Here is a 119,702-nt window from a genome sequence, read left to right as displayed (position 1 = left end):
CTAGAAGCACATGTATTGCTCTGGTATATATGTTTACGATAGCGATTTATTGTGTTCGAGATGATGTTTTTACATTTTATATCGCATAATTGTCTTTGATCCTTTTTTTGAACTTTTTTAGTCAAACGCTATTTTAAACTCTCCTGTTTTATAGAATGAAAGATAAAATTCTAGTTTTATTAAAAATATATATTTAAATTGTGTGTGACTTAAAATAACGATACATTTATCTTCAAACAGTTAATATAAGAAGTTTGCAAATTACTTAGCTATACCATCATAAGCAAAGCTGCTTCCTGTATTCCATCACAAATCAATCTTTCCTGACATCGCATATCCTCCTACTTCCAATCTACCGAGGCTTACATTCAATAAGAAGATTAGAAGCTTTCGTCAGTAGATCTTCCGAAATTTTCAATATCCTCGCTTCCTGAGCTAACTTTTCCTCTAATACACCATGCACCACCGTTGCATCCTTGATGCCAGCCAACCAGAGGCTGCCATCCCGAAAGAACTATTTTCGTTGCTCCTACAGAGCGCTCCCTTGACAAACATACACATTTCTATGAATACATCCATCACATTGCATTTATACAACTTACCCAGTGCGGTGGTATCTCACTGTGTATCCCTGCTACGCTACCCTTCAATGCCACAGTGGTCCCATAGTAGTAGTCACTCATGCATAAGTTGTCACATAGTGATTAATGGGTGTCGAACAAATTGTCTAGAAAAATAGAGAAGGGTCACGACCTTCTCCATCCACGCATCTCCGGAGGAAAGCAGTAGCAATTTCATCTTCTCGATGTATAATGCAATACGAGGCAACATAGCGAGGTACAAGCCCAACCATACGCATTGTTCTACTGTATTGTGCACTTCTTGCACGATATGGCGGGCCATATCCAGATTGATTGCGGATTCCGGAGTTGGATTTAGCACCCTTGATGAAATAAATCTCTGCTCAGCCTTATACACATTATTTCGTTGGAGAAATATTTGAAGATTCTTCCTATCAAAAGTGTTACTTTTCTGAAAGGTTAACTGTCAAAAGTTTTAAAATATCTCACAAACGCAATCTCTAATGATTGGACAAAACAATATTAGGGTGGCTCAAAAATATTCAAATTTTAGATGGGCTGCCTCTATTCGATTCTATTTATGCGATATCTGGTTAATATCGTTTCATTGCTGGAAGTTTATATGGAAAATGTATGCGATCAGTGATTGCAGAGACGTTACAATTTACGATCAAGAACATGATACTCATTCAGTTTGTAGAATTAAATACAGTTATGTGAAACCGCAGAAGATTAGAGTTTTAGGCAAAGATATTAGCATTTTATGAGTGTTGTAGTGAATTATTTTTTCAAAGGTAAAAGAAACGAAATTTCTCAAACCCATTTCAGAAAAATGCTAATTACTAGCCGGGCAATTCTAATCTTTTCGTTTTTCATAGTATTCTGTATTAAATTCTTCAAGATCTGAGTGAGATCATAGTTCTTCATCGTGTTGTGCGTCCAACTGCAATTCACTGTTTTGGAGTTTCTGCATACATTTCATAACCTAACGAGTTTGCACTGCCCAAACGTTGACCGATTTCATGAAATTGTCCAGAGATCACGGTATCAAATAGAACAGAACAAGAGGGGGCTCATCAAAAAATTGAAAAGTTTTCCTCTAATTTGAGCCACCTAACCAATATTCATTCTGCTCGGATTAGAATCAAAAAAAACCAATTAGGTTCCTTATAGCTTCCCAACTTATGATATTTTGTTTCTTTTTCTTCCAGGTTTATTAACGCTAGGCGGAGAATAGTACAACCAATGATAGATCAATCGAATAGAGCAGGTATAATCAGTGACTAAGTGAAAGACATCAAAATTGTTATTCGATGATTTCTATCGCACCAGATATTCAGAGCCATTTTGTATTATCAAACACCATACACTAACAAACACGCACACACAACATGTGACGATTGTTATGCGGCATAAAATCATCGGATTGGGATTTTCTTTATACCTATTATTCTTACAAATAAAGCGTTTGTGGAAGATCTCGGTATTTTGAGTCACGGTTTCTAGAACAACTCACGTTTTCTGGAACGAACGGAAACGTGAATGGTGTTCGAATCCGTAACTTCAATCACGGTGTACTTTTGTTGGTTCACGAGTTTGGGGCTTTTTTCGTGTATGATAGCTGAATTTCACATTTTCATCGGAGATGTGCGAAATATGGTGATTCTCACGCTCATAAACTATAATCGAAAAAAGGACTTTCCACGGAAAATCCATCGATTTCTACGGCATTAAAGAATATCAGTGAAGCTAAATCTGTTTAATAATATTGTCATTGTCATACATAGTGCTCGCAAAATAACAAAAACACGTCGGCAATGCTTTCGTTTAGTCTTTGAAATGAAAAGCAATTATTTTCGTTCTCATGACGTTATCTACAATTATAAGTTGTACTTACCTATTTGTGATCAATTTGAAATAATCCCATGCTCGAAAATCGTTTAAAGTTACAAGCCGGGTAGTCTTCTATATATTTTTTTCTCAACCTTCCTCAACAATAACGCTTACGCAGGTATAAGACGAAAAGTCATTCTACGAGGGCACGCGCTTGCCTTTCCCGGTAACTTTTAGTGATTGCCCATCGTCAATGGCCTTCTCAATTCTGTCCTTCCGACCGACGGTTGTTTGGTGGCGAATTCACGCTGCGATGACGTGCAGTTCAAGGTCAATAACGGGGCGGAGGTACGCATTGAATAATTTGTTTAAAGATCATTATCCCTGTACGATAAAAAGGTTGAGCAAATTGTGAATATGGATGTACAAGACGATTAATAGAAATCTAATGTAGGCACTCCAAGCCATGACTAGTTGAAAATAGTCGTCGGAAACTAATGCTTCGATGTTGTTTTCTCAATCTCGTTCTGAAATCAGACAGAAAGAAATAGAAAAGTAGAATGTCTTTTCGAAAACGAGTGCCTCAATTGCTTATCCTGTTAGGTTACAAGATAGAATTAACCTGTCTTGATGGAATTCAAATTTACCACCTGTACTTCAGATAGGCTTAGCAATCCTCCGATTATATGTTTTATCTGATATTTAAAATCAGCATCGGAATGAAAGCTACTTCATGAAACTTAGTGACTTGACCTATTCCTAACTCACGTCTTCTTCCACAGTATGTGGTCGTGGAATTTCAAGATGTTATAGATCTCTTAAACATTGAATTCTTAGTAGTCAAAGTACTCCAAGGAGAAAAAAATCTCCACATCTATACATTCTAATCAGACTATCTTTATCTCTATCACAAAATGTGTTAATCAATGTCCTGAGGAACCTTTAAAGATCCTGGATCCATAAAAATCACTCGTATTCAGTAGCATTTATTTGCATTCAAAATAACTGTCATTTTTATTATTCTACGCATGTTGTGACGCAGCAAAGCAGAAATTAATAAAAATGATGATGGTTGCACCGTTTTGTAGGCATTTTGAGGGTACAGCTGAATCTTTTAGAGGCAGGGCATCTCCTTAACACATCTAAGGGTCGCACACAAGGATACGTCACTTGGTCAGGGTTCAGCCAAATCACACCAAGCGCCACCGAAAAATTCACCGATCTTTCTGTTCAAACTTCAGTTTAGCAGATTTAATTGATCGCAAATTTACCGAATATCCCTCAACCTGCATAACTGAGGTGATATCCTATTGCAACAGCGTGCTTAAATTGATATGAAATCTACTCTGCCGTTATCCTCAGTACGAACAGAAGACGTTGTTCATCGAGCAGCTGAGTGCAATGGAAGTTGTTCCTATCCTGCTTCGTTCTTTTTGTCAACAAACGGCATGAGCGGAGAGGAACAACTCTCGAGCTACTTGAGCCATGCTTGCATGGAGCAGCACCCTAATATCACAAGTCGCCTGAAAAGTGCCGTTATGTGCAGTTTGGCTGGTTCCTCGACCACTTCATCTTCAATTCTCATTTACCATCCAGAATTGCAGTACTTTCTATAGTTCGTTTCACCGGTTCGGTGCATTTATTACATCCACAGTACGTTATTTGAACAGAATCATTAAATCATGTAGAATGCGAATAATGTTCCAGTGAAACCATTCACATCATCCGTGACTGGGTTTAATCTGTCGTTGATCGCTTCGCACAGAAATCCACCCAGCAGGTGCGTAAAGATTCTTGATACACATGAAGGATGTCCTGAATGTTGAACGAGATGCACATCAATATTGTGTGCACTGTGCACCGATATCAGACCAGTTTTCCCTTTGAGTCGGAGTCTCAAGAAATGTTTTCCAAATAGGGCCGTTCTTGTTATTCATCACGATGACCTAAGCTAATGTTCAATGATGCAGTGATCTGGGGCCTCCAGTAACATCCGTTCAGCTATGACTTCCACAGTTCACCTTTCACCGCAGGCTCCATAATATCGGATGGGTGGTAGGTGTCTCAACATCGCGGAAAACCCAATCTGAACTCCAGCCAATTCCATCCTATCGTTGCTCCGCTGAATCACCTGTTAGGATGAGCGCTAAGACCATATGACACAACCAGCAACGCCACAATCACGCCGCATCGGTCACCATAGCAAACCCCAGCCATACGCGTCCCAATCGTGAACTAACGTTGATAATACTCTTATCTGAATGTTTTCTTTCTTTTGATTAGGCTGATTCTCCGATTTTGCATAGCACCCACCCAGGACTGTCGGCACGGTTATCCGACGCAATGAGTTACATGATTATTGGTCAGGCGCAGATGATGTAACTGATCGCCGGTAAGCGACCCTACCTTCCATCAAGGGTACCATTATCCACTAGCGAAGATTATCCTCTTACTCATTTGTAATAAATGCGAAAAGCTATTTACGGTACGGCTGATCGGTGGTAAATTTAAACAGTTCATAGTTTTTAACCTACAGCATCTTTATCGTTGCAGTGACGACTTTAGCTACCAAAGAAATTATCTCATTACCATCATCATATACGACTAAATGGGCTGTTACGAAAACCTAGAGGCGACCAAGCTTCCCAGTGAAAGAAATATACTACTTCCTATTTATACAATGATGTCAAACAATGTGGCCATCTAAAAGAAACCAAAAAGCAATGCGCGTGCATGCAAAGAATGTTGTTCAAAAGTAGTCTCAATATCATCATCTTCCTGAAGCAACACAGCTGCTGCACAGAGAAAAGGAAGTCTTGGTATCTGGGAAACGAACAAAAGTTTGAGAGAGGAAAATCAAAATTTATCTACACTCCAAATACCACCAATTTCCCTGGCATTTATACCGAGGATCACCCAATCACTTCAGTTTCATCACCATCCGGCTCGCATCTAAGATTCCACTTGGCTATTTACTTCCTGATGAACTTCACAAATGTTGTAGTCTTATTTCATCCTAGAATCGTTTTTTTCCTTCATTTAGTATACTTAGCAATATCAACTAAACACTTATAGTAGTAACCACCACATGTTTATTTCATGTTTTGTAAGATTTTCCAATGTTGCGCAATAAACTCATTTCGTATAATTTGTTGCAAATGATACTAACAGAGGAATTATTTATGAAACAATAATCACAACAATATCGGCAAATACCGTTAGGTAATCCCATACTTCTTAACTTGATTCTAGCTTTGAAATGATTACAAAAAGCGTTCAATAGTCAAAATGGCCGCTCTTACCAAATCAGTACTTTCTTAATGAAAAACAAGCAGAAACATGAGAATTAGAACAACAATGGCGCAGCAAACATTCATCTAAGTGATGATTTTCCTTGATAACTTGGTAATGGTTATATTCACAGTACTTTACGACCTACGATCGCATATTTGTAACATTTGCATCTGTGCCTATTTTGAGTCAAGTTCTGGAACCGTTTCTTAACATTTGATACCTTTTAGCTGATTGAAGTCAACAAAAATGAAAAATGCACTATGTTCTACAATTCACCATAACTCGAATGGGACACTTTCTTCCCGAAGACCAGTTTTTCAAATTCATATCTGGTATGATTTTGGACTTAATTCGACGTAGGCACTCATTCGAGGTAATGAAAATGGGAGTAATATTATATGAACTCTTGCTCTACATGCCAATCAGAGCGTGAAAATCAAATCAGCATATTTCTCACATTGAAAATTTAGTCGCTGGTACGACAGGTTTCTTTGAGTGATAATTCTAATACAATTACAGCATAGGATTTTTAGAGTTCTTCCAAAGTCCATTGAGCCCGATGCGCATGTAGCGCTCTTTTCAGCGGCGTCGTAAAAATTTGAATTTTTTTATTTAAATTGATTTCAATATAAACAAAAACTATTATTGTTAGAGTGATTCTCTTCCATCTATCGCGTTTGGCTTTGTACTTTCTTTGAACATCGGAATATCTAATATCCAATTTTGAGAAAGTGTAAACTTTGAATACCCCCGTCAATGTTAAAACCTGCTCAATGCTTCCATTTTTCTTACAGCTTTAATTACGAACTTTGAACTCCATTTTTTGAATACATACACCCATCCAGCACCTGTAGAATTTCTAACTATCCTGTATAAGAACTGGGCATATGTGAAATTGTTAAATTCTTATACAAAACAAGTAAGCTCACAAACAAATACTGTAAGAAAAGCTTACAAAATTGTAAAGTCGCATACAATATGTATGAAAATCGAGCATTTTCGCATATGCCCAGGTCTTATATAGGTTTTCATATACAGAACTGTTTGAAAATCTAACAATCACCGGTTGGGTGTACTTATGTCTTTAGTTACAAATATGATGGTCACGGGTCAAAAATGCAACAGCTCTAAAGCAAAACAAAATTGTTTCAAAATCAACCCAGAACCCAGAATATATATAATGTTCATTGTCACGAATTTTCGAAATAGCTTTGTGACAGAAAATTATAACGAATTTTGTTATATCTCTAGATTTTATTATCTTTGTATGTGTTTTGAAATTATAACAAAGCCTCATTTATAAAGACTTCGTTCAGGAAACCGATAGCATGATTTGTTACAACAATCTGATCAACCATTACAAGATATTTCCATCGCCACTGATGTTCTAATACCTTTCGTTACACCTTTTAGAGTACATAAACACAGAAGCAATACTATGTATGCAAGACGAAAACCAGAAAGCCATCAATTTGAAAGATAGCAAATTATTTGGAAATGACATTGACTGAAACTATGAAAACATACTCTAACGGATTAGGACTTTTTTTGTGTAAAATCGAATTTGAATATCGTACTGCTGTTCAAAGCAGATTCCTCTAGGTTATTTTCTGCAATATCTGTGAAACTGCGCTAATGATCCACCAATGTATTAGGAAATCAAGAATATATCAAAATTTTTGCCTGAATCATCTAATTGGACAAATTTGCGATAGCCGGCATTGTGGAAAAATAATATGGTTCAATTATGAGGAACGGAGGGAAGGCGTTACCAAATTTTGAACAGAGGGTCTACCTGCAAATTTGTATACTTGCAATGAACATCAAACGCATATACGATCATCGAAATGAACCTACGCTTAGTAAGAAGCATAAATAGGATTGCTTTCTTAACAGTATAAATTGTCGGGAAAATGAACAAATTTTATTTCATAAACAGCTCAAACATATTACACAAATTCTGAAACGCTGAATCGGAGGTCGTATGGCCTGTTCAAGCGTTACAATCTATGGAAAAGCTTTTATTTATTTTTTCACCCGAATTTGGTATTTGGTTGGTATTCCACCAACTTTATTTACATATTTTAAAGGCAACTTATAGCGTATTCTAACTGCAAGTTGTGTCACGTGATGTAGAGTATTTTGATATAAAACGGCATAGTTACTTTGTATCACGTGATGTAGTAGCTCGTAGTATAGATTTACCCTTGTATTCTCTGATAATGCAAAAAACCTACTCGATACACCTTGAATATGGCGAGATATGCTGTGAATGCTATTACATGAGAAGCTACTTGTGGTATATATTGTGGTACAACGACAACAGAAACTTCCGAATGGGGTTTGAAATCAATCAACGATGAACTCGAACATTTCTGCAGTTTCGTTCAATACGGGCACAGCTCAGATATCGAAATTTTCAGAAATGACGTTTTGAAACTTACATATTTTTGTAAACATTGCTGTTTCCATGAATAATTGTGCATGCGTGGATATAAATTGCTTATTTTTGTTTGTTTCAACAAAACTGTTTTTAAAAAATCAATAAATGTTACATGTTTGGCATAAGAATACGTAAAACGAAAAAAAAAATTGCGCCTGTACTGTACGAAACTGTCGATAAGGTTCATTCTTGCCAAAAAATCATGTTGCTGCAGAAAACAATCAGATTCCTTGTTATTGTGCCACAATGCAATGTTCGCTCGACAAACCATGAATCGATAGAGGAACCTGCCTTTGGAGAATTTTGATGTCATGTTCATCTAATTGTTTCAGAAAAATTATTTAAGCTCTTTTAGTGGAATGTATTGAACCGTCTAAGGCGAGTTTTGTACTTTCCATTTAATTCCACTATGTTTTGTTCGAGACACTGAAAACGGCCTCACAGTTGAGGTCGCAATTCGTATCTGTAAAGATTACAAAGCGTAGTGGAATTAAATGGAAAGCACTAAACTCGTCGGTTTAATTATTTCATTTATTACGCGACGCAGAGAATGCACTGTTTTAGCACTTGTCCAAGCTAATTGAGCAAAATGTGATCATTTAACTACTGTTCTAATATTGGTTTTTCATTGTAGCCAAATGAGTGTTGTAATGGAATTTATGCAACCCGTTTGAGTGGCATAATAGTCATTCAAGCACCTGTTTCATTGCTGTGGAAAAGTAGGCCGATTCATCTTTCAAGCTCGAACTGTAAAACCGATACTTTGACCCGGAATTGCAAAAAAAAAACAATTTCTCCTTGTGCATGACACCCAAATACAAAACACAAGTGAACGAGTTCGTTTCGATCCTAGCGTTGAAATTATGTCACTTTTAAAGTTTCATCCAAATTTGATACGCAATTTGATAAAAATAATATCTAAATGGGATTTTTTTAAAACTAAAGCTGAAGTTTCATTTCACATGTCGAGCAACTATAAAAAAATATCTATCGTGTATTGAACAGTCCAAATCAATTTACTCCCATACTCTGCACGGCATTAACATAAACCACCGAATATGATTCTTTGGTTTACAAAAACACAATATTCCACTAAGGGAATTGACTGCAAATCCACAAGTGTTGTACGATAATTGTTCACACGGGAGAACAAACCCACTTATGCAATGTTACAACGTCGAAAATCAGTTTTCCTAAATCTGTATAAATCTTAAGTGTGATGTTATGATCGTTTTATCTCAGTTGTTAACCACTTTATTGACAATTTATCATTTTGTTTACTTCTCCAAAGCTAAGTAGGCGAAATTTTAGTTGGTGTTCACAATCTACCAGTGTAGGGAAACAAAACAACAAGAAACGAATTTCTTTGTATAATATGTAGTCACAAAAATAACATGCATCATCCCGCAAACATGCGACCACACATACACACACACCTAGTTTAAGTAACCTTATTTTAATTCGACTAGCTTTAAGCACCTGTACCACTATGCATATTCTGAATTTAGTTAGCAAACGACCACTTCCTATAATTTCATTGATTTTTGTTTTTGAAAAATCAATTTAAAGTGATGTACATTAAGTAGCCAGTAAAAAAAGATTCTAATAGATTTTTTTAAAGTACGTGTAAAAACAAAAAAATGCAGCAAATTTTTATTTTGCTACACAAACAACTAGGTGAAATCACTGTAAGGTCTCGTTATATTGCAACATTAAATGTTAAGTGTAAACTACGGAAAATCACACTCATACGGAAAAGAAAATTAAATTTGTAATAAATAGGACGATTGGTGAACATACGCAAATTATATGATTATTTTGAAATTTATTGTTTTCTTTTTATATTTTTAATTTCACTTCCTTGTTTCCATTGGTTTTACCCTTTGACCCTAATACTTTATACATTAATTGTTTGTTTCGCAGTTATTACCTACGACGTTTCTACCATTTTGGCGTTCTTATCATTCGTATGCCCAGAGAACTCGGAAAAATTCCAGCTCAAACATTCCACAGAACGGATCAGGAACTATCATAATAGTCTTGCCTTGAAGCCACGCATCTTATCGCTAGGCACTACGAGTAAATTGTATTAATTTATTATTTATTTCAAATCTGGCACCAAGTAGTATATCTTTTTGAACGATGAGTTAAAGAACATTATTATTGAATGCTTGATAACAGAAATGTTCAACGTTATGAATCTTTCCTCTATATAATAAAAAATGAAAATGGTCTGTGTTCGTATCCGCATAACTCGAAAAAACGGCTGGATGGATTTTATTCATTCCTTCAGTAGTTAAGGCATTCCTTATAGTTTCCGGACGGGTTTATATGGATACTTCGTCACGCGAAACAATTACGAGTCAGGATGAGTAAATGGTGAAAACTGAAATTAAGATTTGTATTGGAATTTCGCTTCGGCAGCTCAGAACGCGCATTTCCGCCTACTATGCAGGACAACGTCTGCCGGGTCGACTAGTAGTTCAATAAATCCAGATCCCATATTTGTATTACCACCTATTTTACAATTCAGGAGTCATGGAAAATTTTCAGGGATTTCAGTGGTTATTTAGTGGGGACGCAAATATGATTTATGTTTGAAAAAGAATTTGTACGGAGAAAGATCTGATTCTGAGATCTGTAATTCTGATAATCTCCATGGTTGAGTCGATGCTATTTGTACAATTTACATATAACCCAAAACCGTTTTAAATAACTCTAAGCTAAAGGGTTATCCGTTAATAAATTTTATATTTTCACGATTTGAAAACTATAAGAGGGTTCAAACATATTTTGTTTTTACACAAATTCCAAAATAAACATATACCTATCGTTTTTCACCACCAAATTTCGATACACGAAGCTTGCGACCGATACTCATCAACAATACTACAACTGCTTCTAAATCTGATATAGTTTTTACTGTATCCATGATCTCATCTGGGTTACATCAAATTGATTCGTTTAAGAACTCAAACAGTCGTATTCTTGACTTGGCATTTGTGAGTGAATCCTGTTATGCTAAACGCATCGCTCCTCACCAAGACAACGCAGATGCTCTGTTCTACGCCCAAATTCTCATGGTGAACACCGGCATTCAAACGTCTTCGTTATACTTTCGCAAGACTTGAAAACATTTTTCCGCCCAAAATCTCTTCACACAAATCAGTACAAAGAGTTCCATTTGAACATGTTTCGCAACTATACCAGCCATATTGGAATGTACCCGTAGCGGAATCCGGCAGGCAGAGGGCGTCCTCTGTTTCTAAAAGAGTGTGCTTATTCTTTGAATCCTCTTCCAATTTGTATAATTTTCAACCGATCGCAAATTGAAAGCTTGGAAAGTGGCTTGGATCACGCCAGCTTGAACTTGATTGACTGCCCGTAGTTGCTACTCCATTATGATCAGATCAGCTATTCTTGCACAGAGAGCCAACAGATGTTTGCTTGGGACTAGAACTCATCTTCAATGTACAAGTACTGGTGATCTCATTTGTTACGTCATAGTGGCGCCTGCTACGTCAAGAATGCAAGTCAATGTAGGGAAGGGGGGGGAAATGATGATGTAATCACTCGCCCACTGCAAGCCGAATATACCTCTGCACTTGCCACGAGTTCATACGGAATTTTATTGTAATTTTGGGTTATGTTTGAGTGGCAGAGGTTCGTCTTGGTTTACGAGATGCCATTGTTATATATAGAAGAAAGAAACTTGTTGAATTGGACGTAGGAAACGAGCTTTTTAGTTAATTCCCAGTTCTAGCAGCTACTGCTAGAATAGTCAAGTTGAAGGTATAGGATAGAAATGGAAACGGTATGGAAGTTCGTGGTATCTCCATACTATGTAGCATCGCAAAAAAATAGTCTTCGAGGTACGTGTTCATGAGAACCTCTACAACGTTGTAAGACCGTTGATTTCTGACACTCAGCATGACTGAGATCAACAATATCCAACCTGATGAGTTTCATGAACGTGCTGTCAAGAAATGTGGAAAAGCGAAGTCAAGTAGATGCCTGCTATTTTGATTTTTCCAAAGCGTTTGAAAAAAATCCTCCTTGGCCATCAATGTTCAAGCAAATTGGTCTCCCTCACTGGATAACTGAGTGAGCATTTGTAAAATTAGTAAATGCCCGTTCCCCTACCAAAGTATTTCTTCTGAAGTCCCGCAAGGTAGCGTTCTCGGTCCGATGATTTTCATTCTGTCTATCAACGACTTCACTGTTCGTTTGAAATCTGGCAAGTTGCTGTAGCTTATAACCTCAAAATATCAGTAAATGTAAATCTATTATAATATCAGTAAATTAAATCATACGGCGTCAATCGCATATCTGCCAGGCTGACCCATTTAAATTGAAATTTATCGAACACCAGAGCACTAAAGCACACTGAAGCTGATTGACGGTTGACGAATGATTTGAAAAAAAAAAACTTTAATCGTGTATACGCATTAAATGCGTATATGTATACGCATTGAGCACTTTAATCTTTATAATGTTCTTCATACCACATAACAAGCATCGTCAGATTGTAAGTAGAAAGTAGTTTCATTCAATACTTTTTGACAATGCTTTTTCCGTGGATAACCTCCCCGACTATGAAAGTCGCTGAAGACTAGTCAACGGCTGCTTGCTTCTGACCTAGTATCTGGTAGCACAGGTTGTTCGGAGCTACTAAACGAAGTCACGCTGTACGAAGACAACTTTCAGCTATTCAATCGCATAGGACATCGTACATGGTTGCCAGTGACAATCTTCCTGAATAATTTACTACTTCATTCAAAAACAGTTCCTTTTTTAGAACACTAGAGAACCTGGTGGTGGAAGCCAACCTTTATTACGTAACAATCATGAGAAATAGCAGTATCACTTGCTTTACGGTCCATTTTTGGCATTCTCTAATGGGATGGAAGTTCCTCGACTGGTGATACACAATGAGTGTATCTTGTAACATGCGTTTTGTTCAGAGTTGCCTACTTATTTTGTGCTAATAGACTCTCCATAACAAGTTCAAACATCTTAAAATTGCGCTCCCTCCTTAGCCGTGCGGTAAGGCGCGCGGCTACAAGGCAAGACCATGCTGAGGATGGCTGCGTTTGATGGCTGGTGCCGGTCTAGGCAATAATCGGATTGGAATTTGTCTCGACATACCTGGGCATAAAAGTATCATCGTGCTTCTCATTATATACGAATGCAAAAATGGTAACCTGGCTTAGAAACCTCGCAGTTAATAACTGTTGAAGTGCTCAACGAACACTAAGCTGTGAGGTGGCTCTTTCCCAGTGTGGGGATGTAATGCCAATAAGAAGAAGAAGAACACGTTCAAATAAATTTTACGGTACGGTAATAAAAAACGGTCCAACATGATTGATAAACAGAAAATAGACCATCTCATGCACTGCTTCAAGAATCAAGTTGTTCAACATAGTTCGCCAACCGACTCTATGCACGGTCAAATATAGCATCAAGTTGCCTATCTATTTTCCTGAAGATGGACATGTTTGTTTTTAACTTGGGGGTAATCAATATCAAGGCTTCCGTCGCCAGTTAGACATTTTCGAAAAGGATTTATTTTACAAATCCTTGTAGAACCATTGCGTCAATTGAGTTATACTTTTGTCGTGTACTACATTATTATAGGTGTCTTGAAGTTGATCACGAATTGTCAAGAAAGTAAACAATCTAAGGTGTCTTTTCGCAATCTAAAAAATCAAATCTTCTTCTTCTTCTCTTCTTCTTTCTGGCATTACATCCCCACATCAGGACAGAGCCGCCTCGCAGCTTAGTGTTCATTCTGCACCTCCACAGTTATTAATTCACGCGGTTTCCTAAGCCAAGATTACCATTTTGCATTCGTATATCATGAGGCTAACACGATGATACTTTTATGCCCAGGGAAGTCAGACAATTTCCAATCCGAAAATTGCCTAGACCGGCACCGGGAATCGAACCCAGCCACCCTCAGCATGGTCTTGCCCAAAAATCAAATATAAAACCTACTACTTTTCCAGGATTCTCCAGTCCAAATTTCTCCTGGTTGCATAAAATAACTGTTTTAAAATTTTGATCTGTAAAGCAGATAATCCGAGATGCTTCAATCTTTGCTTGGAAAACCATTAGATAGATTCCTATTGTCAGTGAGATCGGTACTCCAGAGCCGAATATTCCTTCTCCCGTTGTTGTTCCAATTATCAAGCCGTCTGCAAAGAATTTAAAATTAAAGAGTATCGTTACGAACGCAGTGGGACTTCCGACTTATCAATCCATACCTGATGGCTTAAATATTTTATAAGGAACATAGTCGAACCTGCCTGATCTTGCTTGAACTGTCAATCGTTCAGTCGATTGCAGCGTCGCACTCTAGATCGATTTCTGCTCGAGCTTGATGGTTTTTCTCATGAAACCATTGCATTTTGTCAATTTCCAATTATCTCCGTTGATCAAATTCTTGTATATAGAATCACAGCTGACCCCAAGATGAATCGATCGGAGAGGAAATCTTGAAAATCGGTCCAAGTAAGTTATATTGCCTCAAAGGAAATGCAAATCGATTTTATATTACTAGTCGAACCTGCCCGATCTTGCTCGGGTTGATTTTTTTCGATCTGTCAACCGTTTAGTTGATTACAGCGTCGCACTCTAGATCGATTTCTTCAGAACTCATAAAAACAAAGTATTTTTACTTTTGTTCCACTTTCCCAGCGAAATGTTCTATCTGTTCATACATATAAACACAGTTATATTGCCTCAAAGGACATGCAAACTCATTTTTATATAGATAATAGATAGAAGAAAAGAAGAAGAAGAAGAAGAAGAAGAGATGTACATTTCACTCATTAAAGAAAAATCTAAGATACTGAAATACTGAATAAGTCATTTATTCATTTGTTTAGTTTACATCTAAACAGATAATACTGAATCAATAATTTGACGCCACAATACACGGTTTGAGACCACATCTCTCCATCCTCGGTTGCCAAGTCCTTCTGTACCTGGCCAGGCCACCTCGCTCGCTGCGCTCCACGCCTTATTGTACCTGCCGGGTTGGAAATGAAAACCATCAGGGTTGCTGTTCGGCATTTTTGCAACATGTTGGGCGAGCTCGTGGTTTATCCTACGACACCATACGTCGCTCTCGTGCACACCGCCAAAGATGACCCTAAGCACGCGTCTCTCGAATACCCCGAGTGCTTGCAAGTTCTCCTCGAGCATAGTCCAAGCCTCATATCCGTAGAGGACCGCCGATCTTATGAGCGTTCTGTGCATGATACATTTGATGCGGGTGTGAATCTTGTTTTACCGTAACACTGCTGGCGGGCCCTGTCGCGCTCGGCTCCGCCCACTAGCACGTACTTTGTCCTTGAAGCATTCAGGACCAGTCCTACTCTTGTTCCCTCACATTTCATTCGGGTGTACCTTTTCAAATTATCGACTGACAATATCATCCGCGACTCCGATCCGACTGACAATATCATTGACTGGATCTTTTGAAAATCGTACCCCGGCTGTTACACCCAGCTCTTCGCATAACCCCTTTTAGCGCAATATTGAAAAACAGACACGATCTTGAATCATCGGGTGCCCGCGCGAACCGGTTGAATTCAATGCTTGCGCTTGTGTGGAACAGGGAGCTATTCGACCTGCCGCGGTTATCAACCCAAGCAGCACAAATTAAGCGATTGTGGTTGCTGCAACTTAATTGTGACTAATTCTGGCCACATATAAGTTACTGTGGTCTATATGTAATATGTGTGCTGTTCGGGTAGCTAACCACTCATCGCCGTTTGAGGGAAGAGTTTCTTGACAAAGATCCAATTTCACGCCGATCGAGAAAAGCTTGGGGATCTTGATTAATCTGCTACTTGCAAAGCTTGATGTTCTTGATGAGACGCGTTCATTCGTTGTAATTTGAAGAAAATGAGAAGTTCAAGAAGAAGTTCTCAATAATCCTAAATTGAAAAAGGAGCAAGATTTATCAAGAGACTCCAAACATCTCCCAATATGATGGACTCATCGTTTGGTTTGGGAAGCACTCAGAAGCATTTATTAAGGACCAGAAATCACGACAATTGCTATTGTCGTGATTTTGGTTCTTATTTAACTGGCATGCTTCCACCCTTCGCTTATTTTTCATGACAATTTAGTGGAGTTTTAAACCGTGTTCATTACATCTTATAGAAATATAGTAGATGATAAAAGCACCGCAAGGTAGTTCTGGGATATTCTGGGTAATTCAAACTATTCTTTTTTTTTTGTACTCGAAGCTTCGATATGCATTCAATTATATCCATCACATCTCCTGAGAGATCAACAGATATCGTCAGATAACTTCGAGACATTGTCGGCAATCCAAACTGTCCTTGAATTCGGAACTTGAGATCTACAGCTGCTTAGAAGCTCTTTTCGGTACTCAAAGCGTCAATATGATCTCCCGGGAGGTCAACGGATATCGTAAGATAGTTTTAAGATATTCTGGACAATCCAAACTGTCCTTGAGTTCGGAACTTGAGATCTACAGCTGCCATCTAACTATGTCTCCTGATCTTCACACATATATTATGGATATGGTTGAATACATATCCAAGCATGAAGCGACGAATAAACTAGAGTGGGGGCAGTAGTTCGCAAGTCCTGAACTCCAGGACGGTTTAGATAACTCATGATGTCCCAAAACCATCCTACTATGTCTACTATGCGTACTATCCTACTGGTTTTCTGTAATATGTTATGGGCGTAGTTGAATACATATCCAAGCTTCAAGTACCGAAAAACAGCTTGTTTCGTGGCTGTAGATCACAAGCTTTGAACTCATGGATTGTTTTTATAACCCAAGATATCCCAAAACCACCAGACCATGTCTCCTGAGCTTCATGAATATGTTATGGATATGGTTAAATACATATCCAAGCTTGGAGCGACGAAAAAACTAGAGTGGTGGTTATAGATCACTTTGAGTTCTGAACTCAATGGCAGTTTAAAATATTAACCTGAGTCTTCATGGAATATATTTTAGATATGATTGAATACATATCCAAGCTTAAAGCGACGAAAAAGGTAGAGGGGTGGCTTCAGATCGCAAGTTCTGAGCTCAAGGACAGCTTGGATGACCCAGGGATAATCCTAAAACCATCTTATCATGTCTCATGATCTTCTGGAGTATGTTAGGGACATGATTTAATACATATCCAAGCTTCTATTTCTAGTAGATCGCAAGTTCTCAACTCAAGGACAGTTTGGATAAACCAGGATATCCCAAAGCCATCTTACCATGTATCTTGGTCTTCACGAATATGTTATGAACATATTTGAATACATATTCAAGCTTGGAAAGACGAGACGAAAAAACTAGAGGTTGTGGGTTATAGATCGCAATAGTTCTGCGGACTCAAGGACAGTTTAGATGATCAACTTGTTTGTCATTTCTACATACGAAAACAATTAGAACATATCAAATTTACTAGGTAATACCGCTTAGAAAAATTTGGGCCTGAAAGGGTTAAAAGGATAAATGGTTCAAAAATCTTCAAATAATTAGCAACATACAGGAACCTGGTACCTGGAAATCTATGTGGATTACAGAAAGTCCCCCAAAGAAATTTAAATCTAGTTGTGTTAATCCAATCAAACTGCGAAGTTAACCGTTTGATGGTCAGAAAGCTATCAGACCAGAAAAATTCTACTCTTGATATGGTTTTAAGCTACTACTGAACCACTACTGAGTCTCAATAAAATCTCTGGAGAAAGATGATCAAAAATCAGGATCGCTATCGGACCTAGTCGAACCAAGAAAAACCATGTTTTGGGGTGGCCTGTTCGGAATCATCATCGGACTTGGTGTAGCTTGGTCGATGGTCTGAAGTAACTACTGGGCTTAGTTGAAGGACTTAGCTCTGATCAAGGAAATCCAACTCAGAATCGCCATTGGAAGCAGGAGCAGAAGCAGGAAGCAGTGAAGCAGCAGCTAAAAAAAAGTTCAATTCAAAGAATCTCTGCTAATCGAATATTCGACGATTCTGCTTGTTTTTCATTATTACACCCGTACATGTTTCTGGCTTGCTGAAATCAGAAATAACGCTTGGACAAATGCAACCATAATGGTCTTTTATTTGAACCTTATAAAGCTTTAGGGAGTAAAACATTCAACTTTATCTGAAATCTACACCTACACGGTGATCAAACGTATATTGGAAATCCAGGCAAACAATAAGCATTAGCTTAAACAATGGGGAACAATGATTGGAAGACACTCCGTAAACTATGTAGATGGAGACGAGTAGCTATAGAGATGGACCAATCGGAGTGGAAAGAATTTCTCTAGGTACTACGAGGCCACTTCCTCTTAAGAATAACTGCTCTATCCTCGGTAATGTTTCTTCTGGTTGTACGCCATGAATTGGAAGTCGTTTCCAGCATCCAAATTACAATCGAAAAATTTATAATTATTAGAATTATCAATTCTCATTGTCATTATTTATTTTTATTAGAACTATTAATTTTTATTTATTTTTTTATATTTTTCTAAAGTTGTGTTAATATTAATTGTATTTTCAGTAAAAATCAGACAGTCATGGATTTTTTTATTAGATTTTTGTTGTTCATACCATTAAAAACAACACTTATCCATTTCAATTGAAATAGTAAAAATGTAAATGCGATAAACACGCCAGTACGTACTGCGGTAAATAAAAATGGTGCTAGCTGTTTCATATAAAGTTGGCCACGATCTGAAGTCACAGGGTTAAAGGTAGACCATCACACTGCAGAACCATTTTTTTTAAAGACCGCCCAACTGCAAAATAGCGTATTTCGGGATAAATTTGATTGATTTGAACTTCTCGACAATGTTGGCAACACTGTGAAAGGCGTTGCTTTTCTTTCTGACTTAGACGGAGACATACGCAGTTTATCAGTAATTATGGCAAAAGGTGTTACATACTGTACATTCACGGTACCACAACTGAATATGATATGAAAGAAAGATTTAGACAGGGTTTTTATAACAAACTACACTGAACTGAAATTTGTAAAATAAAAACATTATATTGTAGCGAGTCATCCACGAGCCCTTCATTGCAAATACAGATTACTAACGAATATATGTTACGGAATTTAACAGTTACGAAACAGTACATGACTTCAATGCATGTATTAAATGAAACTTATACAACGTAATAACATAGTATACGAGTTTTACCTTAATGTGGATGGTAAAATTTACATTAAAATAATTTCTGTAAACGATAATGTAAAGTATACAAAGTAAGCTAAATCATTAAAAATACAACTCTGTACATTGGAATAACAAATCATCATAATTACTGATAAATGTAAATAAGAGAAAGCATTTCCTATTATGTTTCTTGTTTCTTTAGGTTTCAGCTAATGTAAATACCGATTATGTTTCATTGTTCACAAAAGTGTAACCACGCATCTTTGTATACGAACCAACGGCATACCGCTTATTATTGACAAAAAAGAAAAAAAGATACACAATCATACACCAAAATCTACGTTTTGATTGACGAAAACGTTATTTGGCTGTCTAAATGATATGGTTTGAATCCATCATTCGCCTTAATCAATGTATACGAGAAAAAAGTTGGAAAAGGAAATGAAAACTTTTTAAAAAATAAAAGCAAAAAACAATGCTATTTGAACTATTACTGTGTTTGAATGTGTAATATAATTAAATTTATTTACCAAGCTAATGGAGAGAAATTAAGCAACTAAGTGTAAAACTACCGTAGATCGTAACAATCTGGATTGAATTTTTCAAGGATAAACAATAAAAAGATATATATTTTTCTGACTTGAAAGCAATACTGAATGATCGTGAGAAAATACGACCAAACAGAACAATACACCGAAGGCAAATGCACTTTTCGTAAATATACAACAGAAGCATACACAGAAACAATAGCGATTAGCGAAACAAAATGGAACCGAAGAGGCGACACGAATGGATGACACGGAAAGAAGGCTAGGAAAATTATCTATTTTCCCTATAAAATAGAGAGAGAGAGCAAATGAAAAACTTCAATGTGCAAATGTGGATAGATGCAGATAAAAACGATCGATTCAACATATCTATTCAAAGAAAAAAAAAATATATAAATACACTGACAGAGATGTACACACTAATCAAATAGAATGTCCACAATTAAAAATCGGCAGCATTCAATCTACAGTTTTCTCGGATCGACTTTAACGTTTTGGTTGAATCGATTTGAATTGAGAAAGAGAGGGTCAAATCTTATAACCAATTCGAATGACGAGTGAACAAACAGAACACAAAGCTAGCAGAAAATTGTTAATACTTTTATTTTTAAGATAAATTTAAGATAAAAATGCGCTGATAACTGTGTAAACTGTAATTTTGTAGGTAAATTATGAAATTGTATACAAAAAATAAATTATTGAACATGACTATGATACAGCAACCAGTGTTGTCAAATGCGAAAGAAATTATCCATTTGATTATTCATAAAATAAAATATATATTTTTCAGTCAAAATAGACATGTAGCACGACGCGGCGCAAAAACCTCACGTAAAGGAATAGCAATAACCGATGTGCAATATTATCACAGTGAACAGATATGCAAATCTATTTTCAAATGATTGTAAGAAGTTTTACGATCGTTGTGGAACAATCTACAAGCGGCAATTTCGTGGATACACAGCTAACAATATTTTGGGTGTCACCGCACACTATAGAGCAAGTTTGAGAGACAAAACGACTTTTGTGTATTCCCTCCTTATCGTGGTTGAGATGGACGTTACGGAACTAGACCAAAAAATAGTGTATTATTGTCTAAATAGCCAATACCAATAGCAAACAGCGTCGGTCCAAGATTGCTACCTTGGGGTACGCCTGAAGTACTGATGAATGGGGAGGAGCAACATGAGCTAATTTTGAGCTTAAGTACGGGATCCAATTCAGGAGTGCGCCATCAATGCCGAGCTTTGTTGGCTTTGCTATCAGAATATCGTGATTAAGGCGAGTCAAATACTGCTTTCAGGTCTGTTATAAACTGCGTCTGCCAGAGTTTTTCTCGATCCATATTACATGAAGCACTGAACAAGGAAGCAGCTCCAACCAAATTCGATGTTACAAGAGCGCTTTAGGATGAATCCATATTGTTTCAGTAGCCACTTATGTAGTTCCTGAAACTGTGCATGCAAAGACTCGTTAACTAACACTTAAAAGTTCAATGTTCAATGTTGAACAGATCGACGTAATTCTTTCGTTAGTTACCAAATGTCGTCGACGATCTCCTTTTTTGGAAAATAGGAAACTATGAATGAAGCTTTCGCTTGCTCACGGGAAATGTCCTGGATCGATTATGACAGATTGAGTTGAAATGTGGCGAAGAGGATCTAAATAGCCGGCCAATGTCATCTTTTCTTTTCAACACGCATGTTGAGTATGCCATCCGGACCAGTTGAGGAACTGGGTTTTAGTTTTTCGAAGCTTTCACGATATCTCCATCGCTAACTTAGCCAGACTATTGAAGGCAGTACAGTATCTGGGGTGAAATGACATCCATAGTTACTAATTCCTAAATCAGATTTCTGACAAAGGGAATCATTGGTGAAGACATTGGCGAAACGGTTTCGCAAACAGGTTTGCATTTATCGAGTGTACTGGCTACTTCGGTAGTTTCGTTGAACATGGAGACTGGGAGACCATTATCCTTCTTCTTGCTTTACAATGTTGTGAAACTCATATGTGAATATGTACATTATGCGGAAGATATTGATTTGAAAAATGTATTGGAGGCAGTGGCGTATTGTAGCCAGGGGTGTACCCAGACTTCTGGACATAAAGACAATATTTTTAGAAGAATTTTTTTTTCGAAAAAAAAATGTTTTTACGGAATTCCATCAAAGCAGCATTTTTGCGTGATTTTAAACGTAGTAATTTTGAAGTACTCTATGGAAGGCTACGATTAGGTTGACATTTTGGAACAATGGCTTGAGAGGGAGCGTCCTGATATCTTAGATGTGTATATGCGAACAGCGTCATTAACGTTGGATGCAGTGATGGTTTCGCGACCAGTCGATTTCGGCTTGAGACGAATGTTTAATAGCTCGTAAAGCATTGATTTTATTGAAGTTCAATACTGGCAGGGGTCAAAAAGGGTCTGAGGCATACCTCAAGTTTTCCCGGTGCGAATTACAATGTCCAGAGATGGATGATGGCTATCTTCGGGAAGAAGGGGTTGTACTGCACGGTTAATAGAGATGGCGTCTTTAGCTTTATTGTTTACGAAGACCAGATCTAAAATCCTACCAAGACTATTGCGTGACTCGTTGATCTGGAAATAGATTCACCAGATCTAAGTTGGTTCAATATCAGATCGCTTGCGTATTTAGGGATGGTGCCGTTCCGTTGAGATGTTGCAGGGTCCAGCGATAGAGTGAATCCAGAGTTGATTGTATATCTTGATACCAGTTGATACATGGAAAAGATCACACATACGACCATCAAGTCGTTATTCTTTAAGAGAAGAAGCAACATGTTCAACAGATTGTATATGTGCATCAAAGTACATTCAAGTCTTTCTTCATATCAGGTGGCAAGGTGCTTGGTGAAGCTGCAGAAGTAGAAGGTCTTTTTGGTAGCGAAATTTTAACCCAAAACTTGTTCGATGTGCATGTAGTCGTTGGGAAAAAATAGAGATGCATTAAACTTACGGGTAGGAACAACAATTAATACCCTCCCTCCCAGAACATCTGAGTAGAGTTATTGCAGATTGGATCGATCCCTGCGTAAACCTACCGTATAATCCGGACCCAAAGAGTTGTTGATCTGTTATAATGCTATCTAATCCAATGTCTCAGTAAATACGATAATATCATATGGTGAGGGAAGTAGTTGCGCAACTATGAAAGTATCTAATTGGTACGAATCCCTCTGAGTGTTCATGGTAAAAATGTAACTTATTCGGCCTTCCAGAGCACGCGGATGAGTTTAAAACTAGTGTTTAGCGTGGTCGAGCTGATTTAGTAATCGTACGTTCTGCCAATTTCGATTTGGAGGTGTTTCGGAGCAAAAACGGTGCTGTACTTGACGAGTCGATGATGATGGTGATGATCAGAACTGTTAATGATTTATCGCAATGTCTTTTTGAAATGAAAGTTCCTGTGACTATGATATGATATCAAGAGATAATGAATTTCCTTTCGGAACAAAGTCTACGGAAATCTACCCGGCACGATCACGTTCCTTGATCCCACGCGGAACAGTCTAAACCGCGATCCGATAGAACAAAAAACCGCTGAGCAAACATTCATTCAGAGTGTTAATTAATAAAGCTTCCAATGAATGATTAAATTTGTTATGATTATATCATTTAACTCTATGATTAAAGATTATGATTAATGATTAATTCATTTCTAACTATGATTAATGAATATGATTTATTTTTGACAATGATTAACGGTTATGATTAATGAATGCAACGTTTGGAGTATGTTTAACGATTACCGGTCGTGATTGAATATTGATACAATATGTGTATGGTTAATGTTGAACTATCGAGATGATTAATGATTATGAATAATCAGATTTAATGATATTCATAGTGATCAATAATCAAGTAATCTTTCTCTCAGGCTACCAAGTTTCGTTATGAAAAGGTATGAATTTTTTTGATTATGATCAAAGATTAATGAAGCAAAACGATGTATGCAATGATTATGATAGATGATTATTGAATAAACTCAAAACAATTATGAATATGAATATTGATTAATGATAAAATGTATAGTTCTATGATTGACGATTCAATTCAACAAATCTTTTGTTTTAATATTGATTAAATAACCCATTATTTATTAATCATGATTAAATCTATGATTAATCATTAATGCTCTATTTCATTTGAGCACTCCGCGGATGTAATCTGGTGCTACACAAGTCAAATTAAAAAAATACACAACAAGAGCAAGAAAAATATGGCGTCATGAAATGAAATATCGTGGGGTGCCAAAATTCGTACAGCACCGAAATTCGTCCACCTCATGAGATATCAATTAATTAAAGAGATTTAAAGGCAATTAATATAATAAAATAATAATTTATCTTATCCTGTTTATATACTTGACAGGATTGACTTGACTTTACTTTTTGACCATTTAAACAGAAAGTAGGCTTTGAAATTAAAAATAAACAAAATCGAAAACAATAATTCTCTCCCGCCCTTGCAAATCCGCAGAGTTTCTATAAAATGGCACCATTTGTTCGCTTGTGTTGACCATGGATTATGTACGTTAAAAGTGCATGTGTTTAAATCTGGGTAATTTGCAATGGATAAAGTAAGCTCATCGGAATACAAATCAAACGAATCTCTTCTCAAGGTGCGTGATAGTCCAGTCAATTGTGGTCAATTATCCAAATATCAGTTATGGTGCTTTGATTTAAAAATTAAGAAGAACGTCCACAGTACCAGTGGACGGATTTTGATTCAGGACGTGTTGATTTACTTAACTATTTTATCATGGTTCTCGTAGTTTTTATTGCGTAAAAGTAGAACGCTTCAAAAATAGAGTTACTCTTGCAACTAAATAAACGACTAACGTCTCATTTACATTTAATTCAAATTTTATGATTTCGATGCCCCACGTTTTAATCGGAACTTACTTCGATCCGACGAAACTAGGAAGGTCAAATTTTGTAGGCTAAGTGTAAAAGTGTCAAAATAATGTACAAAAAAAATGTAGAACAACTGACACCTCCGAAGAAAAAAACATTCCAAAATGCACCCCTTAAGCCTTTTTCGATGTTTTCACCGATATAAACAAAAATATCGAACCATTTCTAGGTGAAGATGCAAAATTTACAAAACTAAATTTTTACAATGTTCTACCTACTATTCAAAATAACAAGGTTTTTATGACTTTCTACCGCATTTAAAATACGTTTTAAAAATGGGCCAACATCGCAGTCAAGTCTTCTATGGATACTTAATAGTCTCCGATAACTTTTCGAAGATGGTACTTATATGGTGAAGCGGAACGCCGCCTCTCAAAGCCCTCCAAAAACGTATCAATTATTTTGGAATAAGTTAAAATTAGCAATATTAGGGCCTGCGGCAATACCCCCGAATGGTGGTGTCAATTGCAAGTCAAATAATGGTGAACGCATGGTTGTTTGTTTTGTTTTAATTGAATGAACAACTTATCTTACGGATGAGGTGAAAGATTCGTAAATCGTTAAACTTAAGTGAAAAGAAAAGGTTTTTGCTAATTTTTTCCATTGCAGCGCAATAATGAATAACTAATATTGAATTGTAATGGTAATGGAAAGCACCTGTCTAGCGCACTGGTTTCTCTGGACCAAACCCCACCGAAGGAAGTGGTTACCCTACAATACATTTTTGTACTAAATCTTTCACATGATGTGCAATTGCACGAATCGAGTTTAAGACATAGTAATTAATTTCCAATCCGGGTGGCTTATCCCGGGATAAAGGCAATTCAGGGGGAACACAATATGGCAACAAACCACTACATAAATCCGTATTTTTTGTTAAGAAAATTATTTTGAGCTTTTTAGTGGAATGTCTTCAGTCACTTGTCATAAGACGAGTTTGTACAATCCCATTGAATTCCACCACTTAATTGTATCTTGACAGATACGTATTTCGACCTCAACAGTAAGGCCGTCTTCAGTGTCTCGTACTTGACTCGACTTAGTTAGATACAATTAAGTGGTGGAATTCTATGGGATTGTACAAACTCGTATTTTTTGATTGAGTGTTTGTGGTATTTCTCGGCGTTGCACTATCGCAATTACAATTTTTCGAAGGGCGGAAAGACAAAGACGACACACCGCTGGTGGTAAATCATTTCGAAAGCTCATCTCATTGCCCAATTTGTCTTGAGTCTTAACATTGATTATTGTACTGATATGTTTATATTTAAATGATATTCCAGTTAAAATTTTTGATATTATTGCCTGTTATTTCTTCTCTTATATCAATCAAGTCCATAGCATGTTCAATTATTTAGTTATTGGCTTCTGCCCGGGAAGCTTCAATTAGAAACTGTGTAAATGCTAATAGAACACTAAGTTTAGAAGCAAGCCAAGTACCAGTTGGAATGTAGAGCCATAGAGGAAGAAGAAGAAGTACGGGCATCCGCACTTACTGTAGTACGATTTTTGACACCGACCACTTCATCGTTGCAGTATGCCTAGCCCAAAACTACGCGCAGCAGCTGGAAGTGGCACTCCTAAAGTAAGAGCAGCTAGGCGTACCTTCTCTGGATGCTGGAGAGATATTTGGTCGCCCATTGGAAGCATCGCAATCATGGGGGAGGTTCCTACATTAGTGCTGCCACCTGGAAAAGTTTTGAGAAAAAGTAGAACCATGGAAATTTGACATGGCATGATGTAGAAAATGAGAATTAAAATGTCTCTAAGAACGTTATAGAAATTCTTTCTTTGTCAAACCATTTTCAGTTTAAAGTGGGGTTAGAGAATTCAACAATGTTAAGCATTAACTTGCTTATTCGAAAAAATATGAAAGATTGAGATATCATGTCTATTTTGTGTTGCTTTTAAAGTCTAACCCCGTAAACCAAGAATTTTTTTGGGAAACGTCCTTAATTTTGTTTTATAAACAGAAAATATACTTCATTTCCTATACCACACCGTGTGAAATTTCAATGATTCTACTTTTTCTCTCGATGACAGCTGGTGGTCTTCTCCTCCCCTATTGCACTAGGCACGGTGTCCTTGGATCAGAGAAACGACTTGTATGACGGCGAAACGTTGGCGTCAAATCACAATCATTTGTGAGACAGGGTCAGTCGCGTCGAGTGTGATTGGGGTAGCCTTTATAGTTGAAACACAAACAATCCTGGAACTTCTTTTGAACTATACTTCTAATTGTGCGAGGCGATCGAAATTGCAGTTAGTTAGATGCCAGGTGAAAAGATTGCGTCTAGAGGCGCACTTGTTCGGTGATTAGGGCAAGCTTCATTGGTGTCACGTTGAGAAATCACGCTTAACTTTTTCAAAAGGACCTAAGTATACATTTTTTCATGAAGTGATTTGAGTGATGCAATCAAAAACTTTCTATGTTGTTCTGTTGATTTGCGCTTATTCGAGAGCGAGAAATCATTTGTTATTTATTGATCACGTAGCCTTCAATTTAAAAATAGCACAGACTGATTTTGCTTTTGACTCAACCCTATTTTAATGCAAAAAACTTTTTTTCACTTATCATCAAGAGGTTGACAGTTGAGACATACTCCTACCTGGACCAACATCGCAGAGTCAAGTCTTCTATGGATACTCGAATTGTCTCCGATAACTTTTCGAAGATGGTACTTAGTATGGTGAAGCGGAACGCCCGCCTTCCCCAAAGCCCTCTCCCAAAAATGTATCAATTATTTTGGAATAAGTTAAAATTAAATCACCTGTAAATAGTATACTTAGTGTATTTAGTTGTACTGGAAGTAGTATAGAGTTCAATATACGCCTGGAAAACAAATTGGTCGATCTGTCGAGTGATTTAGATGTCGATCAGTAGTGCAGTTGTTAGTGCAGGTAGTGCGTCTAGAGGCGCACTGTTCGGTAATTAGGCAAGCTTCATTGGTGTCAGTTGAGAAATCACGCTTAACTTTTCAAAAGGACCTAAGTAACATTTTTTCATGAATTAATTTGAGTGATGCAATCAAAAACTTTCATGTTGTTCTGTTGATTGCGCTATTCGAGAGCGAGAAATCATTTATTTATTTATTGATCACCGCCTTCAATTTAAAAATAGCACAGACTGATTGTTTGACTCAACCCTATTTAAAAAAACTTTTTTTTCACTTATCATCAAGAGGTTGACAGTTGAGACATACTCCTACCTGGACCAACATCGCAGTCAAGTCTTCTATGGATACTGAATTGTCTCCGATAACTTTTCGAAGATGGTACTTATATGGTGAAGCGGAACGCCGCCTCCCAAAGCCCTCCAAAAAATGTATCAATTATTTTGGAATAAGTTAAAATTAAATCACCTTAAATAGTATACTTAGTGTATTTAGTTGTACTGGAAGTGATAGAGTTCAGTAACACATACAAACAAATTGTCGATCTGTCGATAGATTCGATCAGTAGCAAAATTAAGTTCAATCAAAGGTAATTGCCTATTTCCGGGGATTAAACCACCCGACTTGGACGTTAATTTACAATGTTATGAAAACTTATATGTGAATATGTACGTTATGTGGAAGATATTGATTTGGAAAATGTATTGGAGGTAACCACTTTCGCTTCGATGGGACTCGAACCCATGACCCTACAGTACGCTAGACTGGTCCTTTAACCAACTAAACTACGAAGGACCTCCGTCGGCCTTCGCAACCTAGCGGCTACTGAACGAGCTCGAGATTCCCAAATTGGACGCATAGTCAAATCACTCGCAATCCATTTATCAAGCCAATACTTCCACATGTGTATTGTACACGTCCACATGAGAGGAGCGTGAGTATTTAGAATGTCTGGCGGCTATACACATTCTTCATCAGCAACGGTACTACAACCTAACTTGTGTGTAAGCTATTTGCCAGTCGGTCGTCAAGCTCAGACCCGACCGCATTGCGTAGGACGTAGGACGGAGGTCCTTCGTAGCTTAGTTGGTTAAAGGACCAGTCTAGCGTACCGTAGGGTCATGGGTTCGAGTCACATCGAAGGGAAAGTGGTTACCTCCAATACATTTTCCAAATCAATATCTTCCACATAACGTACATATTCACATATGAGTTTTCATAACACAGCAAAATTAAGTTAACGTACTGAGCGTTTCCCCCCACTAGTTTCACAAATTCAGAAAGCTGGGCTAAAAGTGTCATTCTCACCAAGAATCGATTAACATCATCGTACAATCGAGAAACAATTGTAATTGAAATTTATACAAGGCGAAATCAATCATAGTATGAACTAAAATGTTAAAATGTACCGTGGTTTACCATAACTTCACTAAAACTTCATCATGAGCTATAGGAGACCTAATTTTTGAATCTTACTTCCAGGGGGATTAGTCATCAAGCTATTTTTAACAGCAGATGCCCTTCTGAACACTTTTGAAGTGAACAAACATATTTCCAAATTCCATGATTTTTTAAATATGTAATCATTAGAAATAGACTAGATGAGATAGGGATGCCGCTCCTTGAATTCATAACACGAACCAGCATTGTATTACAATCGAAAACAGAGAATTGTAGTATTAATTGTTACATATGGTCGGGTTTCAGCCAAAACGCACCAAGCGGGTTTTTGACTGACTTGTGATATTTTGTTCGTACAAGAACAACAGAAATCGTTTCATATCCATTGAAGCGTACATTTGCGATAGGATATCCTCATTTATTGGATTGAGGGATATCCGATATGATTTGCGATCAATTAAATCTGCTAAACGAAAGTTTGGGCAGAAAAATGGGTAATTTTTCGTTGGCGCTTGGTGCGTTTTGGCTGAACCCCGACCATATGTTTCTGATTTGATTGATTTTTAATATGTGATGGCAATAAAAAAACAATGCAAATTTAATAATCTTATTATTAACTCTGAACGTCTTTATTTATATAAAAACTAATATGAAAGACCTGTCGTTTTCGCAACACGTTTTCCTATCGTATATGTCATCATCAATAAACATACGCATTATATTTCATATCAATATATTCGCCAATTTATTGGTTTGTTGTTTTATATCTGGTAGTCATAAAATTTACACCAACTGTTCATACTTTCTGAACAACAGAACTTTTGTGTAATATTTAGATAAAACAGTATATATTATGTATTCAATATAAACTCTTTTCCTAGTTGAATCTATTTAAACATAAATGATATACAAAGAATAGAATTTATAACAAATGTTTGGCCCCCCAAAAACACAAATGGTGTAGAAAGGTATCATAAGGTATATTGTATATAAGCCCTTTTTACTACATGTGGGTATCATATTTGATTTTATTTTTCTACTTCCTTTATTGTTTGAGACTTTTTACCCTTGGAATCATATTTGAGCGATTTGCTAGTATGTGCTGTGCGTAAAACAGAATCAGAAATTCTAAATAGGCAAATGAACGCAGATGAACAAAATATGAACCTGAATGGCATAATGATATTATAGTGGTAACTAAATACGTATACTTACTATAAGGAGAAATTGTGAACCTATTTAAAATAATTCGATTATTTATTATAATAATTTTTAAGATTTCATTTACAACTGTCTATTGCGATGGTTCTGATAGGCTAACTTCACTTTTTGTACAGCAATGCAAATGCTATATAACAAGCGTTGAGAAAATAGAGTTCAGCGATAAGGTCATTTGTGCTTTCTTTGTTCAATTATGTTTGTTATCTTCAACTAATTTGATTCGTGTTATATCAGTAGCTATTTTTGCTTTCTAAACAGGAATCTTCCGTAGCTCATAAAGTACAATGAATGAGATAGCAATTGCTAACAAATATAGCGGCCTGGACCGGAAGTTTTGGAGGCATTTGTATATCGCAATGATTGATATGCGTTCATATATTTATTTTATTATTTAGATCATAAGATAAATTCATATTTGTTCTATAACTGACAATTGTAGGTGTTTTCAGAACAAATTTGGTTCATCTTATGTGATACTGAAGGTGCGTGTTTTTACGGTTTTGGAATTATCAAGTAAAATTTAAAATGCTGAACCAAACTACTATAAAACTAATTTGATGAAAGGCGTCAAATAATATTTCGAAAATGTAACACAAACGTTTAAGTCTAAAAGAGTTGGCAAAACATATGCTCACCATTGTATGTGGGTCTTTAGTTATTTCTTGTTCTGCTGTCTCACAAATTATAAACGACGCCTAGATAAAAACAAAAAAACGAGATAGGAAGGTATAAACGCCTATGTTTGATTTCCCGAAGTTTTGACTGATACGAAAAAGGATAATTACAGGTTGGCGATGATTAGATAACACATGAAATAAGGAATAAAACTTGAATAAGAACACAATTATCTGGAATGTTATGCAACTCATAAGTTCAAAATAGATTTATTGTAACTAATTTACTAATTTGCCTTCGTGGTTGGAAAGGGGTTTATTTTTGTATATCAAGAATTATGAAAACCGCACACTGTTCAATTTTCAATATTGCATTGGCAGATCAACTATCAACATGTTATATACACGAAGAACACAAAGATTAACGCTGTTGGATTGGAGTAATAAGAAAAAGGGGCCTATGGTAATACAAGCCGAAATTAAAACGTTTTTAATTTCTGCGTTCGAATCTTAGTGCTGTTTGCTCTTTAAAAATATAACATGTCGATGGATTAATATACAAATTAATACAAAAGATTAAGATCTTGGATGAAATGTTGTAAACTAGGTATGCATCGAGCCGTTTTTTGAATTCTAAAGACTTCTTCAAACACTCGCGACACGACTGTTGCCGCGCTTGGCGACTGCGATTTTGTCAACGTTGGCATGGAAGCGTTAATGAAACATTGCCAAGCGATAGAGTCGCGGCGATTAAATCGCTTAGGTTTGGGGGAACTTTAAATCTACACAAATGAACCACTCTTAAACACAAATGCAAACTGCTGAAACTAAGCTAGTTACAATGAAACCTCACCAAAATTAAAAGCTGTTAGGTATCAAATTTAAGAGAAAGAAGAACGAATTGAAGTTCCATTACTTATTTCGCGTGAATCATCAGAACGTTTTCATTCTGTAAATAATATTTTTTGGAAGATACATCCCTGAAATAAATCTCTAGAATTCTGACCAAAAAATGTCTGCGGACAACGAAACTCGACTGTGAAAATCTCAGTTTAGGAGTTTCACCCGAACTTCAACTAAAAAAAATGCTAAGCTGCTTGACAACAAAAACTGATTAACTGTGCTTCGGCATCCCATTTTTTCTAACATTCGGCAACGAATGTGCACAAATAATATAAGTAAAAGAATTATAATAAATGCTGCAATAAACACATTTTTTTTTAAATTATGTAATTATGCTTACAAAACTACGCGGAATTTGTTATGTTAGTAAAAATTAATTAATATAAATAGAATTAAAACTTTTAGGGTAACTGTACCAGCTATGGTCATGTTCCTAATTTGGCCATATTCTCGCATAACTCCAAAAGTAAAGCAATTTTCGAAGGTTTTATTAGCTCTAACAAGAAGTATATTTTTTGGGAAATATGCAAAGTTCAGGGTTTGCCGAATCGGGCACTAAAGTGGCCAAAACCAGTACACTTACCCTATAACAAAAATAAGGTAAAAGTATAATTGTTTATCTTAAAAGTAGATATAAAAACGATTGCATTATTAACACTGATTTTAAATTATGTTTATATCACTGATTCATATACACGATAGGGCTTTCTGAAGACGTTAAAATGCTTCATAGTTATTCTTGGAGGACTATATGTATTCAAGAATCAATTAGGGAACATTTTAGAAACTAGAGGTATGCTGGACACCGAAAGACAAGCTCAAGTACGACTGTAGAGGGCATTCGTATTGTACACTTACTTCCATGGAAAGAAATGGCAGCCTCAGAAGGTATCGTTCTATTATTGGCAATGGGTTCTGTATTAACTACTGTGCTCAAGAGCCCTGCCAACTGGAAACTTCGTCGTTGGAAATAAATTAACGGTTTATTTATTGTTATTAACAAGAAATTTACCAAATTTTTTAAACATTTTTGGATTTTTTTTTTCAATAAAGCAACAGTTGAAAAAAAATATCTTGTGTGTCGAGGGTGTCTATAATAGCCCTAGTGTCCATATTAAAATAAAATAATTTCAATTACGATGTATCAAACTCCCAATATCTCTTCAAAGACATTTTGAAAAAAAAACTGCACCTGTAAAAGGTGTGAAAAATAGTATCTACAGACAATGGGTCCACCTGTCTCTTGGTGGGCACTGGTCAAGTGATGATAAAATCTCGTTTACCGTCTGTAATTATTAATCGATACGTTTTTTATATAATTATTATTTTTGTCATAAATTGTAAGGTTCAGCTTGTCTTGCCCATTTTTTAAGTAGGTGTCACCCATGATGAGTTCGAACTGCTTTGATCTCCGACAGCATTTTATATTTTTTCTTGGTCTTCATGGGCCTTCTTGACGATAGCCAGTTTTGAATGTGGAGAAGCTGGAGACAGCATCCTATATGGTGGATCCTTTGTGCCATGCAATACCAACGAAAACTCCTTTATCCAGCCTGATCGTGGTTCCTTTGAATTGAATGTGGCCTAGAAAGAGAAAAACCTATGTATTATTTCTTTGAACACCTACTTTATATCATAAAATCATGAATAGATATCATTCTAAATATCGGTTGTATACTTTTTCACCGGAAGTCATTTTGTGGAATCTCACGACATCCCGCGGAATGAACCATTTCTTCAAAAGACATTTCACAGAATGCAATTTTTCACAGGAAGTTAAGTTGAATGAGAATAAGGTGATCGGTATCGGAAATTTCCAATTAATTACTTCACTAGTTTGTGCTTCAAGATGCAATAAAAAATTAACCAAAGTTTTGAGTCCCTAATGAGCCAAGTAGAAGCATGTATGAGCCATTAAATATGGCCTCTCTGCCTCTCTAATCGCTGGAAGCGATTAGCCCAGGATCGAGTCCATTGAAGAAGGATATTCCGTTCGGTGTAGGTTCATCGAAGAGCTGTAACCCATCAAGTATCAAGTATAAAAGAGTCTTTTTGGATAACACCCATTAGCTCAAATTCCCTATAATATTAATAATTTTGAAATAACACTCAGTTAAATTACACTGCGCAACACAGGATCGCGTTTCAAGACGAAACCAAAATTCAACTGAGGTTTGGGGTCTCTAGTGACCCCTGGTGAAGGAATTTTTGAAAAAATTGGAACGCGGCTTCAAAATCCGAGACGCAAGTTTGTATGGAAAAATTAGGGATGTTCAAGCACGGATGACATTGATTTATTGCATATGGTTTGAACAATCAATTTTCGAAGCGTAATAGCATTTTTTGTAGATCTTCTAGCTACGTACCTTTTTCGACAAAGTCTTTCGGCATCTTTCAGATTATATGCTAACGTATTGAGTCAAGTGATTCAAGATAAATTGAAGCCGCTAAGAGCAAAAATGTATTTTCCCATAGCAGTCTCCATATAAATTTAAAACGTGATGTGGATACCTACCCAGCTAACACAAACTCGCATATGCTATGTTACAATTAAAATTTACAAACATACAAAAATAAACACTTAACAACTTCAACAAATTAAGATATCTGACGATCTCTCTGTGCCCCGAGAGAAACGCCCAATGTGTTGCCCATTGCGAGATGTGACGAGGTTTCCTTATAAGTTTCTGGTCCATCAGTCAAATCTCGCAAATGTGTTTTCATTGCGTTTTGGCGCATTTTGTCTACAACAGCCCGTTGTATACATAGCTCTATTTAGGTGTAAGATTCAGATCCTATTTGGGCACCTCGAATTAATTTGTGCCATGTGGCATCAGCAATATAAAGTCTGTGTCTGGGAATTCCTCTATTTATAATTTTAATTGCCTATCTTCAGGCCCAAACACAGAACATTTAGGAATGGAACAAACACAAATCCATTCAAACATTTGTCACTTATAGGTAAGATAAAATGAACCGTAACACAACCTTCAACAACCGGGAACGAAATTTTTGTGGATGGTCTAGAAACATCCACAAAAATTTCGCCAATTTGATTGGAGGAAAGGTGTTGAGGAGGACGATTACTTCCTAATCTAACTTAATCTATGCAATCTCAAACAGATCAATCCATGCAATGATGGAACTTCGAGCATTGCTTTAGGTTACAGAAAAGATAACATAACGGTAACGGTAGCGATAACAAAAGACGGTAACCAAAACATAGTTCCTGACGCATCACTTACATTGATGCCAGAAAACAGGAAAGAAACACCACACTTGGTGACAGAACTTAAAATTACTTAACTTACAACTAGGTAAGTGAAGAATCTTGACCTCAACACCTGAGTTACAAGGTTTTCGTCGGGGATCCATGTTACAATAAAAAGTTTTACGAACATACAAAAATAAATAATTAACACTACAATCAACAAATTAAAATAACTGACGATCTCTCTGTGCCCCGAGAGAAACGTCCAATTTGTTACCCATTGCGAGATATGACGAGGTTTCCTTATAAGATTTTGGTCCATCAGTCAAATCCCGCAAATGTGTTTTCATTGCGTTTTGCATTTTGTCTACAACAGCCCGTTGTATACATAGCTCTATTTTGGTGTAGGATTCAGATCCTATTTGGGCACCTCGAATTAATTTGTGCCATGTGGCACCAGCAATATAAAGTCTGTGTCTGGGAATTCCTCTATTTATAATTTTAATTGCCTATCTTCAGGCCCAAACACAGAACATTTAGGAATGGAACATACACAAATCCATTCAAACATTTGTCACTTACAAGAAAGATAAAATGAACCGTAACAGCTAGCGAATAAGTGTACAAGGTGGAGGCGATATAGGCGCATTCCTCCATTTGACTGTATGCAAAATGTACTCCACTTTACACTTATTCGACATGATATACGATTTTCTGTTTGCTGGGTAGGGCGCGAGCTCCATATTCAGCTCAGTTGATTGGGGTTCCAAACGATTAAGAAAAACCTTGATCTCACTAGATTGGTTAAAGTTTTCGCTTTTCTATACAACTGCGCCCCACTCTAATGCTTATACACCCAGGTTTTTTTACACGGTTACAACCAGGGGCCTGTAGCATAATCGAAATTTTACTAATAATATTAGTAGAGTAGCTTGTAACTTGTATTTTTTGTTGCATAATGAATCTACAAGTATGAATTTACAAGACTAATATTACAAGTAAACCGCACTAATAATATTAGTGGAATTTACAAGTAACTGTTGCATAAAGAAAATACAAGTACAAATTATTAGCGTTGGCTTGTAGTTTCTTCTACAAGTATGAATGGTGCTGTAATTTAATTTACAAGTAGCTTTTATTTTATTATTTTAGCCGTGCAAAGTAATTATGTATCGTTTTATTGTTTTTAACGACTTAACAGAGAAAGAAACTATTATTCTAGTTGCTTAAAATTATCATATAATGAAATACTGTGCAATAAGAATAAATTTCTCGTTCCGATAATTATGAAACAAAACTACTCAAAAGTGGGTTGTTTTAGCTCAAATCCGTACTTTGGACCAAAAACCCAATTTTGAGTGAAATGAGTATCCTAACACAGTAGTTTAACTTAATCCACTCAAAAGATATTAACCAAAGCTGAGTTTAGTTTACCCAAAGTTGATTTTATTCATCTCAAAATTGAGAATATATTAATTTACTGAAATTTATATTATTGTTTTATTGTATTATAATACTAAACAATCTCATTTAAGACCATGCATATTGCTTTATGTTTAACAACAATTATGGGAAACAAAAGAAAAACGGAAAAACTACCTAAATTCTGAGTAGAATTTATTACGATATTTACATCAGTTTGTAGTTTGAACTAAAAAAGAAATCGTCCAAATTTCATAATCGAATTAGAAGCAAAACCTAAACCCGCGTAAGTCTCACAATACACGTAAATTAAACCCTCTTCAAAAACCCACAACAAACAAGTCTAGCGGGATTCGATTTGTCATGGAGCATACGTTCGCGTAACTTACAAATCGCCTTAATTAAAACTTAAGTCAATCCCAAAGACCACGTAAAAACGACTCCAGTGTGCATTACATTGGCTCGTTAAAAATGCCAATACCACGAAGCCGGCTTAAACCACGAAATCAATAAATTTACAGAGAGTGTTGCGTGCATATCTATCGCATATATATTATATCCACAAATTTGCAAACAAACGTAAACAAATCCTTTACCTCCGCATTGACAGTGAACTGTCGGATGAATTCTGACAGGTAAATGAACCTGACGGACTTGTAGTTTCAACCTTACTAATAATACAAGTACTAATATTATAAGTTGGCGAAACATTATTATGCGACGCAAATTACAAGTACTTGTAATTTGTTGACTTGAAACTTGTAACTTGTAGCTAATATTATTAGTCTGATTATGCTACAGGGCCCAGGTGGTATTTAAAAAGCTGTGAAAGTTCAGGTTAACCGAGAAATTAAAGAATTCCAACCGTGTAAAAAAACCTGGGTGTACAGTAATGTCTAATGCTCAACTAACTCTAAATTTTCTACAGTATCCAAAAATACTAACTACGTCGTATCTACGGTAAATTGCTCGAAGAGCCCTGGTTGGGAAAGCATGAAACACAACGCCCCCAAGTCGATACAGTCCACCCAGTTATAGGTAACACATGATTTCAGTCTCCTTTAAATTCTTAAAAATCACTGGTGAACTATTTCTATTACTATGCTCAAAAAGAGCAACCTTTTGGGGCCCACGTTCTGGTTTGATGGTATAAGAAACATAAAATGCGGTTTGAAAGTTTTCTTAAATCCCCATACGGGGGAGCACTGTGTTTCATCAACTAACTTAACAAATGCCATAACAACCGAACTAGCAATCGTTACATTGTTTGACGAAAATCGCGGATACTAGAAATATCACGAAATACTATTGCGAAACAATGAGTGATATTATTGCAAAGCTTCGAGCTACTTGCTTAATTGTAGCACCTCCCTTCCTTTATGAATTTTGGGGTGATAAAATAGAAATGTGACAAAGTCGGATTTCCATATTTTTTTTTATTTTTTTCATTTGTTTCTTATGTATGAATCAGTTCATGCATTGAAAAGGCAAAATACGTGAACCGGACCCGTAATTTCTTGTAAAAAAGGCTTACAGAATTCATGACAGGTACATGGAAATGATTAAAAATAAACAACAGGCGGGAAAAATTATTTCATACAAATCATTTATTCATTCGTTTCTTTATTTTTTTATGTCTTAATCACTTTTATCACTTTCTTTATTTGTTTGGCCCTCTGTATCACTTAACCGCTTAACCGCCGAGATCTACTGTGATATTCTGCTGTACAGAATCCACACAGAATCTATTTTTAGATTAATATTGCTCATTATTGTTGTCGTTGCCAGTCCATCTCATCGTTTTATGTTTATGTTTTATGTTTATGTTTTATGTTTATGTTTTATGTTTATGTTTTATGTTTATGTTTTATGTTTATGTTTTATGTTTATGTTTTATGTTTATGTTTTATGTTTATGTTTTATGTTTATGTTTTATGTTTATGTTTTATGTTTATGTTTATGTTTATGTTGTATGTTTATGTTGTATGTTTATGTTTATGTTTATGTTTATGTTTATGTTTTAGGTTTTATGTTTATGTTTTATGTTTATGTTTTATGTTTATGTTTTATGTTTTATGTTTTATGTTTTATGTTTTATGTTTATGTTTTATGTTTATGTTTTATGTTTATGTTTTATGTTTATGTTTTATGTTTATGTTTTATGTTTATGTTTTATGTTTTATGTTTATGTTTTAAGTTTTATGTTTATGTTTATGTTTATGTTTATGTTTAAGTTTTATGTTTATGTTTTATGTTTATGTTTTATGTTTATGTTTATGTTTATGTTTTATGTTTTATGTTTTATGTTTATGTTTTATGTTTATGTTTTATGAGTGCCTGTTTTGTGGTCTGTCTGCTCAGTAAGCAGATAGTTCGCGCGGCCGACTGAGTAAACAATTGGTGCGTGTTCGGACGTGTTTCAGGTAGGATTTAGAACATTCGTAAAATCAGAGTTTTTGGTTCTGTTTTTAATGTTCGGTGAATAAGTGTGCGGTTGAACGTGTTTTGTATATGATGAGATACATTTGTAAGATCCAGTTTACTTTGCCCTCCTTTGGACGGTTCGTAAGTAAATGATGAATATATTTTAATAATTTCGCAGCATATACTGTTATTGACAAACGCTCTATATTGTCGAATAGAGCTCCCTATTATTCACCTTACCCACTAACAATAATTTTCCTTCCTGAGACATCTATGAAGGTAGTATGGGTTCCCTGCATCTTCACTAGTAGATGTTGAACTAACATTCCTTCCCTTCCTTCCGTGATTGTAAGGAGGTGGCCAAGTATACAACTGCTACTGTATAGGAAAAGGTACTAATCCCAAGTACCGATTTGCGACAATATACGGTAGATTGCTCAATTGAGCATTGTATAGCCACCCACGATTTGTACAATCACATATGCTATGCTATGTTTTATGTTTTATGTTTTATGTTTTATGTTTTATGTTTTATGTTTTATGTTTTATGTTTTATGTTTTATGTTTTATGTTTTATGTTTTATGTTTTATGTTTTATGTTTTATGTTTTATGTTTTATGTTTTATGTTTTATGTTTTATGTTTTATGTTTTATGTTTTATGTTTTATGTTTTATGTTTTATGTTTATGTTTTATGTTTTATGTTTTATGTTTATGTTTATGTTTATGTTTATGTTTATGTTTATGTTTATGTTTATGTTTATGTTTATGTTTATGTTTATGTTTATGTTTATGTTTATGTTTATGTTGTATGTTTATGTTTATGTTTTATGTTTTATGTTTTATGTTTATGTTTTATGTTTATGTTTTATGTTTATGTTTATGTTTTATGTTTATGTTTTATGTTTATGTTTATGTTTTATGTTTATGTTTTATGTTTATGTTTTATGTTTATGTTTTATGTTTTATGTTTATGTTTTATGTTTATGTTTATGTTTTATGTTTATGTTTTATGTTTTATGTTTATGTTTATGTTTTATGTTTATGTTTTATGTTTATGTTTTATGTTTATGTTTAAGTGTTTATGTTTTATGTTTATGTTTTATGTTTTAGACCTGTGCGCCGGTCACATCATCGGCGGCGGCGGCGTGGTGGTCACTTTTGCCCCGGCGGCGGCGGCGTCACGGCGGCGCGCCGTTGGCTTTCATCGGCGGCGGCGGCAGCGTGAACCGGCGTGGATGAAAAAAATAATGACTGGAAAAAATTAAATTTAATGCGAGTTTTTGGATTCATGCGATTTTGATTCGCGTGACAGGAATCGCCCGTATACAAATCAACTTCAGTGGATTAAAATTGCAATATTCTACGTTTGCCGATCATCAAGCAGCACATTCAAAATAGTCAATTGTCGGCGACACTAATCAATACCTGATTTCAAAATGTTATTTATGTTAAAATGTTATGATCATATGTTGATAAAATAAAATAAAAATAAATACTAGCTGAGTAAGACTGGGGATGACCAACCAAATTTAAATTTTTTCCTGAAATTTGGTTAAATATGCCAAAAAAGTTCTTGGTGTAGTCCCTGAAGGAATTTCCGGAGGAAACTAGATTTTTTTTAGGAAATTTCTACAGACATTTCTTAGTAAAGTTCATAAGGAATTCCTTCGTAAAATTCTATGAAAATTCCTACAGAAATGTTTTAGGTATTTAGGTATTCTTTCTAAAATCCATTCACGTTCTCTTTGGGAAATTCCTTTAGTAGAGCTAATCCTGCAGGAAGTCATTCGGAAATTTATTCAACAATGAACTAATTTCCGATGGAATTCCTAAAAGAGTTTTCTAAAGGAATTTCCAAACGATTTCCTGAAGTAATGTCGGATGAAGTTTTTGAAGGCAATCCGGCAACATTTTTGAAGAAATTTCCGAAAAAACAGTGAGAACTGAAGGAATTCCCAAAGAAAAATCAGTAGTAACCCTTCAGGAAAATTTCGAAGAAATCCTCACAAATATTTTTAAAGTCCTAACAGAATTTCAAAAAAATTTACCAATAAATTTTTAAAGGAGCGTTGAATGAATATCTGAAGGAATCCTAAAAAAATCCAAAGGAAATGGAGAATGTCGTGAAATTCCTGAGGAAAATGTCCAAAAATTTCATTCTAAATTTACCTATACCTATGATGGTCGTACACTCCGTGTTGTCCGGAGGAAAACCGAATTTAATTTCCTATTCCAGATTGCTCGTTCTTGGGTCGCCTGTCGCTAGTTTCTCTGCACACCGGCTGCACGAGCATCTTCTTCTGATTGCACACAGTCACCGAGTCCGGAGTCTACCCTGGAGCCAACGTCCTCTTCCACACTCCCGGAAGGTTTTGCTGATCTCTCTTCCAGCATACACAGTACATGTTCAGCCCACTGTAATCTGCCATATTTTATCAGCCTGCCTTTGTCTGCATTTTTATAAACTTTGTACAATCGTGATTCATTCGTTCGTCTGCGCCATTTACTATTCTCCACCGCGCAGTATTTTCTGCTCAAACACTGCATCTTTTTGCCAATGTCATTTTGCTGAAAGTTGTTTGGCCGAATATACCATTTTGCCGAACAGACCATTAGACCGAAAGTCATTTGGCCGAAAGGGTCGATTGGCTGAAAGGATCGTTTGGCAGAAATGGTAATTTGGCCGAAAGGGGCGTTCGGCCGAAAGGGTAATTTGGTCAAAAATGTTGTTTGGCCGAAGGGTAATTTGGGTAATTTGGCCAAACGGGTCTTTAGGCCGAAAGGGTCATTTGGCTGATGAGGTCATTTGGACGAAAGGGTCATTTGGCCGAAAACGTCGTTTAGCCGTAGGAGTAATTTGGCTGAATAGGACATTTGGCCGAATTAGACATTTAGCCTTATAGGTCATTTGGCCGAATAGGTTATTTGAAAAATGAGAAATTAGGAATGAGAAGAGATACGTCTCAATTCTCAATCCTTATTTTGTACTTCTCACTGTAAAAAAGTGAGAAGCATGAGTTGAGTAGTGAGACGTCTCACTACCCACTTCGCACTACTAACTTTTACCAGTGAGAAGTGAGAAATTGGAAGTGAGCCATCTCACGTCTTACTTTCTACAATGAGAAGAGATAAATAAAGAAAGAGAAGTGAGACGCCTCACTATTCTCTTTATTGTGAAAAGTGAGATGGACGAAGTGGGTAATGAGACATCTCACTATTCATTTCATGCTTCTCATTTTTTACAACGATAAGTGGTAAGTTCTAATCGACGGTAAATTCTTCTCCGACATCACGAACGTACGCACTTACCGCAGTGCGAATATTGAGTCCGACCACTATCTCGTCGCAGTATGTCTGCGCTCAAAACTCTCGACGGTGTACAACACGCGTCGGAGTCGTCCGCCGCGGCTTAACATTGGGCGGCACAAGACGGTAGACTAGCCCAAGACTACGCGCAGCAGCTGGAAGTGGCACTCCCAACGGAAGAGCAGCTAGGCGCAGCATCTCTTGAAGATGGCTGGAGAGATATTCGATCCGCCATTGGAAGCACCGCAACCGCTGCACTAGGCACGGTGGCTCCGGATCAGAGAAACGACTGGTATGATGGCGAATGTGAGCATTTAGTTGCATTTAGTTGAGGAGAAGAATGCAGCATGGGCGAGATTGCTGCAACACCGCACGAGGGCGAACGAGGCACGATACAAACAGGCGCTAAACAGACAAAACTCGATTTTCCGGAGGAAAAAGCGCCAGCAGGAAGATCGAGACCGTGAAGATACGGAGGAACTGTACCGCGCTAATAACGCACGAAAGTTCTATGAGAAGTTGAACCGTTCACGTAAGGGCCACGTGCCACAGCCCGATATGTGTAAGGACATAAACGGGAACCTCCTTACGAACTCCTTAAAACAAGGTTCTATGTTCTATGTTCTATGTTCTGTGTTCTATGTTCTATGTTCTATGTTCTATGTTCTATGTTCTATGTTCTATGTTCTATGTTCTATGTTCTATGTTCTATGTTCTATGTTCTATGTTCTATGTTCTATGTTCAATGTTCTATGTTCAATGTTCAATGTTCTATGTTCAATGTTCAATGTTCAATGTTCAATGTTCAATGTTCAATGTTCAATGTTCAATGTTCAATGTTCAATGTTCAATGTTCTATGTTCTATGTTCTATGTTCTATGTTCTATGTTCTATGTTCTATGTTCTATGTTCTATGTTCTATGTTCTATGTTCTATGTTCTATGTTCTATGTTCTATGTTTTATGTTTTATGTTCTATGTTCTATGTTCTATGTTCTATGTTCTATGTTCTATGTTCTATGTTCTATGTTCTATGTTCTATGTTCTATGTTCTATGTTCTATGTTCTATGTTCTATGTTCCATGCTCTATGTTCTATGTCCTATGTCCTATGTTCTATGTTCTATGTTCTATGTTCTATGTTTATGTTTTATGTTTTATGTGTTATGTTTTATGTTCTATGTTATATGTTCTATGTTCTATGTTTATGTTTTATGTTTTATGTGTTATGTTTTATGTTCTATGTTCTATGTTCTATGTTCTATGTTCTATGTTTTATGTATATGTTTATGTTTTATGTTTTATGTTTATGATTTATGTTTATGTTTTATGTTTTATGTTTATATTTTATGTTTATGTTTTATGTTTATGTTTTATGTTCTATGTTCTATGTTCTATGTTCCATGTTCTATGTTCTATGTCCTATGTTCTATGTTCTATGTTCTATGTTCTATGTTCTATGTTTATGTTTTATGTTTTATGTTTTATGTTCTATGTTCTATGTTTTATGTTTATGTTTTATGTTTATGTTTTATGTTTATGTTTTATGTTTATGTTTTATATTTATGTTTTATGTTTATGTTTTATGTTTATGTTTTATATTTATGTTTTATGTTTATGTTTTATGTTTATGTTCTATGTTTTATGTTTATGTTTAAGTATTATGTTTATGTTTATGTTTTATGTTTATGTTTTATGTTTTATGTTTTATGTTTTATGTTTATGTTCTATGTTTATGTTTTATGTTTATGTTTATGTTTTATGTTTATGTTTTATGTTTATGTTTTATGTTTATGTTTTATGTTTTATGTTTATGTTTTATGTTTTACTAGCTTTATGTACCCGGCCTTGCTCGGAGTTGCCAGTTTAATTCGCAGTTTTTTTCACCATCGGAATTGGAATAGGTCAAAAGGATAATTGTGTTTTCTTATTGATATTTCATCATTTGATTAAAAGAAGGTAGATTACATTTGAAAACATTGACTGATTTTGAAAATGGGATCAAACCCAAAATCGCTTTATTCCGGGCAAACGTCTATTTCAAAAGAAGGAAAAACATACACCGATGCCTTATTCCGGAAAAACGTCTATTTTTAAAGAAATGATCACATTTACCGTCCAGAAGGAAACACTTTAATCATTGCTTTTCTCTGGGCAAACCATGATTTCGATGAAGTGTTGAGTTGATCGATCCCTGTCATCTTCGCCTTCTTAAGAAAAAGAATGTTTGTTCCAAATTTGGTTGAAATCGGGCAAAGGTTTTAGAAGTTATGCTGGAACATTGGATCATTGCATACCTTGCTTTTATTTATTAATCTTGAATCATTATCATATAATTATCATACCTTTTAAAATTTGGAATAAAGGTTACTCGATTATGGATCACTATGCAATTTGATCATTCATAATCATCAATCATTAATCATATCGATCGTTAATCATTAACCATACACATAGTGTGTCAACATTTAATCACGATCGGTAATCGTTAATCATAATCCAACGGTTTTTTTCATCTATTATTCATAATCGTTAATTATTGTCAAAAATGAATTTAATCATTAATCATTATCAGTCATCATTTTCAAAATTATAATTCATTAATCATAATCTTTAATCATAGAGTTGAATGATTTAATCATTTAATCTGCTTAGAATTGGTCCTGGGGGTCAGGAGTTACACTGAATTGCCCGTTTTCTAAAGACAACCGCTTTCCCTTTACCCTTCCTCTTTTCTCAACGGCCATTTCACCCCTTTGTTATCTTCTCCTAGGGATAGAAAATGTGTGTACCAAATTTGGTTGAAATCGGTACAGGGGTTCAGAAGTTACACTAAATTGCCCGTTTTCTGAACAATACCCTCCTCCTTCAGACCCCTACCCCTTATCCAAATTTCCTCCTGTACGATCGGCTCCTCATAGTGAATATGTGTACAAAATTTGATTGAAATCGGTCCTGGGGTTGGGAGTTACACTGAGTTGCTCGTTTTCCAAAGACAACACCTCCCCTATACCCTCCCCTTTTTTCCAATGACCATCCCATCCCCTTTGTTATCTTTTCCTTATGATGTAGAATATGTGTACCAAATTTGGTTGAAATCGGTACAGGGGTTCATGATTTACTTTGAATTGCCCGTTTTCTAAACAAAACCCCTCCCTCCAGACCCCTCCCCTTTCCCAAATCCTCCCATATGATTACCTCCTCGTAGTGAATATGTGTACAAAATTTGGTTGAAATCGGTCCTGGGGTTGAAAGTTACACAGAATTGTTCGTTTTCTGAACAAAACCCTCCCACCACCCCTCCCCTTTCTACATGACCATCCCACCCCTTTGTTAACTTCCTCTGAGGATAGAGAATGTCTGTACCAAATTTGGTTGAAATCGGTCCTGGGAGTTGAAAGTTACACAGAATTGTTCGTTTTCTGAACAAAACCCCTCCCACCACCCTCCCTTTTCTACATGACCATCCCACCCTTTGTTAACTTCCTCTGAGGATAGAGAATGTCTGTACCAAATTTGGTTGAAATCGGTCCTGGGAGTTGAAAGTTACACAGAATTGTTCGTTTTCTGAACAAAACCCCTCTCCACCACCCTCCCCCTTTTCTACATGACCATCCCACCCCTTTGTTAACTTCCTCTGAGGATAGAGAATGTCTGTACCAAATTTGGTTGAAATCGGCCAAGTGGTTCAGAAGTAGTTAGCGAACATACATACATAGATTGGTTTTTATATATATAGATGTTTATGTTTTATGTTTATGTTTTATGTTTTATGTTTATGTTTTATGTTTATGTTTTATGTTTATATTTATGTTTATGTTTATGTTTATGTTTATGTTTATGTTTATGTTTATGTTTTATGTTTTATGTTTATGTTTATGTTTATGTTTATGTTTATGTTTATGTTTTATGTTTATATTTTATGTTTATGTTTTATGTTTATGTTTTATGTTTTAGTCAACTATGTTTTAGCCAATATCTAGGTTAACTCGACTTACCTCTAATAGCCATGTGCCTTGAGGATATTCCCCCCATGTGTGAGTTGTCATGAAAGGCCATTTTGTAAATCCATCCCTATGGTCGTCATCATTTGCCCTTTTGCTAAGTATCATAGACCTAGAAAAAGGAGAAAATTAAAGATATGTCCATTGGAAATGATAGCTCAGTTCCTGCGTGACGCTACTCAAGCTTTTAGAGAAGGGATTACTCAAAAATCAAAAAATATAACAAGCAACCAAAACGACTAACGATAATGTCTTTGTCCCTTTCCCTATATGCATAGAACTAAGACAAAATTTAGTTCATTATTTGTATATTCGAGATGCAAAAAAAACATGTCAATAGATGATAATGCTTGACGTTTAATAAATTTTAAGCAAAGTAAAAATACGTAGAAGTGTGTGAAAACTTCTCCAACATTTTATACTTGTTACATACCTAGTTCCCATGGGAGAAGTGACAAACAACTCTAAATCACCTCGCCTAGTAGCATTAGCTGTGATCACGGCCTGAACGTGCTCTAAATATCGAACTTCAGTATCAGTTCCCCGGCAGGCATCTGTCTTAACACGTAGTATAACGGAACCAGTGGATGATATAGGGCTGTAATAAATCATTTGCTTATTGAATACTTTTATTATATTATGATAATTGCGAACATTGTACTCACTGCGGATCCATGATAGCACCTGCTTCACAGTGATAGCGAGGTGGCACGGTGCGCCACCTCTTCGCCAGTGACACTATCGCACCTGCATCGAGAACGCCGAAACCGAACAGATGATTGAATTCCAGCCCAACTCCGTTCATAGTCCAGTGAAAACGATTTTTTGCATCGAATAGAGAATTTCGTTTCGACGTTAATACCGTAAGGTGCTGGATATCACGCCATGTCAGTGAGGGGCTAAAAACAAATACATTTATTGTGTCACACAAATTGAGTATAGGAAGATTCTTACTTTGCCTCCAGCGCAAGAGCAAAAACTCCAGCAGCCTCCGGTGCCGCAGCACTCGTTCCGGAATGCGTAGTTGTGCACTTCCCGTATAGATCGGTAGTTGCCTGTGGGATACAAATCTTGATATTAATATTTTATAGTAAAATCATCTACTAAGGGAATTAAAAAAAATGTCTAAAGAAAGATTTTGCTTTATATTAAAATCACGCTCGCGAAGCCATTTTCCTGCTAAATGTTCCAGGAATGCAGCAGCACGTGACCAAAAACATCCAAGTATCTCAAAATTTGGGTCTGTTGGGCGTTTTCAACAATTCGTAAGTTGGGTTTCAGATACCAACAATAAGTGACCATTTCCTCGACGGGACCATATATACGCAATGTAACTGAAACACTAGCCAAAAAAGACACCGTTGTGCATTTTTTGCGAAATCATGAATCTTAACACGTTGCAAGGTGAGGGGCTAATGAGATAGCATCAAACTCTCACTCACTCATGGTTCCCGAGCATCTCTAGGAATTAGGTAGGGCCAACAAAAAGATCTCCATCCTGAGTGGCTGCTCTCATTAGCTTTGACAATGACCCAGGTCCAACTGGCTGCCAAGATATTGAAAGTTTTCGACCTTTTCCACTGCATATCCAATTACTGTAAAATGGGAGGGATTGTTCGTTTTGACCTCCAACTATTTGGTCTAGTTATGATGACGGTGAGATCCGCAATAGCAAAGTGTTCGGCTCACTCTGCCTCAATCTAGCAACTACCTGGGTAGGGTTAGACAAAGCGGAACTTCGTTGACCTACTCCATGACAATACAGAGCGTAACACATGATCGCCAGAGGTAAATCATATCTGCCAAATACCGTCAGAGAGTCGTATCAGAGCAATATAACTTTCCACAGAACTTCGAGAACAGTGCATTTCCACAGTAGCATGCTTCCATTCAACCGGAAAAAGTGGCTGCTTCAATCTCCTGTAATGATGAGGCTTCTGAATTGAGGTGGGTAATGCGACGCACCCTTGGATCGTCACACAAATTATTGTAATATTATTATGAATAATTGATTAAACAGTTGGTCAACCATTATTGGCTAAACAATTGGCAAACACTTTCAAATCAATAACCTGAAACATTGGTCATACATACATTGATCATACAAACAAATTGTTATAAATCAGTTGGCTAAAGTTTTCGTCAAACAAATAGTCGAATATTCGATAACAAACAAATCTTACAACAAGAGGCCGAGCAAGAAATATTCGAATACTTCTTGTTAAATACGATCATCATTGATCGAATTGGTTCATTCAGGTCGTAGTCATGGTGTATGCACATTGATGTCCATTAGCGCCAAAATATTGGGGACATCCGCCTCTTGTAGAAAACGTAGGGCAAACTTTTGTTGCACCGATTCAAATCTTTCGATCATTGTTGCTTTATTTCATTTCATTTATTTAGTCTACATCTAAACAGATAACACTGAATCAACAATTTGACGCCACAATACACGGTTCGAGGCCGCATCTCTCCATCCTCGGATAAGCCCCACGCTCGCCAAGTCGTTTTGCACCTCCACGCCGTCTCGTACCTGCCGGATCGGAAGCGAACACCTCTCCGGAGGTGCAAATCTTACTGAGCGGCTGTTCTCCATGTCAGGATCGGCTGATCATCGTCCGAGTGCCAAAGAGGGACTCTAAGTGAAACTGTGCACCATGGTCCACCTGGATTAAGGAGGAATGGTCCTCCGGAAATGTAGGGGGTTTGGTGTCAGGCCCTGCAAGCCACCCTTTAAAAAAAACATACGCAACGAACAATCAACAAGAGAGTACGGACCGGATTGTTGCTTGATGCGGACTTGATACTAACGAAGCTGTTCCAGGATTGGATGGACCAACGCAACGTATAATGACTCCAACATACGTTGAACGAGATGTTGATGATTGGGCGTCAAAACGTGAAGAAATGGTTCGAAGTGTTCGTCTCAGCTCATCAGTTAGGTCAGCGAGCCACTGACCTGTCGCTTCTTTCACTTGCATCCTCGGATTCATCCTTGCTCCACTTAGGCGTCGTGAGTTATTATAGAGGAGAAGCCAGTAGTTGCAGCTTTCTCCCTTTCTCGGCCAGGATGTCCACTCACACTAGGTTGCCTCTTTTGCAGCAGCGTTTAACTTTCCTCTCTAGAGCCGACAGCTTCAAGGCTGGACACTGCTCTTGTACGCTGCCACCTGTGGCGGAAAGTCGGACAAAACCTCAATTTTTTTTCGTGATTTTCGTGAAGCCCATATTTTTTTAATTTAACATATATATTGAATGAGCCAGTTCCATTTTTTTTAATTGTAGCTTGCAAATTAAATGTTCGCTGTCTTGTTGAAGTTCATTCCGTAAAAGTGTCTCTCGAACAAATATGTATGGGAAAATGAAATTTGGCTAAACTTTTTTGGGAAAGATTCGAAAAGATCTGGTATTATGTATTAAAATCAATTTTTTTGTCTACTTTCCGGTAGTTAGTGTGGTGAATTGCGCATAGCTGCGCCAAAGCGGGAAATTTACTGGTGCAATGTTAAAATGAGGACGCTGTCTTTGTTCTAAATCCTAGGGCCTGGGCTTGCGGAAGCCCTTGGATAACATAAAGTATGTCAGATAACCATTTTAACCTCATGAATTCAATTCAACATTTCAAAATTACTCTGTGGTAAAGTTTTGAACGCAATCTCAGGTTTTATCCGGGATTTGTATGAGGGCCCGCCACTGTGCACCGCTGCCAAAGTTTGAAGTTCAACGAACGATCTCATTCTTCACAGCTAATCCGAGTCTCTTCTCCACTGTATCCGAGCAATGCGTAATCGGACCTATCCAATAAAATGGGATGGTCGATTTGATTTTCAGTATGTCCTTCACTAGAGACCCACGGATCCGATCTTCGTATTTAATCAAATACATTCGCAAATATAGATCCTGATTTCACCCTTCGAAACTTTAACCACGACGGCATTCAGAATTTCTTATGTAAACCAGGTTCTGAAATTGCCATGCCCAACAACATTCAATAACCGAATAGGCTCCGTCGAGATATCATGTAGTTTGATGGGTCGCAAGATTAATTTAAAAAAACATATTCCACCGAGTCCGGAATTATTACAAAACTCAATTCCATTTCTATTTACGCATCTGAAAACTAGAAGCCTAAACAGTTCGTTTGATAAAAAATAATTGTGAAAAACAGCAATTTGAAAAATAGTCCAGTTTTTGACCTAATTACAAATTTTTATCAAATGTTGCCTGAATTAGCCACAAGAGTTGATGGAAGCTGTCATGTGTCCCATCTACCAAAAGGGCGATAAGCTGGATTGTAGCAACTACCGCGAACACACTATGCTGAACACCGCTTACACCCGGGTAGAAGAAAATAGCAAAAGAATAACAAGTTTTACCATTAATATATGAATAACAGAATAGCAAAATCTGATGTTAGTTTGTTTGATATAGTTGCTAAAATAACTAAAATAATAGCAAAAATTGTTCGAGCGAATAGCTAAAAAATAACTCATTTTGCTATTATAAGAGCAAACCAATAGCAAAATATTCATAGAAAGGAAAATATCAAAAACAGTTATTATTATTGATATGTTGAAAATGCAAATGATGAATGAATAACAACTTTTGTTATTATTGCAAAATGTGTTCTTTATTTGTTGTTCTGTTCTTTCATACAATAACATAATAATAACAAATTTTACTATTATAACAAAATTTGCTGTTAGGATGCTCTACCCGGGCAAGGTACTCTCCCACAATGTATGCCGCCGCCGACTAACACCAACCAACAAACACGAATTCGTGAGGCCAGGAGGGATATACGGGCGAACACTCTACGACAGACCAGGTGTTCACCGTGCGTCAGGTATTGCGGAATTGCCGCGAATACAACGTGCCCACACATCATCTACACCCGATTCTTTTTTTACACGGGGGATGCGTTCCGTGTAAAAAAAGTTTTCAGTTCAAAATTTGAAAATCCGTGTAAAACAAAATTTATGATTTCTCGACGAATCATCCAAAATGGAGCAACTTTGCAAAAATTTTGTATGGGATTTTTTTACACGGCCGTGTAAACAAAATCCGTGAAAAAACAGAAGCGGGTGTATTCATTAACATTGAGAAGATGGAAGAAACCTACATCAGACCAAAAAGGGTGGCAAAGCGGATTGGATTAGTCATCACTACGTCGAAGACGGAGTACATGATAGGAAGAGGCTCAAGAAAGGACAATACTAGCCATCCACCACGAGTTTGTATCAGTGGTGACTAGGGATGAATCGATACAAGTAAATACATACAAGTAAATACTCGATACTTTTGATCCAATACCAAGTACTTTTGGAATCGATACTTTGATGCCCGATACCAAGTAAGTATCGAATTGAAGTAGTTGAATCATTTGAGTACTCAATTAAAAATCCATTAAATCTAATAAAGATAAATAGAATAATCTAGTACTAAAATTTAAAAGCATTTAAATCGGATAAATACTTTCAAGTATTTTTTTCTGCTCAACACTTGTTTCTGCTAATTGCTATAAACAATTAGAGAAACTTACAAAAGCGAACTTATTGATTGCGTATGATCAATTTAAAATTGAGAAACGGAAATGTGGCCGATTTTCAATCCAAGTCAATTAGAATATAAATAAATTAATAATAAATTACTCAAATATCTTGGGTAATCTTGGCTTTGCACTAAGATTTGAGGCTGTTTTTTAATAGTCCTAGCATCAGTTAACTATAGATTCAAAAAGTAATGTGAAAGTGCTTTAAGAGAAGCCTCCCGGAATCTACTCGCGTTTTTAAAAGCACTCCACTCAATACGGAAACAACACACAAATGTTATTTTTTATTATTTCAGATGTTTTTCATTACAGCTAAATTATGGATAAGTACTTGTTAGTGACAAAATAATTTTAGTTAAAATTCATGAGTACTCATATGATACGAGTAGGTATCGATACTTTTAATTCGATATTTAGTGGTATCGATACTTTTATTCGATACCTTAGTGGTATCGTTTCATCCCTAGTGGTGACAAAATCGAGGTGGTATACTTGGGCTCACTTGTGACCGCAGATATCGATACCAGTGGAGAAATTCGGAAACGCATCGTAGCAGGGAATCGTACGTACTTTGGACTGACTATCTACAAAACGCTCATTAGACCGGTAGTTCTCTATGGACACGAGACCTGGATGATGCTCGTGGAGGACCAACGCGCACTTGAAGTTTTAAAAAGGAAAGTGCTGCATACCATCTATGGTGGGGTGCAGATGGCGGACGGCCCTTGGAGGAGACGAGTGAACTACGAGTTGCACCAGCTATTAGGAGAACCATCCATCGTTCACACCGCAAAAATCTTTCGACTGTGATAGGCCGGGCACGTAGCCTAAATGTCGGGCAATAATCCGGTGAAAATGGTTCTCGACAGCGATTCGACGGACACAAAAAGGCAAGCTGGGTCGATCAGGTGAAAGACGATTTGAGGACCCTCCGAAGACGGCATGGTTGGCGACGTGAACGACATGGACTGAGCTGAATGGAGAAGACTTTTATGCACTGCACAGGTCACTGCGGCCTTAGTCTGAGAAAATAAATAGGGGAAATGTTCCGTTTTCCATCTCACTGAACATATATTTATCTCATCTCAAAACAAAGAAATACAGCACCAATCTTGTCTCTTTGAGTTGCTGTAACCTATGTGAAACATGCGTACTGTTAGAGTTACAGTGCCGCGTTACACTTAACAATGTCACTTTAATTCGGTTTGGCGTCAAACGCAATTCACTTTACATTTTGAGGGGAGGAGGTTGTCACAAAGGGTTGTGTTGCGGCTCATGACTACGAAAGTGAGGCTCCGAGAAAGAGCGCAACGTTCAATAGGGGCAGAAATGTTTGATACATCACATCGTGTTATCGTATGGTATAATGTTGTTTGCAACTTTTGCGTATTACGACATGGTTTGTTAAACGATTATACAAAAAATTAAATTTTCTCCAATATTTATATACATACCACGCCTGTATTGGGATCTTTGGCACCATTGCTAAATGTACTAGCCAGCGTAGAGCTGCAACTCTCGTCATAATGTGCATTTTGGCCATCATTGATGGCACTGTTAATCGAAATAGTCCACATAGAAGCCGCATATCCATCACAGTTACAGTCATCTTCTTCGCCACCATCGCCAGAAGCCCAGACATATATATTCCCCAGTCCATTGCGACCCTCATTTACACCTTGAACAATGGCACGCATAGTTGCATTTCTCGGACCATCAACAGTCTTGCCATCGTCCGTTGGTCCCCACGAGGCACTGTAAATGTGAATCTTGTGTGGCTCATGTCCCATTGAGTTTGCCTCGATGAGATCGGTCATATAGGGTTGATCCAACATACGGATCCCAGCAATTTTTGAATCGTACGCAACACCAACTCCACAAATTCCATTATCTCGAGCTGCGGCAACTTCTCCAGCACATCGTGTCCCATGACTGCAAGGAAATATTTGTTAATATTTTATGATATGTGATATGCGTTTATATGTAGGCTTGCGCAAATATTTCAATATTACCTGTTGAACCAATCATCCGTGTATCTGGGGTATGGATACGGATCATTGCTGCTGAAGTCGTAGCTTGCTGCCGCATTCTAAAATTAGAAAGCCTATTTAAACGAAAATCTATGAATTTGACATATTATTCAACTTACGTAATTGAATTTCAAATCTGGATGCATATAATCAACACCTATAAAAAGAAATAGTTTACTTAATTAATAACTAACAATGGGGCTAGTACTGATCACTGCTTTCAGAATAAAATAGATATATATTTGCAAACAACGAACATACGACTAGACACAATTGATTCGATCGCGCTGTCTGGATTAAGAAGTGGGGTATTAGAAGCAGAGGGGCATAGTATAAGTGTAAGTCAAAAATGAGTTGATTATATAAAAAAAATCTTTGGTCTTAGAGTTTTGTCGTTCGTTAATTATAATAAATTTGAAAATTATAGTTTAGCATTATTGTTAGTATTACCATTGACGGTACGCTTTCAATACATGACCTAATAATACATACCATCGTCCATAATAGCCGTCGTTATATTTTTGCCAGTGATTCCTTGATCCCAAGCCGCCTGCACGTTTAAATCTAGCCGAGGTTTTCCACCGTTTTGCCCAGTATTTCGTAAATACCATTGTAGGGGGAAATAGGGATCAGTTGGGACTTTATCTCCATTCAAATCGGATATATCGGATACGAATGGCGAAGGAATTGCAGCACGTAATCCACGCTTAACGCGCTTGAAACCAACCTGTTGAACAGCTGCAGTAATCTACAGAAATCAAAAGCAGTATGATAGTATAGTTCTTGGTGATCGAGTCCCATAACTCACCAAATCTTCCTTTTTTAGCACCCTCATATGTGCAATACTTCGACGGGTCCGGGCATGTGGCAGGGCCGTATGTTTAAAATGGAACTCTCGTCCAGCACTTCCAGCGAGCTGTAAAATTGATTAAATAGATATTCATATAATTCGAGTCAAAGTTTTCGGTCGGTTATTATAAGAAAAACTACATAAATTGCGTTTCATAGCCCTTCACTAGTATTTTAGTGCTTGTGTCCAGTTGGTAAGGGCATATCGTTCTGCCTAAACTGGGGCGTTTTGACCAGTGAAACATATTTTAGAAAAACGTTACATTTTTGAAGATGGAAGCAATTTTATATCATATCAACCACTGAGAAAACATATTTGGTTGCCCAACTGAGTGTTTCAGTGCAAGTTTTGCGGATGCTAGCGTCGCTCCAGAATGTTGAGCAAACAAACATTGAAAGTTACATCAAAGCTGTAACTTTTTGTATCTATTATTTTTATTACATAATACAAAAATACTCCCATATTCACATAGGATGATGGTTTTACAAATATTTATAGGTACCAACTGATTTTGACCCTTAGTTATAGTTTTCTAGAAATCAAAGTGGGGCGTTTTGGCCAGATGGGGCGCATTATACCGTCTTACCCTATATGCGTAAGCTCCTAGAATGGAACTCAAGTCTTGGGAACATTAAAAATAGAGGACATTTGGAAGAACACTTTAATTGCGAGGCAGTCTAAACGTTTGATTAAGCCAAACGTGTTCAGTACTCGCAAAATCCTAGATCTTTTAAAAACAGATCTTAACACATGTGTAGGTCTTGTAACAGGTCATTGCCGAGTCGATATCACATGAAGCTGTTAGGAAAACATTTCTGTGTATGTGTATGTCATTTCTGTGCCATACATGTAGAGTACTCAGAACATCTTTTATGCCATTGTCCAGCAATTTTTAGCAAGAGATTTCAGTTTTTCAACCGGAGGCTGATAGAACTCTCTGATGTTTGGAGAACAAATGAATCATTTGTTTGAGAAACTGCATAAGTTCATTTTACAAAATTTCAAAAAACAACAAAAAACTGTCTTTGAACAAATGAATTATTGGCAGTGGCTGATTTTCTACCCGCCGCAGCCACTTCCAGGCGCTATAGTATATGCACAAAATAGCCAGCAAGAGTTAACCACCAGAAATTTGTATGGCGAAAGACATCTAACACTGGTTTTCTCAAAATTAGGAACTTTTCATGAAAAACTATTTGGTACCGGTTATGAGGGATGGTGTCTGCTACTACGCCTACCAAATATTTTTTCGATTAAAGTGCTTAATTTTGAGAAATCGAACCTTAGATGCCTTTCGCCATACTGATTTCAGAAAGTTAACTCCTAGTGTGCCGCTGTAAGCACGCTCAATGCAGTCGATTCATTGGCACCAATTCATTCGATTTCTTCGATACAGATCAATAGTTTTTGGTAAAACTCAACACTGCGGGACACTTCCAATGCGAAAACTGTAAGCAGTGCTCCTTAATTGCCCTTCAAAGTGCGTGCACATATGTAGTTTCTCAAACAAACAAAAAAAAATCATACAGTCCTGAACAACATTTTTATTTTCGTATTTTTTGCCAGGATACGTATTTTTGGACGAGGATTCAGAATATATAAAAATCTCATTTTGGCCAAAAATGTTACATATGCAGTTTCTCAAACAAACGGCTCAAATCACAATACAGTAGTACGATTCATCAAAACCTTAATACCGAATTGGGACAAGGCTGCCAGTCTAGGCTATGCGATTGCTCTAAATAGCAATAATGCGTCAACTTGACAAAGCTATATAAAATGGGGCATATATCAAAATAGATCTAACAAATGGTCGTAGTGATTGAAATATCTAACAAGGAAAAAAAAACATATTGACTACAAAGTTAGAGATAATTTTAATTATATAGAGAAAATAAATAATATTTCTTTACATGCACTACATGCACAATTGAAACATGTTGGGCTTAGTGGGCAGCAGGGCCTATGTCCAAGGGCTTGATCCTTCCTCAGGCCATCTGCGAGTTGTGGCGCCTGCCTAGGATGTGGTGGGGTTTGATAGTAGGCTCTGTTAAATTTCTATAAAAAGCAGCAAAGGTTCTTAATACGATATTCATAAAGCTTGTGATAAAAGGTGTTAGGATCGTTATTTATTTCCAATCAAAATCGCCGCACGTGCATTGAAACGATGAAGACGCATGGTAGTTTATCCTAGCTCAACTCCTATTTGGTCGGGGTTCTCCACAACCGCACGCCTTTCTGACTGATCTGTGACATTTTGATCATTTCCAATTATGCATACATTTGTTATGGGACATTCTCCGTTACTTGAACATTTGATAAGATTTGGAGTCGGTGCCAAACGAAAAATTAGGTAAACATTGAGTGGTTTTTAATTGACGCTTGATGCGATTCGTTAATAGCCCAACCATTTAAGGGACCCACGAGAATTCGTCGACCAGTTCAATAGATACGATATTAAAATGTTTTTTCGAATACGGATCTACTATTTTTCGATTAATCCATTAATAAGGCTGATTTACATAGAAAAGGGCCAATTTTTACACGTTGCTGTTTTGGGTTCTTGATGGCCGAGTGAGCGGAAATTTTAACATTGAATTACAAATGTGTTCAATTTTTTTTTTCACGTATAAGGAAAATAACAAATCGTTTGAACTGCTAATTAAAAAATAGAAACGTGGTCAAATTATTCATTCCTCGTTAAAATAACGGCAGCCCTTTCAAATTTTACAAAGCATGGCAGTACAATTAAATACTGGAGTTTAATGGTCATATCATTAATAAGTTTTAAATAGGCGATTTTAACACAAATATTTAACCTTCCTTCTGCCAAACTCCCGTATGAAGGGGGAGGGAAGAATATCAGTGTGGAAGCTGATATATCAGCCAGTTGAGAAATAGCAGATATAGGGGAAGAGGCCCCAAAACGCCCCCGGGCAGATAATTACAACTATTATATAGCCAAACATAATAGTGCCAAATTTTCAATTCCATGTTCATATATCGCTTAAAATATGTCCACAAAAATCGGAAAAGTGTACGATTAGGATATATTGGAGATTCGTGGAAATTCAAGAATCTTGAGAATGTTTACCCATGCATTCTAGGGAATGGGACCTGTGGCAGAAGTCAGGGAAGTGCACTGCATTACAAGTGTTTCAAGGACAAACTATTACGATGGATTTGCTGATCAAGAAACATTAAACTTCAATACTGAAAAACAAAAATTTGAAAGAGCGGAATTACTTATAGTTCAAACTATCTAAATACGTGCTAGGATCAAAGATATATATCATTGATATGTATCACTGATATAAATTTATGATCCCGGAAGTGTAAATACTTTGCATATATCCATTTGATAACTGAGAGTATTTATGCGGGGCTTGCTGTACTGAGGATTACCTCAGGATGTGGTCTGTAGCTTCTTGTTGTAGGGTTATTGGTTGCACAGTGGAGCTATCACCTTCTGTCTTCAGTTCTGAAAATGTTTTCATCTATGGATATGAAAAAATATCAACAAATAGATGAAGACACGTTTCTTCCATAGAGGCACTGCCGGACGGTGGGAGATGGAATGGAAACACACACACACTCATTGGCTCTTGTGATCTATTTAAACTGTAGTTATGAATGTCGCTCATTTATTGAATTATCATAGAACATATTCATATGGTTATCATTTTTAATCATTTCTGCTTCATAAACAAATCTACGTTTCTATTCTTTCCTATCAACTCTGGTCGTTTTCTACTACGTGCTAATCTTTTTATGCAAATTTACAACACTTATGATTCAAATATCGAAATAGTTCTTAGATATTGTTGAAGAGCGTCATAAACAATAAATATAAGTTGATAAATCGTGAAGAGTGCAAGTGTGTTCATATTTTGTTTTGGACGCAGTACGGTCGCGCGGTTATCTGATCCTGCTGTGTGGGCGAGTAAATAGGAAAGTGAAACAATCAGTTCAGTGCAGATTTGTTCGTATTTTGTATTGTACGTAGAAAGATCTGAGATCGCGTCCAGACGTGTTTCTTCAGTAATCAGAACGATCGGCCGGTCATCGAAATTTTGTTCTGCTTTGTGCGGTAAGCAGAGCGATCGGCCGGTAACCGAAATTTTGTTCTGCTTCGTGCGTGTATGTAAATAAATTAGATAGTAAAAGTTTAAATCGCGTCTAGACATGTTTTCTTCAGTAAGCAGAACGATCGGCCGGTCATCATAGTTTTATTCTGTTTTGTGCGGTAAGCAGAACGATCAGCCGATCACCGGAATTTTGTTCTGCTTTGTGCGGCCTTTAATAAAAAAAAATATCGATCAAACTACACGCTATACACGGCATACCGTTTACCAAAACGAACCCTGCCACACTCCCTACCCCATATATCCAACATCCTAGTGATCTCTCGTGGAAGTGCAGATGACTCGTCGGCTTCTATCAAAGCGAGTATCACGTCAACAATTTCCTACCTATTCCCTAATTGACCTGCATTCGGACACGGCCGGCGCTGGTATTGCTTATTTTTTGGGTCACAAGTTCTTACACATTGAAGATGATGTTAGTCCCAAACTTCATCTGTTGGTTCTCTGTGTAATTACAGCTAACCTGGCAATAACGGAGTAGCAACCGTGGGCGGTCAATCATGCTCATGCTCATGCTCATGCTCATAATTACAACTATTATATATTTTTGTTAAATTCGCCAATTTAAAACTTATTTATGATATGATCATTAAACTTTAGTATTTATTTGTACCGTGCACACACCCAACTTTGCGCAGCTCCTAACTTTGCGCATTTTGCGGTTATTTTTGTAATATAATGCGTTTAAATTGAATTTCGAAATATAATTATTACTTGTCAGCACAATATACATGTTATCATAACAGTGTATGCATTTTTTCGCTGTTAAATGACATATTTTTCATTTTAATAGTCGAAACTTGTACTGAAAACAGTGAAAATGACCAAAATGGCGTGTTCTTAGCACAAATGACAAGTGACGGTTTACCCGAAAAACTGTATTTTTTGTAAATTTTTACATTCGCTGACAACTGATTACACATGGACCCAATAATTATAATATTGTAGAAGCCATCTCATGAGAATTTGGTTAGTTATTTACATTTTTCTTTAAAATATATGATGCGCAATGTTAGGAACAATTTTTCAATACAGTGTACCTAATTTTGCGCACAACTCGTATTTCTTCGATATTTTCAACATTTATGATATACTTCGTCGGAATAGGGTTTACGCAAAAAAGTACTTTTGTTAGCTGTGGCCAATGTACATAAATGATGCTGTACATACACCAACAGACGTGAAAACATACTAAGTATGTTGAATCATAAGAAAATAATGTCGGGCATCCTTATATTCTCAAATATGCTCAAATATGCCTACAAATGGAATGAACATAAATTGTAATAGTAGTATTAGCTGAAAAAATAAAATTTGGATGAAAAATTGTATGATAGACGCTTGCTTCGTGTTAGAAATTTTCCAAGTTATGTGCGCAAAGTTAGGCATATAATATAGGGTCTGCTTTGAAGTTTAATTTACTATTTATTTTAAATTTGTGTACCAAATTTAGTTCTCAAACAATAATATAATAATAATACTACAGCATGGAAACTATTTCAGGCAGATAGCTACTTTCTGTAAGTTGTACGAGTTGATTCAATTTTGTATTTCCTTAACTGCGCAAAGTATGGTGCGTGCACGGTACTGCGATTCTTTGTAAAGTTTGGAAGGGCCGTCGTAGTTTTGCAAAAACTGCTGTTACTATGAATAATTTGACCAAATTTCTATTTTTAAATTAGCGGTTCAAACGATCTGTTATTTTTCGTATACGTGAAGTTTACGTAAATTTGAGCACATTTGTATTAAATGCCAAAGTTTCAGCTCAATCGACCATCAAGAACCCAAAACAACAACATATCAAAATTGGTCCTGTGTGAGTTTGTTGACAGCAAAATCTCGAGTCGCTCCACTAGACAATCTAATCAAAAGAAACAAGCGGCTTTCCACTCCACGGTTGGAGCTTTCGTCTGCTCTTTTGCTGGCTCATTTGTTCGAAAAGATTTCCAACAGTATAAATATCCAGGTCAGATGTTTCTTTTGGACGGATTCCACTATCGTCAAGTGTTGGCTTTCCTCGCCGCCATCCACGTGGAAACAGTTTGTGGCAAATAGAGTTTCGGAGATTCAGCACATAACGAAAGTTGGCGTTTGGAATCACGTCCAAGGTATAGGATAACCCAGCGGATATTATCTCCTGAGGAATGACACCAGCACAGCTCTAGTACGAATCACTGTGGTTTAGCGGTCCACATTGGCTCAGGTCGGAGCAGTGTAATTGGCCTTCATCAATTGAAATCAGTGAGGACCATTTCGACCCTACCGAACTCGAGGTTAAGAGCATATCCGTTGCTTTGCCGGCAAGCTCTCCAAGCGATTTATTCAGTCTCCGATCCTCGTTTACCTCACTTCCTGAATGCTCAGATTCCGACATAATGTGCTGCAAGTCAACCGTGATAATCAACGTCAAGGAACTCTTTCGAAGACTGAACTTGATGAAGCCATGGTTGTTTTGGTACGTCTCTCCCAACGTGAAAGCTTTCCTCAGGAAATAGCAGATCTTTCGAACGGTCGTGAAATACAAGAATCCTTGAACCCACAACTCGAAGAGGATATTTTATGAGTCGGTGGTAAGCTGCACAATGCTTCGATTGCCACTCGACGTAAGCATCCTTATATCCTGGATCACCATCACCCATTCGCTTATATCGTCGTCAATTACTATCACCCAAAAATGTTACACTGTGGCCAAGTAGGTCATTTCGGCCATTCGAGAATGTTTTTGGCCGACCAGCGTTCGTAATCTTGTGCGAAAAGTGATTCACGATTGCGTCCCCTGTTTTAAAGCAAGGCCGAGGATCCAAGATCAGCTCATGGCAGATCTCCCACCAGAAAGAGTCACTCCGTGACCACCGTTTCAGAGAGTAGGAGTTGATTATTGCGTTCCGTTCAGTGTTGCCTACCATAATCGGCGAAATCACCCCACAAAAGTCTTCGTAGCAGTCTACGTATGTTTAGTGACCAAGGCCGTACATTTGGAGCTAGCAGCAGACCTCTCTGCTCAAGGTTTCATCGCGACATTGCAACGATTTGCTTCGCGTCGTGGAAAACCAGAGATAATAATGTGCGACAATGGCAGAAATTTCGTAGGCGCGAGGCGCCGACTCGAGGAGTTGCATCGACTGTTCAATGATCAGCAATTCCAGTCAAACGTAAGCAGACTAGCCACAGAAGAACAAATCGTCTTTCGTTTCATTCCACCGCATTCGCCAAACTTCGGCGGACTCTGGGAATCAGTAGTCAAATCGTTAAAGCTACTCTTCAAACGGACGATTAGCTTGCGCACATTACTCTATGACGAAATGAACACGATTCTGGCACAAGCGGAAGCTGTTTTGAATTCGAGGCCGCTGACAACTCATAGCAATGACCCGGACGACTTTAAAGCATTAACTCCTGGTCACTTTCTAATTCAGCGTCCCCTCACGGCTATTCCGGAGCCAGATCTCGATGGTATTCCCGAGAATCGTCTCAGAGCCTACCAAAAAACCCAGCGTTATATTCAGCAACTGTGGAAGAAATGGTCCAAGTTGTACCTGTCGGACCTTCAGAATCGGACAAGATGGACTGTTAGACGGAACAACATTTTCGAAGGGACTATGGTAGTCCTAAAGGATGAAGAACAGCCTCCCCTGAAATGGAAACTAGGGCGTGTGATTGAAGTTCACAATGGTGGAGACGGGCATGTACGAGTCGTAACCGTTAAGACTAAGGACGGCAGCTACCGCAGGGCAATATCAAAGATCTGTGTGCTGCCGATTCGTGACAACATTTTGCCACAAAATGGGGAGACCTAGATGTCCCCTTCCGGCGGAGGTCGACTCACTCGGCCTCCGCACACCAGTTAAGTTATTCGTATTTTGATTTTTTCCAAAAAGTAATCGCTTATTTGTTCCAAAGTCATGATTCGCCCCTGGTTCCGTTTACGCCGGAACAGTCTCCAGTCAAAAACTTCTCTGTTGGTAAAGAAGTATTTCATCCTCACTGCATGTCGAGTGACCGCCATCGAGCACAGTCAGCGTAGTCTCATGTCATACAGCACACTCAACAGTCGTCATGGTGAGAAGGATCCAATGCCAACCGGCATTCATCATCTCGGAGGCCATGGAGGGCCTTCGTTCCAGGAAAGTCGTTTCACATTTTGATTAAAAAGATAAAAAAGCACCTTCTCATCTCTTCCAGTATCAATTTATTCCTGAAATACTACTAAACATGCCCAGCAACGAGTAAACAGCAACAATGCACCATCCAGAACATCAAACTGTCGTATAATTCCATGGAAACACCATCTATCGTCCAAAAACCGTCATCTAATCGTCCGTATGGATTACTGAACACGACCGCAATTCGAAGACAATCCATTGCATTGGCCTAGGGTCATTCTCCGTCGCTCCAGTCTATCATTCCGGAGGATTCTGGAAGCACAATAAAGCATCAGCAACACACTTTTAGTCATGATTGCCAACCGGCAACCACGGAGGCCACGGAGGCCTCCGATCCAGGTAACCGCCATAAAAGCTACAACTTCGTCCGGCATGTTACATCCAGATCTGAAACACTATACTCCAAAACCCCGTAATTCCGTGGGAGGGTAGTTCAAGACCATCGAAGCTGACCTGAAGCGTAAATACGGAGACGAAATTTTCGATGAACTACGTGAAACCGAGGAACGTCGTTCCGGTGGTCACCGTGGTAGTACAAGCAATGGTGACCGCCGGCGAGGTGGCGGAAAGTTTAACAACTCAGGGCGCGATGGAATGAATCGCTCAAATCATTTTTCTCTAAGAAGGGCACGGGTGCAACCAGTAACAATGCTGGATCATCAAGTTTGGCAACCCTGGCCGATAATGATATGTGGGATGATACAGAATCGGCTGGACCGAGTACTGTGGCTGAAGCTAAACCGGTGAACGAGAAAGCTGATCTTAGTGCATCACGACGGTCACCTTCAATAGAAATTGTTTCCAGTGATTATTCTCACCGATCAAGAGATTCGAAAGATGATTGGGACCGCGAAAAGCACAGGCCTAAAAAAAGGAAAACTAGTACCAAATCGAGAGATGCATCTAGCGATCGTTCGCGAACACCAAGAGAAAAATCCCGTGAGAAGTCACTAGGGAGATCTAAAGGAAAATCTCACCATCGATCAAGAGATAGATCGAGGTCCCATGAGCGACACTCATATCGTTCGGGAAGATCACATTCAAGAGATTATGATGACGATCGACGATGGCATAGAAAATCAAGAAGTAGAACTGAAGAGGAAGATGAATACAAAGATAGGAGATCCCGCAAAAGATACGCAAACGAGTACGAAGAAAGACCCCCTACAAAATGACCTCCTTCTCCTATAGAAGAATTTTCCTATGGTAAACCGAAACGCGTATCTCATTATGATCGACCGTCTCATAATGAATTCAAATCATCCTATGGAAGTGATCGACCCTCTCCGGTTCCATACCAAAATGATTTCAAATCATCTTATGGAGGAGAGCGACGCTCTCCGATTCCTTCTCAAAAGGAATTTAAAGCTTCTTATGGAGTAGAGCGACCCTCCGCACTTCCTCCTTAAAAAGAATTCAAACCATCCTTTGGAGGTGGAAAAAAGTTCAATAGTTATGAACCAACTTCAGCCACTAGCAATTCGTTGCTTTCAAATGATGACATGTGGGATGATGATACTCCGTCGAACACAAAAGAATCGACGTCAAACAAGGTATCTGATTATGCCCCCCCTCCTCCACCACCTCCAACGACAGCGAAAACGCCTCCTCCGCCGTCTCCTGCTAGTGGAGAATCCAGTTATTCCTCCGCATACTCAACCTACAACCAAACAAGCACGCAATCTGCATCAGTCACCTCCTCCACCTGTAATATCTCCTTCTAGAGAAAATCCATCTTCCAAGAAAAGTTACGATTATTTGTTTGAAGATAGAAACCTCCCAGTCAATATGAACATAAAAAATCGTCAACCTCAACTTCAAATATCACCGCCGCATCAATACCCGTAAAATCCATAACAGCTGCCCAGTTCAAATAAATCGTCGCGGAGTGCACCTCGTTTCCGTAATATTAAGAATAAATGTCCAGTTAGTGTTTGCGTTTTTAGTAAATCGCGAGTATCTGTTAAGTGTCCGAAAAACAGTCCGCGAAGGGCGCATCATTAACCTTTCCGTCCCCAACGTCTGTTTTTAAGGGCTTTCAAAAATCTAAACTGCTGTAAAAATCGCATTTCTTGACCGATTCTTTCGCAACAAGTTGCATTCCATCCGGATGGATCCCAATTTTTGATTTATACTAGTTTCGAGGCTATCCACAGTACGGTTCCAGAATTATTCCAGATTCCGTTGGGGTCAGTTGTCGCCGGAATAAGTGGCCATTTACAATTTTAAGTCAAAACAGGTCGTGCGACACCTCAAACTTCATGATTTCACAAAGCAATGATGCAGATGATATTTTTGGGGTTCCTGGCCCACTCGAACTCAATCTGGCCACATCGGTCCCAATCCGGGGACCAACGGAATGGCCATTTTCTAAATTGATTCAAAATAGGTCGTGCGACACCTCAAACTTCATGATTTTTAAAAGCAATGATGGGAATGATATTTTTATGGTTCCTGGCCCACTCGAATCCATTCCGGCCACAATCCGGAGGACCAACGGAATGGCCATTTTCTAAATTGATTCAAAATAGGTCGTGCGAAACTTCAAACTTCATGATTTCACAAAGCAATGATGGGAATGATATTTTTAGGGTTCCTGGCCCACTCGGATTCAATCCGACCCCATCGGTCATAATCCAGGGACCCAGGAATTCCACCGAAAATTTATACAGACATTATACCGTAAATGAAATCAACAATGGAATTTTTCGAGGAATTCCTAGATTAATTCCCAAAGAAATCCTGAAAGAATTCCGGTGGAAACTTTAAGATTTCTACTGGGACATCCTTCAGGAGTTTTTTTTTTCTGAAAATTCCTCCTGGAGTTCCTTCGGGAATTCCACCGGCAGTTCCTCAAAGAGTTCCTGCAGGATTTTCTCCGAGAATTATTCCCGTAGTTCTATCCCCGTAGAACCCCCGTATTCCTCTTTCGGGAATTTCTCCATAATTTCCTCCGGGAATTCATTCAAGCTTTCTTTCTGGAATTCATTTAGGCTTCTCCAGGAATTTACATAGAAAATCCTCCAGAAGCTCCACCGAGAATTTCTCTGGGAGCTCCTGAAGGTAATCTCCGGGAGGTCCTCCGATGATGATGATGATCCAGCTAAGCTACATACCCCTAGAAAGGTTTCAGCTAGATGAGATTTGTGTATAAGATGAATTATCCGAGATTTTTTTCGATCATTCTTCTGGTAGTTTCACTGGCAGTTCCTCCGGGGAGTTTTTTCAGAAATTCCTCCGGAAGTTATTTCAAGAATTCCTCCGGGAGTTCCACCCAGAGCTTAAAATATTCATATTCATAAAGGAACTTCGGTCCGAATTTTGACAAACATCGCATGAATATTCAAAACATAGAATGACATAGTCAGACGACTACTCCACGAACTCATTCATTCGACTGTCACTGAATGTGTTTACTATGTGCAGAAAAAAACATAATTAGCATTGTTTATGTTGATGTTTACCACTGAAAGTGCCTCGCGGATGAAAATCGGATTCAGTCCTGTGTGATAAATCACTTTACTTATTTGAAACGTGTTCAGATTTCAGATAATTTATCAATTTGTAAAATGTGCATAAATATTCAATGACTAATATTCAACTGAATATTGACTGTCCAAAGCCGACTATGAATGTGTCGGAAGTGAACTGACAAATGAAGAAAAATGGTCTTCACTAAAAAAATTCGATTATTTTACACTTTGGTTCCACCAGTAGCTCTTCCTGGAAATCATTTAGTCCTTCTTCAGAAATTTAGCTGGAAATTCCTCCCAAAGTTCTTCCAATAGTTTCTCTGGGAGTCCCTCTAGGAATTCTGCTAGGAGTTCCTCCTGAAATTCCTCCGGGAGCTCTTACGGAGCTCTTTCGGCAGTTACTACGAGAATTCCTCCGGGAGATCCACCGGCAGTTTCTATGAGCATTCCTCCGGAAGTTTCTACGGCAGTTCCCCCGAGTGTTCCTCTAAGAAGGAACTCCTGGAGTAATTTCCGGAGGAGCTCCTGGAGGAATTTCCAGAGAAATTATCAGAGGATTTTTCGGAGGAACTTCCGGTGGAACTTCTGGAGGAATTTCCTAAAGAACTACAGGAAGAATTTCTAGAGTAACTCTCGTAAAAACTCTTGGATGAACTCCCAAATGAACTTCCGTAAGAATTCCAGGAGGAACTCTTGGAAGAGTTCTCAAAAGATCTCCCAGAGGAATTCTCCGAGGAACTTCTGGAGGATTTGGTTGATAAATTCTAAAAAAAGCCTGATTGAATTCCCGGAGGAGCTACTGCTGGAACTCTCGGGTAAATTTTCAGAGGAACAGTCGTTGGAATACCCGGAGTTGAATTTCTAGAGGAACTTCCGAAATCCCATTTCCCGTGAAATTCTTGCCATATATCCTTCTGGATTTCCCTGTGAAGATCTTGGAGGGATTCCCGGAGGAACTCTTGGAAAAACTCCACAAGCACTTCCGGAAGAATTCTCACAAGGAAGTCCTGAACTAATTCTTGGAGAAGTTCATGATGGAATTTCTGGATAAATATCTGAAGGAATTCCCGGAAAAATACCAGGAGAAAATATTGCAGAAATTCCCAGATGAAATGCTGAAGAAATTACCGGATGAATTCCCGGAGATCGTTCTGAAGAAAATCTTGGAAAAACTCTTGAAAGATATCTTGGAGGAACTCTCAAATTAATACCCGAATGAAATTCTGGAGTGAATTTCTAGTGAAGTCCGGAAAGCATTCCAGGACAATTCCGCGGAAAAATTTCGGGAGAAATTCCTGAAGGAATTCCTGGAGAAGTACCGGAAGCAATTCCCGGGAAAATACCTGGGAGAATTTCCGAGGAAATATATGGACGAATTCCTGGATAAATTTCTAAAGAAATTTTTAGATGAATTCTTGAAGGATATTCTGAAGTAATAGCGGAAAGAATTCCAGAATGAAATCCTAGAGGATTTCACTATTAAATTTATGGAGGTATTACCGGAAAAACTCTTGAAAGTTATCCTGGAGGAATTAAAGCAAGAGTTCCTGGAGGAGTGGTACAATTTTCAATAAGTCCGTCCAGCTATTTGGCTTCTCCGACGACATAGATATTATTTCACGTAACTTTGAGAAGATTTATGAAGCCTACATCAGACTGAAGAGGGAAGCCAAGCGGATCGGACTAGTCATCAACACGTCGAAGACGAAGTACATGATAGGAAGAGGTTCAAGAGAAGATAATGTGAGCCACCCACTGCGAGTTGGCATCGGTGGTGACGAAATCGAGGTGGTAGAAGAATTTGTGTACTTGGGCTCACGGTGACTGCCGAAAATGATACCAGCAGAGAAATTCGGAGACGCATAGTGGCTGGAAATCGTACATACTTTGGACTCCGCAAGACGCTCCGATCCAATAGAGTTCGCCGCCGTACCAAACTGACAATCTACAAAACGCTCATTAGACCGGTAGTCCTCTACGGACACGAGACCTGGACGATGCTCGTGGAGGACCAACGCGCACTCGGAGTTTTCGAAAGGAAAGTGCTGCGTACCATCTACGGTGGGGTGCATATGGCGAACGGTACGTGGAATGAACCACGAGTTGCATCAGCTGTTGGGAGAACCATCCATCGTTCACACCGCGAAAATCGGACGACTGCGGTGGGCCGGGCACGTAGCCAGAATGTCGGACAATAACCCGGTGAAAATGATTCTCGACAACGATCCGACGGGCACAAGAAGGCGAGGTGCGCAGCGGGCAAGGTGGTTCGATCAGGTAGAAGATGACTTCCGGACCCTCCGTAGACTGCGTGGGTGGCGACGTGTAGCCATGGACCGAGCCGAATGGAGAAGACTCTTATATACCGCACAGGCCACTTCGGCCTTAGTCTGAATAAATAATAATAATCCTGGAGGAATGCCCGGCGAAGTACCTAGAAGAATTTCCGAAGGAATTTCTTATAGATTTACAAGTGAAATTGTGGAGCGAAATCGGAGGATTTCCGTCATAAATTTCTGAAGAAACTTCTAGCGAAATTTTGGAAGGAAATTTCGTTTGTATTATTGAAGGAACTCCCGAATGTATATAAATGCAGGAAATTTTTCTGGAAGAATAGCCAAAGAAATGTCTAGAAGGAAAAATTGGAGAAGAAAATAAATCTTCAAGGAATTTCCTCATGAATTTCCTAAAAAACTAATTTAGTTAGGGGTTTCTAGATAAGGAGAAATTACAATTACATGAGAAAGATTTTCGAACGATTTTCAGAGGAATTTGTGGATTACTTTCCGGAGGAATTTAGAAGTTCCCAGGGGAGCTTCTAGAAGGATTTCAAGGAGAATTCTTGCGCCTGAAACTTTTCGAGTTGTTTTGCCCCAACCTGCCCACTCTGGCTAAGCCCTTGTACCATTCCCATCATTGCTTTGTAAAATCATGAAGTTTGAGGTGTCACATGACCTATTTTGAATTAATTTAGAAAATGGCCATCCCGTAGGTCCCCGGATTGCGACCGATGTGGCCAGATTGAATCCGAGTTGGCCAGGAACCCTAAAAATATCATTCCCATCATTGCTTTGTGAAATCATGAAGTTTGAAGTGTTGCACGACCTATTTTGAATCAATTTAGAAAATGGCCATTCCGTTGGTCCCCGGATTGTGACCGATGTGGCCGGATTGAATCCGAGTGGGTCAGGAACCCTAAAAATATCATTTCCATCATTGCTTGGAAAAACATGAAGTTTGAGGTGTCGCACGACCTATTATGAATCAATTTTGAATATGGCCATTCCGTTGGTTTCCGGATCGTGACCGATGTGGCCGGATTGAATCCGAGTGGGCCAGGAACCCCAAAAACATCATTCCCATCATTGCTTTGTAAAATCATGAAGTTTGAGGTGTCGCACGACCTATTTTGAATCAATTTAGAAAATTAGCCATTCCGTAGGTCCTCCGGGTTGTGACCGATGTGGCCGGATTGAATCCGAGTGGGTCAGGAACCCTAAAAATATCATTTCCATCATTGCTTGGAAAAACATGAAGTTTGAGGTGTCGCACGACCTATTTTGAATAAATTTAGAAAATGGTTATTCCGTTGGTCCCCGGATAGGGACCGATGTGGCCGGATTGAATCCGAGTGGGCCAGGAACCCTAAAAATATCATTCCCATCATGGCTTTGTAAAATGATGAAATTTGAGGTGTCGCACGACCTATTCTGAATCAATTTAGAAAATGGCCATTTCGTAGGTCCTCCGGATAGTGGCCGGAATAGATCCGAGTGGACCAGGAACCATTAAAATGTCATTCTCATCATTGCTTTGAAAAATCATGAAGTTTGAGGTGTCGCACGACCTATTTTGGATAAATCTAGAAAATGGTCATTCCGTTGGTCCCCGGATTGGGACCGGTGGCCGGATTGAATCCGAGTGGGTCAGAAACCCTAAAAATATCATTCTCATCATTGCTTTGTAAAATCATGAAGTTTGAGGTGTCGCACGACCTATTTTGAATCAATTTAGAAAATGGCCATTCCGTAGGTCCTCCGGATAGTGGCCGGAATAGATCCGAGTGGGCCAGGAACCATAAAAATGCCATTCTCATCATTGCTTTGAAAAATCATGAAGTTTGAGGTGTCGCACGACCTATTTTGGATAAATCTAGAAAATGGTCATTCCGTAGGCCCCCGGATTGTGACCGTTGTGGCCAGATTGAGTTCGAGTGGGCCAGGAACCCCAAAAATATCATTCGCATCATTGCTTTGTGGAATCATGAAGTTTGAGGTGTCGCACGACCTGTTTTGACTTAAAATTGTAAATGGCCACTTATTCCGGGGGCAACTGACCCCAACGGAATCTGGAATAATTCTGGAACCGTACTGTGGATAGCCTCGAAACTAGTATAAATCAAAAATTGGGATCCATCCGGATGGAATGCAACTTGTTGCGAAAGAATCGGTCAAGAAATGCGATTTTTACAGCAGTTTAGATTTTTGAAAGCCCTTAAAAACAGACGTTGGGGACGGAAAGGTTAATCAAAATTAATCAAAAAATAGTAGATCCGTATTGGAGTATTTAATATCGTATCTATTCAACCGGTTGACGAAATCTCGTGGCTCCCTTAAATGGTTGGGCTTTTAACGAATCGCATCAAGCGTCAAATAAAAATCACTCAATGTTTACCTAAGTTTTCGTTTTTAGTCCAAATGTCATCTTCACCCAGTAACTGAGAATGTCCTATAACAAATTTATGCATAGGGGAAGAAGGGGCAATATGCCCTAGCTAAGCAAAGACTGCTTTTATGCCTTAGCTATAACGATTTTCATGGGTGTTTCTACCTCATGTAAAAGTTAAACAATATATCAAGCGGATGCCATATTAAAATTAGACAAAATCTCAATCATATTGATAATATTCACATTTCAAAAAAGTGGTGATATTTCGTTGCCGGAAAACTCATGAGGCAAAACGTCTTTTAGCCGGCAGCTCTTAGGGAACAACGCACCACGCGTTGGCGAATCAGCATTCTGGTATGGACAGTGCGTGGAGACGCGTAGTACATTGTAGGTTAGCCCCACTAGGGCGTTTTGCCTCGCCGAAATGTTAGATGTTTCATCAAAATGTGGAAAATTTCGATTTTTCCTACCTTCCTATCTATTATTTTGACACTTTTTTCGCCAAACCCATATAATTTTACTTCTAGTCTAAACAAAACTAGAAACTATCTTAAATATGGTACATTTAAGTGAATACCCGAAAGTCGGTTTGCCTCGGGGGGCGTTTTGGGGCCTCTTCCCCTAATTGTTCATTGTTCATATGTTCATTTTACGAACAAAATGTCACAGATCGGTCAGAAAGGCGAGCGATTGTGGAGAAACTTGACCAAATAGGAGTTGAGCTTGGATAAACTACCCTGCGTCTTCATCGTTTCCATGCATGTGAGGCGATTTTGATTGGAAATAAATAACGATCCTAACACCTTTTATCACAAGCTTCATGAACATCGTATTAAAAACCTTTTCGTGGATTTCTTTTCTGCACTTCTAAAAACGGAGCTTGCAAAGATCCCCCCATCATCTCATGTAATACAAAAGAAAGCTATTAAAAAGTCCGTTACCTGCATAGAATATCAGATCCCCATATTGTAAACTTCTTTATAAAATTTGAAATTGAACAAATATGTCCAAAATTTTCATTTTTGGCCTCATTTTAGAAGGTTTAAAGCAACATTAGGGGCTGTCTATATACCGCGTGGACAGGTTTTGGACAGTTTAATATATCCCCCTTCCCCAGCATGGACAACTGCTCATATAAATTCTCAAAAATGTGTATGAACCGTGGACATTCACTATACACCTCCTCCCCCTTGAACTGTCCACGTGGCATATGGACAGCCGCTTATTAGAATCAATCGAATGCTTTCTGATTATGTCGAGATAGTCAATATTAGTCATATTTCAAACAGCGATCATGATTTGTTAGATATATAATGTATCAATGGTGCAAAATAAATTTCTGTATCCGAGCGGACCCGGGAGATGGTCCGGATAATGAGTTTTTTCATGTGATCAAATAGCCCTTCTTTGCACCTGTTTTGTTAAAATCCTACTTCAATTTGATTGCTTTTTTCTTACTGAGGTATCAGAAAGCCACAGAAATAAGCAGAAACAAAAATTGAAGATGTCATTGAAAATGGAGGGAATTTTGAGTAAGATGTAAGAAATTGATCTGTTTAGTCAAATAAGTTCTATTAACACGTGTAAATATCTACAACGTGAAGCAAGTCAAAATTCTACTATTCTAAATGATGTCTTAACTCATGTAATAGGAACTTGGTCATATTTGAACATGATGCAATAGTGTCCGGTACTCGGGGATACTTTTCTGAACCGTGAAAATTTTCACTAAAATTCATTATTAAAATACGTCGTTCAAAAGCGTGTTCAAATGATCAAATATAGTTCGTATGAATCATCAATGATCATATTTTGTGTACATATTATTCAAGTAAACATAATCCGAATAATTAGAAAGTTTTGGTTAAGTGGCTTATGTGTCCGGCACTGGGGGATCTCCTCCTACATTCAATATCGAGGTGATTAAGAAAGCATACCAACTCCCCTATTAAATGAAATTTCATTCCAAAGCAAACAAATTTTATGCTTGATCGATTGAATAACCTACACAAATAAAAGCGTCAAAGATCACATTGATCAGCATAGGCAGCTTTTTCCAATGAGCTTGCTGACAAAACGGCAGAGAAAATCGAAAACGCACAAAGTTCAGAAGATCTTGTGATTGAATGAGATTTATTATAACATACCGAATGTACAATATTTTTCCCTGTGGGCATGAGATCTAGACTATGTTCGAAAAGGTCCAGCATTCTGAGCTTCCGTTCAAAACTCACTAGCACCACCCTCGGTGCGTAGGGCCTCCTTAGCCCTGCGGTTTAATGCGCGGCTACAATGCAAGGCCCTGCTGAGGGAGGCTGGGTGCGATACATGGTCCGGTCTAAGACATTTTCGAGTTGAAAATTGTCTCGACTTCCCTAGGCATAAAGTATCATCGTGTTAGCCTCATTATTTACGAATGCAAAAATCGTATCTCAGCTTAGAATTAATAACGGTTTGGTGACAAAGTAAATCACGAGCTTGTCGAACTCTACAGGCATATGGTGGGCGAGGCATGTGGCCGGGGTTCTGTTGGCACTAAGCGCCAACAAAAAAATTCTCATTACTCTGCCTACGATTTTGTTTTACAAATTCAATTGATCATCAATCTATTGGATACTATACTCTAACGCTTTAACTGAAGATATTCTTCATCAAATGTACGTATGAATTGTTTTTAAATGTTTTCCGTTTTCCTTAAACGAACAAAATATCACAAGTTAATCAAAAAGCCGCTTGATGCAGATTGGCAGAACCCCGACGATGTAGCACGAATGCCGGCTAAACCAATCAAAATGGAACTTGTTTAATTTACAATTGGTATAAGATGACGTGGATTTGAAAGGTTCGAGACCAGGTGAAACAAAGCACATTCAGGAATGAAAAAAGTCAGATCTCGTTGGGACCCCCATAAAGATTCATATTTAAAATTCAGACTACCTCGTACTGATGAATTTAATGATTTGGGCACCTTGGTTACGTTATGATGTGTTCGATTACCAGTGCCTTGATTGATGTTTGCACTGCACCATATGTTTTATGTATAGTTCTGCTTAAGAATTGACTACTTTTGTTCGGAGTTATAAAAAAAAATCAGGCGGCTAATAGAATAACGATTGTTATGTTACTGCCTTAACTAATTCAACTCCACATTCAATCCTCCAAATAAAACGGTTATGTACTGTACTTTCTGTGCAGTCTCCTTATGTTAGGATATACTAATGCCATAACTGGTTCAAATGTATTATAATCTGTACTCTTGAGTTCAAAAAATGGTAATTATTTATAAACTAAATTATGAAAAAAATAGTTAAGTTAAAACGCATAATAAATAGGTATTCAAACTTATAAACCGACCATCTGTTTAATTATCCCCATGACGCTACATCCCATAGTGACACACTGTGAGCTACTTACCGGTCCGAGATTGATAAATCCATTGCGGTCAGCAATTTCGTGAGCCTGTTGATCATCCACATTGCGTTTAAATTTCACCAGAAAAGAACTGGTGAAAACATGACCATCGATAGACGATTTGCTTCTAATCGTTGCCACTAAGCAGCAGAGCAACATACCCACGATACAAAAACATGTTTTCAGCACCATAGCTTCACCACGCACACTTCCCACTATGTACTCGTGTTCAGATTGTTTCCGTGAATCTGAATTTCCTGGTGACTTTGCACGCTCTCAATGGCAAAGTGCAGGATAACGATACAGCTTCGTATGCGTATCGTAGCTATTTTACACAATTTAACCAGCAGTTTTCTCTGACTGTATTGGTAGAAAAACGAATCTAATAAAATCAATAAAATCTGTTTAATTCACAAATTTGGTAAGTTTTTGCTTCCATTTATCCAGTTTGGAAGAAAAATCGTCTTTATCGTTATCTTTACAGAACGAAAAACTTTTCAGAGAACACTTTGGCTATAACCATATTGCAGACACGGACGAGGAAATTGCATACAGCCTGTTGGAAGTTCAAGACTTTGGGAAAATATGTTTTCTCGCTATACGATGTCGAACACGATCCACCAGTCGAAGGAACCAAACTCAATTCCTAAGATAAAACTATTTATTCATTCACAGATTTTAACAGTTGTTCCGTCTTGTTTTGCACTTCTCTATCGAATGAGCAACCCATCGAAGGTAATCTGTATGTAATTATAACAAATTTATCGAAAACGTGTCATATGCGATGCAGACAGGTTACTTAGCAGTAGATTCTTTATCGGTACTGATATAATTAACATTATGCTCTTCAAGTAGTGGTGGAAAACTCGAAAGGATGACACACATGTTCGTTCCACCAAAGCTTTCCATTTGGCACAATGAAAACTCTGTTAAGAATAAGCAGCGCATATAGCAAAGCTTACCAGCTTGAAGCTTTTCTTTTACGTAAGCAAAACAATGTGCATCGTATGTGTGTTTGATTCCTTATTCTATTGTGCGCATGTGCGGAATTGAAACGTCATAAGGGTTTGATACATACCATCATCTCTACTACAAGTACTACAAGTATCAACTAGAGGGAGACCGGTAGCGATTCATAAAAGATTTACATACGGTTTAGATTAAAAAAGATACAACACAGGTGAAGAATGGATCAGGAATTCCCTTTGTTCTGTTTTCAAAACATGTTGAGAACATTCCTGTCAAATCGCAATGACATTTAGCTTCTAGCCAATCCCAGCCAGTCACTACAGCGACATCTGTTTTCTTTCTCTTGAGTTTGTATGCCTCTAATACAGACAGTTTGCGCCTCTATTTTTGCTGGGTCTAATAATTAATAATAATTAATAGGTAATTAACCATAGAGAAAGTTTGTCGCTGCGATTCCCTTAATTCTCGTTCAAAAAGCTATAAAAAAAAAAGTATTGAATTTTTTTGTGGACATTCGGCGCTCCCATCCTATTCTCGTCAGCAAAAGATGTTCCGCCACTGACATGATAGGAAGAGACTCAAGAGAGGACAACGGAAGCCACCCACCACGAGTTTGTATTGGTGGTGACGAAATCGATGTGGTTGAAGATTTCGTGTATATGGGCTCACTGGTGACCTCCGATAACGATACTAGCAGATAAATTCGGAGACGCATCATGGCAGGAAATCGTACGTACTTTGGACTCCGCAAAATGCTCCGATCGAATATAGATCGCCGCCATACCAAACTGACTATCTACAAAACGCCTATTAGACCGGTAGCTCTCTACGGACACGAGACCTGGACCAACGCGCACTGGGAGTTTTTGAAAGGAAAGTGCTGCGTACCATCTATGGTGGGGTGCAGATGGCGGACGGTACGTGGAGGAGGCGAATGAACCACGAGTTGCAACAGCTGTTGGGAGAGCCATACATCGTTCACACCACGAAAATCAGAAGACTGCGTTGAGCCGGGCACGTAGCCAGAATGTCGGACAGTAATCCGGTGAAAATGGTTCTCGACAACGATCCGACGGGAACAAGAAGGCGAGGTGCACAGTGGGCAAGATGGGTCGATTAGGTAGAGAACGATTTGCGGACCCTCCGCAGATTGCGTAATTGGCGACGTGCAGTGCAGCCTTGGACCGAGCTGAATGGAGAAGAGTTTTATGTATTGCACAGGCCACTCCGGCATTTTTTTTCTTTTCTGCTTTACATGAGCAAAAACAAACGTATCGTCATGAGTGAGGTATTTATTAATACGGTCGAATTCCGTTTCACAATCGATTCACCTCGGCCGTTCGTGGCTAGAGATTGCTGAATTCGTGAAGTTTTTGGACTGTTATGTGTCGGATGTGAAAGCAGTATACAAACTGACGGAAAATAGAAGCATTTGCATCAAATTTATTTCCGAGGCAGTTATGATAGAATCGCTTCGAAGAAATGCGGGAAAACTGTGGATGTGTGCATAATGGATGCGGGCCGAAATTCTCGTTACGTTCGGGTATTTGATCTGCCACCGGAGATAACAGACAACGAACTAACAGTGGTTCTCAACCAGTTCAGAAAAGTTCTACGTACAATTCGTGAAAAGTTTCCTCCTAAGCTGGGATTGAACCATGTCTACACTGTTGTTAGGGGTGAGTATATGGAAATGGAGAAGGAAGTTCCTCCGGCAATTGAAGTCAACTTCCGAAAAGTAAAACTGTTTCATGACGGTTTGAGGAACACGTGCTTTCTATGTCAAGCTACAGGACATCGTCAAAACACTTGCCCTTCGATGAAAAATCGGAACTCACGAGACGGATTCATCATTCCACCAGAGAAAACGTCGGAAATTGTAAAAGAAGCGAAAGTAACGGAAGACGGAATCTTAGAACTAGAGGAAGTAACTGTTGGAGACCATCAAGAAGAAGAAGAAGAAAGTCAGATGCAGGAAGTAAACGAGAAGCAGAGACCGGATATTGACGACGAGTATATTGAAAGGACGTTCGGGATTGCAAACTGTTCGCAGTTGGTCAACGACTTCAAGGTAGTCATGAAAAAATGCACGGAAGCTAGAGGCCAGCCAGCGTCGGGCACAATTTGCTTCATCTGGATCCACCGAGTGCGCCCCTCAGAGAAAGAGCTCTCGAAAGACCACAAAATTATTGTTTTCTCCTGAATGTTAAATTAATCACTTTGTATTATTTAAATTGAATAAAAATAAACGAACAGTTGCGACGAGTTGCGAGAGTAAATCGTTGCTATGGGAATGAGTTCGAGGTCTGCAGTTCAGTTTGCTAACGACTTTTGTGACGACAACACGAACCTCCAATAGGGTGGCTCAAAATACACTTTTTCAAATTTTTTGATAGGCCGCCCTCTTATTCGGTTCTATTTGATGCCCTGATGCTCTGGACAAAATTTCAGCCAAATCGGTCAACGTTTGGGCAGTGCTAAACTCGTTGGAAGTTTATATGGAAAAATGTATGCAGAAACATCCAAAAACAGTGATTTGCAGTTGGACGGCACAATTTAAGATCAAGAATCATGATACTCATTCAATTCTTGTAAAATAAAATACAGAATGTTATGCTGAAAACCGCGAGAAGATTAGATTTTATTACGCAAAGATATTAGCATTTTACTGGAGTGTTGTAGGGGTGAATTTATTTCTTTTCAAAGGTAAAAGAAACGAAATTTGCTCAAACCCTACTGCAGAGAAATGCTAATAACTTAGCCGGGCAAACTCGAATCTTCTCGCGGTTTACTGCATAACATTCTGTATTAAATTCTCCAAGATCTGAATGAGTATCATAGCTCTTCATCGTAAGTTGTGTAGTCCAGCTGCAATTTACTGTTTTTGGTTGTTTTTGCATACATTTTTCCATATAAACTTCCAACGAGTTTAGCACTGCCCAAACGTTGACCGATTTGGCTGAAATTTTGTCAAGAGCATCAGGGCATCAAATAGAACCGAATAAGAGGGCGGCCCATCAAAAAAATTGAACAAAGTTTTTCCCATACTAATTTGAGCCACCCTAACCTCCATACACCGGTCGTTCGCTTCAAGTTTTTAGGATTCGGCTGAGGCGCAAGTGGTGCACGGGGAGTGCCCCTACTTCGGTAGAGTAGCCTTCGGCAGAAGAGCGAGTGATCAGCCTGTGCTGAGGAAGGAGTGTGATAGCGGGTAACTGAGATTCGCATTGCGCAGATTACCGTGGCAAAACCCCTTCCGTCTTCCAAGCTGTGAAAGCCGTTGCCGTTTGATTGATCTGGAACCTCTTTCCGTCCGCCGAAGCACGAGGGCATTACTGATAGCAGATCTTCTACAAGGACGACTCGACTGCTCTTCTCTTCTGGAACAAATTAATTACCACGTGCAACCCCGATCCCTTAGGAATAGTTCGATGTTCGAAGCTCCTATGCACCAAATGAACTACGGTATGTTCGGTGCTATCGGCGGTCTTAAAAGACTATTCAATAGAGTTGCATCTCTTTTTGATTTTAGCTTGTCCCGTCAACCAATTCGCCAAAAGTTCAGTTCTTTTTTTGGGAATAGTTGATAACCGGCGGTGGTCAAGTAACCTCCGCGCCAGTTTTATTGTGCCTTGCAACAAAATGACAACTTTCGTGCTCAATTTCTCCGCAGTACAAATAGCACGTGCTATTCAAGCATTCACCGCCGGAATGCACCACGTGGCGCCCAAAATTTAAAAAATATCGAAGTAGGGGGAAAGACGGCTTTGGCAGGTTTTGTTCTATTATTGGCAGGGGGGTTTTTGTCGACTAAATTTTATGAAATTTGGCCACAATATTCTTTGATATGTAAAGAATGTTTAGGCCAAATTTGGCCCCTGCCAATAGAACAAAATCTGCCAAAGCCGTCATTCCCCCTACCTTTTTTTATAGATGTATGTTTTTCTTAGGCGACTATCTGGCGCGTCTTTTTCGTGGCGACCAAAAATGAGCGGAAGAGTAGATTTTTTTATGAGCGGTACAGTAAATAGTGGAATGTTTTTGTTGAAGCCCATCGGCCTTCTTTGTCACTCTCACTTCGTAACATATTCATATTCGTTTGAACACTGTTCAATTCCAATCGAATATCAGTCAGTGAGTATTTATTCTGATTTCGTTAACTAATAAATTACTGTAAACCTGAACACTCATATGATGATTTTAACAATTACCCACATCAGTACATTCAAAGTAAATTGCCTATATGCCGGGTATTAAGCCACCCGGTGTGGAAATTAATTACTATGTCTGATGTACAACATGTGATAGATTCAGTTCGGAAAAGGTATTGGAGGGTAACCGCCCCTTCGGTGGGGTTTGATCCCACGACCCCAGTTCGCATGACAGGTGCTTTCCCTACTAAGCTACGCAGGACCTCCGTCGTCCACCGCAGCTTAGCGGGTACTGATGAAACCAAATTCCCAGCACCAGGTACCAGCCGATCTCTCGCAATACATTTTCAGAACTAACTCTCTCAAATGTATTTTTGTACACATGTCAACTAAGTAGGATGGTGTGTTACGGGGTAAGATCTACCACGGTTACATTGCCAGCTACAGGCAAATCCTGACCCAACGATTACCTTCCTCATTATCCAACTCCGTGGTACTTATGAGGGTGTCGCTAAGTCGGTGGCCTCTCGTTAAGTAAGTACTACATCAACACTTCCTTCCTCTCCCTAGTTACGGTGAAGATGGGCGTGGCCAGGAGTAGTAATCCTTATGTTTTTTTTTATTTTTGTTTAAGACTGGAATCAAGGACCACTCCCCTTCTTGATTTCTGATAGCATTCTAGATAAGGATCTCAAAAGTAAAACATGAGTATCACTAGTGTCCAATCTACGAATTACACCGTAACAATGCTAATGCTAATGCTAATGCTAAAACATGTCAACTAAGTAGGATGAATTACCCACATTTGGATGCATGGATTCAGTATGGTAAAAATCAAGTCAGCCATTGCAATTTTTTATGTGGCGTATGTCACCAAATCAATCGCAAACTCCTCCAAACACAACTCCACGCTTGGTGTTTTGAGGTACTGTCGCACGAGTGAACATCGGAGGAAGAAGAGCCCTTCGTTCTCCAGGACTCCACAGTGAGGTCCTTAACGAGTATGGCCAACTCGGACAACGGTCTCAATACGATAACAGTTCGATGGGAGTATTTACGTCATTGGTCATTGTCGTGTTCGGAGGAGCCATACAGTCATCATCTAGTACCAACTATTGCCATCGGGATGTTTAGGATCGTTACTACCTCTTACATATTGGTCCAAAAATTTCCCGCTAGATCTATATATTCATTCTCTCTGATTGAAATACATGAAAGCCCTATTTTGCCCAAACCCGCTCCTCAATCCTTATTATATTATCATCTTCTTGAGATATGGAATTATGGTACATTGGCCCAAAATATATCTCACTTTAAAACAATAATTAGTCACTCAATTTCGCACGTTTGTCAAATTGAAATGACACATATTAGTGTGTGACCCATGATTGTTGGGTCAGTATAGTTAAGAAGTTTGACCAAAAGGTTTGGATTTTCTTGTTTTCTTAGAATCGCACCTTTTTCAATGGTTTTCCCATAACCACTATGACATTTAAAGATTAATCATTTTGATTAACATGACGTATTGCCTTCGTCACATGTACGAGTTTGCCCAGTTCTGGATATTGTATCTTTTATGTATATTTATGCAAAAATATTGGGTTTTGCCGTCACGTATTCGACCGGCATAAGGAAAATTATTACTATTTTGCTTTTTTTTACTTTCTATTTAATACGAATAAGGGCATCCTTGTGAAGTTTTGCTGCACATGTTGTGGATAGCAAGTACATCCCCATATCCCTGAGTCCTTTTTAACAGTACTAGTATTTATAACAAACAGGGCACTATTACGGAGTATGAGATCTGATCAAATTATTCGTAGTGCTACTTGTTCAACGGCCCCGGTTGGGTGAGGGATAGATGATGAAATACACACACAGCATATTTTACAATTTGTACATTTTGCATTTGACTATTTCGCTTGAACTACGGAGAAGAAGAAGTTTGTTCCCTTTTTTGCGTTTGTTGTATAAAGAAGCTGTACCAAAAGTCTATCATTTCACTCCATAAACGATTTTTTTTATAGAAGGCTCGTAGAACCCTAGCAAATAACATATAGTCTTCTTTGCCATGGAATGTGGGCCTTCCATGATTTTGAAATGCTAGCGAACCTAACGGTGGAAGTCAAGCTTTACTGAACAATGCACATAAGACAGAGCAGCTTCGCATGCTTTGCTGCCTCTTTCTTTCGCCTTAGATATACGGGAGTGCCGTTCGTCGATTGTTGATACACAAAGAGCCTACTTTGAAACTTGCAGTTTGTTCTATGATGCCTATCTGTTTTGTGCTCCTAGTCTTATATACCGGTCGACTCTGTTTGAAGAACTGATAAAAATGTTCGTCTGTGTGTGCAAGAAAACCGAAAAACATAAGCCAACTTTCATATAATAATTCTTAACAGATTTTCTCTCATCAAATTGCTGTCGACGGAGGACAAACCCTAGTTTCTCGTTATTGAATTTGATCACGATTATTGCGTTCCAAAGTTATGAAGAAAATTGTGTATCAAACCATCCAAAATTTGCCGTTAAATAGGCAATTTTTTTGTATCACACAATCAAATGATCGTATCGAGAAAGGCATCATGACCGTTGGGTGGATTTATCTGGGTCTTTTATTTCTAGCTACTCCCGTGCTGGTTTCATGCTACAGTACCTTATATGCCTGCAAAGATATTTTAGCTGGGTTTAACTGAAATTGTGTAAATAATTTTAAACAATCATATTTTTATATTTTCATTTAATTTCTTTTGTATTGATTTTAGATGGATCCAATGCAGCTTTTAAAAGTAACCAATTTCAACAGTAATAAACGAATTCTTAAAAACAAAATGCTAATGATTTTTTGACTGGAAGAGCTGAGCATCGTTCTGTGAATGATTGCCTTGCATGAGCCGCTTCAAACGGCAAGCTTGGCGCTTTAGCGCCTCCTGACGTTTGTGCTCGATTTCTTCCTTGGAACAAACTCGTACAGGCTGCAAGTTTGTGCTGGATGGAGCCGTACTATTATCTGTGAACAAACATAGAAAAGGATATATGAAAGTGATTGATTTGACATTATACCTAGAGATGGTGCAAACCCCTTGCTTAACAGAAGAGGAGTAGAATTAGAGAAAAACTATCATTATTTCTTTTTATTTTTGTAATCTTATTCGCATTATCACTTGATCGTTGTCGAGAACCATTTTCACCCGACCATTGCTCGACATTCTGGATACGCAATACCGCAATCTGTCAATTTTCGCGTTGTGAACAATGGATGGTTCTCGAAACAGCTGTTGCAGGCAGTACTGAGGGTCGTGGGTTCGAGTCCCATCGTAGGGAAAATGTATTGGAGCATTTTTCAAATCAATAGTGCTGTCCAATGAGAGCTTGAAGTAGCTCGAAGTTTCTCCCTGTCCTGCTCATGCCCATTTGTTGACAAAAAAATAACAAGCAGGACGGGAACAACTTCGAGCTACTTCGAGCTGCTCATTGGACAGCACTATAATGTAGATATTCACATATGTGTTTTCACAACATTGTAAACTATTAGGGTTCTTTCTAAAATTACGTAACGCTAAATTTGGTGATTTTGGACCCCCACCCTCTCCCTCGTAACACTTTTTGTACGAAAGATTTATTTTTTTGTATGGATCATAACGCTCGGCTAGACCTCCTCCCTCCCCCTTCAGCGTTACGTAATTTGTGAAAGGCCCCTTACCCATGTTGGATTAAATCACTTATGTGGTGCGTTTAAGTTTTTTTTCATTGTAGCTGTTGATATAATCCATGGCACCGTTACAACCTTCTATTGTTAGAAATCACAGTAATCGAGTATACAAGCGTAGCAACCAATGAGTTATTGACACTCCTTCTCTATTCGTTAATAATTAACGAATAAAGAAGGAGTGTCAATAATTATTAAAATTTAAATTAAAAATAAATTAAAATTATTTTTGTCATTCGCATTTAAACCCTCAACCAATACGGTCCAATAAATATTAATCAAGTTGTTTGACTCTGCGTTAGTATCAATCATTAAAAGGTTATGCGCGACGCACGTAAGGAAGTTGCCTCGGCACTCCCCAGTTCAAGGGTACCGGCTACGAGCATTGGAAGTTCCGGGTAGAAAAATATCTGAAGTCCGTTAGTCTGTTGGAAGTCACGCAAAAAGAAGCCCAGACAGCGCCAGAGGAACTAGCAAAGTTTAACGAACAGGACTGTAAAGCAGCGAATCTTATCATTTCATTCATTCACGATGACATGCTGGACCTCATCCGAGAAAAAAATACCGCTAAACAAATTTGGACCACATTGGAAAACGTTTATGCCATTATTTCGTCTCAAACGCTCGTTCGGAAGCAGCTTGCAAAGTTGAAGATGCTAAGAGGTTCATCCGTTAGAGAACATTTCAAGACAAAATTTTCAAAACGACTTATCTGCTTTTGTAAACAAAGATTGAAACGACGATTTGACGAATCTGATAACTCTCCCACGCAAACCAACACCATCAATAGGTAGGTAAAGGATGCCGCTACCTTATGATGGTGTTGGTTTGCGTGGGAGAGCTATCAGATTCGTCAAATCGTCGTTTCAATCTTTGTTTACAAAAGCAGATAAGTCGTTTTGAAAATTTTGTCTTGATTTGAAGACTTTCGACGAACTTATTCGACAATTGAACACTTAACATCTAGCATGAGACAACCCGGATAAAAATTCACAGTAACTTGTATGACATAACCCATTGAAATACAATAGATTGTGTGGCAAACAATACAAACTATTGTATGCTTATTGTAAAATGTTCACGGTTGTAAAAGATCTTTATTGTACGTACATTAAAATCACAATACATATATTTGAATGTTTCCGATATATTCTATTATATTTTTATTGTTCGCTTATGTTTAGTATTGCTCATCCAAAAACTAAACAATTTTTAAAAGTAAATCGGTTTGGATAAAAGATATTTTAGTTGAAGATTGTCGCTTCTGTTCCCTTTGTTCTGCTGTCCGAAACATGTGTGGTACATACCTGTCAAATCGTATGGATTTTTCTTCTTTAACATTTAGCTCCCCTATCCTCGCCAGCAAAAGATGTTCCGGACAGCGACGACAGCGACAATCTTTATCTAGTAACTAAAATATCTTTTGTTTGGATGATCTGGAAATCCGTCTAATGTTATTGAATTAATATAATTTTGAAATATTTCATGAATTTATTATATTGATTAAATAACAATTGAAAACAATAAAATTACAATAGCTTTGTTTGTTAAATGAATAAAAATGTTATACCGGTTCTCAAGTATTTTCATATTGCAGGTCTTGTTGCAGGTCTAAAAATGTTTTGCAATAAAAATTTGATTTCAAAAAAATGAACAAAAACTTTTGCTTATAATTTACTCGGAGAATGGCTGGATTCATTTGACCGTGTACAGTTTTGTTTATAATTAGTGAAGAGATGAAAATAATGAAAATAATGAAACTGTATGGTGCAGAAAGTGTTTTTTTCATTGCAGTTTCTGCTGCTGGGAAAGCGGTAGATCACTATGGCTTCTGTACCGTGGTGAATATCTAAAGTGTTGAAGCGCGTTATACTAATGACACACTGATGGTATTCGTACCATGGTACAAGTTGTACCACAGGTGTGTCGCCTTGTACCATGCTGGTACAACGTGGAAAACCATGGTACAATATGTACTAGGGTATATAACCGTGGTATACCACGGTCCTTGTACCACCAGTGTGTCTTTAGTATTAGAGCATCATTACTGGGCGCGAGTATTTTGATCACTCTCACTGTACTGTCATTTTAGATTAGTCACTCTTTTTCGCATCGGTCACTATTTTCGGTATTTTCGGTTATCATTTCGGTGGCTGCATTCCGTATCGGTAACGTTCGACGTTTGATAGTTCATCAAATACAGTCGGGATTCGCTGGTTGGGATCTTAATACTTGGGTCACTTTTTAGTTGGGCCTCCGCTGGTTGGGCCATGGCCCAACTAAAAAGCATTCGAACGTCAAAATTCAATGTAAACACGGAAAACGGGATTGGGCGTCACTGAACATCATTTGTGATGTTCAAGTCGAAATACACGTGTTCAAATGGCTGTCAGTTGACCCAACTAAAAAACCGAATTCGTTAGTTGGGCCGAGGTCGTGGCCCAACAAGCGAATCGCGACTGTAGTAGCGCTGTTATTTGGTCAATTTGGTCACCTGTCAGCTGCGCTACTGTTTTAGCAGCGCGTTTAGTAGCGACCGGTAAAGTGTCAAGTAATGATACTGCGCTGACAAACGGCCTATACTCACCACCGGTAATCGTAATCTTATACTGCAAAAGTTCAATGTACATAATGAACGCAGTGGTTCATCCCGAACAAAAAATAAATGAAAAATTTTTCATCATAGTACCTGATGACATGCCTGGTAACATGTATCCTTGTTCCTTTACAGAAATGAAGCTTATGATAAATAAAATACTGCTGCTTGCTGGTCACTGATTGAAGATCGTTCAGTGGCTACCATTGGCCAATCTCACCAACGGGATATAATAAGAACTGATGCAGGTAATTTTTTATTTTCTTCTCGACGTATTTTTGCCTTTCTCGTACAACAAAGTTGTACCGAAAGGCTATCATTTCACTCCGAATTCGAACTTTTGATAGAAGTCCCGGAGACCCATAGTGTTATATACCATTCGACTCAGCTCGATGAGCTGAACAAATGTCTGTCTGTCCGTGTGTGCGTGTGTGTGTGTATGTGTGTGCGTGTGTGTGCACAAAATGCCATAAAAAACATTAGCCAAATTTTCACATAGAAACTCTTAACCGATTTTCTTGCAACAAGTTGCATCCGACAGAGACTAAAACGCTGTTGATCACTATTGAATTTCATAATAATTGCAAATTGCAAAAAATAGATAATATTAAAATAATGATGAGACATAGTCACATAGAACAATAATGTGTTATGAAAAATGCCTTGCATTTATGAAAAAATGCCTTGCATTTATGAATATTTATGAAGTTTATCCGTGGCTTGCTCCCATTAAGAGTTTCATCGTACTATAAAGATGCTCGTGTTGCACGCATTTAGGCGTAAGTATGCTCTTCGTTCAGTTTCATAGTACCATGAAATTGTCCGAAAGTCAAAATTCGAACATAGGAAATTCGAGAAACTTTTGGCAGCGCCATCTGTCGTTTACTAGTGTAAATTTTCTATCATAACATTAGACGGTGTAACTGTTTTGCCTTTCTTGTACATCATCGAGGTGTAAGCGTAAAGGCTACATTTATTACCTTTTTACGCGAGAAAGGCGTCATCACCGCTAGGTTGATTAATCTGGGTTTTTCTAATAAAACTGACATTCTTCTATAATTTACATTTTTCACAGGTTTATATCTATTCGGAACAAAGTTAGTACACTTTTTAAACCGATGTTGGATTTTTCTCCAGATACAGGCAACCCACTTAACTTTGGAAGTAGTGCGCTGGATTCGTCTAAGGATATGTTAAACATCCGGAGGAAAATGAAATGATATGTAAAACAATTAATTGTATTGTATTTTTATTGTAATATTGGAGTATAATGTATTCTAAATCCTGTTGTATTCCTATTGTAAAACAATAGAAACAGTAATTGAAAACATTTAAAACACAATGTTTTCTATTGTTTTGTCGCTCGAAATCATCCCATTGAAGAACCGTAAAATCAATTGTTTTGCTCCGAATTTTGTATGGAAAATTTTCGATTTTTTTATTGTAAAGATACATAACAACCCCCCTTTTTAATTGTAAAAGTCCCATTTACCATTCATTTTATCGTGGCAAACCATTATTTCTCATGTGATTTTATTGTCAAAATTCCAGTATATTCAATGGTAAAAATTATGTTTTAAATGGTGTTGTAACAATAAAATTTATGATATTTTAATGATATTTTTTATCCGGGAACGGACAGAACATTTACACAACACCCAGTGGACCAGTGCACTATGGGGAAAGGTGTTGAAATTTCCCTTCGTTGTGATAAAAACACACGGAATAGGTTTGAGAACTGATAACTATATTGAATTTCATCGTCCGTATTGGCTAATATTTTACATGTTATGGTTGTGAAACATAAAATATTATTTATTAAACAAGTTGTTTTTCAGCTGAACTGGCTGCACTGCCCGTGCAGCCATTTGGATAATTCGAAATTGAAACTCTACAAATGTCATATAAAATACATCCTACCACAGTTGACTATTACATGTATATTAAGGGAACGGGTGAAAAGAGAATTGTTTACAAAACAATCGTGATGGCCTCACGAGAGTTGTTATTGTTTATCAAGTGTTCTACTCGAGTGAATCGATTGGTATTTCAACACTTCCCCTCAATTCGAACGTTCAGCCGTTCAAATAAATATCTGTGTTGTGTCCTGGGTAGTCCTTTAGTGAAGGCATCTGCAGGTTGTTCTTCAGAAGAAAGGAACTTCAGTTTTAACTGACCTTCTTGATCAAATCGCGGATGAACATGTACTTGACGTCCAAGTGTTTCATCCTTTGGTGACTCCTGGGTTGCTCCGCATACTTTATACAAGGGATGTTATCTTCCATGATAATTAATGGAATGTTGGCCACATCCAATTCTTCCAAAAGGTGTGTTAACCACAAACCTTCCTTAACAGCATATGATAATGCTATTAACTCTGCCTCAGAAGAGGACAAACTGACTGTTTGTTGTTTCTTCGTCGCCCATGCGACAAGATTTCCATAAACCTGGAAAGCATATCCAGATACAGATTTGCGATTATCCTCATCATTTGCGAAATCTGCATCTGCATATCCTATCAACACACTTTGGACCTTATGTTGTTGATACACTATGCATGTGTCCATTGTTCCACGCAAATACCGTAGTATTCGTTTTAGTCCGGTCCAGTGGATGTCTGACGGATGGCTCTGATATTTACTCAATGCGCTTACCGCAGCACAAATATCAGGCCTGGTTGTTATTGCTAAATATTGTAAACAACCCAATAGTTCCTTGTATGGGTGTCGTGTCTCATTTCCATCACTCTTTGTCCATTTGACATTCGCATCCAGCGGTGTTCCTACTGGTTTACAATCAAACATCCTAAATCGCCTCAAGACCTTTTCAGTGTAGCCAGTTTGAGATAAAAATCTCTTGATTATTTAAATCTCGTATTATTTCCATTCCCAGGAAATGTCTTACTTCGGATAAATCCTTCATGTGGAATAACTTTCCAAGCTCAGATTTAATCCAATTTATTCTGTCAAGATTTGCTCCGACAATTAAAAGATCATCTACATACAAAATAAGGATCAATCCTTTTTCTTTATTTTTGTAGACACAAGTATCACTTTTTAACTGTTCAAATCCCAGATTTTTGATTGCTATATCAAACCGTTGGTTCCAACTTCTACTAGCCTGCTTTAATCCATACAGACTTTTCTGCAAAAGAACAGTTTGATTTTTACCGACGTCGTCCTTCGGTAACTGCATGTAGATAACCTCTTCCAAGTTTCCGTTAAGAAACGCCGTCTTAACATCCATTTGATGGATTTGTAATTTCATCTCATTAGCCATGGATAAAATTGTTCGAACACTCTCCATCTTTGCGACTGGAGAAAATGTTTCGCCATAATCGAACCCGGGACGTTGCGAACAGCCTTTGGCCACTAGCCGTGCCTTATATCGCCCGTCCTCCTTAATATTAAAAATCCATTTCGACTGAATTGGCTTCTTGGTGATGTTTTTTTCTGCCATTCTCCAAGTTTGATTTACTTCCAAAGATTGCATTTCACTGTCGATTGCAGCTTTCCACTGTTCCCAATCGTCTCGCTTTTTCAATTCTTCAATGTTTTGAGGAATCGGATCAACCTCCGAAAGCGATGATGCAATTTTGGCCATTTTATAATCAGTGTACCTAACCGGTAATTTTCTTTCTCGATTACTTCTTCGTACTCCTTGCGTATCAGATTCATCTTCTGAATACTGATCTTCGAAAGTACTTTCATAATCACTTTCTAGTGATATTTCTGTTAGTGTATTTTCATCATTAACACTCGTCTGTCTAGAGATCTTTCCTTCACTTTCTCTATTTGCTTCAGACTGTTTCATTACTTCTGCATGTGAAATAGGAATATACTCAATTGTGATATTTTCTTCAGGGGAACTTTCATCTTTCTCATCTCCAAGATTGTCTGAATGATTTTTAAATAGTTTCTCTTCATCAAATATTACACTTCGTGATGATTCAATTATTCGAGATTTATTATTCCACAGCCTGTATCCATTATTTGCGTAACCCACAAAAGTAAGACATTTAGTCTTGGAATCTAATTTCAGCCGTTTTTCCTTAGGAATTTGGGCATAAGCTGTTCCCCCAAAAACTCTCAGATTACTCACATCTGGTCGTTTATTGAAAAACATTTCATATGGAGTCTTGTTTTCCACAAGTCCATTCGTTGGGCATCTGTTTGTGACATAAACAGCACAATGTAGAGCTTCCCCACATTTCCTTTGGCATTCCGCTTTCGTGTATCATCGCACGAACTTTTCCATCAAAGTCCGGTTTAATCTCTCGCTTACTCCGTTTTGTTGAGGAGTGTAGGGTATTGTGAATAACATTTGAATTCCGTTAGCTCTACAAAAACCTTGGAATTCATTTCCAATGTATTCACCGCCATTGTCACACCTGATCTTGGAGATACTTCGACTGAAATGTCCTTCTACCAAGACTATATACTCTTGAAATTTCTCAAAGACATCGCTTTTCCGTGCTATTAAATAAGCAATAGTAAAATGTGTATAATCATCGGTAAACGTAACGAAATACCGATAGCCATTATACGTCTTCGCTTCCATAGGACCGCATATATCTGAATGTATGATTTCAAGCGGCCTGTTGGATCTTGGAAGCTCCTGATGCTCGAATCGCTTGCTGCTTTGTTTCCCTGCCAAACAACTCTCACATACCTCTGGACTTTTTGCTGTAGATGAACATTGATTGATTCCCTCAACCATGTTATGCTTTATCAGTTTTTCTATCCCAGAAAAACTCAAATGCCCCATACGCCTATGGAGCTTTTCCTTACTTACGTGGTTTGCACCAACCAACGCTGATGGGTCGACAATCGAATCGTGGAGAAATTCCATACAAAAGAGTCCATCAACCACTCTCCCTTTAGCAGTAACCTCACCAAAGCTAATGAAAAGAACACTGTCGTTTACAAAAACGACTTTCTTCCCCATTTCAGTTGCCTTTGTTACCGAAAGAAGATTCGAATCCAGACCAGGAATAAACAAAACATTGTACAGTGTAATGGGTGTCATTTTATTTAATCCAATGACCGATTTCAATTTCATTTTCCCACTCTTCGTAGCCCGAAGTACCTGACCGGATTTTGCTGTCGAAATTGCAACGGGCTTGTCCAGCACCTTGACGTCCTCCAAAAGTGACTCGTCGGTGACCATGTGCTCGGTTGCCCCAGAGTCTACAATGAAGCGAACCTTCTTCTTCTTCTGCGCCGTCATCTTTCTTCCAGCAAACAGCGCGTACGCTCCATGCTTCTTCTTCGTCTGCTTCTTCGTTTTCGGACAGCGATTTTTATAGTGCCCCGCTTCACCGCATCCGAAGCACTTAACCGCGCTCTTCTTCCCTGATTTATTAACCAAGGCAATACTGGATCCATCCGGACGACCTCCGATGTGGACCGAAGCGAGTTCGGCATCCAGCAGCATTCGCTTGATGTCGTAAATCGGCTTACGACACAGCTCCTCGTTCGAAAGAACAGCCAGAGCGCCTTTTACATGGCTGTATTTTTCCGGTACAGCCATCAGCAAAGCGTGAACTTTTTCGGAGCTTGTTAGGTTAGCGTTCATGCGATCTAACTCGCGTATGATTAGATCATACTCATCGAACAGTCTTTCTAAGCTTTCGAAGCGCTTCATTTGGAGCATGCATAACCGCTGACGCATACTCATGAGAGCACCCGTGCCTGTCTTTTCATACGTTCGGATGAGTATGTCCATCGCATCTTTCGCGTAGGTAGCCCCTACTATTTTATTCAATACATCATTGCTGATTGCCATGACTAATTCGTCAATAGCGTCGGTGTCTTCCTCTAATCTCTTCCTATATTTCTCCAAACGCTCTCTTTCTTCCTCCGGCGTTGCACCAGCAACTGGAACGGCATACATCTCTTCGTCCGGCGTTCGTCGGAGGCAATGGATGAGCTTCATCTTAACCAGATGGTGCTCCATGCGCCATTTCCACGCCGGGAAATTTTTCTCGTTGCCATCGAAGATGTGTGTTCGATCGCCACGGAAAAATCCTACCGCCGTGTACGATCTCTCGACAGTGACCCTGCCGGTTCGATCGCTCGGTTGACCACCAGAGCTACCACCTCCGCTGTTGCCGCTGCCGCTAGCGATTCCACTGCTGCCGCTGAGTCCACTGCCGCCGCCGATTCCTCTACCGCTCGCTTCCGGGTCCATCCTCTCTGAATCTAGAGCTCGTCTGGGTTTTACAGCTATCCGCTGGGCCTATAACCTGTTGAAGTTTCCCTTCGTTGTGATAAAAACACACGGAATAGGTTTGAGAACTGATAACTATATTGAATTTCATCGTCCGTATTGGCTAATATTTTACATGTTATGGTTGTGAAACATAAAATATTATTTATTAAACAAGTTGTTTTTCAGCTGAACTGGCTGCACTGCCCGTGCAGCCATTTGGATAATTCGAAATTGAAACTCTACAAATGTCATATAAAATACATCCTACCACAGTTGACTATTACATGTATATTAAGGGAACGGGTGAAAAGAGAATTGTTTACAAAACAATCGTGATGGCCTCACGAGAGTTGTTATTGTTTATCAAGTGTTCTACTCGAGTGAATCGATTGGTATTTCAACAAAAGGGTGGCCATTTATCGAAAAATTTACTATTTCCAATTTGTTTAATTTATATATCATATGAAAGTATATACGGGGGCAGCAGGGACTATGTCCAAGGGCTTGACGATCCCTCCCCAGGCCATCTACGAGTTGTGGCGCCTGCCTAGGATGTGGTGGGGTTTGACAGTGGGCCCTGTTAAACCTCTATAAAAAGCTGCATGTATCCGCAAGCAGGCTCCGCCAAAGCGACCGTGTGCCGCTCAAAGCGCACAAGCCCAAGTCCTGGTGTTAGGTGGGACGCTAAACAGCCCTGACACGACGGCCCTCCGGCGAGACAGGAGGTTTGCGCAGGCCCAATAAGCCGCCTGGAAAACCAATAATTACGAACAATATAAGAGGATTGTACGACAATTCCCCGAAAACCAATTCCCCGAATGCAATTTCCCCGAATGTAATTTCCCCGAATGTAACAATTCCCCGAATGCAATTTCCCCGAATGTAACAATTCCCCGAATGTAACATTTCCCCGAATGGAACAATTCCCCGAAAATGACAAACACATCTCGCAATCGACTGTATGCGTCCGAAAAAAGCAGCGTTCAAAGATACGTTCAAGAGTGTCTTTTTGGAGATTATCAGCTGAATAGCCTTAGGTAGTAATTGTAGTTCTTGATCCTCCAAGATGTGTTGTTGAATTATAAAGATATCAGAGTACAGTGTTTCTATCTTCGGAATCAAACTCCTGTCATGTATATACCTTCTTCAAATATATAAGGCAATAGTGGATGTGAATCCTTGTAAACAAAAGTAATGCATTTACCCGGAAAGAGGCAATGTTGAATGTGATTCCTTCTTTAAAAAGAATGCATCTGCTCGGAATAATGCAATGGTAAATGCGTACCTTCTTCAGAGGGGTTTCACCAGATAATGAATGTTATTATTCGTTCTTTAATAACATGTATCTTCCCTGAATATGATAATGGGGGATGTGATGCATTCTTTAAAAGAAGGCATTTTTACAAAATAAAAAAAATGGTAGATATGGTCCTTTAAAAATAGGCGTTAGCTCGAAATAATGCAAAGATGAATGAATTGAGAATGATAATAAGGACTAATCTGATCTCTTATTTTGATGCAGGCGAAATTGGCCAGAATAAGGAAAAATATATATAAGATCCCTTATTACGCAAAATGTATTGAATGTATTATATTTCACCGAAAAACATTTTGCCGAACTCATTTTCTCAATATAGCATTAGGCGGGCTAATATAAAAGCAGTTTTAAAACATATAATTGCTTCATATCAATCATTTATTATACCTGGCAAGCGTGCTACTTGCTTAGTAAACGAATTATCTCCTCTTTTTGATTTATTGCGGACAGAATTTCTGTCTCGAGAGGCCTTAATTTAAAGAAGGTATTATCTCCTCCATTCTCATTACACCGGACATACGCGATCATTTAAAGAAGGGGCTATCTAACTTTTTTGCCTTATACCGGGCAAATGTGTTCATTTGAGGAAGACATTATCACTTTCTTTCCCTTAATACAGGGCGATGCCATCATCTCAAGAAGGAATTATCTCCCACCGTCATCTTATACCGGACAGACGCGTTCATTTTAAGAAGACATTCCCTTGGCTTTAAACCGGACAGATGCATTCATCATACCAAGCAAACTTATTGATTTAAAGAAAGCAATGTCTCCTCACTTAGTCTTATACAGATCAAATGCATTAATTCAAAGAAAGGATTGCCATCTTTCAGGGCATTGTCTTCATCTTCAATGGCTTTACATTCTATCTGAAACTTGGGCTGTTTTTCAACTTAGTGTTCTTCTATTATTTCCACAGTTATCGAAAGCTTTCCGGTACCTGACAGTTGCATGAATGTCTTGTGTAGCAAGTCCAATGTATATACTGTGCACAAGGAGCCGAAAATGCTTCCCACCCTGAAGCATCTTAGGCCGCACCGAGAATCGAACTCGCAACCTCCGGATCGGCAATCATACCTCTTTGCTCGCATGGCTTACTTAACCTTTTGTCTGTGCTCTGGGGTCAATATGACCCCAGGCCACTTTGAGTGGCTGCCATTTTTTTAATTTTCAACCGATTCTCTTAATTTTTGGTAGTTTGGTAAAACTCACCGAGATCTGTCTCCTAGGTGCAAATTCACTTCAAAAATCTTGAAAATATGCGCTACAGTGTACTTTTTTCAAAAAACTTACGTTGTCTGTGCTCTGGGGTCAAATTGACCCCAAATTGAAATTGCTATAACTTTTTTAATACTTGGCCAATTTTAGATTTTTGGGGCTGTTTCGAAAGATAATTTAATCATCTTTCGGGTCGTTACCAAAGATTGACTATAGGTAAGTGGGTACATCGCGGGGAGGGGTTTTCGTAAAAAGGGTACAAAAACAGGGATTTTTCATGCTCATTTTACTTATATCTGAAAATCCTACCCATTTTGAACTGCACCTTTTCAAAAAGGTTATGCAGGAAGGCTTGTGCTTTGATATGAGGCATTGATTAGTTTAAAGCTTGTTCGCTAGGTGGCGGTATATTTGAATTCATTAATTTATACTACTCAAGTAATTCCGATATATGGAATTTTCCTCATTGTAAATATTCTTATCGCACAAATTTGCAATTTGTAACGATGACGTCTTTAATAAAGTTCGTCTGGTGGAATGGACTGTCATGTGACGGAGTAAATAATTAGGAAATTTACAAATAGGCGGCGCTAGCTTACTTGCAATATTCTTGCATATATGAAATATTGCTTTAGCTTGAGATCCCTCGTACCTACACTCAAGTTGTATTCGGCAACATTGTTCAGGATGTCTAGCACTACAAAACGGTGCTTAATATAATGAGTACGTCTTCCAATTTTTGAATTTGTGCGATAAGAATATTTACACTGAGGAGAATTCTATATATCGGAATATCTTAAGTAGTCCAAAATAATGAATTCAAATATACCACCACCTGGCGGCCGAGTTCTAAACTTATCAACGCCTCATGCCAGAGCGCATGCCTTCCTGCATAACCTTTTTAAAAAAGGTGCAGTTCAAAATGGAAAGGATTTTTGGATATAAGTAAAATAATCATGAAAAATCACTGGTTTTATACCCTTGTTCGCTAAAACCCCTCCCCGTGATGTACCCGCCCACCAATAGTCAATCTGAAAGATGATTAAATTATCTTTCGAAACAGCCCCATAAATCAAAAATTGGCCAAACATTAAAAAAGTTATAGCAATTTCAATTTGGGGTCAATTTGACCCCAGAGCACAGACAACGTAAGTTTTTTTGAGCACAGACAGAAGGTTAATACCCATCGCCTCGTGCGGCACTCAAAAAGAAGGGAGATGTATTCGGGAAAATGTTACATTCGGGGAGTTGTTACATTCGGGGAAATGTTACATTCGGGGAATTGTTACATTCGGGGAATTGTTATTCGGGGAAATTGCATTATGGGAAATTGCATTCGGGGAATTGTTATTCGGGGAATTGTCGTACAATCATATAAGAGATAATGCGACTCGATATAATCGGCAAAGACCTAGGCGACGAATAAAGGATCACGATTGGAAGCTTGGAACATGGAACTGCAAGTTGCTAGGTTTCGCAGGTTGCGACAGGATGATCTACGATGAATTACATCCCCGCAACTTCGACGTCGTGGCGCTGCAGGAGATTTGCTGGACAGGACAGAAAGTGTGGAAAAGCGGACATCGGGCGGCTACCTTCTACCAAAGCTGTGGTACCACCAACGAGCTGGGAACCGGCTTCATAGTGCTGGGTAAGATGCGCCAACGCGTGATTGGGTGGCAGCCAATCAACACAAGGATGTGCAAGCTGAGGATTAAAGGCCGTTTCTTCAACTATAGCATCATCAACCTGCACTGCCCACACGAAGGGAGACCCGACGACGAGAAAGAAGCGTTCTACGCACATCTGGAGCAGACATACGATGGATGCCCACTGCGGGACGTCAAAATCGTCATCGGTGACATGAACGCGCAGGTAGGAAGGGAGGAAATGTATAGACCGGTCATCGGACCGGATAGTCTGCTCATCGTATCGAATGACAACGGCCAACGATGCATAAACTTCGCAGCCTCCTGCGGAATGGTAGTCCGAAGCACCTTCTTTCCCCGCAAAAATATCCACAAGGCCACATAGAGATCACCTAACCAAGAAACGGAAAACCAAATCGACCACGTTCTAATCGACGGTAAATTCTTCTCCAACATAACGAACGTTCGCACTTACCGCAGTGCGAATATTGAATCCGACCACTACCTCGTTGCAGTATGCCTGCGCTCAAAACTCTCGACGGTGAACAACACGCGTCGAAGTCGGACGCCGCGGCTTAATATTGGGCGGCTACAAGACAGTAGACTAGCCCAAGAATACGCGCAACAGCTGGAAGTGGCACTCCCAACGGAAGAGCAGCTAGGCGCAGCGTCTCTTGAAGATGGCTGGAGAGATTCGATCCGCCATTGGTAGCACCGCAACCGCTGCACTTGGCACGGTGCCACCGGATCAGAGAAACGACTGGTATGACGGCGAATGTGAGCAGTTAGTAGAAGAGAAGAATGCAGCATGGGCGAGATTGCTGCAACACCGCACGAAGGCGAACGAAGCACGATATAAACAGGCGCGGAACAGACAAAACTCGATTTTCCGGAGGAAAAAGCGTCAGCAGGAAGATCGAGACCGTGAAGAGACGGAGCAACTGTACCGCGCTAATAACACACGAAAATTCTATGAGAAGTTGAACCGTCCACGTAAGGGCCACGTGCCACAGCCTGATATGTGTAAGGACATAAACGGGAACCTTCTTACGAACGAGCGTGAGGTGATCCAAAGGTGGCGGCAGCACTACGAAGAGCACCTGAATGGCGATGTGGCAGACGAAGATGGCGGTATGGTGATGGACCTGGGGGAACGCGCGCAGGACATAATTCTACCGGCTCCGGATCTCCAAGAAATCCAGGAGGAGATTGGCCGGCTGAAGAACAACAAAGCCCCTGGGGTTGACCAACTACCAGGAGAGCTATTTAAACATGGTGGTGAGGCACTGGCTAGAGCGCTGCACTGGGTCATTACCAAGATTTGGGAGGAGGAAGTTTTGCCGCAGGAGTGGATGGAAGGTGTCGTGTGTCCCATCTACAAAAAGGGCGATAAGCTGGATTGTAGCAACTACCGTGCAATCACATTGCTGAACGCCACCTACAAGGTACTCTCCCAAATTTTATGCCGTCGACTAGCACCAACTGCAAGGGAGTTCGTGGGGCAGTACCAGGCGGGTTTTATGGGCGAACGCTCCACCACGGACCAGGTGTTCGCCATTCGCCAAGTACTGCAGAAATGCCGCGAATACAACGTGCCCACACATCATCTATTCATCGACTTCAAAGCCGCATATGATACAATCGATCGGGACCAGCTATGGCAGCTAATGCACGAACACGGTTTTCCGGATAAACTGACACGGTTGATCAAAGCGACGATGGATCGGGTGATGTGCGTAGTTCGAGTTTCAGGGGCGCTCTCGAGCCCCTTCGAAACCCGCAGAGGGTTACGGCAAGGTGATGGTCTTTCGTGTCTGCTATTCAACATCGCTTTGGAAGGGGTTATACGAAGAGCAGGGATTAACACGAGTGGTACAATTTTCTATAAGTCCGTCCAGCTATTTGGCTTCGCCGACGACATAGATATTATGGCACGTAACTTTGAGAAGATAGAGGAAGCCTACATCAGACCGAAGAGGGAAGCTAAGCGGATCGGACTAGTCATCAACACGTCGAAGACGAAGTACATGATAGGAAGAGGTTCAAGAGAAGACAATGTGAGCCACCCACCGCGAGTTTGCATCGGTGGTGACGAAATCGAGGTGGTAGAAGAATTTGTGTACTTGGGCTCACTGGTGACTGCCGAAAATGACACCAGCAGAGAAATTCGGAGGCGCATAGTGGCTGGAAATCGTACGTACTTTGGACTCCGTAAGACGCTCCGATCGAAAAGAGTTCGCCGCCGTACCAAACTGACAATCTACAAAACGCTCATTAGACCGGTAGTCCTCTACGGACACGAGACCTGGACGATGCTCGTGGAGGACCAACGCGCACTTGGAGTTTTCGAAAGGAAAGTGCTGCGTACCATCTATGGTAGGGTGCAGATGGCGGACGGTACGTGGAGGAGGCGAATGAACCACGAGTTGCATCAGCTGTTGGGAGAACCATCCATCGTTCACACCGCGAAAATCGGACGACTGCGGTGGGCCGGGCACGTAGCCAGAATGTCGGACAGTAACCCGGTGAAAATGGTTTTCGACAACGATCCGACGGGCACAAGAAGGCGAGGTGCGCAGCGGGCAAGGTGGATCGATCAGGTGGAAGATGACTTGCGGACCATCCGCAGACTGCGTGGTTGGCGGCGTGTAGCCATGGACCGAGCCGAATGGAGAAGACTCTTATATACCGCACAGGCCACTTCGGCCTTAGTCTGAATAAATAAATAATAAATAGAGTTTGTTTACAAACGTATTATGGTCCCCTCCACTTGATTTATATTTCCACATGTTCCTGTTATCTATTATGGACACCCCCCCCCCCCACCTCCCACCTTGGGTGCTAGTAAAGGACCCTCTAACGTATTTACTTTTACAAATTAGTTAATATTACTTAATTTAAGTAACCCAAGCCAAAACAATTGCATGGAAATTTGCAGGAAATCGTTGATTCCAGCGTTAACTTTTGGTTTTTGTTCAGGGGGTCCATTATACGCACGGGGTCCATTACTAGCACTTACTCCCTATGCGCTAACAATAAGATACGTACCACTCGACGCAACTGATCCTGTTGTGGAACTTGGAGAAGCTACGATTTTCCGATACTGCAGTCTGCATCCTCTACTGCTAGTTTGCACTGGGTCCGTAAGCTTTCGACTGGGAGATTCTGGCATAGATTTGTGCCGTGTCAATAATCCTTTCGTTCTCGGGTTCAGCTGATCTGTCGTGTTAGTTGTGTTCGCGTTTTGGGTGGATTCGCCTTCAGGTTCAGCAAACAGTTTAGGCTGTTGTTCAATCTGCGCAAGCAATAAATCGAGCTCGCCGTCCGCAAGTGAATCATCGCTGTTGCCATCAAAATTATCGGTAGTTTTGCTCTTGACTAAACTTCGCCTGTTGTTAGAATATTTTTCTGGCTTCATTGTTGGTTGTTTTGCTGCGACCATTGGGAGGGTTGACTGTATTTCAACAGTCTGACTTGCTTGCAATAACAAATTATCCAGTTCGGAATCATTAAATGATTCTGATGCTGCTGCAGCTGTTTTATTCGTTAACGGGGTCTTCGCGTTCTGGAACACAACAACTACATCGTCCTTGTCGGGAGACTGTGGAAGCGTCTCAGGTGGAACACTTTTTACAGCAGAACAATATGGAGTATTCTCAGCTTCTTGTAGAAGTTTGAGTTCTGATTCAAATTTATGAAACCCGGTGAGCTTTTTGATAGATTTCTGAGTTTTCTTCTTATAGAAATCGGGATGCCTGTTGGAAACAATATTTCTACTCGTTAATGGTTTTCCACGTAATCTTTGATCGGCTATGATAGCTCTTTTGGGACTGTTCCAAGCCCATGATACACCGGTCACTATATTGCCCTCTTGTGACATATGAATTGGGGATTGCTCATTGTCAGTGAACACCGGTGAATCGCATTTAATTAAACTGCGGCGTTTGCGAGTGTTTAGAGGGGTACTGCAACCAGCACTTATGCTAGTATTGAGCTCAATATTCGACGAGCGAGAACGTTCGCAAATAGGAGACTTCGGAGACTCTGTAATTAGAAACATAATACGCTTGATGTATAAGTACTAGTATAATAACAATGTACAAACATTAATATCGTTCCCTTCTGTTCTGTAAAACCCATGGAATAGTTTTTTTTAATGAAACAGTTGAGTGTTAATTTACAATGTTATGAAAACTCATATGTGAATATGTACGTTATGTGGAAGATATTGATTTGAAAAATGTATTGGAGGTAACCACTTTCCCTTCGATGGGACTCGAACCCATGACCTACAGTACGCTAGACTGGTGCTTTAACCAACTAAGCTACGAAGGACCTCGGTCGGCCTTCGCAACCTAGCAGCTACTGAACGAGCTCGAGATTCCCAAATTGGACGCATAGTCAAATCACTCGCAATCCATTTATCAAGCCAATACTTCCACATGTGTATTTTACGTCCACATTAGAGGAGCGTGAGTATTTAGAATGTCTGGCGGCTATACACATTCTTCATCAGCAACGGTACTGATCAAGTGAGGTTGTGTAAGCTATTTGCCAGTCGGTCGTCAAGCTCAGACCCGACCGCATTGCGTAGGCAAGAGCACGCAACTCAAGTTCAGTTCAATCAAAGGTAATTGCCTATTTCCGGGGATTAAACCACCCGACTTGGACGTTAATTTACAATGTTATGAAAACTCATATGTGAATATGTACGTTATGTGGAAGATATTGATTTGAAAAATGTATTGGAGGTAACCACTTTCCCTTCGATGGGACTCGAACCCATGACCCTACAGTACGCTAGACTGGTCCTAGACTGGTATAGCCGCCAGACATTCTAAATACTCACGCTCCTCTAATGTGGACGTGTAAAATACACATGTGGAAGTATTGGCTTGATAAATGGATTGCGAGTGATTTGACTATGCGTCCAATTTGGGAATCTCGAGCTCGTTCAGTAGCCGCTAGGTTGCGAAGGCCGACCGAGGTCCTTCGTAGCTTAGTTGGTTAAAGCACCAGTCTAGCGTACTGTAGGGTCATGGGTTCGAGTCCCATCGAAGGGAAAGTGGTTACCTCCAATACATTTTCAAATCAATATCTTCCACATAACGTACATATTCACATATGAGTTTTCATAACATTGTAAATTAACGTCCAAGTCGGGTGGTTTAATCCCCGGAAATAGGCAATTACCTTTGATTGAACTGAACTTGAGTTGCGTGCTCTTGCCTACGCAATGCGGTCGGGTCTGAGCTTGACGACCGACTGGCAAATAGCTTACACAACCTCACTTGATCAGTACCGTTGCTGATGAAGAATGTGTATAGCCGCCAGACATTCTAAATACTCACGCTCCTCTAATGTGGACGTGTAAAATACACATGTGGAAGTATTGGCTTGATAAATGGATTGCGAGTGATTTGACTATGCGTCCAATTTGGGAATCTCGAGCTCGTTCAGTAGCCGCTAGGTTGCGAAGGCCGACCGAGGTCCTTCGTAGCTTAGTTGGTTAAAGCACCAGTCTAGCGTACTGTAGGGTCATGGGTTCGAGTCCCATCGAAGGGAAAGTGGTTACCTCCAATACATTTTTCAAATCAATATCTTCCACATAACGTACATATTCACATATGAGTTTTCATAACATTGTAAATTAACGTCCAAGTCGGGTGGTTTAATCCCCGGAAATAGGCAATTACCTTTGATTGAACTGAGTTGAGTGTTGTTAGACATGTTAAGAGAATGTTATAGCCTGTTCATTGAACATTGTTCAGACTACAATATCTATTAGTTAAGTTCCTTATATTAAGTGAAAATGCGATATGTGCATTTTGACGTCCAGGCTCCGAGACTGAATGCTATCAAGTTTAGAGTAGGTACTTGAATAAGTAGAGAGTCAAATAAATTCAACTGAATTGTACAATTCATAGAATTGCCCAATCTATACTTGCTTCATTTAGATTCCAACATGAATTGATCAATAGTTATTATTCATGTTATTTCATTTTTGTTATATTTTATTTATTTAGTGATACATAATCCAGTAGAAAAATCTTTTCTTCAGGGCAAGAGCAGTGAAGAACTAGTTTACAAAATTAAAAGTCACGTAAATAAAGCCAAAACAATCCAGATCAAAGAAATTTGCACATAAATTATATTCCAATAGCTCATTTATTATGTTAGGTTTCAATTGCTCTCATGAAATGACCATTTCGCTCGACTTGAACATGAATTGAACGTCTACACACTTTTGTTTAACTCACTCGAATAGAGAGAAAGTTGAAAATGTACTGCTTATGGCAAGTCAGGTGAATTGAATTGAATTGTTCAAAACTCTTGTCCCTTAAAAAAGTCCTATCATTGGGTGCCCAATTCGTTTTTAATTTAAGTACTAAACTTTCGCAATTCACTTTCACAGTCAAAACGTATGTGACAACGATACGGTGTGATGGGTAATCATAAATAGAAAGGTTCTAACATCTTTATGTAAATGCAAGTGAGCCAGAGTTACAGCTAGACAACTAAAATACTAAATATTAATTTAATTTATTGATAAAACGTAAACCTATAAGTTCTTTAAACTGGCAAACTGACCTGAAAAATAGTTTATAACTACCAGGTTTACTGCCGTTCTACGCATAATTGTCCGATGTTACCTTTGATGAAAAATCTCAAACTCGAGTTAATTTGTCTCACTGAAAAATTGAAGTTGTTGTTTGATGATAATTGAGACTGAAAACCGTTTAATAAGTAGTGATTCGTTTTATGTCCTGGAATAGCGTTGCATAAGCTCATTACATCCCAAAAATATTTATTAATTATTTAAGATTCAATCGATTCTGAAATTAGTGGGACAATTCGACTCGAGTTTAGATTTTTTCAACAAAGGTAACATGGGACAATTATGCGTAGAATGGCAGTTTACGTTATTAGCGACAATTACATTCCTTGGTTATTACTAATAAATTTCAATTACAACATAGTATTGTATTTAATTGTAATTGTTTATTTCTTTTTAACGATAACCAGGATAGTATATACATATTTTTTATCGGGTCAAAGAAGCAACTGTCAAATATAATTACATTTAGATAAATAGAATTGTTCAAACTTTCTTCCGTGACCTGATGTAAAGGTAACTAACAACTCCACGTATAAATAGTTAATAAATTACAATTACAACCCTTGTTTGTACTTTACTTGGCCTGACCAAAAGTTTTTGTACTAAATATCTTATCAGGCTATCGTATTAATCTGAATACAAAATTAAAAATCAAGCTACAGAAATAGAAACTTTGTGGGAATACTCTTACCTGATCGCCGAACAAGAGACAAGCTGAAACGCGTACGTCTGGAGGTCATAATAGTTTTCTGTAGCTGAAAACACTGATTGTATGAGAAACTATTAGTTCTATGCTAAGCTTGGAATGTTTATCACATTAAATGCAAATGAAATTCGAATGTTTGGATTCATTGATTAATTTTATGTTGAAAGCGGCTAAATCGGCTAAATGTAACGACTCACATCCCTTTCAACCGTCAGGCCTTTTCATGTGACATTGCCGAGCCGAGACACCTTACACGGAACCTTAAATCAACTCATTTTTGGGTTCCTATCACTCTGAGATCTCAGCCATCACTCAAACCCGCCACTGCAAAAATTATTCACATAACATCTACCTGAAAAAGTAAGTGAAATCTACGTGACTCGGATGAAAACTTTTGACTTAAGTGTAACATATGGAAGTTACCTGAATTTCACGCAATTTTAACTGGATATTTTCAGTAGAGCTTACCATATAGTTAAATAATAGTTACCTGATTTTCATGTGAATGCTACAGATTTTTTTGATTGTTTGTATTTAAGTGAAGTTTCTCTAATTTTTATGTTCTCGAATATGAAATAAATCAGTAAATTAATATTTCCCATAAGTTATCATACAGTATGATTACATATTTATTATCAGTTAATCGTATGACAAAATATAATACAACATGTTGCTCTTTAACGATATATGTGGACGAAATATTTGAGGCCCAAACCGGAACTTGATGGAACTATTGTATGATAATGTTTTTACCATAGTGATACGGTTTTCGTAGATCGGACTGTATGAGCAACAGGTTGTTAAGAATGCCACGCTCCACGCCGTCTCGTACCTGCCGGATCGGTATCGAACACCATCTTTGCAGGGTTGCTATCCGGTATTTCTGCAATATGTCCTGCCCATCGTACCCTTCCGGCTTTAGCTACCTTCTGGATGCTGGGATCGCCATAGAGCTGAGCAAGCTCGTGGTTCATCCTTCGTCGCCACACGCCGTCTTTTTGCACACTGCCAAAGATGGTCCTAAGCACCCGTCTCTCGAATACTCCGAGTACTTGCGAGTCTTCCTCGAGCTGTCCTCGTTTCATGTCCGTAGAGGACAGCCGGTCTTATCAGCGTTTTGTACATGACACATTTGGTACGGTGGTGAACCCTCGGGTGATCCTTTATGGTCAACATCTTCTGAAGCCCATAGTTGTATTTCATGACTAACATTTTTATCAGCCGTTAGCAAGGATCAAAGGTAGACGAATTCATAGACCACGAAGTAGTCATATCTCCTCCGTTGCCTTGACTTTCACTTTCTCAGCGCCATTTAAATTTTTCTTGTAGGGCTGCTTCCACCTTTCGATCACCACAGTTCGTCCGTCAAGATGCTCCCATCCTTATCCCTGCACATAATGGCTCGCGACACGAAGCCTTTACGGGGTGCATTGAGCTTCTGATGGAACTTGCGTGTTTCTTGAGAACGGCACAGCTGTTCCATCTCCTCGCACTCCGCTTCTTTCAGGCGGCGTTTCTTCTCTTGAAAAGGCAGGTCTGCTGTCTTCGCTTCCGTCTATAACGTTCCACGTTCTGCCGGGTACCTAGCCTTCTTTTTCCCGTCGGATCGTTGTCAAGAACCATTTTCACCGGATTACTGTCAGACATTGTGGCTACGTACACGGCCCACCGCAGTCTTCCAAATTTCACGGTGTGAACGCTAGATGGTTCTCAACAGCTGATGCAACTTGTGGTTCATTTGCCTCCTCCCCGTACCGTCCGCCATCTGCAACCCACCATAGATGGTACGCAGCACTTTCCTTCCGAAAACTCCAAGTGAGCGTTGCTCTTCCACGAGCATCGTCCAGGTCTCGTGTCCGAAGAAGACTACCGATCTAATGACCGTTTTTTAGATAGTCAGTTTGGTACGGCGGTGAACTCTATTCGATTGACGCGTCTTGCGGAGTTCAAAGTACGTACGATTTCCTGCCACGATGCGTCTCTGAATTTCTCTGTTGGTATCGTTATCGAAGGTCACCAGTGAGCCCAAGTACACGAATTCTTTAACCACCTCGATTTCGTCACCATCGATACAAGCTCGTAGTGGATGACTTAGATTGTCCTCTTGTACTTTGTACTTTGTCTCAGACATATTACGTACTAGTCCGATCCGCTTTGCTTACCTCTTCAGTCCGATGAAGGTTTCTTCCATCCTCTCAAAGTTACTTGCCATGATATCAATGTCGTCGGCGAAACCTAATAGCTGAACGGACCTTGTGAAAATCGTACTACTCGTGTCGATCCCTGCCCTTCATATTACTCCTTCCAAAGCGATGTTGAATAGCAGGCGCGATGATGGTCCTCACCTTGCCGTAACCTTCTGCGCATTTCGAAGGGACTCGAGAATGCCCCTGAAACTCGAACTACGCACATCGCCCGATTCATCGTCGCCTTGATCAACCGTATCAGTTTATCTGGAAATCCGTTTTCGTGCATTAGCTGCCATAGCTGGTCCGATCGATTGTATCATATGAGACTTTGAAGTCGATAAATAGATGATGCGTGGTCACGTTGTATTTGCGGCATTTTTGCAATACTTGACGTATGGTGAACACACACCTGGTCCGTGGTAGAGCGTTCACCCATAAATCCTGCCTGGTACTATACCCCACGAGCTCTCTTGAAATTGGTGTTAATCGATGGCATAAAATTTTGTAGAGTACATTGTAGGCGGCGTTCAGCAATGTTATTGCGCGGTAATTGCTACAATTCAGATATATAAATATATATTATATCAACCGTTGAACACATGAACAATGTTGAAATGAGAAGTGTTACTTCTGTTTGTCTGTGCTAGGGGCTTTGTTATTTTTCAGCCGAACGATCTCCTGCTGGATTTCCTGGAGATCCGGAGCCGGAATACGTATGCCCAGCGCGCGTGTTCCCAGGTTCTTCACCATACCACCACCGTTGTCTGCCACATCACCATTCAGGTGCTCTTCGTAGTACTATCGCCACCTTTGGATCATCTCACGCTCGTTCGTAATTAGGTTCCCGTTTATGTCCTTACACAAAAGATATTTTGGTTACCAGATAAAGATTGTCGCTGTCGTCGCTGTCCGGAACATCTTTTTCTGGCGAGGAAAGGAAATCTAAATGTTAATGAAAGAAAAATACATAAGATTTGACAGTTAGGTACCACACATGTTTCGGACAGCAGAACAAAGGGAACCGAAGCGACCATCTTTATCTGGTAAAGCCCGCAGTCCACTGTTTGTCATAATGACAAATATTTGTCAAGTTTATCCGGACATCTATCAAATCGATTAGAAATCGACATGGATATCAGGTTGACTTGACAAATATTTGTTATTATGGCAAACAGTGTACTGATAGCTTAACTAAAATATCTTTTCCTTACACATATCGGGCTGTGGCACGTGGCCCTTACGTGAACGGGTTTACTTCTCATAGAACTTTGGTGCGTTATTAGCGCGGTACAGTTGCTCCTTATCTTCACGGTCTCGATCTTCCTGTTGGCACTTTTTCCTCCAAAAAATCTAGTTTTGTCTGTTCCGCGCAGTGTTGGTAAAAACTCAAAATCTCAAAACTCATGGATGATTCAAATCAAGCGTGAGTTGAAACGCACCCAACTCAGCACCTAAAAACTCATGGATGAGTTGAATCATCCATTTGAATCATCGTATGTTTTCTTTTGTTCTCTTTCGTTAAAAACAATGAATTGACGTTTGTCGCATAAAATATTAGACACTCTTTTATGTATGAGCAATAAATTGCCTCCAAATTGATTTCAAATGCGTTTTTAAACCAAAATGATTTTTTAGAAAATGAGTGAAATGATGCGTTTCATCGTGAAAAATTCAAGCGTGATGCATTCCTTTAAAATCACAGACGATTTCTATCGCACGGGAGCGCTCGTTGATTGAGTTTTATGAGTGATTTTACCAACACTGGTTCCGCGCCCGTTTGTATCGTGCCTAGTGCAGCGGTTGCGGTGCTTCCAATGGCGGATCGAATATCTCTCCAGCCAATGTTTAGTCGTGTCCAACGACTCCGACATGTTTCTAACAATTCCTCAGGACATATCCTTCCTTACCTGACCTCGATGACACCGATATTTCGAAATTCCAGATGAAACGGAGCTAAAAAATCATTATTCCAACACTAGCGGCTGCGTCATGGTCGTGACCGGACGAGGTTTCTAAGCTCGACCGTTCGCCGCAACAACATAAGTAAAATACCAAAAATATCTTAGCGAGCGTACTAGAAGCGACTCTCCCGCGTGATCGCCACTCTCGACTCATGGGTTTCCACCACAGATAACAGACGTTCATCTTAAATCGTGCAGTTGTGTAATACTTTGTACTGGTCATTTCAATGTATGTCGTTATTCCCTCGTTGCGCGGTGCTAGTATTGAGAATTTTGGTAAAAATTTGCCGTATTTTGCTTTTTAGCGCTAGTGTTCATTTCGATGTGCCACTAGATGATAGCATCACATTGTTCATGTAGTGTAAGCCAACACCATCGCTTGGTGAGATTGAGTGTGTATGTCGGGCAGTCTGCGTTGGCGGCGCTGAGAAGCTTTACACACGTTTTCAACAAAATTGTATGAGCCTCCATGTCTTTTCGCTGTGCTTCCGCTCCCACCATGGAACCGTTTAGACCGTTTGCACTAAGTAGTCGCGGTCTATTTCAAATTTTAACAGTATTTAGAATAGCCCATATATTTCTGTCAAATCCTGCAGTTACCGTCGGCATTCCGTTTTATTACGTTCTGAGCTTCTGGTTCTTCGCTTCTCCGAAATTTAGCCTCGCTGTCCAACAATCATCCGATATTGTTACACGTATCTCCGCTGTATGCATGTATATAGCCCTGCATGTATAGCCCAGCAAAGAGAGTAACCAGAAACCGGTTTATCTGATGCTTTTATCACAGACAAACAGACGTTACTCTTCATATAAATTATTTGAGAAATTATCGTCATTCGTTTTACAGAAAACGCTATATTATTTATTCAGACTAAGGCCGAAGTGGCCTGTGCGGTATATAAGAGTCTTCTCCATTCGGCTCGGTCCATGGCTACACGTCGCCAACCACGCAGTCTACGGAGGGTCCGCAAGTCATATTCCACCTGATCGATCCACCTTGCCCGCTGCGCACCTCGCCTTCTTGTGCCCGTCGGATCGTTGTCGAGAATCATTTGCACCGGGTTACTGTCTGACATTCTGGCTACGTGTCTGGCCCACCGCAGTCGTCCGATTTTCGCGGTGTGAACGATGGATGGTTCTCCCAACAGCTGATGCAACGCGTGGTTCATTCACCTCCTCCACATACCGTCCGCCATCTGTACCCCACCATAGATGGTACGCAGCACTTTCCTTTCGAAAACTCCAAGTGCGCGTTGGTCCTCCACGAGCATCGTCCAGGTCTCGTGTCTGTAGAGGACTACCGGTCTAATGAGCGTTTTGTAGATTGTCAGTTTGGTACGGCGGCGAACTCTATTCGATCGGAGCGTCTTGCGGAGTCCAAAGTACGTACGATTTCCAGCCACTATGCGTCTCCGAATTTCTCTGCTGGTGTCATTTTCGGCAGTCACCAGTGAGCCCAAGTACCCAAATTCTTCTACCACCTCGATTTCGTCACCACCGATGCAAACTCGAGGAGGCTGGCTCACATTGTCGTCTCTTGAACCTCTTCCTATGATGTAATTTGTTTTCGACGTGTTGATGACTAGTCCGATCCGCTTAGCTTCCCTCTTCAGTCTGATGTAGGCTTCCTCCATCATCTCAAAGTTACGTGCCATAATATCTATGTAGTCGGCGAAGGCAAATAGCTGGACGGACTTATTATACCACTCGTGTTAATCCCTGCTCTTCGTATTACCCCTTCCAAAGCGATGTTGAACAGCAGACACGAAAGACCATCACCTTGCCGTAACCCTCTGCGGGCTTCTAAGGGACTCGAGAATGCCCCTGAAACTCGAACTACGCACATCACCCGATCCATTGTCGTTTTTATGAACCGTGTCAGTTTATCCGGAAAACCGTGTTCGTGCATTAGCTGCCATAGCTGGTCCGGATGAATGTATCATATGCGGCTTTGAAGTCGATGAATAAATGATGTGTGGGCACGTTGTATTCGCGGCATTTCTGTAGTACTTGGCAAATGGCGAACACCTGGTCCGTGATGGAGCGTTCGCCCATAAAACCCGCCTGGTACTGCCCCACGAACTCCCTTGCAGTTGGTGCTAGTCGACGGCACAAAATTTGGGAGAGTACCTTGTAGGCAGCGTTTAGCATTGTGATTGCGCGGTAATTGCTACAATCTAGCTTATCGCCCTTTTTGTAGAAGGGACACACGACACCTTCCATCCACTCCTTGCCGCAACTTCCTCCTCCCAAATCTTGGTAATGACCCAGTGCAGCGCTCTATCCAGTGCCTCACCATCTACAGAAAACGCTGCTGCCCTTATATCAGAACAGCGAGAAATACTAAAGACACACTGGTGGTGCAAGGACCATGGTACCACGGTTATGTACCCTAGTACATATTGTACCATGGTTTTCCACGCATGGTACAAATACCACCAGTGTGCCATTATTGCCGGATTTTCTCAAAATTGCACGCGGCGTACCCTTAAGTTTCCGCGGGTACCGCCGCGCTTTTTGCACCCCGTTTACTTGATTCTTATGGGTGAATAGCATTGCGGTGTATCGTTTGGTGCGGCCGTACCTTTCGACAGTCATTCGCCGCGTGAAGTACCCATTTGGGAACATCCAGAAAATCTGACAATAGTAAAACACAGTCAACCATGATTGATTCACATTCGACGTTTGCTCCTAACGCATACTTTTACATGAAGCATTATCATCATCACACTAATCCTTTGTCAACGCGATTGAACGCTAGCACCTCTCTTGGCACAATCTCGTAGCACAGATGTATTTCAAATCATCCGTCGAATACGTGAGCGATGTTGAAATGAGAATTGTTACGTTTGTTTGTCTGTGCTCATAGAGTAACCAGAAGTTTAAATTTAAAAATGAATCCCGTCAAAATTAATGAGGTGCCGTACAAATTATCGAGGGTTCACGGTATGTAAATAAGCGAAATTGAAACAACACGTTAGTAAACAAACTTGATTCGTTTATGACAGCTTTATTTTTCAGATTTGTAAACTATTTAATTTATATTACCTTACTCGATATTTAAACCATTATAAACTTCTTAAGCTAACAGTACATTGTCTGTCTAAACGTGAAATGATAAATATGCATTTAATTTTGTCTAGACAGCAGCATATCTCAGACAATAACAGGCCAGGCTCAGATAAACAATGTACTATATAGGCTTCACTCGTCCTTCCTTGGCGATCTCATGTTCAAGATTTCCATAAAAAAAGATACATTATAAAATATTTCAATAATAATCCTAATAACACAGTTTTTTACTATTTTCCATTGTTTTAGTTTTGCGATGTTTTATATGAAAGATTCCAAACCAAAATTTCGTATTTCATGGATGAAAATAGTTATATAAGGCATTTTATGAGACGTTTCGCGGTGGCCCGTTTATTTACTTCTAATGTTTTGTTTTGGTATGATTCTGCGTGAACATTCCGTTAGGTCCGAACACAAAATAATGTTTGTAACGTTTTACTTTTCATTCGTGTTTTCTTCAGCATTTCCTGCTTAGAATGCAATGGTATGAATTATCTAACGATACATTTTAAGAATCTTATGAAGTACTATGTTCTAAAACCCTGGTAGACGAAAAGAAAATCAGGCAGAATTGATGATGGGACCCATCGGAATGTTCGGCGCGAAATTACCAAACAAACGGGCTCCCACTAATTGTCAAAGTAGGTAAACACGAGAAAAACAGCTGTTTCGATCTGTCTCATAAAATGCCTTAATAATGTGAATCTTCCAGGATACCCCAACATGTACGAGTCTTTGGTGTCATTAAGACACAGACAAACCGACATTGTACAATCCGAATTAAGTTTCCAAACACATTTGTTGCTAATTCATGCATAAATTTTCAAAACGAGCTACGTGGTACTGTATACGCAAAAAAAACCTGATATAAATTACTATTTTGTAGAATACGCTCTGTTTTAATGGTTTCTTAGAAATTCACTACTGTACCAGTTCATACACAGAACAAAAACCTGATAAAAATTACTATTTCGTATACCACGCATTATGCCACACATAAATATAATGATTGGATTTTTATCAGAGTATGAAAATTTAGTAAAATCAACCATGGTTTCAAAGATATTCATCACTGTTTCACTTCATGTGATAACATTCCGTAAGGGACACAGTTGATTTTTACTGCGCGCATATAGTAAAATCAAACATTGGCGTTTTTTACGTTGGTATCATAAGACACACATATTAAACATCGCCCATGCTCCGAATGGCAACATGCACACGAGATGGCAATAAAGTAACTGTGCGATGATTTTTTCAGGAAATTGTTCTAGCTGTTACGTCTATTTGTCTGTGTTGCCCTCATGAAAAGTCACTCGTATTTAAACACGGATATAAACATGTGAACATTGCCCTCATAAAACAACACATGAGAGAATTTTATATGTGAAAATAGATTGCTAGAGTTCGGCTACGTGCTTGGTGCTGGAATGTTGGTTTCATCAGTACTCGCTAAGCTGCAGATAGAGGTCCTTTCTAGCTTAGGGCCAATTTCTTCACCTACGCTTAACTCTTAAGCGATGCTTACCCATACGATTAAACCTGGCTTAAGCACTAAGCGGAGGTGAAGAAATCGGCCCTTAGTGGGGAAAGCACCTGTCTAGCGTACTGGTTTCGTGGGATCAAACCCCATCGAAGGAAGTGGTTACCCGCCAAAACATTTTTTGAACTAAATATGTACTAAATATGTTCGAACAACTTCAAACACGGTCAAACAAAGCAGCAGCCGAAGCATTTTCTTGGGGGCAGAGTCAATGTGGGTCTAGCATGTTTCACTGTTAGATGACTTTACCCATTAATGGGTACTATGTTATTGTTGATATTATTCCAACCGTGAAAAATTCACCCATTTTCTTTAAAAAGCGCCACTACTCATTAAAATGGGTAGTGGCACTTTTTCAAGAAAATGGGTGAATTTTTCACGGTGGGAATAATATCAACAATAACATAGTACCCATTAATGGGTAAAGTCATCTAACCGTGTTGAGCGTGTGCACGCTACTTAACAGGTGAAAGAGTCCTTAAAAGCTACCCCAATCATAATGGCCTGTTTACATATTTGCTAGTTCTAGCGAATAATGCACTATCCGACAATACTAGTGCAAAATTACTTTGAGGAAAACGGACGTATGATTTTCAATCAAACGTCTTATAAAATTTGCCACAAGGAATCGGTATGAATTTCAATATGTTGCCTTATGAATGACGATTTTCACTTTAACAAGTAAAGAGCGGCAGACTGGGTTCGAACCATGGACGTCGGGGTCGGGAGGGCGGTATGTAGATCACACGTCCATCGACGCTTGAATACTCGAAAAGGTGACTGCGTATACGAAGCACTGTTGGTGGAATAATCAGGCGAAGATTTATAAGACGCCAGTTATGAATTTCGATAGTCCAGTTCCCTGAGCATAATGTAAACAGGAAATGTCATCTGTTAATAGTGTTACATTATGCTTATTTCGCGCTAAGCCACCCTCATTCTATCGTTCGGTCGCTGCAGGCAATGTTCCATTTACGGCTCCATATGCCAATGGCGACACAATCGTAGTCGCCATGCGATAGAATCGCGTCGCAATTGTCGCGCCGCGTCTGATTGTGGGAACCTTAAGTCACGTATCCATTGTGCGGGGCTCTTAATATCTTGATCATATCAATCAGCCTCCATTGAATTGCGTCTATTTACTTCATACACGGCGGTTATTCAGCTCTGGCAACCCAACCTAGGTCGGTGGCTGAATAAATCGAACAGCGAAGACTTGCACCGAAGACAGCTAATAACGTTTATCCGCTGCGAGCAACGTTGTCAAATAATGAATCCAGGAGAACCGTGTAACAGAGTTTGAAGAAATCGCTCTCAGTAGATAACAAACAACGATAAAATAGAGGCAAAACCTCTTCGAATCATAACAAGCCATGAAAACAAGTCTATCGCACTTGTATACAAGTTGGAAATAAAACTGATTCGATATTCGGATAGTCGGCTCCACCGAGGGGGTTTGATGAAACGCTTTGTTCTCGCTCATTTTATGTTGGGGATCATATTTTTTTCGCACAGCTGTATAATACTATGTTCGCACTACGGCCTAAATAACATGTTATTCAAATTATCGACAAAAGAAAGCTCATCACGATGTCCTGATATGTTACAAGGCCCTAGTACGAACATAGTATAAAACAAGTCCCCCACAATTGGTGCTTTGAAAAGAAAAGAAATTTATCATGGGTATAACCCCCCGAATCAGTTTATTGTCGTAACCAATGAGCTAGACTTTACTAAGGTGGCGCAGATCAGCGCTGCGTGCCACTAGTTGTCTCTTTAACACTCCCGGTGATCTTCTTATTGGCATTACATCCCCACACTGGGACAGAGCCGCCTCACAGCTTATTGTTCATTAAGCACTTCCACAGTTATTAAATGCGAGGTTTCTAAGCCAGGTTACCATTTTTGCATTCATATATCATGAGGCTAACACGATGATACTTTTATGCCCAGGGAAGTCGAGACAATTTCCTATCCGAAAATTGCCTAGACCGGTACCGGGAATCGAACCCAGTCACCCTCAGCATGATCTTGCTTTGTAGCCGCGCGTCTTACCGCACGGCTAAGGAGGGCCCGGTGATCTTAGTGACGTCACTATTTGCGTTGCATAAGAATTAGGGCTGCAAAATGGTGGGTTGACATCAAGGAAGGAGCGCCCAACAGAGCTCTGGTCCCCACAAGTCCCTATCTCACGCTTCCACGGGTCGTCCGACAAAAGACCGCCAGCTAAGGGTTGTGTACTTTGCTGGTAGTGCAGCCTGGGCACTATTGTCCTTCTGACATCAGCTAGAGTGAGAAGGTACGCCTCGAGCGTCTGTTCACCAGGAGGTGCGGCTCAAACAGCGTCTGCCTGGTACCCAGCGGCTGATTAACGAAATGCTGTATCGCGTCAGCTATACCTAAGGTGGCAGCCCCATCATCGCGATGTAGGTAACGCGACCCCGGTAAGGTAGCTTACTGAAGCCTCTCAAATACCACGAAAAATGGAGATAGAAGAAAATGAGAACGTTATTTTTGGCAACCGACCCGGCAACGAAATAAGGACTATGATTGGAAACTCGGTACCTGGAATGTCAGGACCCTAAATGAACCTGGATGAGTGAGCCTTCTGGCTCGTGAACTGCAGAAGGTTGGAGTGAACGTGGCTGCTATTCAAGAAGTCCGATGGCCTAGATCCGGAGAACGCGAATTCCGAGCCGTGGACCTCACGACCAATACTGCATTCAAGTATAACATCTATCACAGCGGCGGTGAAAAAGCAGAGCATTGAGTTGGTTTCGTAGTGAGGGGCAAGCAGATGAAGCGAGTGATGCGGTGGAAACCTATTAGCGAACGAATCTGTGTGTTATACGGGGCAAATTCTTCAATTACAGCCTAATCAACGTTTACGCACCGACAAGCGATAAATCCGACGACGCGAAGGACACGTTTTATGAATGTCTTGATAAAGCCTATGGAGAGTGCCCAAAGCATGACGTGAAAATTGTTATCGGAGACGCTAACACTCAGGTCGGTAGAGAGGATTTTTCCGTCCCATAATCGGTAGGGAGAGCATTCACTCCGCTACCAATGACAACGGCCTAAGGCTAGTAAATTTCGCTGCTGCCAGAGGGCTGGCCATCAGTAGCACCTACTTTGCACGAAAGAATATCCGAAAGCACACCTGGAGACACCCAAATAGTGAAACTTGCAACCAGATAGACCATGTTCTGGTGGATGGGCGCCATTTCTCGGATGTTATCGATGTGCGGACATTCAGAGGTCCGAACATTGACTCTGATCACTACCTCGTTGTCAGTAAAATTCTATCACGGTTGTCAACTGTATCGAACGAAAGATCACAGCGAACGACGCGTTACAATATCCAGCGATTGTCGGCGGAAGGAGTATCGGCTGAGTACCGCCAGAAGCTCGACGAACGGATAAGTGCAATCAACGTTAGCGAGAACATCAACGATCTATGGGAGTCGATCCATGGAGCGGTGAGCACAACAACACGAGAAGTGGTAGGCACTGCACAGAGGCGACCCAGGACGTGATGGTTCGATGTGGAGTGTCAGAGAGTTACAGACGAGAAGAACGTTGCCAGAAGCCGGATGTTGGTGTCAGGTACCCGATCGAATAAAGATCGGTTCAAGGAAGCTAGAGTAGCCGAAAAACCCACCGCAGGAAGAAAAAAGAGCACGAAGAACAAGTGATTAGTGGGGCGCAGGCAAAAATTAACCAGAATGAAATGCGGAGGTTTAATAAGACTTTTAATGGCGTGCGGATAAAGACAGCGCCATCTCCCGTCATGTGCAATGACCAACAAGGGAATTTGCTGACAGATAAAACTGAAGTGGCTGCCAGGTGGAAGCAACACTTCGAGACTTTGTTGAATGGAGGAAGTGACGGTGCATCGGTGAACAGAATAAATATTAGCGACGATGGACAAGCTGTGGAATCACCTACACTAGATGAGGTTAAAAAAGCTGTCAAAGAGCTGAAAAAACAATAAGGCTGCGGAGAAGGACCAGCTCCCGGCTGAACTTCTCAAACATGGCAGTGAGCAGCTTTATGAAGTTCTGCACCATATTATGTCGAAAATATGGGAAGACGAGGAAATGCCTCTTTAAGAAAAGGCACAGACTGGAGTGCGGCAATTACCGAGGAATAACCCTCCTTAATTCGGCGTACAAAATTATGTCCCGTATTCTGTTCAACAGATTGAGACCGCTTGAAGAGTCCTTCGTCGGCGAATACCAAGCAGGTTTTCGTGAGGGCTGATCAACGACGGATCAAATGTTTACCCTGAGACAAATCCTTGATAAATTCCGAGAGTACAACTTGCAGACACATCATCTGTTTATTGATTTCAAGGCGGCGTACGATTCAGTGAAACGGAATGAATTATGGCAAATTATGCTTGAACATGGTTTTCCGGCGAAACTGATACGGCTGATTCGTATAACGTTGTATGAATCGAAATCAAGTGTAAGGGTTGCGGATGAAATATCGACATCATTTGTTACCTTAGATGGATTAAAGCAGGGTGATGCACTGTTCAATAGAGAGCTCGAGGGAACGATTAGGAGAGCTGGTGTGCGAAGAAGCGGTTCCATTATCACAAGATCGCATATGCTCCTGGGATTTGCGGACGATATCGATATTATCGGGATTGATCACCGTGCCGTGGAAGAGACAGCGAGAATTGGACTCACGATCAATACCAGCAAAACGAAGTACATGGTCGCTGGCAATCAACGTGGGTTCATTAGTGGTGGTGGTAGCGAAATAGTGCTGGATGGTGAAAAATTTGAAGTGGTAGAAGAATTTGTGTATCTTGGAACAATAGTGACGTGCGATAATGATGTTACCCGCGAGGTGAAAAGGCGTACTGCAGCTGCAAATAGGGCTTATTAAGGACTTTGTAACCAGCTTAAGTCCCGTAGTCTGCAAACGAAAACAAAACTCGCGCTGTATACTACTATGATTCTTCCGGTGGCTTTATACGACCATGAGACATGGACGTTAAAGGAGGCTGATCGGAGAGCTCTAGGAGTGTTTGAGCGTAAGGTGCTGCGGACAATACTCGGCGGTAAACAGGAGAACGGTATCTGGCGGCGTCGCATGAATCACGAATTGTACCAGCTGTATAAAGGGCTGGATATTATTAAGCTTATTCAACACGGCAGACTACGGTGGGCTGGTCACGTTGTTCGTATGCCGGAAGAACGTCAAGCGAAGATAATATTTAGTAGAGAACCCGGAAGAGGCCACAGGCTTCGTGGAAGGCCGCGTACACGATGGCTTTTTGCAGTTGAAGAGAACCTGAGGGCGCTCAATGTTCAGGGCGACTGGAAGCGATTGGCCCAGGATCGAGTCCAGTGGAGAAGGATACTCCATTCGGCGTAGGTTCATCGAAGAGCTGTAGCCTATCAAGTAAGTAAGAATAGCGGAAAAGTAAAAGAGATAAATAGTGGAACGCAGCGCTGATCTGCGCCACCTTAGTAAAATCATAGAGCGTATACAGACATGATAAATGAGAGATTTTTTTTCATATATGGATTCAAACCCTGACTCGGAGCTTTTCAGTTCACCGGATATTCACGTTGCAGTTCATTTTTTGTAAACATTACCCGCAGCGGATGTTTTCTTCTTACTGAAATTCGATTCGTGACTTTATCTTGGTTTAGTTCATGGTAACCCCACTCGGCGGCTTTTTTATATCACTATAGCGCAGACTCGCACCCTGTATAAATGCTCATGGGCTCGTTGTTGCACAATCTTTGATTGCGCGTTATCACCGCGGAGAGCTGATAGTTTTAGAAGAGCGTGACAATAAAATTAATATTTTAATAAATATTTTTGCGAACATTATGCGCAGATTTTTCTTCTTCAAATAAATGTTGAAAATTCCAATATAATCAAACGATGCAACTTTGTTGGGTTGGGTTCTGGTAGCTACATCTGTTCAGCATAGCTGAGCAACAATGACAATAATAGCGTTACAGCCAAACTATATTGCCTAGCAACAATAATCAACATCTAGACTTTTAATGTGAATTTAATAATAAATCATATGATTTGCATTATTTATGGTGTAGGATTGCTGGTGAAATCTTTCGATATTTTGACAATTACTTGGTTGCATCTTGCAAATTGCAGAATAATTTTAGAAAAACTCGATTTTCACCAGAAAACGAAATTAATTTAAAGATTTAAATTTGCAAGTCCTCGAGGTCAACACAGTCTTCGATATTTTTAACAATGACATAAATATTGGCATCAACATACACAGTCGTAGGTATATGGTGTGGTGATATAACCAGAAGTACCCTAATATACATTTTTTTTTTGAAAAAGTTCCATATGCGGGGCATCGGTGCTGATGATGCATTATTTTAATGCCCTATTTCGAATACACGCTTCATCACTTGATAAAGACTATCTTGATGGCAAAGTTCACACAACTTATGTTCTACAACAGGACACCAAGCGGTAAAGCTCGTAATCTGAACAGATTGACTTATTGTGTCCGCCTAGTCTTTTTTTCCAGCCTTATTTATTTTTTTCAATTACTCTTATTGCCTTTCGGCTCTTTAATGACTTTTCTAATCTCATCTAGTGAAGACGGCTCCACAACTCATGTTTATTCTGTTCACTGATGCATCGTCTCATTCACATCTACCGTTCAACAAAGTCTCGAAGTGTTTCTACCACCTGGCAGGCACTTCGATTTTATCTGTCAGCAAATTCCCTTTGTGGTCGTTGCACATCACGGGAGATGACGCTGTCTTCCTCCGCATGCCATTAATGCCATGGTTCTGCTCCATTAACCCTCCCGCCCATGGTGTCTGTAGAGCATAATCAAATTTTGATCCTTCTTACCTTCATCGATTGATTTAACAACAAAAAGCGATATTTGGCACATCTTTATACTGCCGCTAACTGGTCGAGCACATCTGTATATGGGCGTCCATATACAGATGTGCTCGACTTGCGGTTAGCGGCAGTATAGTTCAAGCGTTTTGCTCAAAGATGATTCCTTCCTATTGAAAACTTTGAAGTCATTTCTTTCCTGCGCCGCAATAATCACTTGCTTCTTGTGGTGGATTAATTTTTCGGCTGCTCTTGCTTCCTTGTATACCAATCTCTATTCAATCGCGTACTCAACACCAACATCCATCTTCTGCTCACGTTTATCTCGTCTGTCGATCTCTGACACTCCACATCAAACCAACCCTGGCGTAGAGTCTTTCATCTTTCGTGCTGAAGTGTCCACCGATCCATGGATCGACTCCCATAG

At 39.2% G+C, this 119,702-nt stretch overlaps 2 protein-coding genes and 1 long non-coding RNA gene across 3 annotated transcripts; 1 reads left to right on the top strand and 2 right to left on the bottom strand.

Moving 5' to 3' along the window:
- Nucleotides 1-32,436: 32,436 nt before the first annotated feature.
- Nucleotides 32,437-75,563, bottom strand: LOC134205299 (neuroendocrine convertase 2). The gene is made up of 11 exons (XM_062680436.1): nucleotides 74,505-75,563; nucleotides 54,600-54,707; nucleotides 54,284-54,539; nucleotides 53,911-53,948; nucleotides 53,774-53,850; nucleotides 53,216-53,693; nucleotides 47,162-47,262; nucleotides 46,873-47,106; nucleotides 46,641-46,805; nucleotides 46,202-46,319; nucleotides 32,437-33,424 (listed from the first exon to the last, which is right to left on the bottom strand). The coding sequence occupies exons 1-11, from the start codon at nucleotides 74,691-74,693 to the stop codon at nucleotides 33,263-33,265; spliced, it is 1,926 nt and encodes a 641-aa protein (XP_062536420.1). The 5' UTR covers nucleotides 74,694-75,563; the 3' UTR covers nucleotides 32,437-33,262.
- A 6,781-nt stretch (nucleotides 75,564-82,344) lies between these two features.
- LOC134205297 (uncharacterized) lies at nucleotides 82,345-103,864 on the bottom strand. Its single transcript, XM_062680435.1, has 3 exons — nucleotides 103,635-103,864; nucleotides 99,373-100,368; nucleotides 82,345-82,631 (listed from the first exon to the last, which is right to left on the bottom strand). Exons 1-3 carry the CDS (start codon nucleotides 103,681-103,683, stop codon nucleotides 82,456-82,458), a joined length of 1,221 nt encoding a protein of 406 aa, XP_062536419.1. The 5' UTR covers nucleotides 103,684-103,864; the 3' UTR covers nucleotides 82,345-82,455.
- On the top strand, nucleotides 85,079-87,434 carry LOC134205298 (uncharacterized). The gene is made up of 3 exons (XR_009978112.1): nucleotides 85,079-85,171; nucleotides 86,062-86,174; nucleotides 87,002-87,434. It is a non-coding gene; the product is annotated as an uncharacterized LOC134205298 (long non-coding RNA).
- Nucleotides 103,865-119,702: the final 15,838 nt, after the last annotated feature.

Source organism: Armigeres subalbatus, chromosome 1 (genome assembly GCF_024139115.2).
Source record: "Armigeres subalbatus isolate Guangzhou_Male chromosome 1, GZ_Asu_2, whole genome shotgun sequence".
NCBI lineage: Eukaryota > Metazoa > Arthropoda > Insecta > Diptera > Culicidae > Armigeres > Armigeres subalbatus.
This window is presented reverse-complemented; position numbering and strand designations above follow the sequence as displayed.

Coding starts and splice junctions, on each gene's coding strand:
- LOC134205297 (XM_062680435.1), bottom strand. CDS start 103,683: ATGACCTCCAGACGTACGCGTTTCAGCTTGTCTCTTGTTCGGCGATCA. Junction 100,369..103,634: donor GTCTCTTGTTCGGCGATCAG/GTAAGAGTATTC, acceptor TTCTAATTACAG/AGTCTCCGAAGTCTCCTATT. Junction 82,632..99,372: donor AGGATCAGTTGCGTCGAGTG/GTACGTATCTTA, acceptor GTTTGTTCACAG/ATAATAGTACGGCTCCATCC.
- LOC134205299 (XM_062680436.1), bottom strand. CDS start 74,693: ATGGTGCTGAAAACATGTTTTTGTATCGTGGGTATGTTGCTCTGCTGC. Junction 53,949..54,283: donor GACGGCTATTATGGACGATG/GTATGTATTATT, acceptor TTCTTTTTATAG/GTGTTGATTATATGCATCCA. Junction 47,107..47,161: donor GCTCTTGCGCTGGAGGCAAA/GTAAGAATCTTC, acceptor ATTTGTTTTTAG/CCCCTCACTGACATGGCGTG.